Here is a 137,479-nt window from a genome sequence, read left to right on the forward strand (position 1 = left end):
ACAGCAACAGGAAATCATATAGCAACAGCCTCGCCTCCTAACAACTGCCCACCTAACAACTGCAGTTAGGAACTCTCTAGGCCAAGCAGTGGTTGAGGGCACTGGAGATCATTGCTGCGAGTACATGACTGGTGGCTGTGTAGTTGTACTTGGCAAGTAAGTACAAGCTACAGAGTTCTCTTTTGGAAATTGCCTCCTTTTCCATAAATCCTTAGACATGCATATTTCTTAATCTACAGAGTTGGGAGCAGTGGCGAACGCAGGACGAGAATCTAGGTGGGGCGAAGAAGACCGTACGATAAAATTAAACAAGATCATAAAGCAATGCCATATAGAATTTAAGCTACATATCAATACACCATATAAGTTCAAAGAAGGAAACTATATGAATAAAAGAAAAAAAATATACCGCTAAGTTCTCGATGATGACCGAGGCAACTGCATCCTTCTAGTTTTGAGACGCTGAAATCGTCGAATAATTATCTCATCATCAAGAGATTTGAAGATCTCTTTCTCAGTATAGCAAACCATTAGATCATTCATCCAATCATCTTCAATTTTGTTGCGCGATTCTCTCTTAATTATATTCATAGCTGAAAATGATCTCTCAACACTTGCTGTTGACACCGGTAATAACAAGGCCAACTCAATTAGCTTGTAGACTAAAGGAAAGACAACATGCTTCCCGGTTTGAACCATCTTAATAGCAAGAGATGCAATATCTTCACAAGTACTAAAAGCAGAATGCAATCTGACATGGACAATATATGTCTCAAGTTGCTCTCTTAATATTGCACGATCAACGATTGTGAAATCTTGATCATATAACTCACCAAGCTTAACAAGCTTATCTAAATTGAACATGCAAAAGGAGTTCTTTGGATCCAGGCAAGAAAAATTAACTAGCAACTCACTTGAAACCTCACTAAATCGATGGCATAACTCTGTATTGATTTTGTCAAGAACAACAAAAAATATCTCGGTACGGTAGTAACGAAGGTTTGTCACTCTGAATCCATCTCGCCTTGATCGACCTCTAATGGGTACTTCTGCATCCATATCTACCACAGGAATATGCTTTTCAGCACAAAAAAGCTTCAGATCTTCAAAGAATGACTCCCATCCACTGTCTGTCCTCATCATAGCCATTCTAGCTTTAACAACATCAAGTAACTCCATGGCAATAACAATATTGACATTCTTTCTTTGCAATATTTGTGAAAGCTCATTTGTGACTGCAAGCACCTTCAACATCAATTTTAGAATGAAAGCAAATTTAAAAGTCTCCATTTTTTCTATCAATCCTGCTGCTTGTGTCGGTATACGACCATCTTCATGCACAATGGCAAGAACATGTAATACTGATTCCCACATAGTTTCTAAACGAATCAAGGTTAAATAATGAGAACCCCATCTTGTGTCACCAGGTCTAGTAAGGTTAGTTTCTTGATGAATACCTTTTCCAGTAAAAATTTCACCCCTTTCTAGTTTCTCTAAAATACTTTCACGTTGTTTTGTTTTTAGAGCATTTCTTCTCTTGCAAGATGAGCTTGTGGTGCTTACTATTCTCTGAATATCCTCAAAAAAATCATGAACTGATTGACAGCAGGCACTACTAGCAACAGAAACTACTACGAGTTGAAGTTGATGTGCGAAACAATGAACATAATACGCATGTGGATTAATATCCAAAATTCTTTTCTGCAAGCCATTGAATTCACCTCTCATATTTGATGCTCCGTCGTATCCTTGTCCCCTAATCTTGGATGTAGATAAGCCATGATGATCTAGAAGAGTCAAAAGAGCTTCCTTTAGGGCATCCGACGTAGTATCCTTGACATGCTTGAGAGCAAGGAATCGTTCGACCACATAACCTTGATTATTCACATATCTACATTACAAGAAAATATAGTTAGATAGGCAAAACAATATAAATATACATTATCATCCATGTTGCAAATATAATTACCTCAATATCACTGCCATTTGTTCTTTAACAGAAATATCACGTGATTCATCAATAAGAATAGAGAAGTTCCTATCTCCAATTTCTCCTATGATGGTCTCTGTGATCTCTTGAGCACAACTTTTGGCAAGATCCTTTTGAATATGTGGAGATATCATAATGCAATTTCTTGGAGCACGATTGAAAGCATCCATCACTTCCTTAATTTTATCCTTCACCCAATCAATCAACTCCCGAAAATTTCCCTTATTTAAGGAAGTAGATGACTCATCATGACCACGAAAAGCTAAGCCTTGCATCAATAAAAATCTTGCACAAGCCAATGTAGAAGTCAAACGAATTTTATAGAGCTCCTCAGCCTCTCGACTAACATTAGACATGACAGTATCAATGCTTTGTCTTTGGTTATTAAAATCATCAAAATGCAACCTAGCATTATTGTGGATACTATTAACACCACCAACATGAGATTTGAACCTTTCAACTGCATCTTTCCAGTTATTGTACCCATGTTTGGTGAAAGCTTCATATTTATCACCTTTACCTGGTTGCTTAAAAAGAAAGCAATAAAAGCAATAGGATGCATCTTTTGACTCACTATACTCCAACCAATCATATTTTTCATACCATTCTTCTTTAAAAGGTCTTGAACCTTGACGATATGGCCTGCGAGGAAAATCTAAACCTTTTGGTTGGCACGGACCTTTCAGAATATAGGCCCTTCTCACTTCATCTTGGATATTTTTATCATATTCTTGAATCTGTCTTCTTAATGCAGGATCAACAACTATTTCATCCAGATTAAACGGTCTTCCAACATTTGATTGTTCTGAAGCCGCTATTCTTGAAGGTTCTGCTTGCACATTATTATCACCGACACCACCAGTGGTGGATCCTCGTCCTCTTGCAACTGGTTGAAAAAACCTCCTCATTTATCTGTACAAAGAGAAATAAATTTTAATTATCTAAAATTCTAAACCCTAAACCCTAACAGGCTAAGACTCCAGAGGAAAGTATGCACTTCCATTAGCTTTACAAGAATAGAAAACCAGTATGGAACTTACACTTTACACTAGCAGAAAAATTAGAGACCCAATTGTGATTTAATAGATCAAATTCACATTATGTTAAACACAAGGTCATATATCGCCCCTCCCAAAAAACTACTACCAATGTCACATCATCTCAAGTTCTCAACCACATGCGTCCTACCTTGTTCCCCAAAATAAAGAGATCAGGCACACATATTGAGCAGCAAAATAGACTTTTAGTTGAGTGATTAGGGATGCAAGTCCAAAAAAAAATTCATATGTTAGAACAAAAATTAGTATACTGCAATAGCATGTTACCTTCCGGTGATCTAGAGATCCCAACTTCCAAAGGTGCTCACCCAGGTAATACAACAAGCACCCTGTGTGCGCAATAACATGAAAAGTAATTAAATCAAACTATCAAAGCACGTGTAATCGAGAACACATGTGCATTGGATGGATTTGGAGGGATGCAAGGAGTTCGGTACAAGCTGGCTGAAGAGACGGGTCGTGAATGGACGGAGGGAAGAGGGATTACCTTGCTCTTGCTGTGATGAAGCTCGGCGCTGCGGCCGGCCTCCGCTCTCAGCCCCGCACGGCCGCACCGGAGGCGCTGCGCCGCTTGCTGCCGCCGTGCCGCGGTTAGATGCCCCGCAAGGTCCCCGCTCGGGGGGGTGGGGGCCGGGGGGGGGGCTCGGCGGCGGGGCGGACGGCGCTCGGGCTGGGGGGCGGCGGAGGGGCCTGCGGGGGGGCCTGGCGGCGCAGGGGTCGGGGGAGGCCGGGGGGTGGGGGGCGCGGGGGTGGGGACTGGGGTCCTGGGGAGGCCGGGCTGCTGGGGGGGGGGCGGGGGGGGGGGGGGGGGGGGGCGGAAGCGCGGTGGTGGGCCGGCCGCCCGGCCGGACTGCTGGTGCCTGGTGGGCTGAGGGTGGGCCGGCCGGACTGCTGGTGGGTCTAATCTGTATACTTTGCAAAGCTGTTAAAAGGAGAAAAAAAATTGAGGTGGGGCGATGGCCCACCTTGCCCCCACTGTGGGTCCGCCCCAGGTTGGGAGGAACGTTGCAGCTGGAATGACTGGTGGCCTTGCCTACATTCTTGATGAGGATGATACACTTGTCCCAAAGGTTTGCAAGCTTCGAGCTTTTAATTTACTAACTGCGTAGCATGTCATTGGTGCTTGGGCTGTTTAATTCTTTTTTTTTTAATGGTCGCCGGAGGGGAGAGCATCCCCACCTGAATTGCATTGATAAGATGTGGCATAACCACAAATCAACGACCTCATCTTTTAAGGAAAATAAGGCAAAACCTTACAATGCACAGTTAATTCGGGAAACTGGGCTGTTTAATTCTGGCCTCATGTTTCCGTTTCTTGGCATGTTTGCCATTGGTACTACACCAACTGGCGTTATTGCTATGAAAATTCATGACAGAAGCACAGGAAGTGATATCCAAAGAGTTATTCTCCTGCATGAGTATCTACTCCCTCCATTCCAAATTATAACTCGTTTTGGCATTTCTAGGTGCATATTTTTTTGCTATGCACCTAGATATATACTATGTCTAGATACATAGCAAAAACTATGCACCTAGAAATGCCAAAACGACCTATAATTTGGATTGGAATGGAGGGAGTAGTTCTCAATGGTGATAGCTTATATAACTTGCAACTGTTTTAACAGGTTAACAAGGAAATAGTCAAGATGCAGAGAGTGAATGCTCGGATGCAGCTGAAGGGCTTGATTGAGGCTTATGTTGTAAGTGAACTGCTTTCCTTTATGAAGAACAAGTGCTGCAAGCTGTGTATCAAATGTTGCCAGCACCTAATTTTGCTAATTTTTTACATTTTAAAGGAAAAAACGGGCAGTGAGAAAGGTGCCGCAATTTTGAGGGAATGGGAGGCCTATTTGCCTCTATTCTGGCAACTGGTACCGCCCAGTGAAGAAGACTCGCCTGAGGCTTGTGCAGAGTTCGAGAGAGTGCTCGCCAAGCAAGCAACCACCCAACTGTCTGCGAAGTGATCAAATCAGACAACTGGAAGGTGTTCTCTCTCTGATACTCCTTGCAAAGTGATCTTCCTCTGACTGCATCAACAAAGACGTAACCGGCATATGTGAAGCACTGAAGTGTGCTGCTCCGAAGACAGCAATTTTGTGGAGGCTGAGCCGCTCTGCCCAGGTCATCTTTTGGAGTTGAGCTCGCAGAACCATCGAGGGTTCTTCTCGACGCTCTTGTTGCACCTTGGGTAACCCCTGTAAATTGGTTTGCTGACGCTAGGTTGCAAAGCCCTCTTTGAACTGCTGCATTCCTGTACATGAGTCTTGGCTCTCGTCCTGTGTAATTATGTTTTGGTTAGCTCGTAAATTTATACGCGTAAGAATGGAGGCATGCAAGTCGCGTGCTCAATAGTACAGTACATAATAAATTGTACGGCCAAGTTGGATTTCAAATCATATGGCTTCATGCCCGCGGTGTGATTGTTGTGAAGGCTGGAATTCAATGTTTCTTCTGCAGAGGCTGGAATCCAACGGGTTTCTTTTCGTAGCAAAAGCTGTAGACTGGAATCCAATGCATGGTGTGGTATATTTATTATGGTCCTTGACAAGTTGAATTTCATGCTGCATAAATAGCTGACGAAAATTCCGTGATGTGGGCCGGGTTCAGATCAAAGAAAAACCTGGTATTTTTTCTTCAGCTCGACCACCAGGCTGGATTCTTAAGCCCCAGCCCGACCTGACATGTGGTTGGGTCAGATTCGGGTTGGGTGGAACCTGAATATTTTAATGTATAATTTCAGGTCGGACTTTTTGGGTTTCGAATCAACAAAATTGGACCGGGTCAGAAATTTCAACCTAAACCCAGCCCACGTATTGACGGGGCATCGGGTCACCCAGCCCGTGATCAGGTTATAGCTGAAGGGAACGTTGGGCGTGGGACATACGTTCGGCTCATGCATGCTTTGGGCTAGGTGGCTTTTATTTCCTATGCGGATTATCTGCCACTTGGCGTTCAGCTGACATGTAACGTGCACATCTGTTTTCGGAGTAGATTGCACTTCAGTCACTGAGCAGGGCTGGAATATAGGCCCTTGAAAAAAACACTTTTATATTGCCAAAACATATAAGAAAACGTGTCAAAATCCCCTTAACTCATTACATACAATAGATTACAAAAGCAGAACAAAATCACGCTCGAAAAAGATTGCTCAAAACCAAGTGTAGGAAGGAAAGGGATATACATTCTCACTACCAGCTTCTACAAAGATAACGTTAGAGAAAAAAAAAGATTCTATACTGAGAATATACAGACGTGAGCTTGCAACAACTGAGCAACCTCCTACCTTGGACTGTTCCAGGGAGACGACGGCTTGTATGGGAAACCATGGGATGCGGAACCATGACCTAAATCGAGGCTGTGGAGTTGTTCCATCAACTGTGACCGCCGTTCTTTGAAGAAATCTAGTCTCGTCGTTAGTTCAACCAGAGTGGACGATGGCACAGCCGGCGGTCTCCCATATCCAACACCCTGCTACAGATCACAACAAGAGAATTAAATACTCGAACCTAAGTGTTCTTCTTTGCAGCATTGATCACAACCAGGGGTTTCTCGTACCTCAGTTGTTCTGGGGATGTTCACCAACATTGACCCACTCTCTGCAGGCACACTTGTTGATGCCTCCTTTGAATCACTCAAGGAGGCATCCAGGGAATGCTTGCGGGAGAAAGGCCTTGAAGAACCATGCGACAGCACATGCTGCTTGATGCTTCTCCAGTGGGATGAACTTGGCAAGCTCTCCTGCCAAAACATCAGAGTATTTGAGTCATCCTGTTATAATCCTATCATTACTTACATCATGCTGAGGACATTATTCATTGGCATTTACGTCTCTTGTAACCGGGGACCGAGATTCAAGGAAAATTAACTATTGATATATGTTATCATTGTGGCCTGATCTAGTCAAGCTGGATGGAAGCCGGATCATCCGGTCCTAAACCGGATCCTCCGACTCTCCATTCTGTTATCTTCTGTCTACCGTCGGATCATCCGATACCGCACCGGATGATCCGGCCCCTTTGTCCGGGTTGCCTCTGTTACGTACCGGATCATCCGGCGCTACACCGGATGATCCGGCCCCTTTGTCCGGGTTGCCTCTGTTACGTACCGGATCATCCGGCGCTACACCGGATGATCCGGCCCCTTTGTCCGGGTTGCCTCTGTTACATACCGGATCATCCGGCGCTACACCGGATGATCCGGCCCTGGCACTTCACCTATATAAGAAACCGACCGTTTGGAACCCTAGGCATCACTCTTATTTCATCCGCCAGGCCCTTTTCTCTCCAAATCTTGCGCGGCGATTTTTCGACCCAACCAAGATTTCTTCGTGCCCTCTTGTTCCTTGCTTCCTCCGCATCGGAAGATCCGGCATTATTCCGGAACTTTGTTTCAAATCGCGCGGGAAACTCGAAGGTATTTTCTCTCGCCTCGATCTCTCAATGTAGGATGTCTTAGGCGATTTCCTCCGGTGAATCATCTTCTTTACCCATCTAGAGATCATTCCTAGAGTTTCATACGTTTTGGTGGGCTAGTTTCTCGGATTCACGAGCTTGGAGTTCATCCCCGAGCAGGGCCGGATGATCCGACTCTGTGCCGGATCATCCGTTCCTGGGCTGGATCATCCGTCCTGCCCTGAGATGCACAACGAGCTCATGAATTCATATCGTTCTCTCGATCCATATCCTAAATTCTTGCAAATCTCTTGATGTAGATGGTGAGGAAAAAGGTGACCAAGAAGAAGGGTCCTCCCACCGACTCCGAATCATCGGAGTATGAAACCGGTTCCGATGGCGAAGTGTACGTTAAAGAAAAGGCAAGAAAGAATAACGCCCCTCGGAGGAATGTAAGAAGATGTGGTGCACAAATTCCTCAAGGAAGAGGCTCGACGGCTGCAGGAAGTTCTAGTGGTCGTCCCAGAATGAAGCAAGCAAGTATTAGCCGTCCAACAGATGAGTATGATGATGATATTGATCTTTCATATCTAGAAACCATGGTTGTTAGTATGAGGTGTCCAACTCGTGGCCCCCATGATCCCTCAATGGTGAATTACAAGAGGGGTGGCAACTCTATCTCAACGCTTCGATATAGTGAAGATCCTAGACATGTGGAGCGCAGTTTCTTTGGAGATGTTCGATTTTGGTTTCCTCATCAAGCTGACTGGTATGAATCAGTTATCATGACCAAGAAGCACGTAACCACTGAGATGAGGTGGATTGATTGGGATCACTTGAAGAGGTTGTCGTCACCGGTTAAGGAAGTGGTTGAGGCTGTGTATGATCGCTGCAGTGAGATGGATCTTGTGGAGATCATGAGTTTCAGATGTGATTGGAATGAAGAGGTTGTGGCTCAATTCTATGCCACACTATTTGTTGAGCAAGATGAGCGAACTATTCATTGGTCAATCGGAGGAAAGGGATTCAGATACAATATGGCTCAGTTTAGTATCTTATTTGGTCACACTGGAGACTCTACAGTTTATGGGGGTGGCTACATTGTGGGTCGTGACAACTCAAAGGTCGACTTGCATGAAGGCAATGAACTTGAGCCCTCCAAAATGCACTTCATGTATGATAGAGCTTATGGAGATATAGTGTATGGGCAAATCAAGGGACTCACTCCTTATTACAAGATGCTCAACACTCTCTTTAGGTTCACTCTCACTCCTAGAGGTGGTGACTCAGATAAAATATCATCTCGAGCCAAGAACCTACTAGCTCAAATGGCCCCCAATCGTCCTAAGTTTGCTGTCATGGAGTTTATTTGGCATGAGATCATTGCTTGTTCATCTGATCCATCTAGTGCATGCCATTATGCTCCGTACATCTTTCACATGATTAAGGTGGCAACTCAGCTCAACATAGTGCCCAACACCATTCACATGGCCTATCGGTCAAACAAAGGAAAAATCGAACAGACTCTTCATATTGCCGGTCATGGCACGGGGATTTCTGCTTCTGGACCCTTTCCGGGTGCCTATGCTTCAAACTTCACTCCCGGTGCATCATCTTCGCGCGCTGCTCCTCCTTCTCCTACGGCACCATCTACTTCCCGCGGGCGCAAGGCTTCCAAGTCCAAGCAAGGCAAGTTATCCTTTATTGCTCAAGGCATTTTTGCTTGCTTCAATATGTGTCGCCAAAATGCACATGAAATGCGCGAACATAGAAGATATATGGATGAGGAACTCCTCAAGATAGAAAGGAGGCAAAAGGAGCTAATGGCCAAAGTTGATATTCCTCATTCTCCCGTTCGGGAGCCTCGAGACTTTCCTTCTCCACCACCCATCTACAATCCTTGGGATGATTATGTTCCTCAAGAGTATCAATTTGGTGAAGATGTTGAGCTTGACTACGGAGGACAAGAGATGCCCTTCCAAGGGGGTCAAGTCAATAGTGATGAAGAGGAAGAGGAAGACGGCGGCGATGACGAGACTGAGTCCGAGTGAGCTGATGAACAGCTTCCTTTTTGGTGCTTGCTGCCAAAGGGGGAGTGATTTTGGGTGCCATCGTCGTCATTCTATCTTAATTTAATCCTATCGAACTTTATCAACTTTATCTTTGGACATGTAAGAACTATGTATTGGTGTCATGTTTGGTGATCGTGAACTTTGTTAACTTTTTAATAATTCGTAAGGCTTATTTGCTAGTGTGATGATGGACTTGATTTTTTTTATTTTAGCTTGATGCATGTGGATGATGTAATGTTATTTGTCACTTTGTTGATTTGGATATCTTGTCATATGCATCACGGTTATTTTCATCACACTTGAGCACTTCTATGCAAAGTCTTAGGGGGAGTTCACCTAAATATGTGCATTGGTATTTGAGACCACTTTGAGTTGTTCATGCACATATTTAGGGGGAGCTCTTCCATTTTGTCGTTTACAATTCATGAATTTTATTCCTCCCTTGTGAGCCCAAATTAGTATTGTCATCAATCACCAAAAAGGGGGAGATTGAAAGTGCATCTAGGCCCCTAATTGATTTTGGTGATTCTTGACAATCACAATTTGGGATATGATGCTTTGATGAAGTTGTGTGCAGGAATAAAATGAAAGAATTTAGAAGAAGACGAAAAGAAGGTCCCCAATTCAACGAATTTTCTGTTTCAGACAAAGCTTGTGGACAAGATAACATTTGACATTTTGCTTTGTCTTAAATCTATTATTTTGTATTTATTGTTATCATTACAATATTTCTGACAATCCCATGACCTTCTGGGCAGGTATTTAAGAGTGGCCCTCTCTTCATATCATCCAAAGGTAAAACTATTTGAGTCACATGTTATTTTTCTTTGGTTCCAGACTGTAACAATGCCGCCATTACAATATTTTAGGAATTGGATGGAAATCATGGAAAAAACGTTGGTTCATCCTCACAAGAACATCGCTGGTTTTCTTCAAGAGCGATCCTGTTAGTATATCTGTTCTGCTTACATGTAAACTATGGCATACTTGTGCCATATTTGTCATTTAATTATGGTTTACGAGTTACGTTAGTAGCACTCAGTTCTATTTTCCTGACGTGTGACTATTTGTGGCATTTATAGAGTACCTTGCCTCAGCGAAGTGGTGAAGTGAACCTTACGTTGGGGGGAATTGACCTGAATAATTCTGGAAGGTATGTGTCTATTTCTCACATCTGTTCATATCTTGTTTGATCATCTGAATGTACTTAAGATGTTTGTCATTTGTGTATTCTTGTCTCTCTAGACAAATAACTTACTGAATCTTTTGCTGTATCTGGCACTCATTTGCAGTGTGGTAGTCAGGGAAGACAAAAAGCTGCTGACTGTCCTTTTTCCAGATGGCCGTGATGGCCGTGCCTTCACCTTGAAGGTATACATGTTTGCCTTTTGACCCACTCGAGCAAACCCAAAAGTTAAATTATAATCCTTATGATCTGCTTCATGAATTGTTGTGCTTCTTCTACTTTTACATAAAATATCCTTTTCCTAATACAGGCAGAAACTTCTGAAGACTTATTCGAGTGGAAAGCAGCACTGGAAGAAGCTCTTGCACAGGCTCCAAATGCAGCTCTTGTGATGGGACATAATGGAATATTTCGTAATGACACAACAGATGTATACGAAGGGGCTATTCCAAATTGTTGGTTCCCTTACAGTTTATACTATCATGTGGCTGGCTCCTATTCATGGCGAACTTGGTATCCATCTTTTTTCTTACATTTCCTCTATTGACTGCAGGGAGAGAGAAGAGACCTATCAAATCACTAGTTGTTGGCAGGCCAATACTGCTTGCTCTGGAAGATATAGATGGCAGTCCTTCTTTTCTAGAAAAAGCTTTGCGTTTCCTTGAGAAACATGGTAGGGCCAAACAGTGTTAACTATCACCGAAGTTTTGAATATGCTGCGCTTTACCAATGTAAATATTTAATTGAAATGTGAATAATTTATTGCAGGAATAAAGGTGGAAGGAATTTTGCGTCAAGCTGCAGATGTGGAGGAGGTTGACAGGAGATTGCAAGAATATGAGCAAGGTTATTGTGGTTACTTAGTTCATATTTGGAATATTGCGTTTTTTATTTTTGGTTTAATTGTGCATATAATTCACTATGTGCTTGTTTCTTTCTATTCCAGGAAGGACAGAGTTTGCACCAGAAGAGGATGCTCATGTTATTGGTGACTGCGTAAAGGTACCTTTCTGTAATTGTTATCATGTTGTTAGAAAGATTGATATCACATAGTTCCAGTAGTTTTTGTCTTTCCTGCTTGCCCACTATCTGAATGTAACATGTATCTGCAGCATGTTCTTCGTGAGCTTCCATCTTCTCCAGTTCCTGCTTCCTGCTGCACAGCATTATTAGAAGCTTTCCGTAAGTGCTGTATTCATGTTATTCTGAATATCCTTCCTTGGTTATGGGGGCACAGCTGACTTACTTGAATGTTCAAAATATATTGCTTTATTTTTTCTTGGGAATACACAGGAGGGCTGCATATCTTTGTATTAAATAGAAATATATTGCTTGAGTTCTGTATCTATGCACATCTTCCCATCTGGTTTGTAGCATGCTCTTGTTATGGCCACTGCCTAGTGTCATGGTTTCCTATAGTTTATGGATAGTTGATAAGGTTTCCAGATGCTTCTCTTTCAAACACTTTACCAGATAGTTAAGACAATCTAGTTTCCTAGCTGATATTCTTGTGGAATTTTCAGCTTTCTTGTTTCCATTTTCATTTTCTTTGTACTTGTCTAGGTCTGGAGATCAAGGAAGCTCGGATCAATTCGATGCGTGCAGCAGTATCTGAAACATTTCCCGAGCCTAATAGGCGGCTGCTACAGAGGTTAGTTTATTTTTTTTTCACAGGGATATATTTTGTGTTTGAATTCCCTTTTACCTGATGGTATATGATCCTGAACAATACATTCTAGATTACATTCCCTTGTCTGCTCAAGTATATGACCAACATTTTTCTCTCTCTTTTGGATGTATGCAATTAAGACAGCAGAAGATGTACATATTTCCAAAATTAATTTAGTTTCACAGTCATCAAACTTGCTAGAAACTGCACTTTGTCATATCGTTTATCAGGCTAATTCTTTAACTAAATCACAAACCATGTCTGCAGAATTTTAAGAATGATGCATACCATTGCTTCTCATACTGCTGAGAATCGAATGACTGCATCAGCAGTTGCTGCTTGTATGGCCCCGCTCTTGTTACGTCCCCTTCTGGCCGGTGAATGCGAGATGGAAGATGACTTTGACATGAATGGTGACAGTGCTGCTCAGCTTATTGCGGCTGCAAATGCTGCTAACAGTGCTCAAGGCATTGTCACTACTCTATTAGAGGAATACGATAACATATTCAATGTGAGTTTCTTCTTCTACCTCAGCATCTCTAATGTACGCCAGATCATACTTTTCTTATGGACAATTATGCGTAAGACATGAAAATTCTTAATTCTCTGATTGCATGGAGTTGATTTTTTGTTTAGGTACATGAAGTAACAATAATGTAATAAGGCAGCTGATAAACATCTCACTTTGCAGCTGCATTGCGTTTTGACCTTCTTTATATCTCTGCTGTCTAACCATATATTTGTGTGTGATAAACTTAAGAAGCAACAAGCAAACACCACATCACTACATGTCCACTCATGTTCATTATTTTTACAGGATGAGCACCTCAGGTGCTCCTTGTCACCGGATTCTCAAACCGGAGATAGTGGAAGTGAAGAATCAACAGATGATGAAACCGTGGATATCAGGGATAATGGATTTCATGATGCAGAAAATGATGTGGATCAGGACTTAGATGATGCCGAGCGAATATTGAGTGGAAAATTGAGTGAAACCAGTGCGTGCACCCGTGCTGATCTCTATGGCTACAAGGTTTGATATGCTTTGCAATTCTGTTTTTATCTGCAGTAAGTTATTGTGCCATACTAATCATACATTTGCCTTCTATGTTTTTAAGACTAGAGAGAAAAATGTAAACAAAAGTCTACTTCTATTTTCAGTGAATATATTTAACACATTGTAGCTCATGTTTTGACCATATCTTTTCTAGATTCTCCCCATACTGTTTCTTTGTAAAATAACCTTAGCTATAGTGTCTTAACCAGATTGTGCTTTCATTTTTTTTCTCTTTGAGTAGCATGATCATTTGTTGATGTCATCACGTGGTTTGCTTTCTTACTCATTGTAATGTCTGGACAACAGGAGGTTAATGGCAATGATTCAGACGCTGAACCCTCTGTTGAGGATAACGCTTTGGAGTCAAATATAGGTCCAAATGATGCTCCGCTAAGCCATTTAACTGAAACTGGCTCAATGAGAGTCCAACAATCATTGAATGAAAAAGAACCATCAAATCCGGTTTCCAGTCATGAAACTCCATTGTCAATGGGAGAAATTCTTTTGTCTTTGGATGCTGGAATTCCATTACCTAGTCCTGGAGCTGAGTATCCTAAGGACAGACACTCCAACAAACCCAATGGAACTCAGCAGCATGTGAAGCGTTCTAACTTATGGGGACGCAATAATGTAAGCAATAAGTCTGATCTTTTGCTCTTATTTCCTACTTTCCCTGTATAGGTTCATATTTGTTGAATGTTACATTAGCGAGGTCTATTTATTTTTGTAATCGTTGAACTATGTTTCTATGATATCTCGAACCGAAAATTTATGTTTTCGCAGGGAAAACATTTACAGAAATATGCTGTATACTGCACTAGATTTCCTTCAGATTATTCTGAAAGTATATTTTTTTCTATAATTGTCAAGTGTAGTATGCTTACTCCACATATGGCTTTGCAGGCAAGAAAAGGCCAACAGTCGGAATTAATTGATCCGTCTGGCGAAGAAGAGTAAGTTCCTAATCACACTGTAGCCTAAATTACATGTTTACATGATTGCTTTGTATAAATAGTCTCTAGTTGTGGAGGAATTTGATTCTTAAAGTTATTTGAGTTATAATGAAAGTGCTAAGTACCAAAAAAATATTGCAGGCTTGCTATCCAAAGACTTGAGGTAACAAAGAATGATCTACAGATCAGGATTGCAAAGGAGGTGAGGAAAGGAAAATTGATGTAATATCAACTCTTGATTTAGGAGAATCCTGCAAATTAACTAGATATGTTTCTCAGGCTAGAGGTAATGCAATCCTACAGGCGAGTCTGGAAAGAAGAAAACAAGCATTACATGAGCGTCGGGTAGCTTTGGAACAGGATGTACGCCATATTCTTTTACATATTTATTATATTTCATTGCTTTTATGCTTTCAAAATATATCAGAAATTCAGCCATTTGCTGTGTGCATATTTATTATATTTTGTTGCGACCAGCTTTATAACTGCAAGTACCTCATTATGAGAGTGTGATTTTTAGTCTGATCACACTTTGTTTGCTCGCTAGGTGTCAAGGTTGCAAGAGCAGCTACAGGCTGAAAGAGATCTTAGAGCTGCACTCGAGGTTGGATTAAGCATGTCTTCTTCCCAATTGTCTAGTTCACGCTCCATGGATTCAAAGGTACTAAAATCTTAAGCAAGTTGATCTTCAACTGTTACATGCCTGCTGGGCTTATTTTGTGGTGTCCTCCATCTTCTATGCGCTTCTCTTAAGACAAGGGCAGAGCTTGAGGAGATTGCTCTCGCAGAAGCTGATGTTGCAAGATTAAAACAGAAGGTTGCAGAGCTCCATCTCCAACTCAATCAACAGCGCCAGCACCAGTATGGCTCTTCCGTAGATGCTAATGATCGTTATCAACACCTTCCAAGTCATATCTCTCAGTAAGACAATACAGCCCTTACAATTGTCATTCTTTTCAGTTGTCAAGACAAAATATTTGGGAGCTATATTTTTAGTGAGGAATACAAAATGCTTGTCAGTTTGCCACATCTTTCATATTCCTATTTAACTTTACACGCTGCAACTCATTGAGTATGCAATATTTACTGTTACCAGGAATATTGTCCAACCAGGATTTGACAGGAGCATTGCTTTCTGTAATCAAGAGAAGAAGCAAAGGAATGAGGTTAGCTGTTTGCAAATCTCTCATGTATTTGCTTAACCTTGCAGCATGAGAAAACCAAAGCTCAAGTTAGTTGGCACCAGCTCTGTAATTGCACTTTAATGGTAGTATTTACAAGTTTGATCAGTTTTGCTTGTTAAAGGGGCACTGCTGGCAGTGGCACTCATAGTGCTGTCGGCCTTACGTCCTGCCTAAACTTAAACACTGGAGAGTTTGGAGTACTTGTTAATAGCTGTGTTCTCTTTTATCAAGTCATGCCTTGCTAGTTCTTCCAGTTCTGAAAATTTCAGTGTGCTCTGCATGATCTGGATGTAGGTTTTGAGTTTTGACTACAATACTAAAACTTTGATCATTCATGATGAACAATGCACCACTATCCCAGTAACTAGTACACCAATTTGAGAGAAAGGAGCAATCTTTTAACCTGATGGTTCCATTTTCAGGAACTTTTACAATTGCATTTTCACAATTACAAGTACCTGCAACAAGAACTACCTGCATTCTATTGCCTTACAGAATTGCAAAATCTCTCCCTGCACAAGCACAACAAGATTGTCTATACCTACAGAAGCACAAAATTCTCCCTGCAAGCACACCATGATCGAAAGTTCCATTCCTCAGATTCGTCAGTTTTTCTACTGTAAAGGTTCCGGTCTTTTCCTCACTCGCCGAGGCTGGTGAGAAGGAGATGGTCACCCTTGCCATGGCCAAAGCACACTGCCACGGTGGCCGACAGTGCTCGACAACCCGCACTCGCTGATAGGGAACGACGAATCATGGTCTAGTTTTTGGGACTTTTCCTAGAACCCGGTTAAGTCTTGCTGAGTATCTTTATACTCAGTCTTGCTAGAACTGCTTTCAGGTGTGCCGGTTGAGAACCAGGCCGATAGTGCGTACTGCCCCTTTGCTGTTCCGCCTGGTTGGTCCGTGGAGTGGGATCCGTCCCCGGCCGGCATTGACCCCTCGGAGTGACACCATCGTCTGGGCTACGTATGGTGCTGCTGATGGCGACGTTGTTAGTCGCGTTGTTCTTCCGCTGTAACTTTGGTGAACGGGTGTTTACCCGTTGTCATAAAACAATGCTTTGTTTATTTGCTCCAGCGAGGAGCTTTGAACCCAGTTTTGTAATAATACTGTTTGTAAAGGCTTGCGCTGTTATATATCTGGAGCTCGTCTTGTATGAGTATAACCTACATCGATCCTGTGTAACCGTGGTTGTATCGGGCGGTGACCCGACAGACCCATGGGTTGTTCCGTTTGAAGTGCATTTGAGATCATCCCGCCTTTTAGCGATGATTAGTGCGCTTGAACCGGAATAATTCAGGCGGTTCTGCCACAATTCCAGCCCTGCTCAGTGACTGAAGTGCAATCTACTCCGAAAACAGATGTGCACATTACATGTCAGCTGAACGCCAAGTGGCAGATAATCCGCATAGGAAATAAAAGCCACCTAGCACAAAGCATGTATGAGCGGAATGTATGTCCCACGCCCAACATTCCCTTCAGCTATAACCTGATCACGGGCTGGGTGACCCGATGCCCCGTCAATATGTGGGCTGGATTTAGGTTGAAATTTTTGACCCGGTCGAATTCTGTTGATTCGAAATCCAAAAAGTCCGACCTGAAATTATACATTAAAATATTCAGGTTTAACCCAACCACATGTCGGGTCGGGCTGGGGCTGAAAAATCCAGCCTGGTGGTCGAGCTGGGCTGGGTTCGGGCTGAAGAAAAAATATCAGGTTTTTCTTTGATCTGAACCCGACCCATGATCAGGTACAGCGGCACATCATGGAATTTTCGTCAGCTATTTATGCACCATGAAATTCAACTTGTCAAGGACCACACCATGCATTGGATTCCAGTCCACAGCTTTTGCTACGAAAAGAAACCCGTTGGATTCCAGCCTCTGCAGAAGAAACATTGGATTCCAGCCTTCACAACAATCACACCGCGGGCATGAAGCCATATGATTTGAAATCCAACTTGACCGTACAATTTATTATGTACTGTACTATTGAGCACGCGACTTGCATGCCTCCATTCTTACGCGTATAAATTTACGAGCTAACCAAAACATAATTACACAGGACGAGAGCCAAGACTCATGTACAGGAATGCAGCAGTTCAAAGAGGGCCTTAATTTGCAACCTAGCGTCAGCAAACCAATTTAGAGGGGTTACCTAAGGTGCAACAAGAGACTTGGGGCTAGTGATAGCCCGGCTCTTTAATTTGTGAGCATCTCAACGGAGACGTCGCCCCTTCCCCCTCTGGCCTCCTACCCGCCCCTGCCCCCGCCTCCACCCTCGCCATCCGTCAGGGCTCCTCATTGAAAGTGCATCTAGGCCCCTAATTGATTTTGGTGATTCTTGACAATCACAATTTGGGATATGATGCTTTGATGAAGTTGTGTGCAGGAATAAAATGAAAGAATTTAGAAGAAGATGAAAAGAAGGTCCCCAATTCAAATATGTATGGTGGTGGAGTTCACCGGTGGGCGATGCTGTCGATTGATCCAGGTTGTCAAAGTGTTTCAGTTTGAGATGAAATTTGTTCTTGAGAAAATCTACCCTCTAAATCCATCTGGGACGGATCATCCGTCCCCAGACCGGATGATCCGACCGGCCAGCAAATTTTCCTCTGCCCCAGGCCGGATGATCCGGTCTGCCTGGCTGTTCCCCTCTGTGCTGGGTCGGATGATCCGAACTTTCGCCGGATGATCCGGCCGTGCGAGTTGCGTAGCGTGCGTTGACCTATTCTGTTGCTTTCTCGGATGATCCGGACTGACACCGGAGGATCCGGTACCCCTCAGAAATACACATAACGGTCACTTGAGGTGGGTGGGGTATTTACACCCTTTCACCTCCCTCATTCATTGCTGCTGCTTCCCACGACCTAACACACCTCCATAGCATTCATTTCAACCCTTCCCTCCATCGAAGAGCTTGATTCTTGCAAGAATTCGCGTAGGGATTGAAAGGGAGTGAGATTTGGGTGTGAGAAGAGAGCACTTCGTGGGCTTTCACTTGTTCATCTCAAGAAGCACTTGAGGCATCTTTGATTCGTCGATTTGCGTTTGTTCTCTTGGAGCCCAGCTCCTGGACGGTTAGAGGTGCCGGTAAGCTCCCATTCCTTTGTGGTTTGAGCTCCCGAAAGTTTGTATTACCCCTCTCTTTGTGAGATCAATAGTAAGTAACTCAATCCTCCTTTGTGGAGTGAACTTCGGATTAAATCTTGTGTCTCCATTTACTTATTGTTGTTCATATCGTTCTTGAGCTCGTTTCGACCCGATCTACTAGATAGGTGTAGATCTCGTATATTGGATTCCTGCATAGGCTTTGCAATACCTTTTACTAACTTTGTATTCAAAGGGAACCGTCAAAAGTTAAGGATATTTTGAATTTAGTTGTTGGTTATTTTCTCCCGGCCGGAAGATCCGACCCTGTTCCGGATCATCTGGAGTCCGGACACTACAAGAAATCTTAGCTTTTATGACAAACCGAATCTGTCATGTAAAGTACCAGATTGGTCATAAAAAGTAAGTTATGACCAAAATCCCCGCGTCACAGTGTCGTCACAAAACGACCGTCACATAAAGTACCTCGTGACGGTTTTATGGTCAACGGTCACAAAATGTCTGTATCTTTTGTGACGGAGGGTTTGTAGCGTCACATATTGTTTCATTTTATGACGAGTACTTCTGTCATATATTAGCTAGTCAACGCATCACATTATGTACGAGTCGTCACAAATGCTAAGACGAAGAACAAGTTTCGATGGTTTTTTGTGACATCGCAGTGTCGTCATGTATAGTTTTTGTAGATTATGTGACACTTATATTTTGTCATGTTTTGTACTGGTTCGTATGCTATTTACAGACATTTGCAGACGAGTCTGTGGCGTCACAAATTGGCATTCCATTCATGACGGCGTCGCCCCACTAGTCTTTCATCACAGCATACAAAAGCATAATTAATACACATATATCAGCCATCATCCACAGGATTGACACCACAATTCTCAAATCATTCAGAATTCACAGGTCAACACAATTCACTGAAGCCATCATGGATACACATGTTCCAACCACAAACTTGCAGCATACACATGTTCCAACCACAAACTTGCAGCATCCTTAGGTGGTGGACGGCCTCCAGGCAATGCCATGGCTGCCTGTTGCCTAGTCAATCTGGTAGGCGTGCACGGTGGTAGCTGGTTTGCATCCTTAGGTGGTGGACGGCCTCCAGGCGATGCCATGGCTGCCTGTTGCCTAGTCAATCTGGTAGGCGTGCACGGTGGCAACTGGTTTGCATCCCTAGGTGGTGGACGGCCTGCAGGCAATGCCATGGCTGCCTGTTGCCTAGTCAATCTGGTAGGCGTGCACGGTGGCAGCTGGTTTGCATCCCTAGGTGGTGGACGGCCTCGAGTAGGCCTGGCTGCCTGTTTCCTAGTAAATTTGGTAGGCGAGCACGGTGGCAGCTGGTTTGCAGCCGGCATATGTGCCGTCTTTTGCTTCTTAGTGCGAGTTCCTGGAACCATCGCTCGTACCTGCCAAGAGAAACATGCATCTTATCGATTAAGGATAATGAGTGAAGTACATTAAATGACTACAATGAAGTACATGATTGAAAAAGACTAACTACATACTTGTTAATTGGCCTAGTAATGCATCTCACCTCAGTATTATCCTCATGTTTTAGGTCATCATCGTAGTCATCATCACTGTCACATTGGTTATCAATGTCAGAGGATGGGTCATATTCATTGTCAGACTCTATTGTCTTCCCCATGCACTTTTCCTTTTTCGAAAAAACATCTCTAACATCCTGAGCTAGTATTGGAATACCCAGAGACGCAAAAATTTCCTGGACCTCCCTTACCCTTTCATCCCTTTCCAGCTCGTACTGAGTTTTTTTCATTTCTTACTTAGTTTCATGAAACGGACAGAGAGCAGAAACTGGATTCAGTTTCTGTAAAAGAGATGCAAAAGAACTAACAAATCAGTATTCTTTAAAATGTTAGGAAGAAGAAAAAATAACAATTAACAGAATGTAAGATTACCAAGCAATGGAGGAGAAGGGGAACTAACAAATCATGATTCATTAACTCATTTGCAGGCAACAGCTTCAGTATTCAGACTGTAACTTTTCTGAACATTTCTAGACTGCAATTACCAAGCAATGGAGGAGAAGGGGGAAGCAGACTACCTTTGGAGGAGGAGGAAGCAGACTATAGCCGGCGTTGAGGAGTGCACGTGGATGCCTTCGGTGCGCCTCTGTCCGAGCAAAGTTCAGGATGTCGACGGGGCTCTCCGGCCTCTGGCGTTGACGTGGATGTCGTCCGCGCTGGGCGCCGCTAAGTGGCGGGGAGGTAGGAGGAGGCCATGCTCGTTGACGTTGCGGGGTTGAGTGACAGCGGGCCGGGGGTGGTGGGTCGGCGCGGCAGCAGGGGCTTGAGGGACAGCGGGGGTGGTGGGTCGGCGCGGCAGCGCGGGTGGTTGGTCGGCGCGGCAGCGGGCCGGGGCTGGAGGGACGGCGGGGGTGGTGTGTCGGCGAGGAGAGGGGACCAAGGATTGGGGATTTTTCCCCTATCCCTAGCCGGGGGAGAGGATAAGGCGAGGGGGGATTTGGATGGCTTGAGCGGGAGGTGGGGTGGGTCCCGTGTGTCGGCGAGCGGGATAGCGCGGGAGAGAGCCAGGTGCGGCAGCGAAAATTTGGCCCTGGCGGGTGGGCCCGGATTGTCAGTGACCCTTTGAGTTGTATTAGGATTTCAAACCGATTTTTAGGCCTAGTAAACGATTGAAAATGAAATGAACGTATAAAACAAAAATGTTCAACTCGTCCAGTTCTACATTTTTGGTTTTGGCTATTTTTGCATTTGAACTTTTTTTGACAGTTTCAAATTTGAATTTCAAATTTGACGGTCTATGGACTAAAAATTGGTGTGCTAAATACTTTCAAAATAAAAAGTGATGAACACAAAGATTGCACATCTCATCAAAATGAACACTTTTTGTTTTGGTAGTTAGTTCATTCGAGAAAGTGGCAGTAAGTTTGTTCATAAAAATTACATGTCTCACTAATAGTTTCATGAGGCTATATGAGAGATTGTTCCCTTGACTTGTAAATCGTTCAAACTTTGGAACATCAAAATATGATCAAAATCAACAAAAAAATTTGAATGATCATGATTTTACAAATTTTTACAAAAAAAAGCATCAGATTTCGAGAGTATGTAGGAGAAAAATTTGTTACAAGATTTAGACATGAACATCTGGGCCCACATGTCATTGATACGCTGGACAACCTGGCCACTGTGTGCCCGCTTGGCCACTGGTCATTGTGTTGCCGCTTGGCCACTGCCTGTAGGCATCAGGCCGGCCCAACTGGCCTGCTTGCCTTGGCGCCCCTCCCCTCACCCTGCAGGCTTGCCGGCGAGTAGCACCTGCACTCACCGGCCTCGCCGCCCCTCACCTCCAGCAGCCGCCGCCCCTCCCCTCAGCTGCATCTGGCGCCCACCCCCTCAGCTCCAGCAGCCGCCGCCCCTCCCCTCAGCTGCATCTGGCGCCCACCCCCTCAGCTCCAGCAGCCGCCGCCCCTCCCCTCAGCTGCATCTGGCGCCCACCCCCTCAGCTCCAGCAGCCGCCGCCCCTCCCCTCACCTGCACTGTGGTACGTGGAGACTAGGGGTCCAACCCACGGTGGATCTTCACCAGCAAAACGAGCTGCTCCACCCCCACCAGCATCCACGCGCGGCAACCACACCCCCACAAGGTGAGTTCAGTGATGTGTACCTCTATCAATTTACCATTTTTTCTTGTACTGTTTGAACTTTAGTCCAGGGATTTAAGATGGATTTGTTACTCTTTGCACCTAATTTATCCAGGTCAAGATGGATAGAAGTTGGATTTATACAAGTGCACCATTTTCGCCGGCCTTTTTGTCTGGTGTTCAACACTTCATGGAATATGTCAGAGCTAGATGTACTAGTGCAGATGAGAAAATCAAGTGCCCATGCCGAAAGTGCTTGAACCAGAAAGAGAAAAGCCTAGATGATGTGCACGAGGATATCGAGCTCAATGGTATGTCTAGGTGCTATATTAGGTGGGCCCATCATGGAGAGGAAGAAGATGATGTTGGACAAGATGATGATGGAGAACTCGCTGATCTACCTGAAGATATGTCATGTAATGGAACTGACCAAGGCCAGGCACCACTTGATGAGGAAGGACAAGCTGAAGATGTCATAGATGATGGTGCAAGGGGAGTTCAGGGGTTGATTCAAGATTTGCGCGACGCAGCAAGCCATGGCCTCGGTGGTAACTTATATAAACAACTCATGGAAGAGTCAAAGCGTGAACTTTATCCAGGTTGCACCGAGGAGAATAGGCTATCTTTCATGATTAAACTGCTGCATATAAAAGTGTACAATCGGATAACAACATCTGGGTTCGATGCATTCCTTGAGTTGCTTTCTTCAACTTTGAAGAATGTGCCCGGAATTCCTAAGTCATATAACGAGATGAAAGCTGTGCTTTGGAAGCTTGGTTTTGGTTATGTTTCTATTGATGCGTGCAAGTATGATTGTGCCTTGTTTTGGAAGGACCATGAAGGCGATGATCATTGCCCAGTTTGTGGCTTCACAAGATGGAAAGTGAACAAGGAGGGCAGAAAGAAAGTTCCTCACAAGGTCCTCCGTTACTTTCCAATAATTCCACGCCTTCAAAGGCTTTTCATGTCAAAGCAGCGGGCACAATATGCAAGATGGCACAAGGAAAAGAGGGTACCCGTTGAAAATGAAATGAGACATCCTGCTGATGGGGAAGCTTGGAAAGATTTTGATGAGACTTTCAAGTCTTTTGTAGATGATCCCCGCAATTTGAGGTTAGCCATTGCTACTGATGGATTTAACCCATTTGGTCAGATGAGCAATTCATATAGCATATGGCCAGTGTTAGTGGTACCATACAATTTTCCACCCTGGATGTGCATGGACCAATCCAATTATATGCTTGCTTTACTAATTCCAGGCAAAAAATCACCAGGCAAAGATTTCCATGTGTTTATGCAGCCTTTGATAGCAGACCTGATGGAGCTTTGGAAGGGTGTAAAAACTTATGATGCAGTTGAAGGCAAAGACTTTAGCCTGCGTGCAGCGATTCTGTTTGGAATCCATGACTACCCTGCATTGGGCACCATGTCAGGCAGAACCACTAAGGGTTACTTTGCATGTGTATACTGTGATGAGAATCCATGCTCCGAATGTCTTAGAAATAAAATTGGTTTCATAAACCATAGACGTTTCCTCCCTAACGACCATGCTTGGAGGACAAACAAATCTTTCAATGGCAAGCATGAAAAAAGAGAGCAGCCAAGGAAATTTACTGCAGATGAGGTTATGGCAAGGTTGGATTCAGTTTGCTATGTTCTAGGCAAGAATCCAGATAAGCCAAAACCAAGAAAACGATGCCGTAATGTAGATGAACCAGTATGGCATCTGAAGGTTAGCTTGTATGATTTACCATACTGGTCAAAATTGAAGCTACAGCACAACCTTGATGTTATGCACATAGAGAAAAACATATGTGAAGCCATTTTGTCAACTCTGCTTAATATCCCAAATAAGACAAAGGACACCATCGCTGCTAGACTAGATTTGGAGGATAGAGGTATAAGAAAAGAGCTTCATTTGCTAGATGACAGTGGTAGTTCATCATCAAAGCCAAGAGCTTGTTACGTTCTAAAACCAGAAGACAAGAAGAAGTTCATGCAATTTGTGAGCAATGTTAAGTTTCCAGATGGCTATGCCTCCAATATATCAAGATGTGTCAATATGGAGGGAGGAGGATCAATCCATGGGCTGAAAATACATGACTGTCATATAATGCTGCAGCATATTTTACCAGCTGGCCTTCGTGGTTTGGTGCGCAAAGATGTATATGAAGTAATTGCTGAATTGGGTAGGTTTTTTAGACAACTTTGCTCCAAAACTATAAAGGTTGATGCACTACACCAGATGAAGGAAGATATTGTGCTTATCATTTGCAAGCTAGAGAAAATCTATCCTCCAGCATTTTTCGATGTTATGGTTCACCTAGCAGTACACTTACCTGATGAGGCACTCCTTAGGGGACCGGTGCAGTATGGATGGATGTATCCCATTGAGAGAAGGTTGGGCACCTTTAAGCGTTTCGTTCGCAATCAAGCAAGACCAGAAGGATCTATTGTGGAGGCATACACTGCCTATGAGTGTATGACCCAGTGCTCAACATATTTCAGTGACATCATTAGTAGGTTCACTAGGCCTGAAAGAAACTTAGATGGACAAGAGAACATCTCACCCAATGGTTACTCTATTTTTGATCATGGTATTAACCTGTTGGGTGCTTCAAATCTTCATTACCAAGACAAAGACATAGACTCCATGGTTTGGTTTGTTCTAAATAACTGCGAAGAAGTTGACGAATACAAAGAGTGAGTAATTCCTGCTATTGCAACCATCTTTATTCAATACTAGTGTCACAAAATAACTAATTACCTTCTTCCTTTGCAGCATGTATAGGGCACAATTAGAACAAGAAGAGGTCAACAATGTTGAAAAAAAGATGTCAACACAATTCGCTACATGGTTGGAGAATCATGTGTGTTCTACTTTCTACAGCATGACTTCATCATTTATGATCCAATACATTTTCAAATTTACTAATTCTGTATGTTTTTTACCGGCAGATTACCAAATTGAAATATGAAGGCACAACACTTGTTGACGAAGACTTGTACTCACTAGCATGTGGGCCGGATCCGCGAGTGCGTTCGTACACAGCCTGTATAATCAATGAGGTACGGTACCACACTAAGGCTCGTGATGAACATAGGAAGACACAGAACTCCACCATCAAGTGCCCAGGTACTCACGGTGATGACACAATGAACTTCTATGGGACAATCGTAGACATTATTGAGCTGAGTTACAGTAAGAACAGCAAAGGGAGTAGAACTGTTATCTTATTACGATGTGAATGGTACCATCTTGGGGGAAGGACATACCAGATGAAAGATGATGGTTACTTCAAGAGCATAAACATCACAGGCCGATGGTATAAGGATGATCCTTTCATTATGGCCACAGATGCTACACAGGTATTTTTCTTGGAAGATACAAAATTAGGGCCATGTTGGCGAGTGCTACAAGAATTTGGCCACCGACATATATTTGATGTCGAAGAGTCCGACACAAACCAACCAATCCATGAACAAGTACAAATGAGATCTCAAGAGGCATACCAAGAGGAGCATATTTCATCTAGAGATGGTGCAGTGAGAGACATTCCTCCAGATATGGATTTGTTGCACATGGATAATGAACCAGGCAGCCCTATTAGTAGAGACCTCGTCGAGAGCATCCGTCGACAAAAACATATTGCTCAAGGTGATGAAGCAGACCGCGAAGATGAAGATGAAACCTACCTTGAGTACCATAGTCCAGAAGAAGGCAATACTTCAGGAGAAGACAGTGATGTTGATTGACCTTTGCATTTCTAGACATATGTGAACCATGCATGAACTTTTCTGTTATTGACTTTGTTGTATTTCAATTATGCTACTACATTTGTATCTGAATTATGAGATTGCAAGACCTTATATGCAATGTTTCTGTTTTCAGTGTATACTTCATGTGTGATGCAGGTTACAATAGAGTGTCCAGATTTCATTTACATGATGTGTGTGTATATATATGGGGACTTCATGTGTCATGCCCAGAATCTGTCATAAAATGGATTTCTGGGTTTTTATGACCCCAAGGCCATGTCATGGAATGTACATAATTTGTCACAAAATGTATTGGCCGGAAGTAACATACATTCTGCCAATATTTCGTCACGCACAAATTTGCTAAATACACTATTCCATTTCCTTCCTTTTCATTTCTTGCTTGCCTGAATGCAAGCCCATCCAATATTGGCACATAATGTTTCATACATGAACTGATTTGCATTGCTTCAAAAAAGAACCAGTTTGCATTGCTTGACCATCGACCAGATTGCAATGCTAGAAAATGCACCACCTTGTTCTTACATTACAAAAGTGAAGACCAACTGCACCAGATTGCATTGTTCATACTACACTGCAACCATCACCTACAAAGACTAAAATACATTATGCAGTGAACTTGACTTCACTGCCTGCCTGCAACATACATCAACACACAGCCAAGACCAACTACTAAAACAGACATCAAAAGGTTGAACTTGCACGCAAGATTGTCCACCTTGGCCTCAATCTGTAGTTCACCAGCCCGCATATTCATGACCATTCTCCCAGATGATGCATCTGCTACCTCTTCAGCTTCATCACCAATGTCCACTGCCAGGGGGAATTTGTGGATTGCGACAATGCCAAGCTCCTCCAGCTTATCCAAATACTGCCTTTGGAAATTATAGAACCCGCAAAGCTTAGGAAACTACAACAATAACAAAACAATTTCATTAACCATAGCTGGATAAACAGGGATGAAGAACTTCTCAGCTCAAATCATACAAGTGGATGCTCACTGAGTTCCGTGGACATTTGAAGAACACACGCAGGTAGTTCTCGGTCGTGTCCTTCCCTGACCGCCTCTCTATGACCCTCGCCATCCCACAGTCAGGGCATGGGATCAAGGGGAGTCCAGTCTCCTTACCAAGAGGATATGGCTGCAGCTCCCACATCGAGCTTGGCTCCAGATGGCGCTCAACCATCCTGGACGCTCCACTGCCCCTCGATTGAGTAGCCGAGCTACCCCACTTGGACATGGCGCCGTCGTCGCCGTCGCCGCCACAGCAGTCTCCTGGAACTGTCCAGCGCCGTCACCTGGGGAGAGGGGGAGCCGGCTCCGCCCAGAGGCAGCACGACGGCGGCCGTGCTCTACCACCCCGACCGACGCTCGCCCAGAGGCCCACCCGCACGCCGAGCTCAGACCGCCCTGCTCTGCCTGCCCGCACGCACTGGCCTCACGCCCGGGTCCGCCCACCCCCACGCCCTGGCCTCACACCAGAGGCCACCTGCTCCGCCCGCCCGCACATCGAGATCCGCCGCCCGCCCTGGCGTCCCGCCGAGATCCACCACCCGCCGCGCTCCACCAGGCCGCCCCCCAAGCTCGGCCTACCCGCCCGCAACGCTACACCAACCCACCCACCGCCGGCATCCGCGCTCGGCAGCCGCGGTCCGCTCACCCGGACGCTGCCCGCCCGCCGCCCGAACACCGCCCGCCGCTGTGTGGGAGTGGGGAATTTTGGGGAACGATTCGAAATGGCCAAGTTCCACTTCTGTTCGGGGATCATGTTATAATTAACAAACAATGACGTACAGAAAAGGTCACAAAAAACCACTTCATATCATCATTAAAACCATAACAGACGATCGGCTACTCTGGTTGACATTTTGTGACGACACCAGGCATCTTTATGTGACCAAAAGAAGAGATTGGTCATAAATAGTTCAAGGGCTCATGAATTTATGACGACATAGATTTTGTCGTCATCTAATGTTACAATATATGACGATATTTGTCCTCGTCATGAGGACTTTTGTCATAAAAAATCATAATTCTTGTAGTGGGAAGATCCGACCTCGGGCCGGATCGTCCGGCCGCTGACGTTTTTCTGCCAAGATTTTCAGGAAAAATTTGAACAAGGCCTATTCACCCCCCCCTCTAGGCCTAGTGTTGGTCCTTTCACTCATCGGCGGAGGCGGGACGACTATCAGCTCGAGGCGGAGGGTGTCACTGGACCCGCTGGATCTGCCCGGCGTGCCCCGGAGCTCCGCCGAGCGCATGGAGTGGTGCGTGTCGCGGGCCATGGCGGGGCTTGCGCGTGCGCGCGGAAGTGCGATCTCATCGTTCCCTATCAGCGAGTGCGGGTTGTCGAGCACTGTCGGCCACCGTGGCAGTGTGCTTTGGCCATGGCAAGGGTGACCATCTCCTCCTCACCAGCCTCGGCGAGTGAGGAAAAGACCGGAACCTTTACAGTAGAAAAACTGACGAATCTGAGGAATGGAACTTTCGATCATGGTGTGCTTGCAGGGAGAATTTTGTGCTTCTGTAGGTATAGACAATCTTGTTGTGCTTGTGCAGGGAGAGATTTTGCAATTCTGTAAGGCAATAGAATGCAGGTAGTTCTTGTTGCAGGTACTTGTAATTGTGAAAATGCAATTGTAAAAGTTCCTGAAAATGGAACCATCAGGTTTAAAGATTGCTCCTTTCTCTCAAATTGGTGTACTAGTTACTGGGATAGTGGTGCATTGTTCATCATGAATGATCAAAGTTTTAGTATTGTAGTCAAAACTCAAAACCTACATCCAGATCATGCAGAGCACACTGAAATTTTCAGAACTGGAAGAACTAGCAAGGCATGACTTGATAAAAGAGAACACAGCTATTAACAAGTACTCCAAACTCTCCAGTGTCTTGTTTGCACCATGAAACCAAGTCTTAAATTAATAAGATGAACTAAGGTCGTGGTAATTGATGTTTTTTCCTTTAGCTGGGAGCAAACATTGAGGCTTTCAGCTTACTTGTCTTATGATGGATTCTCTTCCTTGGTTAATTCCATGTTTCAATTTATGCTGTCATGTGTGCACTTTGTCCTGTGGAATAAAATGGTAAGAGGACCTCGAGTATGTTTTGCCAAGTTCCTAGCTCTGGAGTACTATGTGTTGTCAAAGTTTGAGTTCTGGTGTCTTGTTCATGAAAGTAAGTAGTAACTGTGCCGTGTCAGAAAAAAAAAATCAGCACTACTCTGGTTTGGCAAGCTGAGGGTCCTCCAGGTACTGCTCCAGTTCACATTTCGCAGGCTGGCAATAGTTAAAGGCACTTTAGCAGCCATGAATTGGTAACCTATTACAAGCACCAACTGCCCATATCAGCAAATGACTGGACCTGTTTTGGAAGTTCTCAATGACTGTATTCTAATCACAAACGAAAACAAATATGATCAAAATGATCAAAAGTGTTCACTGGAACTTGAAATATCAGCCACAACATTGGATTCTCTTCCAACCAACAAATACAAGTAGAGTATGATGTATCTGTTAGCTATCTGTGTCAGGTAATAATACAGTTATGATGTACAACAATTGGATTCTCTTCCAACCAACAAATACAACAAGCGTGCTCTTCCTGGCTTTGGACCAGCAAATGGAGCAGGCACTGGTTCACACTCGGTGGTCTGTCAATCATTTCATTGAATTGAGAATTGTCCCTGCATCCAATATTTCCATAGTTTAGCATTCCATTTCTCAGCAAGCAGGCATGACATACCTCACTGAATTTAAGATCGAAAGGTGTTCAGTAGTTTCAGACAAAAACATGAGCCATTACAGCTCAACCAACCACTAGGATACACCCAATATAGTTTCAGACATAATTCCATAAAAAAAAATTATTCTCGGTAGAGGGCTCTCTACACTCTTCTGGGGAGAAACACCAAGTCCCCTGTATCACCAAACCTCAGCTCGCTCATCTAGTTGGTGCTGTGCATGTGGCGGATCAGGTCGATCACACGAGAGCTGAAAAGAACAAATGAGACATGATTCAGGAATTTAAGTGCTCAGAAGTGCCATTCATAGTGAGATACCGGACTATTTGAAGTGCAACTCAGGAATCCAATAGCAGGACAAATAGAGCAAAAGCTACTACTGAATCCGGCAATGGATATCAGACTATTTGAAGTTGGAGCACCTCGGGAGGCGGCGCCCTCACCGAGGAAGCGGAGGGCCATGGGCGGCGGGGCAACGGGGAGCAGCTCGGGCAGGCGCGCCCTCACTAGGGAAGCGGAGGGCCATGAGCGGCGGGACTCGCGATGGACTGGCGGCGGCAGTCGAGGAACCGTGATGGATTCCAGACGCACGGGGATGGGAGGGGCCAGGGGGTTTTCAGGAAAAAAAGCTAGCAGCGCCTGATATGTTGTCATAAAAAAGGGTGAGGCTGTGTTTAGATGGTGAAAAAGTTTGGGTTTTGATATTGTAGCACATTTCATTGTTATTTGACAATTAATATCCAATTAAGGATTAATTAGCGTAATTAGATTCATCTCGTATGAATCAGTTAGACTGTGTAATTAGTTATTTTTTCAACTGCATTTAATACTCCATGCATGTGTCCGAAAGTTTGATGTGATGGATACTATACAAACTTTTTTGGAACTAAATAGGGTCTGAAACTAGCACTTTTCTTCGTCATTTGCCCTTGGCTCCGTGGTCCTCACTCGGATACATCGCCTTCCATTTGATCCTGTACCTTCCCTCAAGCCGTCCCTCCGCCCTCCGTCCAATTCCGCTCCGAGCCGTCCCGCTGCCCCTGTCATCTCGCCGCCTCTTCTGCTATCCGGCTATTTGGCAGCGATTCTCACGTCTCACAATAGAATCGGAACAGTTTCTTCCTCCCAAACGACACCTTTAATAGTATCTCCATATAGCAGTGCCCAAGAAATGATTTATTTAGCCACACCAACAATCAAAGAAGAAAATTCAAAGCGGCCCATGAAATTTTTACAATTCTGGGAGAGGACTTTCCAAGAGTCATCACGCCAGTTTGACATAGTAAATAGCGAAACAAAAAAAAACATCAATGAGAAACAATCTTATCAAAGGTTGGAGATGCATACATTTTCATCTCAAATTTACCATATTACATTAGCAACATTTTTATTCTAAAATTCTTTGGCAACAAACACAAGTGATGTTCGGATTCACATGGGTGCTTCATCTCCAGGAATGGTGCTACCTTATTTCTGTAGCAATGCACCGGCAAACCTATATAAAACAACAGGTAAAAAGCTCGGGATTAATTAGACTTAATAGATTCATCTCGCGAATTAGCGAGATCTGGAACATTCAAGCAATAGCACACTATAATTTTTTTCCCCGGCACGTGTTGAGGCTATAGCAATCCAGCTGGAAAATCCCCCTCCCCCCCCCCTCCGAGTCCAAGCCCATTAGCCCGTTTAGCGTCAGTTCCGGCTGTTGAAGCAAAATCTGGTCACACACTCGAACGCGCTAGAACGTGCAGCAAGATCGTCAAAACGATCAACACCAGCAGCCTCTCTGCGTAGACTAGTCAGACCGGTTATGCGGACCGGTCAGACCGGTGCTCCAGGAGACAGCGAAAGACTTAAAACCTCAAGTTCGGGAGGGACCCCGTCGAAGCTCGTGGATCTTGGGTTGCTCTGAGGTCGGCAGGCCACTCAGAACGCCATCGAACGCCGTAGAGATGAGCGAAGAACAGCAGATGGGGTTGGAAAAGTTAGGGTTTGGAGGATAAAAGGTAAAGGTAAATGTGCGAATCGATTGAGATTACCCTCAATCGGCCGTGGCACTTCATATAATATATATATATATATATATATATATATATATATATATATATATATATATATATATTATATATATATAGGGTGCAGAGGTCTGTATCCATTAGGAGTTGAAACTCTAACAAATCCCGTGTCAAAATACAACTCCTAACTCGGATTGGGCGTTCCGGACCGGTCTGACCAGTCTTCGAACCAGTCTGACCGCCGACCTGGACCGGTCAGACCGGTCAGACCGGGGTGCAGATCTTCCGGGAGGCATAACTTCCTCATCCGGACTCCAAATTGGACGTTCCATATATCCATTTCGATCGTCTCGATGAGATCTACGCAATGGATTGACAATTTGACAAACTTTTCATTACCGGTCTGACCGGTTTATATGATTTTTTGCGGGGCAAGTCCTCCCCACCCTATAAGCCACGGCCGATTAAGGGTATCCAATCGATCAAACACAAAAATCAATCTATCTTTTTATCGACTTTACCTTTTATCCAAACCCTAGCTTTTCCAACCTCGACATGCTGTTCTTCCTTCGTCTCTACGGCATTTGAGGATGCCTAGCTGGCCTACCGAGCCTAGGGCAATCCAAGATGCGCCTGCTCCGACGGGGTCCCTAAGCGTTCGTTGGATCCTCATCAGGCTACCCCGACGAGACTGGTCTGACCGGTTGGTGCTGCAGCGCTGCAAGGTGCGCCGCTGCTCGCCGCACGTTCGAGTGCATTCGTACGTTGGCCCTAAATCGGCATCAACACACACGAGACGCGAGTGCAATGGAGCTCCAGCAACCGGCTCGTCGCAGCAAGTGCAGGCGACGCCTGGCAATGGCACTTGCAGCTGACGCGCCTGGAGACAGGTTGGACCGGCTGTGGCTGCAGGGAACCTCCGGCAGCAGGAGCGCCGGCCGAGCGCTGCGTGGGCCGGTCCACCAAGTCTCCGTCGCCCCTCAACAACGAACCCTCGGACCGCCGCAGTGCCGCTCCGCAGTGGTCCTCGCAGCTACCCCATCGCCGGCATTGCACCTGCTCCCACCGCCGCCCCACCTCTCGGTGTTGCGCCACGTGCGGCTCCACGCGCGTCGCTCGCCGAGTAGAGCCGTTCGCCCCACCTGCCGACTGAGGGGCCACCTCCGCGGGCCGCTCCTGCTGCTGGGTAGAGGCGTGGCCAATCCCCTAGGGAAGAAGGAGGGGCTGGTCGGACGGGCAGCGAGGAGCCAAGGAATCCCTAACCCTAGGACTCTTGCGGCGGCTGCGGTGGCAGAACAAGAACGGGAGCGAGATGGAGAGAATGGTGAGGGAGCTGAGGTAGGCGTGCAAAGCGGGCCTGGGCAGCTGAGCAGGCAAAGTTGGTGCGGTTGGCTGCGGTGGGCCGAAATGCACGGCGCGCGTCGGGCTGGGCAGGGGCACGTGTCACCTCCAGGTGAACCAAGCGACTCCTAGCCTTGCTCCTTTCATGGTGGATTGGAATAAGAGTATTTATGTTTCTAATAATATCGATTCAATTCACTTACTGCTAATTATACTTGTATAGACAAATCATAATGATTTGAACAACATAACCAATGAGTAGGAGAATTTTACTCTCCTAGACAGACAGAGAGGTAAAACTGCAACCTTTGGAAACTTTCCAGGCCAGATTATCAAACTAGAAAATGCAGGCACAGCATGTTGTACGTGATAGATGTATCCAAGTCTTCTATTTACAGAAGAAATGAATTAAGCACCATGTTTTTGTGCTGTAAAACTATATCAATTACCTTTTAGGCTTCCCCGGCATCATATCATAGATATAATAATATATCCCAACCTAAATTATATATCAAACTACATGAACTATACCTGGATAACATCAAGATTATTTTCTAGCAGCTTTAATTTGCACTTAATTAGATTCGTTAACGCAACAAAATCACCTCAAAGTTTAATTTTCTAGTCTAGTAGAAATTAAGAAACGACCAAACAAAATCCATAATTAGAGGACCCATTTGATGCAAATAAATGGTAATCAACCGCATGTAATTAAAGAAACAACAATATAATTAATGATAATAAAGAAACTAAAAACAGCTAGCAATGCAAGATGATTACCATGAACAAAATCAGCCTCTCGGGGTCCCGGACGGTGCTCGAGCCCGGGTCGAGGATGGCGGCTTGGCACCTGGCGCTCAGCTCTCGATCCGCCTTCGGGTAGCAGCGTTGCTGGACATCCTCGTTGGTGAGGTCACCGAATTGGTTGAGGCCGTACACGTCTTGCCCGGTGGCGGCGTTGAGCCGGACGATGACACGGCGGTTTGCCTTGAACAACCAATACCGGCACCTCTCCTCGCCGACATCTCTGTAGGTCTTGCCGTACTTGGCCTTCCACAACACGAACATCCGGCGGGTCTCCTGCTCGTACTCCTCCTTCTTTGCGACCTCGGGCCCGAGGAGGCCAAGGGTCATCTCCTCAATGGAGTTGGCGGCGAAACCGTTGAGGCGAAATGCTTTCGGCCCGGCGGCCCTATCCCAGGCAGCCCTGTTCCAGGCGACGCGGCGGCGAGTGTCCTTGAACAACGCGTACCGGCACTCCTCCTCGCCGGCGTACGTATAAGTCTTCCCGTTCTTGGCCTTCCACTCCACGAACACCCGACGGCTCTCCTGCTCGTACGGGTCCGCGGACGGCAGCAGGTCCGCGGCCGGCAGTGACACTAGCAGCAGCATCGGCAGCAACACCAGCAGTGCCGCCGCCGCCGCTGCGAGAGCAACCGTGGAGCCCCGCCCCATCCTGTGTCATTGCCAACGATGACGATGAGGGATGGGCCGGAGAGAGTGGAAGAGCAATTAGATCACCTTAGCTTTATAACCAATGAGCTGTGCTTGTTACCCTCGGATCGGATCGGCGGACGGCGAGGTAGCGAGACCGAAGACGAAGAAGATGAACACCGGAAACGCACCCAAAGGACATGTGGAACACTTGAGCTGTTCTGTTGTGTGTATTCTTGCTATTTATTGCAAAGCTTCCAAGAGGCTGTCTGTGCATCGTGTCCATCCCCACGCCCACAAACCACAAAAACTATTTATTGCTATTTTAAGGTTGAAACCACGTCTCCATGCCCATAAACTAGCAAAAGGGATCCTGATTTTACTGGTTCAAAAACTGTTATCCTGCACTTTTCTCAAGCCTAAAACCATCAAGAAAAATCATGAGTTTGAAGATCTAAGGTTTATAATTTTGGGAAAAAAATTGGGTGCAGGAGTCCAGCAGACACCCCCCCTCCCCAGCCCCCCCCCCCCCCCCCCCCCCCGCGCGGTGCGGATGACTCCGGATGTGAGACACGTGGACCAAAAAAAACATCCTCCGCCTGTGATCGCGATCACGCCCCGTATTACAACCCGGGTCGGCTCGCAGGCGTCGCAAGCAGCGCTTGGCTCAGGACGGCAATTTTTCTCCGCTCGGCTCGCAGGCTTCGCAAGATGCATTTAGTGGTACTTTATTCTTCAGTAAGCCAAGATGTTGGACATGTGAGAAACTTACCCCTAAATATTGCATCTTTAAGTATACATACAATTTGATGAATTCCCAAGACAATAACTCAGTTTGTGAAAAAGGCTGAATGTATTGCTCAACTGATGGAAACACATATCATCTGCCACTGCAGGTTAAACGGAATGCGCACTGTACAAAGTACTTGAAAAGCGTTCTGGTACTCCTTAGCTTTCAACCATGAATTACGGGCTCATGCCCATGATGTGGTATAGGAATAGGTCAAGATTTGCCCATGAAATTATTTCCTGTCTCTGATGGATCCTCCCCTTTTGATGATTGTATAAAATAAATAGATCACCATTGCACGCCACGCTGTATATGTATGTGTACATCAGTAGTTGCATGACCTACTCCCCAACGTGACTCCCGACTGGTGTATAGAAAGGCCGGCCCATCACTTGACACGTACAGCACCAAACCACTTCGATGAAGCACCCTCGCCAAAGACGATCCGATATATTTGTGTGTGATAAACTTAAGAAGCAACAAGCAAACACCACATCACTACATGTCCACTCATGTTCATTATTTTTACAGGATGAGCACCTCAGGTGCTCCTTGTCACCGGATTCTCAAACCGGAGATAGTGGAAGTGAAGAATCAACAGATGATGAAACCGTGGATATCAGGGATAATGGATTTCATGATGCAGAAAATGATGTGGATCAGGACTTAGATGATGCCGAGCGAATATTGAGTGGAAAATTGAGTGAAACCAGTGCGTGCACCCGTGCTGATCTCTATGGCTACAAGGTTTGATATGCTTTGCAATTCTGTTTTTATCTGCAGTAAGTTATTGTGCCATACTAATCATACATTTGCCTTCTATGTTTTTAAGACTAGAGAGAAAAATGTAAACAAAAGTCTACTTCTATTTTCAGTGAATATATTTAACACATTGTAGCTCATGTTTTGACCATATCTTTTCTAGATTCTCCCCATACTGTTTCTTTGTAAAATAACCTTAGCTATAGTGTCTTAACCAGATTGTGCTTTCATTTTTTTTCTCTTTGAGTAGCATGATCATTTGTTGATGTCATCACGTGGTTTGCTTTCTTACTCATTGTAATGTCTGGACAACAGGAGGTTAATGGCAATGATTCAGACGCTGAACCCTCTGTTGAGGATAACGCTTTGGAGTCAAATATAGGTCCAAATGATGCTCCGCTAAGCCATTTAACTGAAACTGGCTCAATGAGAGTCCAACAATCATTGAATGAAAAAGAACCATCAAATCCGGTTTCCAGTCATGAAACTCCATTGTCAATGGGAGAAATTCTTTTGTCTTTGGATGCTGGAATTCCATTACCTAGTCCTGGAGCTGAATATCCTAAGGACAGACACTCCAACAAACCCAATGGAACTCAGCAGCATGTGAAGCGTTCTAACTTATGGGGACGCAATAATGTAAGCAATAAGTCTGATCTTTTGCTCTTATTTCCTACTTTCCCTGTATAGGTTCATATTTGTTGAATGTTACATTAGCGAGGTCTATTTATTTTTGTAATCGTTGAACTATGTTTCTATGATATCTCGAACCGAAAATTTATGTTTTCGCAGGGAAAACATTTACAGAAATATGTTGTATACTGCACTAGATTTCCTTCAGATTATTCTGAAAGTATTTTTTTTCTATAATTGTCAAGTGTAGTATGCTTACTCCACATATGGCTTTGCAGGCAAGAAAAGGCCAACAGTCGGAATTAATTGATCCGTCTGGCGAAGAAGAGTAAGTTCCTAATCACACTGTAGCCTAAATTACATGTTTACATGATTGCTTTGTATAAATAGTCTCTAGTTGTGGAGGAATTTGAATCTTAAAGTTATTTGAGTTGTAATGAAAGTGCTAAGTACCAAAAAAATATTGCAGGCTTGCTATCCAAAGACTTGAGGTAACAAAGAATGATCTACAGATCAGGATTGCAAAGGAGGTGAGGAAAGGAAAATTGATGTAATATCAACTCTTGATTTAGGAGAATCCTGCAAATTAACTAGATATTGTTTCAGGCTAGAGGTAATGCAATCCTACAGGCAAGTCTGGAAAGAAGAAAACAAGCATTACATGAGCGTCGGGTAGCTTTGGAACAGGATGTACGCCATATTCTTTTACATATTTATTATATTTCATTGCTTTTATGCTTTCAAAATATATCAGAAATTCAGCCATTTGCTGTGTGCATATTTATTATATTTTGTTGCGACCAGCTTTATAACTGCAAGTACCTCATTATGAGAGTGTGATTTTTAGTCTGATCACACTTTGTTTGCTCGCTAGGTGTCAAGGTTGCAAGAGCAGCTACAGGCTGAAAGAGATCTTAGAGCTGCACTCGAGGTTGGATTAAGCATGTCTTCTTCCCAATTGTCTAGTTCACGCTCCATGGATTCAAAGGTACTAAAATCTTAAGCAAGTTGATCTTCAACTGTTACATGCCTGCTGGGCTTATTTTGTGGTGTCCTCCATCTTCTATGCGCTTCTCTTAAGACAAGGGCAGAGCTTGAGGAGATTGCTCTCGCAGAAGCTGATGTTGCAAGATTAAAACAGAAGGTTGCAGAGCTCCATCTCCAACTCAATCAACAGCGCCAGCACCAGTATGGCTCTTCCGTAGATGCTAATGATCGTTATCAACACCTTCCAAGTCATATATCTCTCAGTAAGACAATACAGCCCTTACAATTGTCATTCTTTTCAGTTGTCAAGACAAAATATTTGGGAGCTATATTTTTAGTGAGGAATACAAAATGCTTGTCAGTTTGCCACATCTTTCATATTCCTATTTAACTTTACACGCTGCAACTCATTGAGTATGCAATATTTACTGTTACCAGGAATATTGTCCAACCAGGATTTGACAGGAGCATTGCTTTCTGTAATCAAGAGAAGAAGCAAAGGAATGAGGTTAGCTGTTTGCAAATCTCTCATGTATTTGCTTAACCTTGCAGCATGAGAAAACCAAAGCTCAAGTTAGTTGGCACCAGCTCTGTAATTGCACTTTAATGGTAGTATTTACAAGTTTGATCAGTTTTGCTTGTTAAAGGGGCACTGCTGGCAGTGGCACTCATAGTGCTGTCGGCTGTACGTCCTGCCTAAACTTAAACCCCAAAGCATCCAGCTTGAGTAGATCAGGCCACAATGATAACATATATCAATAGTTAATTTTCCTTGAATCTCGGTCCCCGGTTACAAGAGACGAAAATGCCAATGAATAATGTCCTCAGCATGATGTAAGTAATGATAGGATTATAACAGGATGACTCAAATACTCTGATGTTTTGGCAGGAGAGCTTGCCAAGTTCATCCCACTGGAGAAGCATCAAGCAGCATGTGCTGTCGCATGGTTCTTCAAGGCCTTTCTCCCGCAAGCATTCCCTGGATGCCTCCTTGAGTGATTCAAAGGAGGCATCAACAAGTGTGCCTGCAGAGAGTGGGTCAATGTTGGTGAACATCCCCAGAACAACTGAGGTACGAGAAACCCCTGGTTGTGATCAATGCTGCAAAGAAGAACACTTAGGTTCGAGTATTTAATTCTCTTGTTGTGATCTGTAGCAGGGTGTTGGATATGGGAGACCGCCGGCTGTGCCATCGTCCACTCTGGTTGAACTAACGACGAGACTAGATTTCTTCAAAGAACGGCGGTCACAGTTGATGGAACAACTCCACAGCCTCGATTTAGGTCATGGTTCCGCATCCCATGGTTTCCCATACAAGCCGTCGTCTCCCTGGAACAGTCCAAGGTAGGAGGTTGCTCAGTTGTTGCAATTCCTTCCTACACTTGGTTTTGAGCAATCTTTTTCGAGCGTGATTTTGTTCTGCTTTTGTAATCTATTGTATGTAATGAGTTAAAGGGATTTTGACACGTTTTGTTATATGTTTTGGCAATATAAAAGTGTTTTTTTCAGGGGCCTATATTCCTGTGACATCTCAGGTATTTGGGAGCCAGACATAGTGCTTTGAGTGTAGGATGGGCTCTTGTGTGCTATTTAAGGACAAGAGTTAGGGTGTTTTCTGTAATTTCGGAAAAATATAGGGTTTAATGTGCAAAATGTGTGTGAGGGTAGATAATTTTGAATTATAGGAAGGGCTGATTTGTAATGATGCTTTTACCTTTAAACCACCGTAAAAAGTGAAAACAAACCAGGGAGCTTTTTGAAATGTAAAATTCAAATAGGTTTTAAATGAAATTTGACTAGTTGTATGGTTTTTAAAATAACTTTGAAACCCCAACTCTTCTAAAGTTGAACCCTAAAGAAAAGTTGTAAAACTTTTCATTCTCTACACTTTTTCTTTTGGAAGCATTTTCATTTGAGCTCTGGTTTGAAAGTTGTTCAAGCATTACAGTGAGGTCCCTGAACTTTTGAATATTTACAACTCAGTCCCCTTCATCTACCTCCAGCTTGCCTCCCTGCTCTGCTATGCCCGTGAACCCGCCACCCTTCCTTTACTCCGGTGAGCTGCTCCGGCTGCCACCTGCCCCCTCGCCGCCCTCCAGCGCCACCTCCACCCTCCAGCGCACCTGCTCCGCCGCTTGCCAGGCCGCGTGGCCGTCCCCCGAGCCGCCACGGCCATCTCCCGAGCTCCCCGCGGCCGCCACGACGTCGCCGGCGAACACCTCCTGCTCGCCACCCTCCAGTGCCTCCCCGCGGCCATAAATAGCTCCACAACCTCCTGCTCGCCATCTTTTGCCTCTTCCCGAGCTTAATTACGCCCCCGGCCCCCTTTTCCCTCGCGCCGCCGAGCTTCCAGCCCCGCCGCCGTTCGGCCTCGCCGTCGGCAGCTCGAACCCGAGCTCCCCCTTCCCGATTTCTTGCGCCACCAGCACCACATCATCCTCCTGAAGCTCACCGTGCCGTCCAATTGCGGATTCCCCCACCGGAACGCCCTGCCCGCGAACACGCCGCCGTCCCTCCGCCGCCGCAGCTCGGCCTCCTCGTCGTCCAGCCGCTCCGCCGCCCCCCAGCCCCTGCCAAGTAGAGCAACAGCACCACATCATCCTCACGAAGTTCTCCAGGCACTTGTCGTCCACTCCCCGACCCTCCGGCCATCGGAACGCCGTTCCCTAGCTTCCAGCCGCCGCCGCCGCCTCTGTCCGCCGTCGCGCCGCCGCTACAGGCCCTCCCCCGTCCAACTCCGGCCACCCCTGAGTTCGCCGTAAGCTCCTGAGCATTTCCCCTCCCTTTGCCCTCGCCGCCGACGAGCTATCTCGCCGGAATTGATCGCCGTCGATCTGTTCCCGAGAGGAACACCGGCCAGGGACCTGATTGCATCGATTTGAATCTTTCCAGGGACCTTTCTGTAAAGAATCAGTACCCTTTTGCATTTCAAATTCAGCCAGCTTTGAAAATTCATAGGAAATTGTAGAAAAATCCAAAAATAGCAAAACCAGTTCTGTTGTGTTCATAAAACTGAGATCTACAACTTTTGTTACTAAAGTTTAGTTTGAAATCAAATGTATTTGAAGTTATTTAAATGTTTTCAAAAAGGGATCTTTGTATATAACTTATGTGTTTTAGCTTAATTTCTTGTGATTCTTGGCTAGTAATTAGTTTAAGTGGTAAATAGCCATGTGTGAAAATGTCAAGGCCAGTGCTAATTTGAAATTTGAATAATTTCAAATTTGGTCAAATTAGGACCAAATCAAGTTAGGTTTAATTAAGCAAGTTTTTAATCATATCATGCTTAGATATTTTTATGTTAGGATCTTTTGGTCTTGTTATGATTGCTAAAAATGTTTGAAGAATTTGGAACCATTTTTAAATCAAGTTTTAAATTTAAACTTTAAATTTGGATGCAATTCAAATTGTTTTAGGAAATAATTGCCAAAAATTATGAAAAATTTATGATAGGCTTACCTTTTATTAATAAACCCACCTAGGTAAAAATTGAGGTTATTTTCCATATAACCTTCAAATTAAAAATAAATAGATGGGATTTTACTATAATTAATACTAAGTATGTTTAAGCATAACCTACCATAGTTTATACTTCTTGCTTAAGGATAAATGCTTAGTTGCTTGATGTGATTGTCAATTTGTTGTTGATGATGAGTGTATGTTGATTTGTTGGACTGCAACTTTGTCATGAAGGAAAGGCTTAACATGTTTATCACTAAGCAACCACCCTTGCATATCATGTAGACTCGCCGGTACTTGAAGACGGAGACTACGAGTTGATCTTGGAACCCGAACCCGGGCTATCTGAAGACTCCGTCCAAGTTACTGAGGAAGTAACCGAAGCCCCGAACCAAGGTTCGGAAGTTTTTAACTCGTCTGACCCTAGCTTCGCTTCCGAAGGCAAGCCCCGTTGCATAACCCAGTTTTCAAATTTTGCACTTACTTTATTATTCAGTACTGTGCATTTACGTTCTAGGAGTTGAAATGAAACCCTAGATGCATGTATCCTAGGAACCGTTGTAATGCTTATCCCGAGTCATATCGCATAGATGCTTTGCTAATAGGACCGGTAGAAGTCGGGTGATTTCCTGTCACTCGCGCGATATAGGAGTTGATTGTTTATCAATCCTGCCAATCATTATAAGGATGACGGACGGGGTCACAGTTATAGTAGAAATGATAATAGCATACCCCGTCTGTGTTGATGAAATTTGTTAAGGCCGCAAAGTGTGGTAGTGGTAGTCAAGTGTTTGAAAGTACTAGCCACATGCCGTAAAATATGGTACGCGGTAAGCCCATTACCTGATTGGCCCGGCAAGTGGACTTACCCCACCACTCGACTTTGGCTTTGTTGCACGCACCGACGTGTGGGAATACGTTTTGCATGGCAGATGGGAGTATGGTCATACAGTCGCGCTGTAAGAATATGTCCCGCACAGTGATGTGCGTATGGTCCTCAAATTCGTCAGTTTTTCTACTGTAAAGGTTCCGGTCTTTTCCTCACTCGCCGAGGCTGGTGAGGAGGAGATGGTCACCCTTGCCATGGCCAAAGCACACTGCCACGGTGGCCGACAGTGCTCGACAACCCGCACTCGCTGATAGGGAACGACGAATCATGGTCTAGTTTTTGGGACTTTTCCTAGAACCCTGTTAAGTCTTGCTGAGTATCTTTATACTCAGTCTTGCTAGAACTGCTTTCAGGTGTGCCGGTTGAGAACCAGGCCGATAGTGCGTACTGCCCCTTTGCTGTTCCGCCTGGTTGGTCCGTGGAGTGGGATCCGTCCCCGGCCGGCATTGACCCCTCGGAGTGACACCATCGTCTGGGCTATGTATGGTGCTGCTGATGGCGACGTTGTTAGTCGCATTGTTCTTCCGCTGTAACTTTGGTGAACGGGTGTTTACCCGTTGTCATAAAACAATGCTTTGTTTATTTGCTCCAGCGAGGAGCTTTGAACCCAGTTTTGTAATAATACTGTTTGTAAAGGCTTGCGCTGTTATATATCTGGAGCTCGTCTTGTATGAGTATAACCTACATCGATCCTGTGTAACCGTGGTTGTATCGGGCGGTGACCCGACAGACCCATGGGTTGTTCCGTTTGAAGTGCATTTGAGATCATCCCGCCTTTTAGCGATGATTAGTGCGCTTGAACCGGAATAATTCAGGCGGTTCTGCCACAATTCCAGCCCTGCTCAGTGACTGAAGTGCAATCTACTCCGAAAACAGATGTGCACATTACATGTCAGCTGAACGCCAAGTGGCAGATAATCCGCATAGGAAATAAAAGCCACCTAGCACAAAGCATGTATGAGCGGAATGTATGTCCCACGCCCAACGTTCCCTTCAGCTATAACCTGATCACGGGCTGGGTGACCCGATGCCCCGTCAATATGTGGGCTGGATTTAGGTTGAAATTTTTGACCCGGTCGAATTCTGTTGATTCGAAATCCAAAAAGTCCGACCTGAAATTATACATTAAAATATTCAGGTTTAACCCAACCACATGTCGGGTCGGGCTGGGGCTGAAAAATCCAGCCTGGTGGTCGAGCTGGGCTGGGTTCGGGCTGAAGAAAAAATATCAGGTTTTTCTTTGATCTGAACCCGACCCATGATCAGGTACAGCGGCACATCATGGAATTTTCGTCAGCTATTTATGCACCATGAAATTCAACTTGTCAAGGACCACACCATGCATTGGATTCCAGTCCACAGCTTTTGCTACGAAAAGAAACCCGTTGGATTCCAGCCTCTGCAGAAGAAACATTGGATTCCAGCCTTCACAACAATCACACCGCGGGCATGAAGCCATATGATTTGAAATCCAACTTGACCGTACAATTTATTATGTACTGTACTATTGAGCACGCGACTTGCATGCCTCCATTCTTACGCGTATAAATTTACGAGCTAACCAAAACATAATTACACAGGACGAGAGCCAAGACTCATGTACAGGAATGCAGCAGTTCAAAGAGGGCCTTAATTTGCAACCTAGCGTCAGCAAACCAATTTAGAGGGGTTACCTAAGGTGCAACAAGAGACTTGGGGCTAGTGATAGCCCGGCTCTTTAATTTGTGAGCATCTCAACGGAGACGTCGCCCCTTCCCCCTCTGGCCTCCTACCCGCCCCTGCCCCCGCCTCCACCCTCGCCATCCGTCAGGGCTCCTCATTGAAAGTGCATCTAGGCCCCTAATTGATTTTGGTGATTCTTGACAATCACAATTTGGGATATGATGCTTTGATGAAGTTGTGTGCAGGAATAAAATGAAAGAATTTAGAAGAAGATGAAAAGAAGGTCCCCAATTCAAATATGTATGGTGGTGGAGTTCACCGGTGGGCGATGCTGTCGATTGATCCAGGTTGTCAAAGTGTTTCAGTTTGAGATGAAATTTGTTCTTGAGAAAATCTACCCTCTAAATCCATCTGGGACGGATCATCCGTCCCCAGACCGGATGATCCGACCGGCCAGCAAATTTTCCTCTGCCCTAGGCCGGATGATCCGGTCTGCCTGGCTGTTCCCCTCTGTGCTGGGTCGGATGATCCGAACTTTCGCCGGATGATCCGGCCGTGCGAGTTGCGTAGCGTGCGTTGACCTATTCTGTTGCTTTCTCGGAAAATCCGGACTGACACCGGAGGATCCGGTACCCCTCAGAAATACACATAACGGTCACTTGAGGTGGGTGGGGTATTTACACCCTTTCACCTCCCTCATTCATTGCTGCTGCTTCCCACGACCTAACACACCTCCATAGCATTCATTTCAACCCTTCCCTCCATCGAAGAGCTTGATTCTTGCAAGAATTCGCGTAGGGATTGAAAGGGAGTGAGATTTGGGTGTGGGAAGAGAGCACTTCGTGGGCTTTCACTTGTTCATCTCAAGAAGCACTTGAGGCATCTTTGATTCGTCGATTTGCGTTTGTTCTCTTGGAGCCCAGCTCCTGGACGGTTAGAGGTGCCGGTAAGCTCCCATTCCTTTGTGGTTTGAGCTCCCGGAAGTTTGTATTACCCCTCTCTTTGTGAGATCAATAGTAAGTAACTCAATCCTCCTTTGTGGTTGATTGTGAGAGACTTGGGGCTAGTGACAGCCCGGCTCTTTAATTTGTGAGCATCTCAACGGAGACGTAGCTCCTTTGTGGAGTGAATTTCGGATTAAATCTTGTGTCTCCATTTACTTATTGTTGTTCATATCGTTCTTGAGCTCGTTTCGACCCGATCTACTAGATAGGTGTAGATCTCGTATATTGGATTCCTGCATAGGCTTTGCAATACCTTTTACTAACTTTGTATTCAAAGGGAACCATCAAAAGTTAAGGATACTTTGAATTTAGTTGTTGGTTATTTTCTCCCGGCCGGAAGATCCGACCCTGTTCCGGATCATCTGGAGTCCGGAAGATCCGACCTCGGGCCGGATCGTTCGGCCGCTGACGTTTTTCTGCCAAGATTTTCAGGAAAAATTTGAACAAGGCCTATTCACCCCCCCCCCCTCTAGGCCTAGTGTTGGTCCTTTCACTCATCGGCGGAGGCGGGACGACTATCAGCTCGAGGCGGAGGGTGTCACTGGACCCGCTGGATCTGCCCGGCGTGCCCCGGAGCTCCGCCGAGCGCATGGAGTGGTGCGTGTCGCGGGCCATGGCGGGGCTTGCGCGTGCGAGCGGAAGTGCGATCTCATCGTTCCCTATCAGCGAGTGCGGGTTGTCGAGCACTGTCGGCCACCGTGGCAGTGTGCTTTGGCCATGGCAAGGGTGACCATCTCCTCCTCACCAGCCTCGGCGAGTGAGGAAAAGACCGGAACCTTTACAGTAGAAAAACTGACGAATCTGAGGAATGGAACTTTCGATCATGGTGTGCTTGCAGGGAGAATTTTGTGCTTCTGTAGGTATAGACAATCTTGTTGTGCTTGTGCAGGGAGAGATTTTGCAATTCTGTAAGGCAATAGAATGCAGGTAGTTCTTGTTGCAGGTACTTGTAATTGTGAAAATGCAATTGTAAAAGTTCCTGAAAATGGAACCATCAGGTTTAAAGATTGCTCCTTTCTCTCAAATTGGTGTACTAGTTACTGGGATAGTGGTGCATTGTTCATCATGAATGATCAAAGTTTTAGTATTGTAGTCAAAACTCAAAACCTACATCCAGATCATGCAGAGCACACTGAAATTTTCAGAACTGGAAGAACTAGCAAGGCATGACTTGATAAAAGAGAACACAGCTATTAACAAGTACTCCAAACTCTCCAGTGTCTTGTTTGCACCATGAAACCAAGTCTTAAATTAATAAGATGAACTAAGGTCGTGGTAATTGATGTTTTTTCCTTTAGCTGGGAGCAAACATTGAGGCTTTCAGCTTACTTGTCTTATGATGGATTCTCTTCCTTGGTTAATTCCATGTTTCAATTTATGCTGTCATGTGTGCACTTTGTCCTGTGGAATAAAATGGTAAGAGGACCTCGAGTATGTTTTGCCAAGTTCCTAGCTCTGGAGTACTATGTGTTGTCAAAGTTTGAGTTCTGGTGTCTTGTTCATGAAAGTAAGTAGTAACTGTGCCGTGTCAGAAAAAAAAAATCAGCACTACTCTGGTTTGGCAAGCTGAGGGTCCTCCAGGTACTGCTCCAGTTCACATTTCGCAGGCTGGCAATAGTTAAAGGCACTTTAGCAGCCATGAATTGGTAACCTATTACAAGCACCAACTGCCCATATCAGCAAATGACTGGACCTGTTTTGGAAGTTCTCAATGACTGTATTCTAATCACAAACGAAAACAAATATGATCAAAATGATCAAAAGTGTTCACTGGAACTTGAAATATCAGCCACAACATTGGATTCTCTTCCAACCAACAAATACAAGTAGAGTATGATGTATCTGTTAGCTATCTGTGTCAGGTAATAATACAGTTATGATGTACAACAATTGGATTCTCTTCCAACCAACAAATACAACAAGCGTGCTCTTCCTGGCTTTGGACCAGCAAATGGAGCAGGCACTGGTTCACACTCGGTGGTCTGTCAATCATTTCATTGAATTGAGAATTGTCCCTGCATCCAATATTTCCATAGTTTAGCATTCCATTTCTCAGCAAGCAGGCATGACATACCTCACTGAATTTAAGATCGAAAGGTGTTCAGTAGTTTCAGACAAAAACATGAGCCATTACAGCTCAACCAACCACTAGGATACACCCAATATAGTTTCAGACATAATTCCATAAAAAAAAATTATTCTCGGTAGAGGGCTCTCTACACTCTTCTGGGGAGAAACACCAAGTCCCCTGTATCACCAAACCTCAGCTCGCTCATCTAGTTGGTGCTGTGCATGTGGCGGATCAGGTCGATCACACGAGAGCTGAAAAGAACAAATGAGACATGATTCAGGAATTTAAGTGCTCAGAAGTGCCATTCATAGTGAGATACCGGACTATTTGAAGTGCAACTCAGGAATCCAATAGCAGGACAAATAGAGCAAAAGCTACTACTGAATCCGGCAATGGATATCAGACTATTTGAAGTTGGAGCACCTCGGGAGGCGGCGCCCTCACCGAGGAAGCGGAGGGCCATGGGCGGCGGGGCAACGGGGAGCAGCTCGGGCAGGCGCGCCCTCACTAGGGAAGCGGAGGGCCATGAGCGGCGGGACTCGCGATGGACTGGCGGCGGCAGTCGAGGAACCGTGATGGATTCCAGACGCACGGGGATGGGAGGGGCCAGGGGGTTTTCAGGAAAAAAAGCTAGCAGCGCCTGATATGTTGTCATAAAAAAGGGTGAGGCTGTGTTTAGATGGTGAAAAAGTTTGGGTTTTGATATTGTAGCACATTTCATTGTTATTTGACAATTAATATCCAATTAAGGATTAATTAGCATAATTAGATTCATCTCGTATGAATCAGTTAGACTGTGTAATTAGTTATTTTTTCAACTGCATTTAATACTCCATGCATGTGTCCGAAAGTTTGATGTGATGGATACTATACAAACTTTTTTGGAACTAAATAGGGTCTGAAACTAGCACTTTTCTTCGTCGTTTGCCCTTGGCTCCGTGGTCCTCACTCGGATACATCGCCTTCCATTTGATCCTGTACCTTCCCTCAAGCCGTCCCTCCGCCCTCCGTCCAATTCCGCTCCGAGCCGTCCCGCTGCCCCTGTCATCTCGCCGCCTCTTCTGCTATCCGGCTGTTTGGCAGCGATTCTCCCGTCTCACAATAGAATCGGAACAGTTTCTTCCTCCCAAACGACACCTTTAATAGTATCTCCATATAGCAGTGCCCAAGAAATGATTTATTTAGCCACACCAACAATCAAAGAAGAAAATTCAAAGCGGCCCATGAAATTTTTACAATTCTGGGAGAGGACTTTCCAAGAGTCATCACGCCAGTTTGACATAGTAAATAGCGAAACAAAAAAAAAACATCAATGAGAAACAATCTTATCAAAGGTTGGAGATGCATACATTTTCATCTCAAATTTACCATATTACATTAGCAACATTTTTATTCTAAAATTCTTTGGCAACAAACACAAGTGATGTTCGGATTCACATGGGTGCTTCATCTCCAGGAATGGCGCTACCTTATTTCTGTAGCAATGCACCGGCAAACCTATATAAAACAATAGGTAAAAAGCTCGGGATTAATTAGACTTCGCGAATTAGCGAGATCTGGAACATTCCAGCAATAGCACACTATAATTTTTTTCCCCGGCACGTGTTGAGGCTATAGCAATCCAGCTGGAAAATCCCCCTCCCCCCCCCCTCCGAGTCCAAGCCCATTAGCCCGTTTAGCGTCAGTTCCGGCTGTTGAAGCAAAATCTGGTCACACACTCGAACGCGCTAGAACGTGCAGCAAGATCGTCAAAACGATCAACACCAGCAGCCTCTCTGCGTAGACTGGTCAGACCGGTTATGCGGACCGGTCAGACCGGTGCTCCAGAAAGACAGCGAAAGACTTAAAACCTCAAGTTCGGGAGGGACCCCGTCGAAGCTCGTGGATCTTGGGTTGCTCTGAGGTCGGCAGGCCACTCAGAACGCCATCGAACGCCGTAGAGATGAGCGAAGAACAGCAGATGGGGTTGGAAAAGTTAGGGTTTGGAGGATAAAAGGTAAAGGTAAATGTGCGAATCGATTGAGATTACCCTCAATCGGCCGTGGCACTTCATATAATATATATATATATATAATATATATATATATATATATATTATATATATAGGGTGCAGAGGTCTGTATCCATTAGGAGTTGAAACTCTAACAAATCCCGTGTCAAAATACAACTCCTAACTCGGATTGGGCGTTCCGGACCGGTCTGACCAGTCTTCGAACCAGTCTGACCGCCGACCTGGACCGGTCAGACCGGTCAGACCGGGGTGCAGATCTTCCGGGAGGCATAACTTCCTCATCCGGACTCCAAATTGGACGTTCCATATATCCATTTCGATCGTCTCGACGAGATCTACGCAATGGATTGACAATTTGACAAACTTTTCATTACCGGTCTGACCGTTTTATATGATTTTTTGCGGGGCAAGTCCTCCCCACCCTATAAGCCACGGCCGATTAAGGGTATCCAATCGATCAAACACAAAAATCAATCTATCTTTTTATCGACTTTACCTTTTATCCAAACCCTAGCTTTTCCAACCTCGACATGCTGTTCTTCCTTCGTCTCTACGGCGTTTGAGGATGCCTAGCTGGCCTACCGAGCCTAGGGCAATCCAAGATGCGCCTGCTCCGACGGGGTCCCTAAGCGTTCGTTGGATCCTCATCAGGCTACCCCGACGAGACCGGTCTGACCGGTTGGTGCTGCGGCGCTGCAAGGTGCGCCGCTGCTCGCCGCATGTTCGAGTGCATTCGTACGTTGGCCCTAAATCGGCATCAACACACACGAGACGCGAGTGCAATGGAGCTCCAGCAACCGGCTCGTCGCAGCAAGTGCAGGCGACGCCTGGCAATGGCACTTGCAGCTGACGCGCCTGGAGACAGGTTGGACCGGCTGCGGCTGCAGGGAACCTCCGGCAGCAGGAGCGCCGGCCGAGCGCTGCGTGGGCCGGTCCACCAAGTCTCCGTCGCCCCTCAACAACGAACCCTCGGACCGCCGCAGTGCCGCTCCGCAGTGGTCCTCGCAGCTACCCCATCGCCGGCATTGCACCTGCTCCCACCGCCGCCCCACCTCTCGGCGTTGCGCCACATGCGGCTCCACGCGCGTCGCTCGCCGAGTAGAGCCGTTCGCCCCACCTGCCGACTGAGGGGCCACCTCCGCGGGCCGCTCCTGCTGCTGGGTAGAGGCGTGGCCAATCCCCCAGGGAAGAAGGAGGGGCTGGTCGGACGGGCAGCGAGGAGCCAAGGAATCCCTAACCCTAGGACTCTTGCGGCGGCTGCGGTGGCAGAACAAGAACGGGAGCGAGATGGAGAGAATGGTGAGGGAGCTGAGGTAGGCGTGCAAAGCGGGCCAGGGCAGCTGAGCAGGCAAAGTTGGTGTGGTTGGCTGCGGTGGGCCGAAATGCACGGCGCGCGTCGGGCTGGGCAGGGGCACGTGTCACCTCCAGGTGAACCAAGCGACTCCTAGCCTTGCTCCTTTCATGGTGGATTGGAATAAGAGTATTTATGTTTCTAATAATATCGATTCAATTCACTTACTGCTAATTATACTTGTATAGACAAATCATAATGATTTGAACAACATAACCAATGAGTAGGAGAATTTTACTCTCCTAGACAGACAGAGAGGTAAAACTGCAACCTTTGGAAACTTTCCAGGCCAGATTATCAAACTAGAAAATGCAGGCACAGCATGTTGTACGTGATAGATGTATCCAAGTCTTCTATTTACAGAAGAAATGAATTAAGCACCATGTTTTTGTGCTGTAAAACTATATCAATTACCTTTTAGGCTTCCCCGGCATCATATCATAGATATAATAATATATCCCAACCTAAATTATATATCAAACTACATGAACTATACCTGGATAACATCAAGATTATTTTCTAGCAGCTTTAATTTGCACTTAATTAGATTCGTTAACGCAACAAAATCACCTCAAAGTTTAATTTTCTAGTCTAGTAGAAATTAAGAAACGACCAAACAAAATCCATAATTAGAGGACCCATTTGATGCAAATAAATGGTAATCAACCGCATGTAATTAAAGAAACAACAATATAATTAATGATAATAAAGAAACTAAAAACAGCTAGCAATGCAAGATGATTACCATGTACGAAATCAGCCTCTCGCGGTCGCGGACGGTGCTCGAGCCCGGGTCGAGGATGGCGGCTTGGCACCTGGCGCTCAGCTCTCGGTCCGCCTTCGGGTAGCAGCGTTGCCGGACATCCTCGTTGGTGAGGTCCCCGAATTGGTTGAGGCCGTACACGTCTTGCCCGGTGGCGGCGTTGAGCCGGATGATGACACGGCGGTTTCCCTTGAACAACCAATACCGGCACCTCTCCTCGCCGACATCTCTGTAGGTCTTGCCGTACTTGGCCTTCCACAACACGAACATCCGGCGGGTCTCCTGCTCGTACTCCTCCTTCTTTGCGACCTCGGGCCCGAGGAGGCCAAGGGTCATCTCCTCAATGGAGTTGGCGGCGAAACCGTTGAGGCGAGATGATGTCGGCCCGGCGGCCCTATCCCAGGCAGCCCTGTTCCAGGCGACGCGGCGGCGAGTGTCCTTGAACAACGCGTACCGGCACTCCTCCTCGCCGGCGTACGTATAAGTCTTCCCGTTCTTGGCCTTCCACTCCACGAACACCCGACGGCTCTCCTGCTCGTACGGGTCCGCGGACGGCAGCAGGTCCGCGGCCGGCAGTGACACTAGCAGCAGCATCGGCAGCAACACCAGCAGTGCCGCCGCCGCGAGAGCAACCGTGGAGCCCCGCCCCATCCTGTGTCATTGCCAACGATGACGATGAGGGATGGGCCGGAGAGAGTGGAAGAGCAATTAGATCACCTTAGCTTTATAACCAATGAGCTGTGCTTGTTACCCTCGGATCGGATCGGCGGACGGCGAGGTAGCGAGACCGAAGACGAAGAAGATGAACACCGGAAACGCACCCAAAGGACATGTGGAACACTTGAGCTGTTCTGTTGTGTGTATTCTTGCTATTTATTGCAAAGCTTCCAAGCGGCTGTCCGTGCATCGTGTCCATCCCCACGCCCACAAACCACAAAAACTATTTATTGCTATTTTAAGGTTGAAACCACGTCTCCATGCCCATAAACTAGCAAAAGGGATCCTGATTTTACTGGTTCAAAAACTGTTATCCTGCACTTTTCTCAAGCCTAAAACCATCAAGAAAAATCATGAGTTTGAAGATCTAAGGTTTATAATTTTGGGAAAAAAATTGGGTGCAGGAGTCCAGCAGACACCCCCCTCCCCAGCCCCCCCCCCCCCCCCCCCCCCCGCGGTGCGGATGACTCCGGATGTGAGACACGTGGACCAAAAAAAACATCCTCCGCCTGTGATCGCGATCACGCCCCGTATTACAACCCAGGTCGGCTCGCAGGTGTCGCAAGCAGCGCTCGGCTCAGGACGGCAATTTTTCTCCGCTCGGCTCGCAGGCTTCGCAAGATGCATTTAGTGGTACTTTATTGTTCAGTAAGCCAAGATGTTGGACATGTGAGAAACTTACCCCTAAATATTGCATCTTTAAGTATACATACAATTTGATGAATTCCCAAGACAATAACTCAGTTTGTGAAAAAGGCTGAATGTATTGCTCAACTGATGGAAACACATATCATCTGCCACTGCAGGTTAAACGGAATGCGCACTGTACAAAGTACTTGAAAAGCGTTCTGGTACTCCTTAGCTTTCAACCATGAATTACGGGCTCATGCCCATGATGTGGTATAGGAATAGGTCAAGATTTGCCCATGAAATTATTTCCTGTCTCTGATGGATCCTCCCCTTTTGATGATTGTATAAAATAAATAGATCACCATTGCACGCCACGCTGTATATGTATGTGTACATCAGTAGTTGCATGACCTACTCCCCAACGTGACTCCCGACTGGTGTATAGAAAGGCCGGCCCATCACTTGACACGTACAGCACCAAACCACTTCGATGAAGCACCCTCGCCAAAGACGATCCGATATATTTGTGTGTGATAAACTTAAGAAGCAACAAGCAAACACCACATCACTACATGTCCACTCATGTTCATTATTTTTACAGGATGAGCACCTCAGGTGCTCCTTGTCACCGGATTCTCAAACCGGAGATAGTGGAAGTGAAGAATCAACAGATGATGAAACCGTGGATATCAGGGATAATGGATTTCATGATGCAGAAAATGATGTGGATCAGGACTTAGATGATGCCGAGCGAATATTGAGTGGAAAATTGAGTGAAACCAGTGCGTGCACCCGTGCTGATCTCTATGGCTACAAGGTTTGATATGCTTTGCAATTCTGTTTTTATCTGCAGTAAGTTATTGTGCCATACTAATCATACATTTGCCTTCTATGTTTTTAAGACTAGAGAGAAAAATGTAAACAAAAGTCTACTTCTATTTTCAGTGAATATATTTAACACATTGTAGCTCATGTTTTGACCATATCTTTTCTAGATTCTCCCCATACTGTTTCTTTGTAAAATAACCTTAGCTATAGTGTCTTAACCAGATTGTGCTTTCATTTTTTTTCTCTTTGAGTAGCATGATCATTTGTTGATGTCATCACGTGGTTTGCTTTCTTACTCATTGTAATGTCTGGACAACAGGAGGTTAATGGCAATGATTCAGACGCTGAACCCTCTGTTGAGGATAACGCTTTGGAGTCAAATATAGGTCCAAATGATGCTCCGCTAAGCCATTTAACTGAAACTGGCTCAATGAGAGTCCAACAATCATTGAATGAAAAAGAACCATCAAATCCGGTTTCCAGTCATGAAACTCCATTGTCAATGGGAGAAATTCTTTTGTCTTTGGATGCTGGAATTCCATTACCTAGTCCTGGAGCTGAATATCCTAAGGACAGACACTCCAACAAACCCAATGGAACTCAGCAGCATGTGAAGCGTTCTAACTTATGGGGACGCAATAATGTAAGCAATAAGTCTGATCTTTTGCTCTTATTTCCTACTTTCCCTGTATAGGTTCATATTTGTTGAATGTTACATTAGCGAGGTCTATTTATTTTTGTAATCGTTGAACTATGTTTCTATGATATCTCGAACCGAAAATTTATGTTTTCGCAGGGAAAACATTTACAGAAATATGCTGTATACTGCACTAGATTTCCTTCAGATTATTCTGAAAGTATTTTTTTTTCTATAATTGTCAAGTGTAGTATGCTTACTCCACATATGGCTTTGCAGGCAAGAAAAGGCCAACAGTCGGAATTAATTGATCCGTCTGGCGAAGAAGAGTAAGTTCCTAATCACACTGTAGCCTAAATTACATGTTTACATGATTGCTTTGTATAAATAGTCTCTAGTTGTGGAGGAATTTGATTCTTAAAGTTATTTGAGTTATAATGAAAGTGCTAAGTACCAAAAAAATATTGCAGCCTTGCTATCCAAAGACTTGAGGTAACAAAGAATGATCTACAGATCAGGATTGCAAAGGAGGTGAGGAAAGGAAAATTGATGTAATATCAACTCTTGATTTAGGAGAATCCTGCAAATTAACTAGATATGTTTCTCAGGCTAGAGGTAATGCAATCCTACAGGCAAGTCTGGAAAGAAGAAAACAAGCATTACATGAGCGTCGGGTAGCTTTGGAACAGGATGTACGCCATATTCTTTTACATATTTATTATATTTCATTGCTTTTATGCTTTCAAAATATATCAGAAATTCAGCCATTTGCTGTGTGCATATTTATTATATTTTGTTGCGACCAGCTTTATAACTGCAAGTACCTCATTATGAGAGTGTGATTTTTAGTCTGATCACACTTTGTTTGCTCGCTAGGTGTCAAGGTTGCAAGAGCAGCTACAGGCTGAAAGAGATCTTAGAGCTGCACTCGAGGTTGGATTAAGCATGTCTTCTTCCCAATTGTCTAGTTCACGCTCCATGGATTCAAAGGTACTAAAATCTTAAGCAAGTTGATCTTCAACTGTTACATGCCTGCTGGGCTTATTTTGTGGTGTCCTCCATCTTCTATGCGCTTCTCTTAAGACAAGGGCAGAGCTTGAGGAGATTGCTCTCGCAGAAGCTGATGTTGCAAGATTAAAACAGAAGGTTGCAGAGCTCCATCTCCAACTCAATCAACAGCGCCAGCATCAGTATGGCTCTTCCGTAGATGCTAATGATCGTTATCAACACCTTCCAAGTCATATATCTCTCAGTAAGACAATACAGCCCTTACAATTGTCATTCTTTTCAGTTGTCAAGACAAAATATTTGGGAGCTATATTTTTAGTGAGGAATACAAAATGCTTGTCAGTTTGCCACATCTTTCATATTCCTATTTAACTTTACACGCTGCAACTCATTGAGTATGCAATATTTACTGTTACCAGGAATATTGTCCAACCAGGATTTGACAGGAGCATTGCTTTCTGTAATCAAGAGAAGAAGCAAAGGAATGAGGTTAGCTGTTTGCAAATCTCTCATGTATTTGCTTAACCTTGCAGCATGAGAAAACCAAAGCTCAAGTTAGTTGGCACCAGCTCTGTAATTGCACTTTAATGGTAGTATTTACAAGTTTGATCAGTTTTGCTTGTAAAAGGGGCACTGCTGGCAGTGGCACTCATAGTGCTGTCGGCTGTACGTCCTGCCTAAACTTAAACCCCAAAGCATCCAGCTTGAGTAGATCAGGCCACAATGATAACATATATCAATAGTTAATTTTCCTTGAATCTCGGTCCCCGGTTACAAGAGACGAAAATGCCAATGAATAATGTCCTCAGCATGATGTAAGTAATGATAGGATTATAACAGGATGACTCAAATACTCTGATGTTTTGGCAGGAGAGCTTGCCAAGTTCATCCCACTGGAGAAGCATCAAGCAGCATGTGCTGTCGCATGGTTCTTCAAGGCCTTTCTCCCGCAAGCATTCCCTGGATGCCTCCTTGAGTGATTCAAAGGAGGCATCAACAAGTGTGCCTGCAGAGAGTGGGTCAATGTTGGTGAACATCCCCAGAACAACTGAGGTACGAGAAACCCCTGGTTGTGATCAATGCTGCAAAGAAGAACACTTAGGTTCGAGTATTTAATTCTCTTGTTGTGATCTGTAGCAGGGTGTTGGATATGGGAGACCGCCGGCTGTGCCATCGTCCACTCTGGTTGAACTAACGACGAGACTAGATTTCTTCAAAGAACGGCGGTCACAGTTGATGGAACAACTCCACAGCCTCGATTTAGGTCATGGTTCCGCATCCCATGGTTTCCCATACAAGCCGTCGTCTCCCTGGAACAGTCCAAGGTAGGAGGTTGCTCAGTTGTTGCAAGCTCACGTCTGTATATTCTCAGTATAGAATCTTTTTTTTTCTCTAACGTTATCTTTGTAGAAGCTGGTAGTGAGAATGTATATCCCTTTCCTTCCTACACTTGGTTTTGAGCAATCATTTTCGAGCGTGATTTTGTTCTGCTTTTGTAATCTATTGTATGTAATGAGTTAAGGGGATTTTGACACGTTTTCTTATATGTTTTGGCAATATAAAAGTGTTTTTTTCAGGGGCCTATATTCCAGCCCTGCTCAGTGACTGAAGTGCAATCTACTCCGAAAACAGATGTGCACATTACATGTCAGCTGAACGCCAAGTGGCAGATAATCCGCATAGGAAATAAAAGCCACCTAGCCCAAAGCATGCATGAGCTGAACGTACGTCCCACGCCCAACGTTCCCTTCAGCTGTAACCTGATCACGGGCTGGGTGACCCGATGCCCCGTCAATATGTGGGCTGGGTTTAGGTTGAAATTTTTGACCCGGTCCAATTCTGTTGATTCGAAATCCAAAAAGTCCGACCTGAAATTATACATTAAAATATTCAGGTTTAACCCAACCACATGTCGGGTCGGGCTGGGGCTGAAAAATCCAGCCTGGTGGTCGAGCTGGGCTGGGTTCAGGCTGAAGAAAAAATATCAGGTTTTTCTTTGATCTGAACCCGACCCATGATCAGGTACAGCGGCACATCATGGAATTTTCGTCAGCTATTTATGCACCATGAAATTCAACTTGTCAAGGACCACACCATGCATTGGATTCCAGTCCACAGCTTTTGCTACGAAAAGAAACCCGTTGGATTCCAGCCTCTGCAGAAGAAACATTGGATTCCAGCCTTCACAACAATCACACCGCGGGCATGAAGCCATATGATTTGAAATCCAACTTGACCGTACAATTTATTATGTACTGTACTATTGAGCACGCGACTTGCATGCCTCCATTCTTACGCGTATAAATTTACGAGCTAACCAAAACATAATTACACAGGACGAGAGCCAAGACTCATGTACAGGAATGCAGCAGTTCAAAGAGGGCCTTAATTTGCAACCTAGCGTCAGCAAACCAATTTAGAGGGGTTACCTAAGGTGCAACAAGAGCGTCGAGAAGAACCCCGAGAAGAACCCTCGATGGTTCTGCGAGCTCAACTCCAAAAGATAACCTGGGCTGAGCGGCTGAGCCTCCACAAAATTGCTGTCTTCGGAGCAGCACACTTCAGTGCTTCACATATGCCGGTTACGTCTTTGTTGATGCAGTCAGAGGAAGATCACTTTGCAAGGAGTATCAGAGAGAGAACACCTTCCAGTTGTCTGATTTGATCACTTCGCAGACAGTTGGGTGGTTGCTTGCTTGGCGAGCACTCTCTCGAACTCTGCACAAGCCTCAGGCGAGTCTTCTTCACTGGGCGGTACCAGTTGCCAGAATAGAGGCAAATAGGCCTCCCATTCCCTCAAAATTGCGGCACCTTTCTCACTGCCCGTTTTTTCCTTTAAAATGTAAAAAATTAGCAAAATTAGGTGCTGGCAACATTTGATTCGCAGCTTGCAGCACTTGTTTTTCATAAAGGAAAGCAGTTCACTTACAACATAAGCCTCAATCAAGCCCTTCAGCTGCATCTGCCCAGCTGGAGCATTCACTCTCTGCATCTTGACTATTTCCTTGTTAACCTGTTAAAACAGTTGCAAGTTATATAAGCTATCGCCATTGAGAACTACTCCCTCCATTCCAAATTATAGGTCGTTTTGGCATTTCTAGGTGCATAGTTTTTACTATGTATCTAGACATAGTATATATCTAGGTGCATAGCAAAAAAATATGCACCTAGAAATGCCAAAACGAGTTATAATTTGGAACGGAGGGAGTAGATACTCATGCAGGAGAATAACTCTTTGGATATCACTTCCTGTGCTTCTGTCATGAATTTTCATAGCAATAACGCCAGTTGGTGTAGTACCAATGGCAAACATGCCAAGAAACAGAAACATGAGGCCAGAATTAAACAGCCCAGTTTCCCGAATTAACTGTGCATTGTAAGGTTTTGCCTTGTTTTCCTTAAAAAATGAGGTCGTTGATTTGTGGTTACGCCACATCTTATCAATGCAATTCAGGTGGGGATGCTCTCCCCTCCGGCGACCATTCAAAAAAAAAAGAATTAAACAGCCCAAGCCCCAATGACATGCTACGCAGTTAGCAAATTAAAAGCTCGAAGCTTGCAAACCTTTGGGACAAGTGTATCATCCTCATCAAGAATGTAGGCAAGGCCACCGGTCATTCCAGCTGCAACGTTCCTCCCAACTCTGTAGATTAAGAAATATGCATGTCTAAGGATTTATGGAAAAGGAGGCAATTTCCAAAAGAGAACTCTGTAGCTTGTACTTACTTGCCAAGTACAACTACACAGCCACCAGTCATGTACTCGCAGCAATGATCTCCAGTGCCCTCAACCACTGCTTGGCCTAGAGAGTTCCTAACTGCAAATCTTTCTCCTGCCTTGCCTCTCACAAACACTTGACCGCCAGTAGCTCCATACAAACAAGTGTTTCCAACTATTGTAGCATCCTCAGGAACAAATCCTGTTTTATCTACAGGAACCACCACCAGTTCTCCGCCAGCCATACCCTGAAAAATATCAAAGAGGGTGTTCAAGTTTCATACAGCTGATTAGGCAAGATTTTCAAGGGTTGAATATTTAGTACCTTTCCAACATAGTCGTTGGCCTCTCCAACTAGCCGGACGTTCATCCCAGGAGTCAGGAAACAACCGAAGGACTGTCCTGCACTTCCATTAAACCTGAAATATAAAACTGATTAAATTCCTACCTTTTCAAAATTTAAAAATGATTAAAACAAATGCAAAATAAAACATATGGAACATACGTGATGTTGAGCTGTCCTGCAAAGCCTGTGTCTCCATACTTCTTGGCAATCACACCAGCTACTCGTCCACATACAGCTCTATCAACATTATAAATTTGAAATGTCTTGGAAACCTCTTTCTCATTCTCAATTGCATCAGCTATCTGCAAATTAGATAATATAAATAACGTTCATCACGCAGATAAGACCTGGGTTCCAGCAACTTTGCACTTCATTATAGACAAGTAAGGCTGTGTATAGATCATAAATACAACAGTTCTAGTTCCAAGAGGACAGAATAACGAGTCAGGTATTGCTTTGATTGTAACGCTGGCAAATCAGCTCTATTGAACCAGTAGTCCATAACTAAGATAACTTATCAAAAAACATTACCTCAGGATCTGCAAGGATCGTCTCGTCAAGAACAGGGCCATTAGTGTGGACATCTTGGCTCCTAATCTTGGAGCTGCTCCATTCAGGCAATCCAGCATTCTGATGCACAAACCATTGGTTAATATAGAAAGCATATGGAAAAGATGCCAACAGAAATCAAATAATAATGTCTGTCAACAACATACAGATAAGAGGTATCCAAGATCAATGTGCTGTGTTTTCACCAAAGAGACATGCTTTGGCTTAAGCAAATCTGTTCGCCCGATGATGTCATCCAGCTTCTCATAACCCAACTGGGCTAATGCAGCTCGTACCTAACCAAATTAACCATTTAATATAGAAGTTGCAATTGTCTCAAAAATAAATACTCAGGCATTGCATAGATCAATTAAAGAAAATTGCAATTATCTCAAAAATAAATACTCAGGCATTGCATAAATCAATTAAAGAACAAGGTTAACATAAACAGCATTGGTAATGAGAATCATGACATACCTCCTCTGCAACAAAGAGGAAGTAGTTAACAAGATCACCAGGAACACCAGGAAACCTGGCACGAAGCTCTTCTCTCTGCAAGGGTATGGAATATAAGAGGTAGTCCAATAAGAGGAAGACAAACTAACTTGTGTTCCTACTACCTGACTAGCAACTCCAACTGGGCAATTATTTGTGTGGCAAATGCGTGCCATGACACATCCAGTAGCAATCATAGCTACAGAACCAAAACCATATTCATCAGCGCCCATGGCAGCAGCCATAAGAACATCTTGACCACTCCTGAATCCACCATCCACTCTAAGTACCACCCTCTCTCTCAATCCATTTTGTATGAGTGTCTGGAGAAAGTTAACTAGTATTAGAAAACAGAAAATATTTTGATAGAAAAAACTGATTTCAGCAAACAATTAAATCTAGGAAACCTGATTCGTTTCTGTAAGACCAAGTTCCCATGGACCCCCAGCGTGTTTGATTGAGCTGATTGGGCTAGCTCCAGTACCACCATCATGACCTGATATCTGTGTAATACAAAAGTTATTTAGACAACAAAATAAGTACGTAGTAAATCTCCGATTCACCCAATTACAGTACGCTTTGGGACAACTCGTGTGACAGATTGAATAAGAGCTCATAGTATAATTTGTTTCGAAAGGGTCAGCACAACATATAGAACCTTGTTGAAGTTTAGCTATAAAGTTGTATACAGAAATCGTAGACAATAACTTGATGTTCTTGCACAATGAAAGCACGAGTTAAGTCAATGAATTATTTAAAAAGAAACTTAACTAACCTGAATTATGTCTGCATTTCCCTTTGAAACTCCAGAAGCTACAGTTCCAATCCCAGCTTCAGCTACAAGCTTTACGGACACCTTGGCTTTAGGATTGATCTGTTCAGCCAGATTTATTGCACATCATCATTAGTACCAAGAACAAGAAACCATAAACTTAACAGCATAGACAGTTGATGTAGCACCGATAGATACAATACAAATCCAATTTCTTGTGAGTTGCCACTCACCACAGAAAACTAGCATTTTGAAATTGCGGCATTTCCCCTATAGTACCAACATTACTAGTTGAAATTCTACCAATAGCGGCAGAAGACAAACCTGATGGAGGTCATAAATTAACTGTGCAAGATCCTCAATGGAATAGATGTCATGGTGTGGAGGTGGGGATATAAGAGGAACTCCAGGTTTGGAATTCCTTAGACGAGCAATGTATGCGCTGACTTTTTTCCCAGGAAGTTGACCACCTTCACCAGGCTTCGCACCTTGCGCGATCTTTATCTCAATTTGCTCAGCATTTACTAAAAATGTAGGTGTAACTCCAAAACGCCCAGATGCAACCTGTAGAAGGACATGATAATGAAAAATTAACCCAAATATTTTAATCTGCTAGAAAGAAACCATAATGCTCCTGTAATTAGGAACAAAAAGAAAAGAAAGACATTGGAAACTCCGCATTGCTAGGTTCTACAGAACAAATGAATTACTTAAACCGTCTTGTCGATCTTTCTGTTAGACACATGATACCTTATTTATAACATAAAAATAGATATAAGCTACTGTGAAGTTGTGTTTCGTGAACTACCACTTAGTGTCTCACTAACATCTGGCCCAGGGACCCCTGCATATCCCCAGAGTTCAGAAACATCTAGACAGATCTCCAGATGACAGGATACCTTCTCTGGAAACTAGTAACTGCTTTTCTATTGCAGAAGAAGGTTAGTTCCACCTCATGTTTGGGAAAATGCACATATCCTACAGCGCATGCTCTCCCAACGCAGACATTCACATGGTAATATTTGCATTAACTAATTACATGATAAAGCAGACAGCACCAATAAAGTGCAAAATAGGGAGAAATGAAATGAACTCCGATGCTCGACCTGCTTGATTGCACTTGTGGCGGTGTCACCATTCTGAAGACCTTTAAGATGAGGAAGTGTTGGAGAATACCCGTCTACCACATCTGTGAGAGGATTCCAACGGATTGGGTCCTGCAAAATGAGAAGTCCATAAGAGACTCTGTGTCGCAGATTCCGCTTGAGAAGTCTGGCATAACTAAGGAACTATGTTGTAAAGAAAAGTTATCTGACCCACCTCACCACCTTCTCCTGAGTTAGATTTGCCGCCTATTCTATTCATGGCAATAGCAATAGCTTCATGTGTTTCTCTTGAAATGGCCCCTAGGGACATTCCACCTGTACAAAAACGTTCAACAATGGAGGTTGCAGGCTCAACTTTGCCAATAGGAATAGGTGCACGATCACTCTTCAACTCAAGAAGGTCTCGAAGAACCTACATCGTAAAAGATATAATGAGTCTATTGTGGTGACAAAGCAAAGCAATGGGTTGGCAACCAGAAGGATCACCACTTACATTGACAGGACGGCTTGCAAGGTGTTGTTGATAGACAGTGTACGCATTATCACGTTTTTCACGAATTGCTTTGTGCAGCAGCTTTGACATCTCAGGATTATTTGCATGGTATTCCCCTATCCAGAAAGGACAGCACATCATAATCAGTACTATTCTGTACTAATTCAGTACTAGGGAAAAAACAATTACTTCATGCAGCAACAAAAGGAGGGTGTGTTTTGGGGAAGATAGAAGATGGCATTAAATCTAGACAAAGATGGATGTAGCTATGCAGTCCAGTCTATTCTAGGCATTTACTACAGGTACGACCTTTGATGTAAAATAGATGTGATAGAGGACAGCTTAAGATTATCATGCTACATGACAGGAGGATTCATGAAGACCCTTCTGTATTGATAAATCTCTAGGAAAGCTGAAGGAAACTGTAGATCACAGACTAGGGATGCCATAGTATGCGTTATAGCATATAATGCCACACCAAAATATATAACATTATAAAAAATGCCAGAAATACATGCATCCAAACATAAAAATAGTATGTTTCCTAAGTATAGATACTACCTCCAGGTCTGGATTGGATGAATCCAAAGTTTTCTAGTCTCTTCGCTGTATCTTCTGAGAATGCCTTCACCCAGAATGATAAGGTTTCTCTACCCAGCTTTACAAGGATACAAGTGTTAGTAAGTAAAGTCACAAAAAAGATAAATGTAAATGGACTACAGGAAGTTTTTCTTTTAAAAAAAAGAAGCCTTCTAAACAGTATGCCAGAACAATAAAAAAGAAAAGTGAAAAATGTACAGATCAGAATTCCATACAATTTTACAGTGCTGAAAGTACTTGATGCTGCATTCTGAAAAATTGTATATAGCTTACCTCATCAAGTGTGAGCCCTCCAATCTTGGATACGCTTCCGCAGAAGGCAAGATCAACGACTTCTTGACCAAGACCATAAATTTCAAAAATCTGAGCTCCACAATAGCTATACAAAGAATGCATACGGGTCAAACAATCGCAGTAGCAGTTCACACTTCACAATATTGACAATATAGCTCTGTTAATTGGATGGGAAAGATAGACAAACCTTGAGAGCAGTGAGATACCCATTTTTGAGAGTATCTTGAGCAGGCCAGATTTTACAGCCTGGAAAGTGCATCAATTGAACAAGTTAATAAAAGGTACCATTGGAGTAAATGAAGTATTTAGATCTCATTCTTTAAGGGTCAACTAGAACAGGCGAAATCGAGATAACTCATAAAATAATCAGAGAATGATGATAGGGACTTAACATGGACCTAAGGGCTCAAACGTAGCTAGCTCATATTGAATTCAGCTATGTTCAGACGATCAGGGACAAAAGGACAACATTCGACAAACAAGTCACTAGCTAGAAAAAACATACCTTGATAAAGTTTCTTTGAGCCTGCTCAATAGTCACCGTTGGCATCTTCCCATTCCGCATCAAATTAACAGTTTTGTTGCTCAGCCTCCATTGCCGACATGTTTCTAGTGCCAGATAAGGACACACAGCACTGATGCACAGTAGAAGAATGAACATTAGTAAATTTAATAAATACACAAATAAAATGGTTACTTCAACACCGTACAATTCATGAGGAAATATGCAGATGCATACTACAATCTACGTATGCTAGTTAAACCGAAAACAAAACTACTCCTATTTCTTAAGAAAATATAGTATTTTGTTCTGATTTTAAGTTGATGAAAGGCCAAAAACACATTTGGTGAAACTGGTGAATTTCCAGCTTTCACAGGGTCCAACTCCCATATCAGCATTGTCTATCAGTAGTTTCCTTAATATTTGGTCATATCCAATAGTAGAATTGTTCAGATAGGTCATGGTCTTTGATTGTGTCCTACGATTCAGGATTTGAAGTCATGGTCTAGTGATAGTCATGGGAGTAACTCCTACCAGAGTTCAAATCCTAGTACCACGTTTTACACACATGATAGGAAACTCCCTCGCTTGTGTGTGAAGCATGGCATGCATGCAGAGTGGTGCGTGTCTATGTGTCTTCTCTGCTGGTTTGATTGCAATTGACCAATTGTCAATGTAAATTATGGTAATTAGATATGGTATTTTGGTTTGAACAGACTAGAATGGACATGTTTTTTTAATCCAAGTCCTCAATTTGATCGTCTAATTTCCTCTACAACAAGAAATCTGATGTGTTCCTTGATTGGATAATGTTCGATTAGACACAACACTGAGGCACAAGTCATAAAACATATATCTCCAACATGTTTATCGATGCACAAAGGAATACAGTACTTAGGCACTGGTCCCTGACTAGTGCCTAGCGCCTACAGACCACTTCTGAATTAGGTTGTGATTATTTTATTGTTGTGGACGCCTTTGTGGGCCATGTCTATCAGCGCAGGAGGCACCAATAGCAGCCGGCTCAGGATTAGTTTGTTTAGATTTTGTTTGTTAGAGTCCTTTGGTTGCTAGCTGCCGGCATAATATAAGCCGGCTAGTTCAGATTGTTTAGGTAACCAGAGATTGAGTCCTTAAGGTTCAGAGCCTCTTCGGAGGGCGAACTGGATTCAATGTGGCAGAGGTTTATCTCTAATTCCTCCTCAATAAAGCTGTCATCATTAGCCCATATCATTTATGTATTGAAGGATCATGACAACTTTCAATCCCCTTCATAAGTTAGTTCATATTGGGAAGGTGCACATGCTTTTATGCACGATGAGGATGTCAAGTTAAGCAAGCTGCAAATATAAGTGATGAACTCCTCCATCCGCTCGCAAACATAAGGCACGTTTTTAATAGTCTTGTCCACAAATGTAAACACTTATTTCATATTCCAATGCAAAATATGTTGTTCCCTATATACACCCAATTAATTTACACTTCTACTTGCATTGGTTACATGCATGCATTGTGTATAGATTTTAGAGACAAATAATTAGACATAATATAGTCAATTGAAAGTCTTCTTAATCTACATGCAAGACAAAATGGGCTTTACACTTATGGATGAAGGGAGTAGATATTGCTGAAAGAAATCTATTGTTAGCAATAAACTCTTACCTGGCACCATAGCCAATCAGACATGCAAAGTGATGTGTGCTGAAACACTGAGCAGTATCAGCAACAATAGAAGCAGACATACGAAGGCCATTCTGAATCAAATGCTGGTGGATGGCACCAACAGCTAGAAGTATTGGTATGGCAGGCCGAGTTGGTTCCTACATCATCCAATAATAGATTATGATCTAGGTAGTGTGGAAAGAATAAAAAAGGGGCAATCTGTCATTCAAGTGGCACTGTTGCGAAAACATGAATAGCCTAAACATAAATAGCATGGTTCAAAATAGCGGGCTAAGGGGTTTAGCGGCTGGACTCTAAAAACAGCTAATAACGGGCTAAATGAGGCTATAGCGGGCTATAGCGGCTAAATTATACATGAGTTCAAATAGCTGCACCCTGTCTCAAATAGCTATAGCGGGCTATAGTGGAAGCTATAGCGGGAGATTTAGAACCTTGATAAATAGCGATAATGATTTGAATCAAAAGGAAAGCTTCACATTTTTATACAAGTAAAATGAAACATTTTAAGTGAATTACCTAGCACTATGAAGCTTTCAAGCATCTCTAGATTTGCATCGCGCATAACAGTAAAGCTAATGCTAGTTTTGGCAGGGAAAAATCATAGCAAGCCAATTTTGACAAGATGCAATAAATTATTCAAAGAGGAGGTTGAATCTTTTAGTGGTGCTTCCAAATTAGCAAAGGGCCAATTTAAGGTGAACAGGGTGTGTGTTCAGTGTTTGTAATAAGACTAGTTAGTCTGACATGTGCCCACTTGAGAACAGCATCCATAAGTATTAATGAGTGTAGGCATCTCATATTGATGCATAGCCATACTCTATTAGCTTCTTTATTTATCTGATTGCAAGTAAAATGTGGTATGACACAGCTATATGTGACACTATATTATCCATTTTGTTTTATTGTCGTTTCTATGGTTACTACACAAAACTAACGCGCATCTGTGGACAGTAAGATTGCATTTCTTTTGTTCCAAATTTTATTGTTTACTACTATAACAGTGAATATAATCTGCTGCAATGCATATTAGACAACTGAACGAGAAAAGAATGCTAAACATGCATTTAGATTGCAGGTACATTTTAAGAATAAAGATCTGAAAAGCTACTTGAAACATATTTTGAATAATAAAAAATGCAGAAGAAAAGGAGGTCTTAGATACCCAATAATTTGAAAAGATAAAAGGCTTTCGAGTACTGTCCTAACAAGTTAAAAAAAAAACTGTACTCACAGGTGCTTCAGAACGATCAGAAAGCACAAGAAGTTGACAACCACTCCGCACAGCAGCATCAGCTTCTTCACAAAGAGCCTTGATTGTACTATCAAGGGAGCCATCTAAACCTTTACGAATATCGAAGTACATTGAGAGTACTTTGGGCTTCAATTTTGGGTCTTTCAGAAGTGATTCCAGTTCACCTTCATTCAGCACAGGGCTTGATAGGGCAACCTGAAAAAGTCAATGGCAGTGCTTTGATGTTATCCAAAATAATCTAATAAATATCAAGTAATATACTTAATTTGAAACTAATTAAACTTACCTGGTCAGCATTTTCAGGGCCAACCTCCAAGATGTTGCCTCTTTTACCAATATTAACTTCAAGAGACATAACTAACCCTTCTCTTAGTGGATCAATTGCAGGATTTGTAACCTAGACATGCAAAAGAGAATCATGTCTATTACAAGCACAAGCTGAGAGAACATTGATCTTGATAACAACTTTTTGTAAATGAGGAGACCAAATTCCATGGAAAAATGCCATCATTGTGACCAAGTAAAAGTTAAAAGACCTGATGCTCAATGAAATGTAAATAAAAGTTAATAGATCACTATTTTTTCCCTACAAGGCTACCGCACCAACAAAAGAGCATGCAGCACGATTTACTTTATGTGGAATTTTTGGTGTGAAATATTAAATTTCACAATACGGCAGGCCAAATTTTAAGATGGAATAGAATTCATCATTTAATTTTTGCTGTGACAATATTAAATTTTAGTTTGTTGTGCATGGGAAAAATGTAATTTCCCAAGTACCAACCGTGCTATAGTTGAAAAGGTTGCCGTCATTTAATAATTCCATTGTCACACTGAAGCAGGGAAGGCTTTTACTTGAGCGCGTCAGGATACAAATTTCAATGAATATAGCAGTTAATTTAGACTCGAAAGGGCTCAGCTAATTAACTACCATAAAATCTCTTAAGGATTTACTAACCTGTGCAAACCGCTGCTTGAAATAATCATATAGCAAGTGGGGCTTTTGTGACAATACAGCTAATGGAATGTCATCGCCCATACAAAATGTTGGTTCCTTTCCTTGTGAAGCCATAGATTCAATCACCAATTGCACATCTTCACTTGAATAGCCAAATGCCCTAGGGAAAAGCAATATGTATAAATTAAACATTCAGCTAGAGTAACCATGTAATGTTTCTAACCGTTACAACCATTGGTATTTGTCTGTTGTGCAACTTCTAATCTAAAAATATTATAGCTACTCCCTTCGTTCCACAATGTTTGTCCATTGAGGACATCATGGGTGTAATTATTGCAGTATTTCAACTCATTACCCCTAATTAAGTTCCATAGAAGAAAACATGTCGTATTGTGGCATTTAATTGAGGTATGGATGGTCATTTCGTTTTTTTTTCTTGAAACTAGCACTTCCTTGTATATGCACATGGTGTGCTATCGACAAATATTGTAGAATGGAGGCAGTATTACACGAGGCTAACATGTTGAAAACTTGAAACCAACTAAATAAGTGGCTATATTTTACTGGACATAACGCAATGGCAATCCAAACTCACAAACACTGTTTTGGATGTATCTTCTGAAATATCAAAGAACACTAAACCACAACTCGGACAAGTAAAAGAAAAGAATTTAAGGGGTGTCAGGATCAAAGGAACAAATGTTGATGAATTCTTACTGTTGATGTCTCAAAACAGACTCATTGTCCATGACGGTTGATGGGATGAAGTTCACAGGCTTTATTGAGCGTGTGCGTTCTTGCAACCAAGTTCCATAGGGATTTGCTGAAGCTACACTTTTCTTCACTTCTGTGTTTTCAAGAACCTGGATGATTCATGAGGCTTAAAATCTACATAGAAAATTCTGCGGCAGTCAAAGGCAATAAAAGTTAGAGATTCTTTGTTTCTATACTAACCTGTCCAGTCTGTAGGTCAACAGTAATCATCATTCCAGGGCCTAATCTTCCTTTCATTACTACCTTCGACTCATCCATCGGTATAACACCAACCTGTATGTCATCATTGACAAAACTAGTCACCAGTGCGAACCCAATATGAAACTTTTGAGATTTCACGTAACACTTGAGAAGGTGATCAAAATTCAATTTATCAACTATTGCCATACTTTCATGTCATAGTTATAAAACAAATCATATCCATTTCAACTGCTCAGGAGATGGTCAAAATGTGTGACCTGCAAAGCAGCTTATTTAAGAAATCAGTTTTTTTAAAACAAAAGTCATCCTGTTATTGCATTACTCCCTACTACAACTGAAGAACTGTGCATTTCTCTACAAACTTATGGATACAAGAGAGTGCGCTGAGAAGTTAGTCCACTAAACGTTTTTATACATCAAAACTTAATAATCCTTGCACCATCCAAGTGGAAATGTCTAACTTGAATGGTAGTTGATACATTAAACCAAACTCAGCCAATGCTAATTATCTAGGATGCAAAGAAAACTTTAGCCAAAAAGGCAAGAGCAAAGCCATGCAAGATCTTTCAAGTTTACACCAAGCACACGTCACATTACATTCAAATAGGAATAAATCACTAAGTTCATAGTGTTCACCTAGTCACACCTAGCCTAGCTGGCAGACCTACACTTTAGCAGAGACACAATACTTACTTAGTGTTACATTTAGTTTAGCTTGTGACATCTGAACTCTGCGATTTGGTATTGAAGGGTGTCAGTATATCTGCAATGAATTACTGGCAGATAAACCAAATGCTCCAATTCAAGGATTTCAAAATGGATACTTTATTATATAAGAGACACAATTCTCTCTGATAACATTGTTGCTGAACATATAATTTTGTACAGAAGAAAGAAATAGCTAGGACCAACCTCAGATGCAACATAAACGAAGTCATCTGATGTTCTCCAATAGCGTGCTGGACGCAGGCCATTCCTATCAAGAGTTGCTCCTACTGTCCTTCCATCACTGAATAAAAAATACAAAAACAACTATAAGCACCACCACTCTGTTGCAGGCCATAATTCAGTTGGAAAGGTAGCACATAAAGGAAAAAAAAGCAACGTTATAATCTACAAATTTCTTATTCTAAGGAACTTCAATACTCTATATATCAGTTCAATGATGCCTTTCATGGTTTTTTTTCCCTTTGACTATTCTTATGTTATCTACTAGTATTTCTTGTCTACTACGGGGAACATCACTGTCCTAGCATGGCTTAGAAGGTTTCAACAGCTACAATTAAAATACCTTCAAAATACCTTCTAAAGAATATATTACTATTAATCCAAAAAAAGAAGAAGATACTACTCAATGCCACCTGTAACTACAGCACATAACTATATCAATCCTGATCTATCTCTTCACAATTGAATACCCATTTATGCTACATTTCATTCCCTGCTTTGAGCTGCACAGAATAAATATGCTATAACACAACAAGGTTTCAGTCAAAGTGGATAGCAAAAACGTTGCTCCACAACAGATACTCAAATAACAAAAGAAAATAAGAAGGGACAGTCCCATATGGCATACAAATATCTTACCTAAACAGGAGTAAAGCAGGTCCATCCCAAGCCTCCATTTGTCCTTTGTAGTAGTCATAAAAGTCAATTACCTATAGAAAAACACAAATCATTGGACATAATTGCTGGCGCAGGTTGATATGAAAGGGACTTCATGCATGCCCTTAAAGATACCTCAGGGTATTTTATCGATAATGTTGGATGGTTCTTGTATGCCTCAGGGACGAGAATCATAAGAGCTTCAGCAGGACTTCTACCACTTCTTAGCAGTAACTGATGCAAGAAAGGATGTGATTACTTAACAATAACAGCAGCAGAATTCCAGGTGAAGTGGAATGAAAAAGAAAAATGCATGCAGGCTTCTCTGAGGGGAATGCAGGCTTTGTAATATAATTTCAGTGAAAGGAGTGTGATACTGTGATTTCTTACTTCAGCAGTACTGTCAAGGTTAGCTGAATCAGATGCTTTAGGGTCACCAAATGGGCGAATTTCATGCTCACGGCCTCGCCATACAGGAGACTGTAGTGTGGCTTCTCTTGATCGCATCCAGTTCAAGTTTCCCTGAAAGGAAAACAGAACACAATGAATAACGCAGGAGGTACCATTTAAAGTCAATATCAAAAATTTGGCGGGCAACATAGGAAGGAACTAAAAACAAGATATGGCAAACAAAAAGGTCATATTTGAGGATGTTAAAGCAAACCTGTATTGTGTTAATCTCTCCGTTGTGTCCAAGTAACCTCATAGGTTGAGCAAGAGGCCATCTAGGACTTGTATTTGTACTGTATCTTCGATGATAAATGGCGAAAGGAGATTTATACAGTTCATTCTGAAGGTCCAAATAGAATTGCCCAAGAACCTCAGATCGAAGCATTCCTTTGTAAACAATTGTTCTACTTGACAAAGAGCAGAAATAAAGTTCATCTGCCCAGCTGGAAGATTTTGAAGCCCGCTCTATCAGCTTCCGGCAGATGTATAGTTCTCTCTCTATGTCATCAGGATTATCTTCCTTTGCAACTTTCACAAATATTTGTTGTATATTAGGCATGGTTTCTTTTGCATAACGGCCTACCACAGATACATTGAAAGGAACAGGTCTCCAGCCAAGAACCTCAAGGCCTTCATCCGTGAAAACCTTTTCAGTTGCTGTAACATGATAAGGTGCCACTTTCAGATCATGCAGAACAGAAATAATAGCAACTATGGTAAGCAGTACTACTAAGAATATGGACAGAATTTCCAAAGGAAAGGTGGAGAGCATTGTCGCGGCAACCACACTCCTATGAAGCTAGGCAAACTAGCACACTAGAAACACCAACTAAACTTTTTGCATGCTATAGCTGTTGAACTCACATGCTCTCCTGTATCAAGGGAAAATAGTGTGCCACAGAAACTACATTCCAACAGAAGGCCTCGAATTTTAAGACCCAACATTTTGTGGGCATGCAAAGGATGGCAGCATGAAAATTCCACATAACAATTGAAGTAGGCTGCAACAGGACAGGGGATGCCTGGTAGAAATCTCTGGTCCAAATAAACATAGAAAATGTCCAACATTGGAGATAAGAAAAAAAATGGTCCCCTGTGTGAGCTGCATATTGTGGTAAAGCATCAGGACATTACCAGCTTTGGCTTCTTCCATGGATTTCTCATCTTGTGGAAGGAAGACCATGCCTACACCAGTATTTTTTCTGTCAAAGGGAGCAAGTCCTTGCTTGTTGGCCCAGTCATCAAACAGGTCCCATGGAATGCCACTCATCAATCCTGACCCATCACCAGAGTCATTGTCTGCTCCACAACCACCACGGTGCTCCATGCACCCAAGAGCTGTAAGTGCATCGCGAACAATGTTGAATGAAGGCACATTTTTCAAGTTTGCGACGAACCCAACACCACAAGCTCCACGTTCAGATAAGATATCATTCAAATCTGCAGCCTGGTAAAGGAAAACGAATTCCTGATGTTAACCAGCATTAAATACAGTGCTTGAGTTACAATGCCGTAGTTGTTGCAGCCTACTCAAACACATTCCAGAAGGGACAGGCGAATCAGTATACACTATTACAAATATTCTACCTATACTTTACACAATGTTATGCACTGACACTCCTGGAAACTTGATCGTGATTAGTACCTACCACCACAGCTGTCACCTATCTTTCCAATAACGCTCGGTTGCTTATTAATACCCTGCATTTGGTGCTTTGTTCGCTTTTTATACTATACTATATTTTAAAAAAGTCCATGAAAGGAACAGATCAAAAGCGACAAGTTGCGGTGCATGACGATCAACAACGGATTAAAAAAACCTGCAGTTGCAAGCAACTACTGCTTCAACACATATAACCTTATCAAAATGCGGCAATCAGGATACGGGCAAAACAAATTGGACTCGTCAAATGCCTGCGCTACTGTTCCTGCTTTCCCCAATCGCCCAGCACAATCGGCGATTGGTACAACTATTCCAAAAATCTTAAGCCATCGAAACATGCAATCGTCGATGATTTACATAGACGAAACTGAACAATCCAGAACCCGCAAAACCGCAAAAACACGCGCTCCCAGTCCCTCCACCTCACACACACACGTCACGAGTAACGACGAGAGTCACGAGACCAATAACCAATTCCGATCGTCGCGCATATATCCATCCGTACCTGCTGCGTGGGCTTCTGCGGCGCGGGCGGAGCCTCCCGTCGGGCGACGCCGCCGAGGACGGCGCGGGCGGAGGAGGCGACGATCCAGCTCGGCCTGGCCGCCGCGGACGCCCCCCGCGCCCGCAGCCTGGAGCGCCGCGCGGCGGCGGCCCTCCCCGCGAGCAGCAGCGTCGGCGCGGCGCGGGGCAGCGGGAGGAGCGCTGCGGCCGCCGTGGTCGGCGCCGCGCGCGGGAGCGTGGCCATGGCCCTCGTCGCCCTGGCCCTTGACTCGGGGCGGCGACGCGAAGCGCGATCCGGTCCGGCGGCGCGTCCGCCCGCACAACGCTAGCACACACACCACCCTCCTCCGCCTAAACTAAAACCGATCGGCGAACGCACACCACGCGTCGGGCGCGGCGTGTGATATAGCACGAGCGGGAGGCGGTGGGTGTGGTGGCCGCGGCCCCGCCCGCGGCCGCGGAAGCCGACAACGGAGGGGATCGTGTGGAGAGGAGGAGAGGGGGGCGAACAGGATAGGGCGAGAGGCGAGGGATGGATGGACGCGGAGCGGAGTGGGGAGGGAGGAGTAGTTATAGACGAGCAACGCGACGACGAGGAGGGCTTCGCTTTCTTCGGCTACCGCTCGCCCCGCCTCTCGGGCGCACGGGGGGACGCACAGGCACAGGCGCACAGCAGAGCACGCCGGGGGTGGGGGGATCGAACCGGATGGAGCGGATGATGAACGGGAAGGGGGAGGCGGCGGTGGACTCGCGCTTTGGATTTGTGTGGATTTAAAAGGAAGGGGTTGGCCTTTTGGGCTTTGGCTTTCGGTGGGGCCCCGGCTCGGGGGGCAGCAAGCATAGGTGGCAGGGATTTTGACCGGGGTTTTGGGGTTTTGCTTGGCTAGTATTTTTGAGGCTACCAGCCTACGACCAGTACTAGCTCAACGTATAGCACTCCTCTAAAAAAACGGGGGGAAAAAAGGGTCCCTCACCTCACCAGTATAGAAACAAAAAGAGAACAATTCCCCTATTCTTTGATTGCCTGCAATTGAAAATCTTCACAACTGCACGATGCGTGTAAGCGTCGGACTAGAGGTGAAAGAGGCATGCATCAACTATTCAATTATTAGGATGACGGTTTATTTACTTACCTTGGTTTGAAACCACCAATGTGATTCAGAGGTGGATTCTTTCAAGCTTATTCTCCTCATGTTGCTCGTGTATTACATTTTTTTTCTAACAAATGTGACTGTGAGGGTAACGCATGCTTCTGGTGATCCAAATTTAAGAGCCAAAAGGGAAGTGTGCATGTGTAATTGGCTGGCAATCCCCCTTTTGCGTGACAATTGATTGGTAGGCTTAGCTTATCATTGCTGACCAAGCAAGGAGAACTTTTAGGTGCTCATTTCAGTCACAGCGACCTCCTAAGATGCAAAGTCTCGTCTAGCAGCGGCTTCTCCCTGGACGTTCTAGTTAAGATTCCATCGCCCAAACTATTCTTCCAGCGCCTTGTATTCTTGTGCCACTTGTCACTGTTCACTTTCTAAGCCTGTCCGCCACCCAATCACACGTTTTCTAAGCTCTCTTCACGGCAATTTCGGAATCTCGATAATGGAGATGCATGGTTCATGGCAACGAAAGAATCATTTTTTGTCGGAACATAAAGATGTAGCCTCATCTTACTTCATGAGTTCCAGGTTATTAGTCCTTTTAGTCTTTCTAGGTATATAGTTTTTCTATGCATTCAGATATACGTTACGTTCTATATACATAATAAAATTTATGAATCTAGAAAAGATAAAACGACTAATAATTTAGGAAGAGGAATCAGGTACGAGTTGAATTAGGTTGGTGACCAAGTAAAACAAGCGGTGTACGTCGTACACCAACTCATTTTATGGTTTTCTTGTGAATCACCGGCCTATGCCAATTTAAGAAAAGGACATTAAAGCCAAAAACTATCTTTGGAGTTGACATATTTTAGCCATTCAAAGAATTTTGTTTTATTTGATCTGATAAAAATCTGAGAGGTTGGACGAGATAGGAGATATGCATGCTACAGTAATACTTCACAGCCGCTGCTTGGGAGAATCTTTCGCATTGTGACATAAGTTCACACGTGGTTCGGACACGGAATCTAAATCCGCACGATAAAAATAACATGGCTGTTACGTATCTCAATCAGCCACCAAGCCCAGATCACGTATGTCATTTTAGTTAAATATTTACTCCTGCTCCCTCCATGAAAAAAAACAAAAACAAGTCGTTCTAGGAAAATATTATTAACTGAAGATTTATGCAGCGTTTTATTCTGAGCATTTTTCGCGACAATTTTGAGGGATAGCGTGTGTTGGAGACTTTGGAGCTGAGTTAGCGTTGCATTTATTTACTATATCACGGCTGAAAATTTAAAGAGGGGAAACAAATGGGAGGAGAAGAAGAAAGCTGACTCGCCTTTGCCTTCTGAATATTCTGTCATGTCCGGTTGTTCGGTGGACTCTGCTCGCATCAGAATCCGGAGGTGTTGGCGTGTTGCCTTTAGAATTATTTGCGTGGTAAATGTACTGAAGTAGCTGTGAGATCGGATGCTTGTTGCGACGTGCAACCTGTTGGAAAGGTTAGTAGGTGGTGAAGAACAGAAGACGGAAGAAGCTTGGGCTCTTCGGGAATGGGTTCCCTACATATCAAGCGACAAGCGGCAACGTCATCACTTGGGTGTGACAACTGTTGGCATCTTGAGCTGTTGATTTCTCCACTTATTTCTAGTCATTTCAGACCTATAACCTGGAAGAGAATGGGAAACTACAATCTACTGCACTAGTAGTGTGTACACAGTTCACATGGTACAAATGTCAAAAGCCTTCAGTTCCAATCGCTGTGTCATCCATTGCTGACCTAAGTGATATGTGAGCTATGGTCCCGAGTTGGGCATTCGTAGCTTTGAACATTTCTGATGTGTTCTTCTCCCAGCGTGTTGGACGTACGATTGGGCTGCCCCTGCAGCTATAATCGGAGCCTACTTTGTACTAATCTGAATCGACAAAATTCAAGCTGGGGCCTGGGAGACTGGTCTGTCAAATTCTTCAGAGCTCGGACACTTGAGGCGAAGGAAAAGAAGATCTTGATACTCCAATTGCATGCTCCGTTGTCCTGATCCTTTTCTGCTGATTAAGGCGATGTATGTAGCCAATACCGCATGACTTGGATCTCGGAAGTGGTGATATTTATACACCTGCCGAGAGAGAGAGGCCCAGAATAATCCATGGCGAAACAGAGCAGTGTATACTGTTCCAATCAATCCATCAGTAGTGTTCCAACCCATGGCAAGACAGCTTGGTTTGTCCGGAAACAGAGGAGAAGGGAAGATGGGGACACGGGGTTGCCTGTTAAACATAGTATGTACTCAATATAGATGGTAGGGTATAGTCCTAACTTTGGTAACAACCCTGGACGTAATCATAGAAGCTGCGCCTCCTTTCCTTGCCTGATACGTTCAGGATTGTAACGATCTCATGTACTCAAGACTATATAAATCCTTCGGCTGAGATCTACTGGGTCATTGCGCCAATCCAATTAACAGCCTGAAAGATCGAAACAGAGTGGCAGCGTGCTGAAGGTGAGGCAGCACGGGTGCCTGAAACTGAAGCCCCGTGCCTCCGCTGCTCCTTCAGCCGGCAGGACTCGCGACATCCGAAAGCCGGTGGGCACGGAGCGGCCGATTCGGGAGGCCGGGTGGTCCATGACACTACACTATGGTGTGCACCGGAGCTGGGAGCTGGGAGCACGTCGTAGGGTGAAGATTCTGCGACGTCAGCTCAGATCGGAGTTGGAGCCGTCGTATTCTCTCTCTCCTCTCTCTGTTCACATGAAAATCATACGATTATTACAAATTGGCTCGCCTATCGGCCCACGCCGTTGAGTGTATTCGGCCTACCACAGCCCGCGCCCACGGCCCGCACAACCCTTCCTTCCATATGCGTCGGGCCCAGCTTGGTACTCAATCGCAGGCCGCGGCCACCGGACGTTCTAAATTTGTTCCCCTCGAGCACAGCAGCCGGCCCGTTAGCACGAGATTTGCGACGCGGAAACAGAAGTTGGTCGCAAGGCACGGCCGTATGGGCTTGCCACTTGCAATGTGCAAGGAAGGGGCAAGGCGGTAACTGTGTCGGCCTGCTTTGGATCCGATGCACGGTGCGCCGGTGGCCGACCTCCCCCCTCCGAAATCCCGAGGGCCATGGCGTATTGGCGTGCACGCGGGTACACGCTAAGCGACACGGGAGCAACTCTGGCGAGATGCCCGGTACACCCGCAAGAGGACATCGCCCGACCCCAGGCCCAAGAAGCATCCGGTGAAAGGTGACGTAGCCAACTCCGCCGCTGAAGCCACGGCGCCAGCTTTTCACATGACCGCTCCTTGCCTGCTGCACCCGCATCGCATGCACACGTCAAAGCTCACGGGCACATGCCTATGCCTATGCCCTCTAGGAACGTAATTTTATATTTTTCTCTACTTTATCAATAGAATTTTTATATTTTTTCTAATTTATCAATAGAAACACACTCGTCTCAAGGTTGCGTTATTCGTAAAAAAAAAAAGCTCACAGGCACATCATCTCTTCATCTCCAGCATCGGCGATACCGGCTGCCGGCACACCGCCTCGCCGCCGCCGTTGTCGGCTTGCCCCGGGTGGCGGCGTGGCCTACCTGCAGGCCGATGGGCCCGTGTCGCGGCGCAGGCCGGTGGGCGTGTCCAACAACCTTGTGGGCTTTTTGTGCTCTCGGCAAATCATCACGGCGCGGATCCAACTCTGTCCCAAAGTATCGATTCGGCACCTCCCTCGTACGGAACGGAATGTCAAACAGAGTCCACCATGTCCACGCACCGGCCGATCCATCTCCTCGAATGCTCGACGCTCTCCTCGCAAGGCGGCAAGAGCCTGCACGGTCTATGAGCCAGGTCCACCCACTGATCCTGCAGCCACCGTACACGCCACGTGGGCGCCGCCGTGCCAAGACAAGCCTCCTGTGGGTCTGTGACGAGCCACTGTAAAAGCAGTAAAATTGCAGCCGACGCGGAGGGCACACGTGGAGCGCGTCCGCTGGCCGAAGCGACAGGCCGCGCTCACGAGCTGCCGCAGCTTGGTCCCCGGCGGGCCGTGCAGGATCGCGGGCGCTGCCAGGAATGAGCCACCGCGCCTAGCCTGGCCAGTACGGCACGATACGTCCACGGAGGACCTCACGGGCGCGCCATGGCGCCGGCCTGCTCTGATCTGCCCGTGTTGTTTTGCGTCACGGCTCGCGTGCTGCTCCGCGGCTATATAGAGCTCAACCCACCGCCGGCGTCACGCCACCGCCTCACCTCGTCATCTGCCGCGCTCCAAGGCTTTGCAATCGTGGTGCTCGGTGTTGAACGATGCGCGGCTGCAAGATGGGTATGAGGATGCTGCCCGTGCTGCTGCTGCTGCTCGCGGCCGGCGCGGCGGCGTCGCACTCGTCGTCGTCGTCGTCGTGCCCGGCGACGCCGCCGGACTCGGGGGCCACGCTGCAGGTGTCGCACGCGTTCGGTCCGTGCTCGCCGCTGGGGCCCGAGGCCGCGTCCCCGTCGTGGGCGGGGTTCCTCGCGGACCAGGCGGCGCGCGACGCGTCGCGGCTGCTGTACCTCGACTCGCTCGCCGTCCGGGGCCGCGCGTACGCGCCCATCGCGTCGGGGCGGCAGCTGCTGCAGACGCCCACTTACGTGGTGCGCGCCCGCCTCGGCACGCCGGCGCAGCAGCTCCTGCTCGCCGTGGACACCAGCAACGACGCCGCGTGGATCCCCTGCGCCGGCTGCGCGGGCTGCCCCACCTCCACGCCCTTCAACCCGGCCGCCTCCACCTCGTACCGCCCGGTGCCCTGCGGGTCGCCGCTGTGCGCGCAGGCGCCCAACGCGGCGTGCCCGCTCAACAGCAAGGCCTGCGGCTTCAGCCTCACCTACGCGGACTCCTCGCTGGTGGCGGCGCTGTCCCAGGACTCCCTCGCCGTCGCCAACGACGTCGTCAAGGCCTACACCTTCGGCTGCCTGCAGCGGGCCACCGGCACGGCCGCGCCGCCGCAGGGGCTCCTCGGGCTCGGCCGCGGGCCGCTGTCCTTCCTGTCCCAGACCAAAGACATGTACGAGGCCACCTTCTCGTACTGCCTCCCGAGCTTCAAGTCCCTCAACTTCTCCGGCACGCTGCGGCTCGGGCGCAAGGGCCAGCCGCAGCGCATCAAGACGACGCCGCTGCTGGCGAACCCGCACCGGTCGTCGCTCTACTACGTGAACATGACCGGCATCCGCGTGGGCAGGAAGGTGGTGCCCATCCCGGCGGCCGCGCTGGCTTTCGACCCGGCGACCGGCGCCGGCACCGTGCTGGACTCCGGCACGATGTTCACCCGACTGGTGGCGCCGGCGTACGCGGCGGTGCGCGACGAGGTCCGGCGCCGCGTGGGCGCGCCCGTGTCGTCGCTGGGCGGGTTCGACACGTGCTTCAGCGACCCCGCGGTGAAGTGGCCGGCCGTGACGCTGCTGTTCGACGGGATGCAGGTGACGCTGCCGGAGGAGAACGTGGTGATCCACAGCACGTACGGGACCACCAGCTGCCTGGCGATGGCGGCGGCGCCCGACGGCGTGAACACGGTGCTCAATGTCATCGCCAGCATGCAGCAGCAGAACCACCGCGTCCTCTTCGACGTGCCCAACGGACGCGTCGGCTTCGCGCGTGAGCGCTGCACCGCCGCCTAGATTCTTCTATGGCTGGCCAGGCCTCCGCGCGGGTGCATGCCTTGCCTGCTGCGCGATTGATCATCATCTTCGCCGTGTCATCTTTGTTGGTTTCCAATTCTTTTTTAGTCTAGTGAGCGTCTCCGTCAGGGTGTCTCGTTCCTCGGTTCAGATTTCCCCGGGTTGATTCCGTGATAGCTATATGACTTAGTTGGGCTCCAGTGGGCTCTGAAGAACTCTGAAGTGCATGTAGTGTGTGATCTATGCCGGGCCGCGTTCGTATTTGTTAATTATGGGCCGGAGTAATCCAGCTGAGCTAGGCCTTTCGTTGCCTCATCAACCATCATCCATCCGAGTATTTGTACGTGAATTGGCGATGGTGGATTTCTTTACTCACCTTCCACTACCGGAGATTCGTGCGGATAGCATCGAACGGCACGAACTTAACGCAACAACAGTCAAGCAGTCGGTATCCCCGTGCTGTGGGCTGTCTGCGGCTTCACAACCCACGTGAGCGGAGATGCTCCCAGCGTGGGAACCGTAGGATACTAGGTGATTTTTTAGGTTCCAATCTTAAAATATATTTTTCTTTTAAATCGTAAATCTTTTTTTTATTCCGTTTGGACAGCTGAGTTATTGAGAATTAATCCTCTCATAGCTAAATTAGAAATTTTGTTTTGGTCTTTTGTGAAATCAAAAGAAATTTTCTAGATCGAGTAGTGTATCCGCACTTAAATTTCCCCACTATTACACCCTTGTGCCTAACTTCTTATAACACTTCTAGTAAACCGTGAAGCAAGCGATGGGGATGCTGTGAGATGTTTTTGGCTGAGCTGATGGGTTTTGTTTAAAAAAATGTCCGGCTGGGGGATAAGCGAAAGGCTGGGGAATGGGCTTTCTGGCTCCAAGTCAGATAACACGAGTTGGGCTGGAAAGTTTGAATTAACGAAGTTGGATCGGCCCATTATCTCTGCATAGTTGTACTGGGACGCATGCCAGCCAATACGATTTCAACTTTTTAAGGCACCTACTAAGGAGTCGCAAAACCTGAACTTGGCAGCCTCGGTCCTGTTCATTTCACTCTGTTTATCCTTTTGTCGATTCCCTAGATCTGCATACAAAATCTGTTTCCTCCTGTCCCTACTGCAGACTGCAGTGTTGTATCCGCTTGTCGCGCCCCCTTGTTCGTTTCTGCACGCTTACGGCGCAGTGACTCTGCATGTCCGGTGTCCCACAAGCAAACCAGCACGAGCTCGTCACAAACTTTGAAGCTCGATCGGACCGTGAGAGTTCCTCTTCCATCCAGTGGGAAAAGAGTTCAGCTTCCAATCATTGCCCTGCATTGGGCATCGTCTTTGAGCGTAGCTTTCACCCATGCAGCACCGCCTGGCTTTCAAAGTTCAAATTCACCTGCTGCTGCGAGTCGCAAAGCGGCCGGACTCGTCTCCCGACCGGCTTTGCTGCCGGAGTCCGAGCACTGGAGTGATACCGGCAACTTTGTCGTCCTCGACGACGAGCTCGGCGCCACCATTTTTTAACCTCGGGGGTGAAGAAAGCTGGCGGTAGCTTCAGTACCAACGCACCGCCGGCCATGGGTGAACGCAGGAGGACACGGTCAAAAAGTTAAAGGCCGGCGAGGAAGGCAGCGGCGATACGGAAGGTACAATGTCGCTTTACGACCGTACCCCGTAGTCCAAACTCTGGGCCAGCGTTGGGTAGCCACGGTCTCCCTCATGGATCACCCGGTATGCCATCGACATGTTTGGGACGCAGAGATCTCGTAGGAATTTCATGCCAAAATTGCATAGAAACATTGCATTGCAAAGCAAAGGGAGACGCTGCTGCACTGCTCATCTGAAGGGATCAGATCATCCTGGGCTGTTGATTTGTTTTGAGACTTGAGAGATGAAGACAGCTTCCATTTATCTGGGGATTTGGGGCTCTGAGCCACACCATTTTCCGGCGCCGTGCTCTTTCTTGCCCGGCTTGCCTTTTGTGGCCATCGTTAGGCAGGAGCCTCGACTCGCGGCGCTGCTGACAGATGTGAGGCAGGCAGCTAAGATGGTAGTAGTACCAGCCAGCTGTAGTAGCAAACTAAAACGTACAAAAAAAAACAACTTCAGGTTCTTTTTTTTTCTTCTGATTTCACATTTTTTCTGTAGAAGATAAATGAATGAAATGATCCTGACAAAAAAAAAAATGGAACCGACAGGTACTACCGATAATATTGTTGCCACGCATGTACACGATATTGTAGAGAACATGCACGCAACATATTACAATGATTGCAGATTCTTTCAGGCATACATCTATGATACATACAGTACAGATCAACATGCACTACCGTGCCCATATCTTGTCCCTAAAGAAATGCCAAGTCTTTTTCTCTCCACATTATTTTTTTGCAATGCCACGCTGGCTGCCTGGCTCATCGGATGCCTCTTTATGTTTGCTCATACCACCAGCTGCTTTCTCGAGCTTTGCCGTTTAAATTTTCGCTGACAGGATCACCGGCGACCAATGGGATGCGCTCCTGCGTCCAGGAGAAGGTTCGGTGTTGATAGTTGCCGGCCACAACTCCCCAACGACACCCACAAAAAATGGGGGACACAACTGTCTGATCTTTTTCAGCTCCTGCCCTAGTTTTATACTGCCTCTGGCTGTTATAGGATATGCAGGGGCTGTCATGCTGCAACATCACAAGATCAGGAGCTAATTAAAGAACAAAAAGTCAGAGACCAAACGTACTAGGTCATCTGGGATTGGCATCATCAGCTGCAAGCATTCTGCAGTGCAACTTTGCGGTGTTGTTTTCACCAGCAAAAATTGGTTTTTGAAAGCTGACCGGCGAAGAGGGCTCCTTCCAAGAACTTGGATCCACGTCATCTGCAAAGTTTCTTCAAGTGCTAGCTTCATTCACCAGACCTACGGTTAACCAATCATTGCTTTGGAAGGAGCAGAAGATGACATCCAGGTTCTTGTGCGTGACTGACTGAAAGGCGCAGGGTGACTGACATGCATATCCAGACCTGCCAATGCAATCCTCCTATGGCATCAGGCATCAGCATCCAGCAAACATGAGCAATGGACAGTGACCTGGTGGCTTGCATTCAGGTTACCAATTTGCCATACAAAACTTCCCACTTGCTAAATTTTAGGAGGGTAATGTGCAGGTTAGACGCCTGGCTGGAGAATATGTCCATGTCATTGCGGGGAAGCAAGTTACACAAAATGCGAAACATTGCTCCGTCTGTGTCCTGGCTCAATGCATACAAGCCATCATCACAGGGTGACTCTAAAGCACACCAAATGCTGATGCCTCAGCAGCCACTAAGTCCATCCATGGCCCCATCTTGGTGTTGCATCATTGGAAGTTAGTAAATATCCAAAACATGATCATTCAATTCCAGAAAAAAGAACAAAACTGAGTTATCACTGCTATGTCACCAAAAACTCTGTACATTACAGTGAGCTCCAAGGGTTTCCTATGGATAAGTTGAGAGGTACCAATCAAGACAGTAACAAAAGAATTGTACCTGACCTGATACATGCTAACCTCGGGTAAAAACATGTACATCTCCGGACTGGCTTGCGCGCTTGTGTTACAATTTTTCTATCTGTAAGCTGAATCAATAAGTTAACATCTCCTACCCTACAAAATATTAGTGAGCAATATATATGTATGTATATGCCTAAATGTATATACGTGAGCGCCGGATGATTTCTGGAAGACAATGATAACGGCTTTTCGAGCAACTCTGCCACCCAGTGGCTTCCACTGACGCTCCAGTCATCCTTTTGAGTGTGGATAACCTGCTGCATCGTGCCTGGTTTGAGCTTGCTTTTGACATTTGAAAGTTCATTGCACCTTGAGGCTGCAGGAGCTCTAAAGTTGCAACGTGTTTTCAGCTGTCTATCCATCTTCTTGAAAAGCTTTGTATATGAAATCCCTAAAACGTCTAGAATACTGCTTTGGGTCCACTGCTGATATTGAAGTTGCGTCATACTGGAAAGACTTATATGCATGCTCAAGCTTCTTGCTGATATCGTAATCTTGAAGTATGTCTATGATTCCAAAATACAATATAACATCGTAGTACTCTCCAGTTGGCTCTCCAATTAGCTGCAGTTCACAATCACTCTTCCGAGCAGTGAGTTCAGCTCTTGAACGCATGTTTGCCCCAAGTTTGATTTTAGGACACCTGTTAATTCACAATATTCAGAAGTTGATTTCAAGTACAAAGTGAAATAAAAATGAATCAGAAGGGATGTTTCATAGTAAATTACTACTTATCCTGTGTATCATAACATTTTTTTGTTCAAGTATGTAGGATATTCGGATTCTGTATAGCACACAGAACCAAGTCAAAGACAGCTGAGATGCATGAACAGAAAGGAACTAATAGGGGCATAGGGTCATAGCATAGCTGCCTTAGTGTTGTGAGAAGTCATGGTGGGCATGAACTAAGTGGACGCATTCTAGATTTTGAATAGGCTGCAGAGGAATAATTGCAGCTTACATCTTCAATTATTCTGTCTCACTTCTCAAGGTTGTGACAATAATTATTTCATTAGGTATGTTCACAAAAAAAATGTAAGGGCAAACTATTTTCATTAGAGTTGAAATGCTGCTTAAACAAGAAGATTGCTGGTACAGATCCTACTACCAAATATGACATAAAGATTGTGACAGGATAGACGTCATAAATTATTCCGATTGTAGGTCGCATTCCAGTACAACAGTACCTCATAAGTATAAAACAGAACAGCTAAATGCAATTAAATGTCTGTTTTACCTGTTTGGATCAGCAATAAACTGATCCGCATTTCCTCTTGAAAGACGAGTTGCCAGTATATTGTTGATTTCATAGTCAATGGAGCCTTCAACCAACAAATTGTGTTGTAAGATATAAATTACCATGATATGAAATTGCTAAGGTGATTTCTTTAATAACAAAACTGGTAAGGTGTTTAGAATTTTCTAACCAACCTTCAGTCAGAAGCTTCTCTCTGTTATCTATGAAATGTACGCCAACCAGAAGACTGTAATCCATAATTTTCTCCTGCTCAAGGAATTCGCAATCCCTGTCTACTTGCCTGCTTCAACATATGTAACATCTTTATTGATACGATGGACAAAAATTGCCATGATTTCTAAAAGCATTAATAAGACACCATATGAAGAATACGAGATAAAGTATGAGCACCTTTGGAACTCTTGAAACCATTGCTTCTTCAGTCTAAAGATGAAGTTCAGATCCAGGTCTTTCAGAGTTGTATACTGATCGATCTCTGTATGTGGCTTATCAGTTGTGCGGCCAAGAGATGAGCCTTTCAGATCAAAACGCCTATGAATAGGATATTCTGAGCAGAATAGATTTCCCATTATGACAAAACGGACCTGGGTTTTGGCCCAAAAGCAAACAGTCAGTGCATTAGTTATGGTTGTTGGCAAACAGTACTATCAAAGAGTTAAGGATGGAGAGGAACTGTACAGCCGCATTCATCTCTAACCTTCTTCTGATTTGCTCCAGCTAACTTGACACAATGTAGACCAAAAAATTTGGTTACTAGAGTATTTTCAAATGCCCGGACATGATTGTAATAAGCTGGGAGCATCTTCAGAAGCATCTGCAATGTGAACAAGTGATTTTGTATTCAGGTTGAAACTTCTAGCCTTACTATGAAGCTTCAGAAACATATAGACAAAGGGAGCAACAAAGGACGGACCTTCACTTCAGATTTCTTCATTGTCTTTATCATGTACCGATCATCGTTTGTGAGGTAGAAAAAGCTTCCGCTCTTACCAGGAGATGAAAGCTCCCGGAGAGCCTCATTTCCACATAGGGATAACATATAATCAGCAGCATCCACCTTGAACAGCTTGCGCAGTGTCCTGCAATTCAGTTCAGAACAAATGGTCCGCTGATGATCATGATGAAACAGGAACATGTTACATAATGATCATATATCTTTATCGAGGGAGTGAAGACCAACCGGAACACCTGTGGGCAGTAATCCTTCCATCTGAAGTCACAAGAATTGTGTGGAGGGGTGTATTTTGAGCCTTCAGGAGGGAACTTTGTCCATACTTTTTCCTTTGGGTCAAAAGCCGACGATTTCAGATCAAGCACAATTGGGCCTTGCTTCCCCACTGCGTGCCTGTATCCAGATATGAATGTTGAGGCAAGACAATGAATTCAATCAACTATCAAGAAACGTGAATGACAAACAATTGCACTGCATAACGTCTTATTGGTGAAAAAATTCAGACAGAAGGGTGAGGCCTTAAAAAAAATCAGATTAGCCACCTAGAAATTTACTTCTGAACTACTTCACAACCTGAATCAAACTCTTCTGTTGATTCAGATGTCGATTTTCCCAAACTAGAACTTGTCAATCAGCAAAGGCATCAACAAGATTCAATGTGAATTCTGCCATTATGCGATGTCAAAGTAGCATGCTCAAATCCCACAGCTGCCCAACCAGAAAGTTTCAGACATTGAAGGCAAACGAACTCCACGCACCTGATCCCGAGCTGCAAGTTTAGCATGAGCTCGTAGTGCTTGTGACCTTTGGCGATGGTCTCCCCTTGCCGCTTCGCCTCCCGCGGAGGCACCCACTGGGTGATGTGCGGCGCCGGCGAGGACGGCAGCAACACCCGGTCGTCACCACCGCCGTCCGTCCTGAAGCTCCTCCGCACGGACACCGCCTCGTCCCCCAAGGCAGGCCCGTCCACAATGTCGCACGTGATGTCGCCGTCAGACTCCCAAATGCAAATCTTGTCGTACTTCCCGTCGCCGCCGGAGCTGTTGCTCAGCCCGGACACCGAGCTCGCCCGCCCGTTGGTCGTCCTGTTCACCGACGACGTCCGTGCCTTGCGCGGCGACGCCGAGTTGGAGCTGGTGCCCATAAAGGCCGGCAGGTCTCTCGCGAACACGTCGCGGGGATCGCGCGCCGTCGGGGAGGACGCCGCCGGGGACGGGTAGTAGACTCCCTTCTGCTGGACAATGCCGGTGGGGCTGTCGCGCGTCCAGTAGCCAACGTAGACGCTGCCGTCGGCCCAGCGGAAGGTTCCCTGGCCGCGCGGGCAGCCGTCCTCCCACCCGCCGTCGTAGCGGTTGCCGTTGGACCAGACGAGCGCGCCGCGGCCGTGGATGAGCCCCGCGCGCCACTGCCCCGTGTACTCGGTGCCGTTCCGCCAGGTGTAGCGGCCGGTGCCGTCCTGCAGCCCCGCGCGCCAATCGCCGTCGTACTGGTCGCCGTTGGCGTATCTCTTCGTGCCGTTGCCGTGCTTGAGGTTCATGGACCAGGACCCCCTGTAGGTGTCCCCGGCGGCGCCGGTGTAGGTGCCGGAGCCGTCCATGAACCCGTCCTTGAACTCGCCCTCGTAGGTGGCGCCCGACGGCCAGGAGAACTTGCCCCGGCCAGTGGCCTTGCCGTGCCGCCACTCCCCCTCGTACATGCACCCGTCCGTCCACAGGTACTTCCCCGCCCCATGCGGCGCGCCGCCGCGCCACTGGCCCGTGTAGAAGTCGCCGTTGGGGAGGCCGCGCTCCACGTACCCGTGCACGTGCTCGCCGTCGTCGCCGCCGCCCGAAGAGGACGACGCCGAGGAGGACGCCGTCTCGGAGTCCTCCGCGGCCGACATCGGGGACACCCGGCGCCGGCCCACGGGCTGGGGATGCTGCACCTTGCGCACGGTCGCCTCCCAGGCCCTGACGCGGGTGTGCTCGTGCATTGGACGCCCCCGCCTGTCGCGGCGGCCACGCCTCCTCGTCCTTTTCTTCTTCTTCTTCTTCTTCTTCTTCTTCTTCTTCTTCTTCTTCTTCTTCTTCTTCTTCGCCGCCGCTCGGTACCTTGGCTCGGCGCGCGTCGCTCTGCTTGGCCGCGGATCTAGCACCGCCGGAGGCCGCGCGCACGCTGCCTCCACGGCGGCATTGTTGGGGGAAGGAGAGGGTTAATGGGACGGGGACACGCAAGCGAGCGAGAAGGTAGGAAAGCAAGGAAGGAAAGAAATGTGTTTTGGGGACGGGCAGGAGGTGGGGAAACAAAGAAATGGAGAGGGGTGTGGGGGGTGTGGGGGTCTTGGGGAAGATGAAGGCAGTCCCGGGTAGTTTGCTTCTTTCTTTTTCTCTCTCTTTATCTCTTTTACCTATCTCTTGTGAGACTTAAATCATATTTCCGAAAGTTCAGAATCTGTAAATTCAAATAAATTTCAAACTCTCCAGGAAGGTTAAATTTTCTATCTTTCTCTATTTTATTGTCCACTGATCAATGTTGAGTCTCACGTGATCGTCATATACATAGTGAATGCATTGTCATCTATGTACGTACACCCCCGACGTGTTTCACTCGAGACATTACGACTCATAGAATCCAATTTTCCCAACACTAGGAGTCTCTCCACTTATGGTTGCTGGAAAGCTTCACTCCATCTGCATTTGTCGCTAGCCTTCTCTCATATCAGCGCACATTTGAGTTGTGTTGTTGGATGCTTTGGTGGTGTCACTTGTACATTTAGAAAGGGTCGTTGTCAAATGTAGCGCATATGGTTGAAACTCAAATTTTGTATGGGAAAGGCAAAATATATGGTTTGAAAGCTGGCACATGTCAATTGAATGTTTGCAAGATCCAAATATTCTATCCAGAAGTTTGAAAACTTTTTATTGAGCTTTTGTGAATCCCTATTCGGATTTTTCTTCAAATGTATGAGGTTGTGTGCACACTCACTAAAAAATACCATCATTTACTAGTACATGATTGCTACACTTATGTCTAGTTAATAGTACTCCCTTTTGCAAGGCTTTTACAGTTGATAAGTGCCAGAATTCTTTTGACCTAGATCCCAAAAATTGTGGACAAGTTTAAGAACTTATTGAATAGCCTGTGGAAAAAACTTTTATGGTGCCAACTTTCCAAAATCGATGCCTGATATTTAGAAATGCTCATTGCTGTTATCCGGATGAAGGTTTTTTTTTGCCCCCTCTTCTTTCACAGTTTTGATGTTGGAGCATGCGTGGTTGTGGTTATCGACTTACCTGGGGTGGTTTTTTTAATCTGTTTGTGCCGGTGCCTGTCCTTTCAATTACACCGTCAAAAGGCTAGAGATTTGGGTTCTAACGCTGTCCCTATGCTTAATTAGCAGCACCAAGCAACTAGTTAACCATTTCGTGGCTTAATTTAGGAGGCCTGTCTGTCTGCGAGGTGGCGGGCTCCGAGTCTTTCTCCTAGGCCGGCTAGGAGCCCCAGGTCCTCAACAGTAACCGAGCAAGCATCTGCCGCCGGAACGGCAGAAGCTTCACCATTTTACCAGCAGCCTACTCCTCCTACCCTTCCTACGCCATAGTAGCTTCCAACTGGGCCTGGTTCGGTGTCTTGTCACTGTATCTTTGCACACCTGCCGGACCCGCATGTGTTCTTCCAGGTGCATAGCGAATTGCAGCTTGCAGGTGCCTTGAGCAGCTGCCACTTGTGTGTGATGCTATAGCTTTAGCTTGGTCCTAATCTTTCAGGTCTAACCGGCCAGCTGGGTAGTTAAAGGGCAATGCCACTAATGACAGGCTTCTAATTCTTGCTTTATGTGGATACAATCTTGTGCCCCTAGCAAAAGCTCAATCAGAGAAGGAGAAAAAGGAAAGCTGATGTCTAAATGACACTAAAGTGGCAGCATACTCCCTGTTCAGGGAGATGTGAATCTTCGACGAGATCGGATCAGTCGTGCTGCTGGTTGTTCCTCTGTCATGCAGAGCATGTACGTCCTGTCCTCCAACTTTATAGCATTTAAGAAATGACGATTTTTTTTCCTCTCCTTTTTCTTGGGTCGTTGACATTTGGCAAAAACTCAGTTCAAAACCGACGTTTGGGAGGAGTACTATACTCAGCGTCAATGCATGCTGATCTGGTCGACGAAAATGGATCAACAAATGGGAGGAAAAAGCGCACCACAAGATCTAACAGCGTTGGCAATCTCGGTCACTTTTTGTCAATGACGTTGCTCCGACGTACTCCTGCAAGAACAACACGTTTTAGTTTTGTTTGGAAGATGGATCTCTCACGATTAGGTACTGTTTGAATTCTGTATCGATATCAAGAATTTTTTGCGGTCGAATCTGCAGCTGTAGCACGGTTTCTGATATGTCAACTATTTGCTAGCGAGTGCTAATGTTTTCCTTACTTGTACATCTTCCAGGTCACTGACATTATGACCTTGCTGAACTTGCAAGTTATTTGCAACCATTTGGCCAAGTAACATGCCATAATGGTAACAATTGTCGTGCGTCCCATGAAGTGACCAGATCCTGCTCCATTTCTTAAAGTTTCTTAAAAGGTACCTGCTGGCTGGTGGCCAGAAAACTATTTTAATCTGTTTCATCTAAATAAACACTTTATTTTTGTCTAGTTTCCTTTCTTCTACACTTGTAGCGTTTTCCTTGGCCGGTGCAGAACCTGACCGGTTCTCCCTGGGCTAATGCTGCAAAATAAAATAGAGTCGCTCCCATATCCATCCAATGTACAAAGCGACACACAGACAGCCGCTAGCCAGGGGCAAAAGGGCCAAGAGGGAGAGAAAAAAAAAAAGAACTAGTACTAGTAGGACACAAAGCGAGGTCAACAGACCAGTTATTGCTTGGCTTTTACACAGCTGTAGTGTTGTGCTCGTTCTGTATCTCCCATCGCATCTCCCTTGCTGTTCAGTTTGTTGTTCAGATATAGTAGTAATGTAGCAATAATCCAATGTGTTCTGTTTGCTGGGGGTCTTGCCCTAAATGCTGCAGATCGACGAAGCATAGCGGAGCAAGCCATGAAGATCTCACGGGGGTACTGTGCATAAATCTAAGTGGAATCAATGTGTGCACAAGACGTGTCTGATGATGATGGGATGCGTAGAGGAAAACGACACTAAAACGACATGCCCATCACAACTTGACGACGATACAGTTTGTCCGCGTGACCAAAGATTTGTTCACGGTCGATTGGTCACGTGACGGGAACCATTCACAAATGGATACCCTCCTTACGCGATATACAATTTTATTGGTTGGTACATGTAACTCAACGTAATTGAAGGAGCGGAAGATTCTTGAAGCGCAAGCATGCCGAACACACCGAAGAGACGGCAAAATAAAAACAAGAGCATGCTAGCTCGAAGCACATCATGATGCTAGCTCGAAGCACACCCAAAACAAGAGCATGCTAGCGCTAATCTGCCAGGTATAGGCGGGATTAGGGCGATGATGTGGTATCCTAGCGGTGGTTCGGTGGTTGTTATCCCAGAGGACCATGCACAGGATCTCCACGGCAACAGCGGACGCCATTAGCAACCGATCGAGACCGGCTTGGCCGCGCGCCGTAGTGGGGCTGGCCTGGGCGGGGGCGTGCAACGTGGCACCCGAGCCACGCCCGCCTCGTCCTAATAGCCATGATTTGGAACCCCACCAGGAGCAAAACACAAGCGCCACAGCCAAACACTGTGCACGGGGAGTACCAGCGATCCCGATCGCTCGACGGAGCTCTGCCAATGGCGAGCCGAATGCATGCGAGAATTCCCCATCAGTCTCGGCGTGTCAGTCAGAAAAGTAAAGGGAAAAGGAAAAGGAATTCGACTGAGAGACGACAAGCGAGGGTGAGTGAAGAAAAGACGAGACCCTGACGGGTCGTTGCATACTTGCATCGCATCGTATCTTCCATTTCTAGCCCTTCCCCCCCGGACGGGTGCGTGGGTGGGAGTGCGAGTAGGGCCTGCGACGTCCACGCTTCCACAGCCCGCACCCGCCTGGTAGCGTTGCCCAACTCGACGCCGGCGACCCCGACCGCAGCGAGGCCACCACCACTGCTCCACTAGGCGTAGGCGCCGGGGAGAGCTGACCTGATCACCTGACCCGTAAGCGGACGAGACCAGCCGTGCGGGTGGGGAAACGGGAATCAAAGCGTTCGTCAGGTGATCGGGGAGCGAGATCGCGTGCGCGCGCAGGCGCACCCGGCACGTCCGGTCCCCAAGTGGCGCGGCAGCCGTCACCACCGCGCCACGCCACGATCCGGCGGGCTCGCCCCCGAGAGGGAAGCCGCGATCCGGAGCCGTCTCTGATGACGACGCGGGCGCGCCGTGCGCCCGGACCACGCCCTTCTCGCCGGGGAGGGACGCGACGCGAGGCTGGAGCTCGATCGGCAGGTGCGCGTGTCGGGGTCACCTCCTCGGCGCCCGGTGGTTGCCGCAGCGGCGTGCCCGCAACCGTCTGACCGGGCCACGCCGTGCACTCGAGCAGTAGGCGCGACGTGCTGGGCATTGTGAACTGCTCCTCTTCTCCTCCTCCTGTACCTGGCCAAGCGGGTTACGAGTGCTCACAGCTCACTAACCGTGATTAGAAAGGCTATGGACTGGGAGCCATGACGAGCTCCCACGTGAGCTGCTGCCGATCCGTGATAATCAGAGCGGCGGCGGAGGGGTGCGTGGCCGTGATAATTTCGCCGTCCTGGGCGGCACCGGGGAGAAAGGAAACGAAGTCAATCCCAGTCCCAGCAGCTGGAACGCCAAGCTAGCAGCGGCAGGGCTTTCAATGGCGTCCGTAAAGCGGCGCGATTAGGGCTAAGCTGTTGCTTCGTGCCCTCGCGAACGGCACTCGACGCGAGATGAATCCCAAGCAAGGACGCGATCGGGCAGGTAAAAGGCAAGATATCCGGTGCACATGGGGTGCCTTGTGCACGTAAGCACATGGCCTATCCTGACCATTCAAGGAGCATCCGACGGCAGCTGCAACATTTACACTTTAGACCCCCCGCATCTGTCCTTGCTGTGCGAATTTATTTTTCGAAAAGGCCTCCGCGTTCCTCTTCTCTCCCAAAGACAGGACACAACATGGCCGAGGGCGACGGGCGCCGGCACAACTTCATCGCCGGGCGCCGCCTCCGTCGTCGCCAGGCGCGCCTCCGCCAGGGCCCTCTCCGGCCACCTCCTTCCCCGGGCTCCGCCATCATCCGGACCAAACGCCACGGCATCACGCACGGCTTGCAGAGGGCGCAGCGCCTCCGTCCTCGCCCGCCGCGCCTCTGTACTTGCCGGTCGCCGCCACCGCTCGGACGCCGCGAGGGCCGTCGCACCTGGGCACCGGCCTGCAGCGCCCAGGTCAGCTCGCAGCTGCCGCGCCCTCCGCCGCCGAGCTGGAGCCGGTCCGGCCAGAAGAGATGGTGCGCGACGAGGACAGCGATGAGAACCAACGACGAGCAGAGAACGGCAAGGAGGCCGGCGCCCGCAGCTCGTGTTGGCTGCTGCCCACCAGCTGGTAGACCCATTGGATGTCTTAAGAGCTTGCTGCACACGCACCGCCGGTGGTTGAGCTTGCTGCACACCGCTGGTGGTCGAGCTTGCTGCCCCCTCTGCTTGGACTAGCTTCACAAAGATGACTTTCTTTTGTGCATTTCAATGAACTTCAGCAACAATTTTGGGTGGATTTGAACTGTAATTTTAGTAGCTTGTGATTGTAAAATGAACGTGTGAGGGAAGCTTGTAAATGATGACTGAATTTGTGTCATTGCAGGAAAGAAACCATGCTGTAATAGAGGACTGAAACTGGTTGTACAGACTATATAGATGACTGAAAACTGGTTGCGTAGAACCATGCTGTAATAGATGACTGAATTTGTGTCATTGCAAGAAAGAAACCAGAAATATAGAAGTTAAATTGAGACAATATTCAGAAGTCAAATGAGGCAAATGTTTGAAACTCACTTCTCACTGACATGAGTCAAATGAGTTGACATTCAGAAGCTATAATTCAACTAAAATTAAGATCATCATTCAGCTTACAAAACAGAAAAACAAAACAGCCCCAAATTAAACTACTAAAGTGGTTCCTTCATCAAATTCTTCGCATTCTTTCCTTTGCGAGCCTTTGGCAGTTCTTTAGCCTTGATTCTTTTACATCTCCCCTTTGATCGAACATCATTTGGCGGATGTATTTCTATTTTTTCTGGAATTTTTCTACCAACAAAATTCTCATATTCTTCCTGTGTTTGTGGCATCGTGCTAAGTGCAATGTTGCTGAAAGAACCTTCTATGTTCAGCACACTTGAAACTAAAAAATCCATGGTCTCGTTTGAACTCTTTGCCCTTTGAATGAAATCTTCTAACTTGTTTCGCACCATTGATATCTTTTTTCTTTTTTCAACTTCAATTGGATCCATGGGCTTTTCATCCAATAGATTGCCTTCCTCATCGTACACAATCTCCCTAAGATAACGTATAGAAAAAGATGGTCAAGTAAGATGTACCAAAAAAGATGGTCAAGTAAGATGTACCAAAGAAAATATATAGAAAATATGATATCTTTTACCTCTTGCATCTTACTTTCCATCTGTTCAAAATATAAGATGTAGGTAGTTCATATAGCTTTTCACCTCTTAATGTCAAAATAATATGACGGCATGGAATTCCCATCTTTTCGAATAACTTGCACGAACAACGACCAAAATTATTTGATGTGTACCACTCAACCACTCTATCCCTATCCGACCCATCATTGATTAGAACTAACTTAGCATCATCTTGTTGTGTAGTACCTAGAACAGAACAATGATCTCTAGCAGCAATCACTTCTTGTTGAAATATGTAGAACACATTATGCGTGTACAATATGCTTCCTTATTTTTCAACAGCCCATGGGGTACGTAAGAGAGGTGTGGTATGTATACTAACATGATCAGCCTTTAACTCCTCATGTCGTTGGCATTCCAAGGCCGTATCAAACCTAAGCCAAAACTCAATAAAACATAATTTTCTGTGGATAAAGCGACTGAAAAATGAATTGGCGCTTTCAGACCTTGAAGTAGTTCTTAGGAGTCCTGCAAGTGGTATATCCATAAAGAACGCTGGAATCCATGACTCTCGAATTTGATATCTATTAGCCAACCATTCATTGCTCTCAAAACCATAAGCAGGTATGATAGCATTCCACCGCGTCTCAAACTCTTCTCTAGTTTCTGAATCCCATACACAAGTTTTCAAAGCAGCCCAAAACTGCTTTGTCTTGATTTGTAGGAGGACCAACCTTCTCAGGAAATTTATCCAAAATGTGCCACATGCAGAACCTATGAATTGTGTTTGGTAGAACAGTTCTAATAGCTGATTTCATGCTAGCATCTTCATCTGTTATGATAAGCCTTGGTGCTTTTCCTCCCATTGCCAATGGGAATGTACGAAACAACCACTCATATGACTCAATCTTCTCATTTACTATGAAAGCAGCTCCAAAGCAAACACTTTGCATATAATGGTTCACGCCGGTAAAAGGTACAAATTTCATATTGTATTCATTTGTGCTATATGTTGCATCGACTGACACTAAATCACCAAAATGATTATAATTCTTTCTACTTGTAGCATCAGCCCAGAATATGTAGAGTAACTTTTCATGCTCATCCACAACAAAATCATAGAAGAAGGCAGAATTTGCCTCTTTCTTCCTCTCCATTTGTGCCACAAATATTTCAGCATCCGCATTCTTTATTTTCTCCCTAAGTCCCCGGTAGTAATTCTGCAAGTCACGCTTCATGCAACCAATATTATCAAAACCATCACTGACTTGTAAAAGTCTATATGCTTGCGAGGTACCAATACTTGCTTTGTGACATGTGAACAAGGTCGTTTTGACTCTTTGACTGATTGTACGATTGGATCGAAGAAAAGGAATTTTATCAGGTGAAACTAGACCATGGCTATGCTCCTCAACAAAAGAAGCAATATAGTACCTATTCTCCTGATTCAGCTTCACATATATACGTGCATTGCATCCACATCTTGACTCTGAGTGCTTCTTTTGCATGTTCGGCTCAGCACGTCTCTTTGAGAAACCTTCCCTCGAACACACAAATCTCTTATTTTCAACCACATCACTCTTTTTGGTTTGAGCTCCTACACGAACCGAAAACCCACTTTCATGTGCATATATCTTGTAGAATTCTTCCACTTCATCAAGAGTATCAAATAACATTCCAACAGCTGGTTTCAGTCTCTCATCCTTGCAATAAGGTACAAACCATGACGACTGCAATGAGAAATATAAATAAAGAATTAATATCAAATTGTGCAGCTTGTGACACTTATGAATGATGAATAAATTAGAACAAGAAGAAAAATTGCTCACCGATGTTGAGCTGATTGGATCCTTTTTAGGTGTATTCAATCCCTCATAAGAATCAGCATGATGCGGAGCTTCAACAAGGTTATGGACAGGAAGGTCGATCTGCATGGGTCCACCATCTTCACCAAGCACCGTGGGTTCAAAGGGATCATGGCCTTGAATGATGACATCATCTGGAACTGCTATGTCTTCCGGACTGCAACCACCAGGGCCAGCCACCCTTCACGCGGCCATGGCGTTGAGAAGGTCCATCAAGCCACCACGGCCAGGGCATGTCGGTGCTGCCATGCCACAGCGACGATGGAGGCAACACGACAGCGAGGGTGACAGTGACGGCGACGGCGTCCGGCGAGGGCGCAGGTGGTGGCGCTACCGGAAACCGCGGCTAGGGCATTGTGGTGGCGGCGGCGGCCGGCGAGGGCGCATCTGGTGGAGGCGGCGGCGTCCGGCGAGGGCGTGGGCGACGTCAAGGGCGACGGCGACGGCGTCCGGAGAGGACGCAGCTGATGGCGGCGGCGGCGATCGCTGTGTCTCCGTGTACCAGCGAGAGAGAGGCACGATCTTCCTTCCAGGAGAAGGAACGTTGCTCTGTCCTGTCTTTGGGAGAGAAGAGGAACGTGGGGGTCTTTTTAGAAAATAAATTCGCACGGCAAGGACAGATGGGGGGCTAAAGTGTAAATGTTGCAGCTGCCGTCGGATGCTCCTTGGATGGCTAGGATGGGCCATGTGCAGATGTGTACAAGGCACCCCATGTGCACTGGATATCTTGCCCAGGTAAAAACCACTTTCCCCAGCAGGACGGGTTTCCAGACAGACAGCCCATGTGTGCTCGTGAGGTGAGACAGCAGGCGCTGGTGGCTCCTGTCCTCGATCAGCTCTTCACGCTCGGCCGTGTGCGTGTGGATGGGTTCACGGAAACGCTTGGGGTTTTCAACGACTTCCACGTGGAGCGCCACCCGGGGCGTCAAACCGTGTGGCCCCCCGAGCTAGATTACCTGACCGTTGCGTGCAAGAGCCGAGAGCGAGAGCCGCCGGCCGCCGTCAGAGCCAGCTAGCCGGCCGCTAGCCACCCAGGCAGCAGCGCCAGCAGGAGTCGACGGCGGCTGGTGCTGCACGGGGCACCGGAACAGTGGTAGCGCTGGGACGGGTGGGCGGTCGCCGTCGCGCGCCCTGGCCTGCAGGAGAGGGAGGCACCGATCGCGAGCCGTGGTGTGGTGGGGCGCGCCCGCCCAGGGAGTCAGGGACAGGGCCGGGGCACCCTGCCGCCGCCACGCCAGGCACCGTGGGCGCCACGCCGCGATCCCCTGTCCCCGTCCTGCCCGCCCTCTCCTTTTGCCGGGCCCCATCCCGCCATCCCTCCTCCTCCTCCCACTCACCTGACACCCCAGCCCACCGGCGCGGCCCACCAGTCGCGGCCGGGCTCCTCCCCCGTCGTCGTCGCCGTCGTCCTTCGCCACCGCGGCCGCGAGAGCGACGCCTTCCTTCCAAGTTCCATCCATCTTCGTTGGCTTGCTGCTGCAAGCGCCGTACGCTTCTGTTCAGCTAGACCTCGTCGTTGCCAAGATCAATGATCCGGTGGCACGTTGAGCTCACCTGACAACTTGACAAATGGCTGGACCTTAACCTTGTCGGCGGCGGTTACAGAACTGTTACGTCAGTCAGGTGAGCCGTGTGTTAACACCCACGCAGAGAGGCTGAAACTTTTATCTTTTTTTTTATATAAAAAAATTGTTTATGAGAGAGAGCCCATCACTTGCGTTGCGTGCACCAGACCGACAGATAGGGTTCCTCATTGGAATTAGCAAAGCATGTGGAAATTTGACGGATGTTATCGGCACCTTGCAGCAGCAACCTAACCCCATTGGAGTAGGAAGCATGCAATCCTGAGGAGACCGTGGTCCTAAAAGGCGCCATCAAATCATCCTGCTCCAGAGACTTTCTTTCTTCTGGAGTGATGAAACCTCAAATCTCTCCGCTTGGATTATTCAGATTTTTTTTTCACCTTCACCACCTACCTAACTTGAGTGTGTACCATGCATGTGGATGTGTGATGGATGCAGAGGATGAGCTGATGCAGACACCAGCAATTTTTACATTTTGGGTGGCCTGTGGGCCCGGGTGGGCTGAGCTGATGGCCAACAAAGCACACACTAGCTAGGGTCATGATCATGGCCAAGGTAGTACTTGGCCAGATCGTGTAGTGGTTTATTAGTAGCTTAAGCACGCTCTGGTTTGGGGCTAATTGGGTCATTCTCTTACTCATGACCCATGCATGTGGATGCCCTTGCCCCACCTATCCACATTAGTGCTGAAAAGATGGGAGGTTAAGCTGCTGATGCTACTCCTTGTTGGTTGCTTGCTCTTGTGGGGCTCCTTCCACTCGCTAGGATTTCCTGGGTCCTAGATGACATCCTCCCTACCCCTGCCAAGCTAGCTTCCGACCTGTGGCATGCTGTGCTTCATCGAAAAATTAGAAGTGAAGCAATAGAAACACGACAGGTAAGAATCACTATAATGAGGGATCGAGTTGGGAGTATTGTTAGTTATGGATTATGGTAGCGAGCACCCTGTTTGTGGGTACCAAACCGAATTATTTCGCCACATTAACAATGTTAATCTTGGCCCGTTAATTATCATGTCGGAAATCTGTCTGAAACATACTACAGTGTGAGTGATGAGCCATACAGATTAAATACAGGTCATGTGAATCCAAAAATCATATGTAGAGCACCTAGCTTTTCATTTGGTCCATGCAGTATTTATTTGCAGATGGATGAGCACCCTCGACCTTTCGAGTGGCGCTTGTTCAGAAAGACATACTACATGACCACGTTGGAAATCGTATAAGCAAGTTTCGGACATAATCGACTGCATCTGAATGACAACGACTCCTCGTTTCGTATTGGAGGGTTCAGACTTCAGACCGTGCTCATTGCTTGCACGAACACGCTTCTACACTGCGATATGCTAGACTCGTGTCACTTCAACTGGGGACAATGTTATCTCCTGGCTGTCAATTTCAAAAGGGATGTCAAAATTGGACAATAAGACAAACACGAATGGGGTGTTTGGTTCCGGATACTAAAATTTAGCCCTTGTCACATCGAACCTTCGGATACTAATTAGGAGAACTAAACATGAGATAATTATAAAACTAATTATACAGATGGAAGCTAATTCGCGAGACGAGTCTACTAAACCTAATTAATCCATCATTAGCACATGTCTACTATATTGTCAAATCATGGACTAATTAGACTCAATAGATTCATCTTGTAAATTAGTCTCCATCTGTGTAATTAATTTTATAATTAGTATATATTTAATACTCCTATTATATCAGTAATTAGACATTCGATACGATAACATAGGAACTAAAATTTAGTCGGTGGAACCAAACGCCCCCCCCCCCCCCCCCAAAACTTCTTTTTTTTCCCCCTGGTCATTCCAGACTACTCATAATACTATACTTCTAGTAAACAAGTGTAGCACTATACTGTACTATCCTGTCCTGATCCTTGCTCATGAAACACAGCTTCTAAATTTTGAAATTTGACGTTCTTGATGTGGCTCCATGCATAGTCGTCCATATGGTAGGAGGCCGGAGTGCAGTTAAATCGTGCCTAGCTAATTCCGGGGAGGCAGGAACCAAAGAACCGCCTGTCTTGCACTGTTGCGGGAGGAGGCGCTCCACTGCAATGGATGACGCCGTAAAGGCGAAAGCCACAATAATAGCGCGTAAAAGAGAGGCGCCGGGCAGAGTGGGATCATATCATATGGGCGGTGATAATTCGGAGGCAGGCGCACGGACATGTGCATGATGAAAGGCCAAGGCAGCAAGGCCGGCGCGTGCGCTTCTTGCCCTCTTGCCTTCTTGCTTGTGCTGGCTACTACTATGCACTGCGCCCTGCTGCCCTGCACCCGTACCGTACCGGCCGTCGTCTGAGGGGCACACCAGGTGTCCAGACCAGACAGGGGTCTCCCGTTCTCAGGCTGCGTGCAGAGAGCAACATCGGTGGCACATGTATCGATCTATCCAGCAGTCGTGGATCGGAGCAACCGTCCGGCATTCATCTACTAACATGCATGCATCTGTCAGTGTCTACGCGCGCGACAGTGGCCGATCTAGACCGAGCGAAACGCACAGGGTCGTGCTGCCCACCACGCGATGCTGTACTGCCTCGACGCCGGAAATTAAGCTTGTCTCATAGTAATCTATAGGAGATGGATCGGCCGCCGAGACGACGACGACGACGGCGGCGACGGTGGCGGCCTCGAGCCGGCGGCGGTGGCTCCGACCGTGCGGGCCCGCGTGTCGCCGCCGCGCGGCTAGCTAGCGTATACTAACGTGGCGCGGCGCAGGTCGTACGACGCGGAGTTACGCGGCTGCTCCCCCCGTGTCTGTGGTCCTGCTCCTGCCGTCGCGTCGCCCGCGGCCGGCCAAGGCCAGGCGCGTGCGGCGCGCCTAGCGACGACGCATTGCGGCCTTGCCTTCCCCTCACGTGTACAGAGGCCGCAACGTGACATGTCCCTCGCTCCAGGACACGGGGCCAAACGCTCCTCCATGCGGGGCAGGAGGCACGGTGACCGATCAGGTAGCGATGAGCGAGGAGTGAGCGAGGGAGGCTCGTCGCCAGACAGAAAACCACCCCCCAGGCTGCAGATTCGGATCAGGCGCGTCATGTCTCGTCTCGCTCGTCTCGTCTCTCTCTCGACCTGGGACGTCATGCTCGCTCGCTCACCGAGATGAGACAAGCAGACAAGAGTGACCGTCAAGCTGATGCTGTTTAGCTGCCGACCATGACAAATTACCTCCACTTACGCGTTGAGTGTATAAGCATGTACAGACCTTCTAGTTGTAGAGAGACTATATGCCACTAGATAGTGAAGTGTACTGTGGCCTAGCTAGTACGGTGTACCATACGCGCCATCAAGCAGCATTGTTCATATCTCGCACAGTTGGGCGCAGCTTTCTCGGATCTGCACAAGGCTCTGGGCCAGCTCTGGCGCAAGCGTACAAACCACTGGCAGTAACAAAACCTGCAGGCTAGAACTAGAAAGAGCTGGCTGCAGTGCAGGCGCAGCAGCTGGGTATGCCTGACGGTGCATACAATTACTGCAACGTCAAGGTACCCAAAGATAGCCAGGTCCATTACCCCATATATGTTGGTGGTAAAGATGCATATGAATGGCCGGCGCGGCTGCAGCGATCCCGATCCAGCACTTGGATCTTTCACGGTCAGCAGTAATGGCATGCACTTAAACTGCAATATCTCATGAACCCAGGACAAAGCTTGAGGTGTACACTAAAGTTGAGGGGGGGGGGGGGGGGGGGAGGAAACTGCTCCAAGGCCCTTCTTGAAACGCAGTAACTTTTGCTGGCCAATCTGCAGCATGAGAAGCAGTAAGAATTTCACTACTGTATGCAGAGAAGATGTTCATCTATGCCTGCAATAGCAGATAGTGACCTCTGTAAATCAGCTCAACCCTTTCCTGTGAAACTGATCCGATTCAATGCAGATGCAGCCGCAGCTAGCCGCACGCCCCCTCGCGATCCGGGCCTCCTCGGCAGAAATGTCAAAGCGGAAGCGGAAGCTCCTAGCGCCTAGCACCACCGCACGGCTCTGCTCAGAGGAAGGCAGAGGCAGGCAGCGTCGCCGTCCATCCCCCCATGCCCCATCACTCGTCTCTGCAGTCTGCACCACAGCCCGGCCGGCGACGAGCCCACCCCACCATTAAAGCGGCGCCGTCGCCGTCGCACGGAAGGCGGTTGTGCCTGAAGAGCATTCTACTTCTGCACACGCCGTATTTACATCGTGCTACCACTATACTACTTCTCTACACCTACTCAGTACAATAGTATATAGCATTTTGTTTGTGGATCACGGGCCGTCCGTGCCATCAATTCTTGGCCCTGCGCTCTCTTCGTCCGACGCATGCTCCGGAGTAACCATGGCGGCGGCGGCGGCGAGGACGGCGGCGGCCTCGTGCGCTTCACGCCGCGCCCGCCACGCCGTTGATGCCAAGTCGGCACGCCACTGCCCATCTGGAGGCGAAGGGCGGGTGGGCCTCGTGCCCTTGTCTTGATCCAGGGCCTTAATCAATAGGTTGCTTTTGCTAGAAGCTCCTGATCTAACCCCTCGAGGCTGACCACGGACAGCGACGCGCGCATCATGGGGTTCAGTCAGGGCGTTCACGGTCAGTGAGCAGAATTATGAGAGCGAGCTCAACACTTGACCTGGTTGCCTGGTGAATGGTCCGTCGCTGGGGGCCATCAGACCTGTCCATGGAAATGTGGTTTGGGTTGTCACTGCAGAGAGGATCATGATTCGTGCATGCAACAGTAGGCATCGTCTGGATCGGCCAGGATGAGAAACTTGCCAAATTGCATTGACGGAGTTGCAGATCGTCGCAACTGGGAGAAGTGGGCTCTGTGACTGTGTGCTTTCGTTCAGAGAGGCCCAAAGAGCAAAGTCAGAGCGGCTATGGTCCAAAAGACCAATAAAGAGCATACAATCCTATCCGATAATTACCAAGTGGAGAAAACTCATGATTGTAGTTTCACCAAGAAAACAACACTCGTACAGTGATATGCTATCGCATTTCAAGGCAATAAAGGTTGAAATCAACAGGGGAGGTGCGAATTCCGTTTCATTTCAACTGGACCCAAGGGAACTCCAAGGAAAAACAGAGAGGTAGCCCAGCAGAACAAGCAAGGCTCTCACAACATTATAGGACAAAATCCATATCTTTGACATCTACACATTGGTTTATAACGACAAATTCGCCTTCCACGGTCTCATGTCACTGACACTAACAGGCGATTGCCGACACAGATGATAATTCCAACTCATGGAATAGGCTAAGTTACCATATTGCCCAGATACTAGCCCATCAGGATCACTAATAACAGAGACAGGATCACTGAGAGAAGAACAATGTTGAAAGTCACTCATAGCTCTAGGTATTCATCACGTCCTTTTAGGAGACAGTAACACCATCAAGCTCGGCCTGAGCTACTGCTGCACCGATTGCATCGATCACATCCATCTTGCCCTTGGTCACTGCTTCATCCATTGGAGTTTTCTCATGGCTGCAGAAAACAAATCATGCCATAACGATGCAATCATTGCTCAGCTAAATTTAATACATAGTGATCAGAGATGCCTTCCTGACGATGTCGCTTCTTGAGACATGGTCATTTAGATTGAACATACCTGTTCAGAGCACTCACACTAGCGCCAGCAGATATCAAAGCCTTGATTACCTGGGTTAGTTATTTTTCAAAAGCATCAGCATCAGTATGCTTTTAATTGGTACAAGAAAGCAGAGAAGTAAAGCAACTAATTACCTCTATATGTCCATTGAGGCATGCCCAGTGGAGGGGTGTGTTCTTCTCCAAGTTGGTGGCATTAACATTCTGCACTTCAGTTATGCAATCACAAACAGAACCTATGAGTCTAGTTCAGGAGAAAAAAAAAACTTCAAATGGTTCAGGCTTTGCTAGTGGTTAACTCGGCTGTTCCCTTGAATAGGCTTATTTTCTATTCAGGCTAGATTGGTCAGTGGATCTTTTGGCTTTTGGCTAGCTGGTAATCCCAGCAAAATGAAAAATACTTTAATTGACTTTCAATAGAAGTTGGCTTAGCCTTTCCCTAATAAGATAGGAGTACATTCTGAGGGGCTTAGCTTTATTTGAAATCATGAAACGATGACATTTAACCTGGTTCAACACGGTAAGTGATTGTACAAAGTAACTTTCTTACCGCTCCATTTTGAATCAAGTATTCCACCACAGCAAGATGGCCATTGGCAGAAGCCATATGAAGAGCTGACAGTAATGGAGAAAAGGTTAGTTAAACGGCCAAGAGAATAAGATTCGACAATAGTCTTTGATGAAAACAAGTTATCAAGTCTGTCAGCGGATTCAGATGTACTTTAAATATTCCACTTTCACACAGTTTAAGAGTTTAGGCAGTCAATTGGTGATTTGCATCTTGATGATATTGGCTTGTAAGCTCAAGTCACTGAAGATGACTACAAAAGTAGGGACAAAAGGCTTACTGCCACACTACAGAGTACAGATTTAGGAAATCTTCGACCAAGGAGCAACTGCACATCAATTACTACTAACTTCTGACATGGACATATGGTCTTTATTCACCAAATAAATAGGCATGCCACATGGTTCCAGTTTGTTCTATGCAATTGTATGGCAACTGAGCCCGGCCTATATTATACTGACATGATAAAGCTGGGATAAAAACTTCTAAACTGCATAGCAATAGCACTTAGTGGACGAATTCGTAGAAACGAACGCAACCTGTCCGTCCTTGCGAATCTGTTGAGTCCAGTGAAACGCCAGCTGAGAAGAGGGCGACTACATCCTCCAAGTCATCGTACCTAGCGGCCTGGCAAGTTAAAGGAGCAAGTATCCACCTCAGTTTACGGTAGCTCATACGAACAAGCGGATGTAGAACTCGGCGATGAAGGGGCGGGGGAGATGTTGGGGTTTGGGGTTGGGGCTTACGTCGATGAGATCCTGAGCCTGCTCCGCGGTGGTCGCCGCGGCCGCGACGGGGGTCGCTTGCGCCGGTTCCACGCCCATCAGCACACGACGCCAAAAACTGAGGATGATGAAGAGGAGGCGATGCGGCGGTGACGGACGGCTGCCGGCTGCGCCTGATGGCTGATGCTGCGGCCTGCGGGGAATGCGGCGGCGGCGGCGGTCGTGTTTCTTCCAACTTCCTTCCGCTTCCTCTATCCTGGACCGATACCAGGCACATCTCGGCCCACGGCCCAATCCAAGATCTGCGTTTTTGGGCTGACTACGGGCTTTCATTGAGATGGACCAAGGGCGTCTTTTTTTTTTGGCATTTTTTTTCTTTTGTTTTTTGACTGAACCAAGTGATAGATGTCTCTATTTAGATATCATTGTTTCTTTTTCGAGCAACCTACACGTAAATGTGCTATTTTGTTCGGGGAAAATATGAACATATTAATTCTTGCCAAGTCTTTGTACTCAACCGAACAAACATGTTTTCCTGTTCCATATATACTGTACTGCCATGTCACGCATTTCAACATTTGGTACAACGGTGAGCTGGTAACCACATGCAATAGCTGTTTCAAGCATCATTTCAGAAAACAATTCAACTTACAAAGTCCACGGGCTTGGTTCCTTCTTCCAATCTTTAACTTGAAGGGCTGAACAGGTCAAAAACTCGTTTGTCAACCCCCTGGTCCTACGATTGATCCGTGCCGCAAAAACTTTCAATGCACTTCGTAGTCAAAGTTACCTCACACGTCGCTAAGCTAGTACTACAGCACCAGAGGTAAAAACTACATGCGCCATCTGATGCGTTGACCCAACTGCTGCCAGATGTGTAATTCGAAAGAACCATTTCTGTGCTAGTTTTTTTTTCCTTTTCCTATGAGCCGGCTTCATCTCGACGTCAGGGTTGATTGACCAATTCTATGCCATGTGCGTTGCCAAAAATTATTCTTAGAACATCATTCTGTTTTGAAAACAAACACAGAACATCATTCTGAAGAGTTGAGGATGTGTGTGTGTAGTGCAGTACGGTATCATATGAGTACGTTAGATTACTGCCGTGTACAGATGTCCATTCGATATTAAGTAGATCATGCCCTTTTTTTTTGCGAGCATGTACGGTCTATCTGACAGATTTATACGATGGCCAATTTGTTTTTGTTTTTTTTTTTTGGGGGGGGGGGGTGTGGTGGGGAGGAGGAGGGGGATCGAGGAAGAAGCGGATGATCACGATGCGTACTTAGAACGTGCGAGATCTAGTTTGGAGTAGAAGACAACCTGCTCGGTCAACCCATGATCGGATCAGATCCATCAGCACCTTGATCAAGAGAGGTCAACCATCTGTGTCTGTGATAACCTGGCCTACTTGCATGGGACCACGGTTGATGAGCATGGGCGCAGTCAGCTTCGTTCGTTCTTCGCCCAACACCATATCTTCAAGCTGCAGCGAAAGATGGCAGCGACCTTTTCTTCTTTCCTCGTGAGCTTAAGCATTAACTCAATAACTCCGTTGCATCAAGTTGCTTCATCCAACTACGTCAGGCCTTGCGACATGAGAGGCAGTGCAGCTATGCAAGCCGTCGTCTCTCCGGATCCGAGGCACGCGCCTGCGAGGGAAAGTTTCAAACGCTGCCTGATCCGGCCGGCAGCAGTCAGCCACTGTACGGCCGACATCGATGATCGATCGATAGATAGATAATAATAGATTCCTTTGGCAACAAGGCATTTGGATTGGGATTTAGCGCTACTGAATTAATTAGCACTGATCTGTAGAATCAATTAAGCTTTTGAATTTGTTAAACCCTAACCAGTTGCTGAATTATTTCTCCATGAATTTCGAGTTGCATAATGCCCAAATTTAAAAAAACCGATGGATCTAGCTAGAGTGTAGAACAAAAGCACTCAAATCTCTCTGAAAAAGTAAAAGATCGACTCGGTCTGTAGGCCGGCCAGAACGTTCTTCCCATCGCCGGCGACGCAGCCGGCCGGCCGGCCCATACCTTACCATACCATTCACTACTGCTCCATCTGACACCAGCTTGCTTGACTTTGTTGCGCCAGAACGATCACGTACGCTCGAGCCACTGCCACGCGCTGTGCCAGCGCGTGCAGGTCTTGGCAAGCTAGCAGCAGCCTAGCACGCCAACGCCTCGCCGCCTCCGTCAGATCCACCACAAGCTCGCCTCCGTCGGATCCAGGCTACACGAAACGAAACGGCAGGCGCACAACGCCCCGACACCCTCGCCGGCACGGCAACTGCAGTCTGCAGGCAGGCACGGCCAAACCGCCACCGCCACCCTGGATACAGCCCCGCGCCGCCCGCCCCGTCTCCCACCACGAAACGGAGCCCCCCACTTGCGCGCGTGCTCGCCCCGTGCCCCGGCCCAAAAAACACCCCAGTTTACGCGCACCCCACCCGTCGCGCCTCCACGACACCCCCCCCCCCCCCCCCCCCGGCGCGAACCAGCGGGACGCCGCGCCCCCGCGGACTTCTGACCACCGACGCCATGTCACGTTCCTGTCATCGTCAACCGCCACGCCGACCCGACCCTCGCGCAGTTGCCCTGGCACCACGCCCATCCATGTCAAACCTCCTCGAGTCGTTAGATTCCCCGTGTATAAAACGGAGACTGCTCGCCCTTGCACCTACCAGCTGAGCTTGCCTGCCACGACCACGAACCCTGGTTGCTGCTTCAACGTTCGCGATCAAGCTCGCTCGTTGCCGCGTCGGCCGGCGCTCGCGCGCGTGCGAGGCATGGCGGATGGCCTGCTGCGGTGGCTCTGCGTGCGCCCGGGGCGGCGGTGGTGCCGCCGCGGGCGGCGCGAGACGCGGCTGGTGCTGTGGGGCGGGGAGGCGCGGGCGGCCGATCCCGGGAGGGCGGCGGGGGAGCTCATGGCGGAGCACGCCGGCTGCGTGGTGTGCCGCGCCGACGGGTTCCGGATCGGCCGCCCGGTGCCGGTGCTCGACATCGAGGACCGGCTCGAGGCCGGGCGCACGTACCTCGTCGTGCCCGTGGACCGGCTCCCGTGCGGCGGAGCAGACGGGGTCGTCACAGCGGCGTCGCTCGCGGCGCTCTCGCACGCCGGCGGCGGCAAGGGCGCCGCCGGTGGCAAGTCGTCGTCGTCGGCCCCGACGACGTCGCTGGCCGGGGGCTCCAGAAGCCCGTTCGAGTACGTGAAGGACGAGGACGGCCGCACGGTGATCAGGGTCACGGAGGAGTTCATCGTGAGGGCCGTCACGGGCGGTGGCAAGCCGCGCGATCGGGACGACGACGCCGGCGGGTGCGGGGCGCTTTGCAGCACGCCGGAGCTGAGGAAGCACTACGAGCAGCTGGTGGGCGCGGCGAGGGGGCGGCCGTGGTCGCCGCGGCTGGACACGATCAAGGAGCGGAAAGGGCGGAGGCTCGCGGACGTCGTGAGCCCGGGGAGTCTGTCGCCGGTGAGGCTGCTGGGGATGGACAAGGGGCTCAGCTGGTAGGATAGAGATAGAGAGCTGCAAAATCGCAAGCAAGCCAATGGCACCGTCTCAGACCTCACTGGGCTCCATGCCTTCATGCAGCTGCTGTGTTTTTGGGTGAAGGTGTTGTTGAATCTTGGATGGAATTGCACGTGTCGATAAATGCGGATTTTTTTGGGCAAGAACTTGTACAGCCACGTCTCACGTCTCAGTATAACTAATTCAAAATTCAAATATTCAAATTGCATGATCAGCACCGGTCGCCTCTCCGGCTCTCCCCACTACACCGTTCACGACGGCCCCGGCACCTCCGTCAGCTCATCCTTCTTGCTCCTTCAACTGGTACAGATACGTGGCCCCTAAACGATACGCACGCCAATTGGTTGGTCGTAGGCAGGCGTCGCGAGGCGGAGCCGTTCCCTCGCGCGCGGCCTCTGGGGAGGGGTGGTATGGGCCATGGTCGATGCAATCTGGATCGGAGAGTGGAAGATGCCGCCCCACCCATGGCCCATCTTCAGCGCCGGATGACGGCGCTATCCGCCCTCTAAAGATGTATTTTCAGAAGCGGATTTCTGAAAATATATTTTTAGGGGTGGGTGTCGATATCACCCGTCTCTAAAAATCTGGGCAGTGGCTTACTTCTCTCGACAGCCCATTGCTTGCTCGGGGAGGTGCTGTCCAAAAATAAAAAAGAAAGGTTTTAAATTTGATTTTCTTCGAATTGAGGTTGTAGGAGGTAAGTTGATGCTAATCCCATATATTTTCAAAGTTTTTTAAGTATAGTTTTAGAACTCAAATGGAGTTCTCTTAATGTACAAATTTTTTGAATTGGAGGTACTGGGAGCTCTATATTTTTTGAATTAATTGAATTTTTAGTATAAAATTGAAAAGAATACTGTCGGAGGAATTCTCCAGCCGGGTGGCGGAGAGCACCCGCCTAATCCTAGTTAAGAATGGGTTTGGAGGGGATTAAGGAACGCTCGATCGGTATGCGGATGAACACAGGAAAGACGCAAGGGTTTTAGAGTGGTTCGGGCCGCCGGAGCGTAATACCCTACGTCCACTTTGGTGTTGTATTGGCTGCGTGAGCCTGAATGGAAAGCAGCATAAGCTTGTGTGTTTCTGATTGCTGAGCCTTTTGAACTTGTCTTCTAACGAGTGCACTCTCCCTTTTATAGTTCAAGGGGAGTGCTTACACTGTGCGGGACCCCGACAGGTGGGCCCGGCCAACAGGGGCCGTTCTACGAGAGATAAGGAGGTCTTCTCGTCGAGCTCCTCTCCGTAGTCCTCTCGATCGAGAAGTTGATGTGCGTATCCACAGCCAGGATATGGCCGTGTGCAGCCTTGTCTTGCACAGTGTCCGGTGCCAGCGTTGCCCAACAGTGAAGCCGTGCTGTCACTGTTGGGATGGAACCTCCTGTCAGGGGGCGAGCCGGCGCTGGCTCGTGACATGCGCACTGTTACAGCGCAAGCCTTAGCACGCCTATTACAGACCATCATCACGCGCGCAGCACCGTGACGGGACTGCACACAGTCCGTGCACTGTGCACGGTGATATGACGCGCCGCCTTCAGATCAGGCGGGCTTACCGTGGTGTCAGCTTACCTGCCCCGTGTGTCAGTGGCAGGCCGCACCTTTTGACTTTGGCGCGCCCGACACAGTTACCGCATTAAATGCTGGTAGGTGGGGAGGCGACCCGCGGAGGGCCTCCAGCCGCGGGCACGCGGCAGGGCCAGCCCCGCTCCCTCTGCAGGACGGCACGCGGCGGCGCCGGGCCCCTTCCCGGGGGAAGGGGGGTCCGGGCCCCCGAAGCCGGTCGGAGCGGGCTGGCCTGCGATGGTCCGGCCATCACACGTGGCGGCCCCGGACCTCCCAGGGGAGGCCGGGTCCGCAGGGGCTACCCGAGAGCTCTCCCGCCCACCTGGTTGTGCAGAGACCCCGGACCTCATAGAGCCCGGGGGAGGGTCCGGAGACCGCGGTCCCAGCTGTCAGGCCCGGAGGCCGTATGCCACGTGACCCAGAGGCGAGGGGGAGCATGGATTATGAGAAGCCAAAGGCCTGGACGCCCTAGCGGGAGGTACCTCTATCTGTATGTACCGACAAATACAAACCAATTTCCAGAGGTGGGTGGCGCCCCTACCCGCCCCTACAAATATTTTTCAAATTGGTTACGAAAATTCAATTAAATCAGAAAAAATAGCAAACCAAATCAAAAAAGTGAAATTTGTACCCTAAGGCTATTTTGCCCTATAGAACTAGAAAAAAATATGTCAAGTATATTTTAGATTATATAATGCTTAAGAGTGTGAAAACTAGTAAGTATGGCTTGAGTTGTATGAGATAGCAAGTGTTGGAGAATCCTACATTGTACATTGTTGTTTGAATACTCTTAACCACTATGTACACAGAAATATAGTTGTCACATTTTTTTCTAGTTCTATAGGTGACAATAGCCTTAGGGTAAAAATGTGTTTTGCTATATTTTTTGAATTAATTGAATTTTCAATATAAAATTGGAAAATATTTCTAGGGGCGGGTGACTCACCCGCCCCTATTTTTGTAGGGTATCACCTACTCTTGAAAACCGATTTCTAGGGGCAGGTTGGGGTCATCTGCCCCTAAAAATTCCTGCTCTGTGTATGTTGAACGGGCCGATGACTTGGCAAAATTTTCATTTCGCGCGGACGAGGGTGTTACGCTGCCAAAATTTCATCTTCCCCGCTGGCGCCTCTCCGCGGCGGCTCGGCCCTCCCCCTTACCGGCGCCTTTGGATCCAGCCCACCGCCGCGCGCGCCGCCGGATCTGCGACCTCCCTCGGCGCCAATCTTGTAGTCGTCAGTGGCCCCTCCCTCCTTCGGCAGTGCCCCTCCCCTCCCCTCCCCACCGCCCATGCCCTCCCTTGGCAGCAGGTGAGTTTTAATTGAACATACGAGGGATACGAGTGTCATTAGTGAATTTTCATGTGGATGCATTGTTATTATGTAAATGTGAGTTAGTGAATTAGTTGATGTGAATTATTGAGAATGGAATGTTTTGAGAATGTGAAATAGTGAATTATTGTTTTATGAATAGGCATATGGTAAGTCGTGGCTTTGGTCATGGTAGATTGGATCGTGCTAGTGTTGGTCGTGGTAGAGCGCATCAGGATTTCCCTTTGCAAGACTCGCCCTCCCGGCATCACTTTCAGTACAGTCAACAGGACTAACTGACCCGATGTTCTCAAGCAACCGTACTAGCTCCAGGAATAGTAAGATCCATCTTTTTTTGTCTTATTAAGAATATTTGATCCTTATTAATGTTACATTACCTCTAATGCAGCGGATCGATGTGTTTACATGGCTTGCCGAGGTAGTAAAATGCCTAAGTGATACAACTCCTCAGTTGGAAACCATAGAACGCTAACAGTTCAACAAACTAACAATTTCTTTCGAGATACCAGCAAGAGAAGTTCTAGGTGCTATGATTTTAATAGTTGCTAGTGGTAAAAAATTACCTATTCAGATGACTTATGAAAGAAGTGCTATGGAAGCTTGCCTTTTAAAACTTGAGAGGCATGGTTATCTAATTCCAGACTTGTCATGATTCAAAATCATAGCGCTTTAACAAAATGAACATTACATTATTAGTTTCTGTGAAAGACTTGCACAAGAAAATTAAAATGGCATGGTATGTGAGTCCTTGTTAATTTGATTGTGCGAAGCAATTCATAATATTTGCCTTCCATCTATCTTTGCAGTGTTTGGTAACACCGTCACGGCGATGAGTTTGAAAATTATTTTATGTGTAGCCATGGACCACTGGTACGAGTCTAGGACACCACATACTTGGTGCGAGTCCAGGACACCACGTACTAGGGAAGTTTTGTACCAGATTTCTATTGAAATTCGATCTACCTCGTTTAATGCTGCAAAACCAATATTTACCATCTATGGCAAAGCACTTTCTCGTAGATGTGAAGCAAAGGAAAGCGCACTTATCCGTGCTTTATTTTTTATTGATGAAAACCTAGGTAAAGATTGGCGATGTTACTCTATTAAGTACCTCTTGCTTTAGGATAATATCCGTTAGATGATGTAATATATGCATGCAATTGAACCTTTGCACCTTGGATGTAATATGTATCCATTTATGGAATATTTCAATCGCATGTATTTTAAATATTTAGATGTTTCTCTTTCCAAGTTTTTGTGGCCATGTAGTATGATGTGCTTGTATATAACATATTCTGAAAATTTAAATTAAAATCAGTAAATTATTTGGCGGTCAGGGTATTTTCAGGAGTGGATCATACCCTAACTCGTCCTTGGAAACCCACTGCCAGGACGGGCCATGAACTCACCCACCCTTGAAAATAGATTTCCAAGGATGGGCCATGGGCTGACCCGTCCCTGAAAATGGATTTCCACGACGAACGTGTTACCCACCCTGCAAAACTGTACCCCTGCAAATATTGTTTTACCCGTCGGTACAAACATTTTCTGCAGTAGCGACGTCGCCATTGCGCGCGCTACCTCGTTCCGAGTCTAGGCCGCCGGCAGCATTCCGGCCCCAGATCGAGCGTGCAGAGTAGGTCCGGCGTGCTGGCTCTTCGGTCAGCCGTCCACCTCGGTGATGTCGGCGGCGACGCGACTTCCATGCCGGCCACGGCGTGCTGCTGCCGTCACATCTATCTCGGGTAGCGTCGCCTGCGTTACCGAGGCGAAGGGTCGTGAGCCGTGATTGGATGATTAGGGGGTGGCTTGATGAATCTCGACCGTTGCGCGAGGATTGAACGACTCTCAGGTACCTAGGGGGTGGACGGTATATGAAATACCGTCCACCCCCGGACGGTAGACCAAATAACATCCGCCCTATACGTCGGCAATCGCTTCCTGCCGGTGAGCTAGAAGGTGGCGATGGAAGCCGGGAAGAGGGACCGAGGTGCTTGGGACCCCAGCGGCGGCGGCGGTGGCCGACACGAACCGCCCCCGCACCGTGGGAGCATTGCGGTCCCCGCGCGTTAGGCTAGGTGCGACGGCCGCCGGCCGCTGTAGCAGCGATCATGGTAGCTCCTACCTCCCAATCGAAAAACCGGAGGATGCCGAAGGGCGCCGTGGGAGCATGGCGGTCCGCGCGCGTTAGGCCAGGCGCGATGGCCGCTGCTGTATCAGCGATCATGGTTGCTCCTAGCTCCCAATCGAAAAACCGGAGGATGCCGAAGGGCGCCGCGCCAGAGGCTGGAGCAGGTCGGTGTGTCGGAGGGAGGCCGCGGGCGGCAGGGGTCCAGATCTAGCTGCGGTGCCGGCGACGGCCTGTACCTTCCATGGCCGGTCTTCACTGAGAAAAACAAAGCTCTTTTCCGCTTTCTGACGGACAAATCAAGTACTGGGCGTTGCACATCAGTACATTACTTGTTCGGGTCAATGTGTTTGGATCATAGGATTCAATTAAGACAAGCAGTTAAACAGGCGGTTAATTGGACAGTGAAATGTGTATACACACATCAGTATTCGCTACGGAAAGGCCTGTCACAGGACAAACTGTTCTCTGTTATTCCATGGAAAAATGGAAAAAATATGTACAAGGCGCCGGAAGGCCAGCGAGATCTCCAGGGCTACAGGAAGTCCGGCATGGCTCAGGTGCGGCGTCGCGGTACACATGGAAACCACGCCGGGCACCAACGTGGCGAAGCGGCAGATCCGATGGAGCTCCGGCGCGCGCGGCAGCCATAGCCATGCCTTGGAGCGCCTTGAACGTTGCCGGTGCGCGCGCTCAGCTTGCAAGACCTCGTTCAGAGTTCGGATCGCCGGCACCATCTCGTTCCCAGATCGAGCGTGCAGACTGCAGAGCAGACCAGACCTCCGAGTGTGCGTTACGGCCGCGCGGGTTCGTCTCTCAGCCGTCCACCTCGGCGGCGTCTTCCAGGCCGGTGACGGCGCGCCGCCGCCGCCGCGTCTGTATCGGGTAGCGACGCCGACGCCTGCGTAATCGAGCCGTCGGAGCCGACAGCCGAGGGAGCGCAAGCGGATGGCTCATTCGTATCGGGTATCCGCTGCCGAATCTCGACCGTTGCGTAACGAATGAGCGGTTCTCAGGCACCCAGGGGGTGGACGGTAAATGAAAATACCGTCCACCCCCGGACGGTGAACGAAATAGCGTCGGCCCTATATGGTCGCTGGCTCCCGGCGACTCGGGGTACGCCGGCCATGGCTTCGTGCCAGTGACAGTGAGCTGGGCGACAGCGAGGGAAACCAGGAGGAAGAGCCGAGGTAGCCGGGACCCCGGCGGCGGCGGCGGCGCCGACACCAACCACCCCGCACCGTGCGAGCAGTGCCGCCCGGGAGCGTTAGGCCAGGCGCGACGCGACCACCGCGGGTGGAGCAGCGATCATGGTTGCTCCTAGCGTCCTCAATCGGAAGTTTGGAGGATGCAGCGCCGCGCGGTGGACGACGCAACGTGCAACATCGAAGGGCGCCGCGCCGGCGGCTGCAGCAGGTCGGTGTGGAGGAGCAGAGCAGGGGAGCCGCGGGTGGCGGCGGGAGTCCAGAGCCATGATGTCAGCCACGGCAGGGGGCAGCAGGCGTGGCGACGTCGTCCGTCTGCTCGGCCCTGCGGCCTGCGCAAAGCCTCCGGCTCTGACTGACCGCATAGTCTTCAGCACGCCAGGTCGCCAGCCACCTCGCCGCCGGACTTCTCTGCCGTCTCTTCCGCTCTGGCCACGGTGCCGCACACCGGCAGCCGATGACCGTGCCCCCGTTTTGGATTGCCTCAGGCAATGAGCCAACTCGCCGCTCAACATAGTCCGAGGCCTCCGCAGCTCCGCGCTGCGGCGGCCAGCACTAGCAGCTACCTGAGTGACAAAGTGAGAATGGCACCGTGGTTTCCATGACCGATCTTCACTGACTAAAAAAAGGGGACCTTTTTTTATGTTTTTATGAGGAACAAATCGAGTACTGAACGTGGCACGTCACTTGTTCCGATCAATGCGTTTGGATCACAGAATTCGTTCATGGCACAAGAAAGAATCAACTAAACATGCGGTCAATTGGACACTGAAATGCACATATGTGGTAGTACATCACTATTCGCTACGGGAAGGGGCCTGTCACGGGACAAACTGCTCTCTGTTATTCGCTGGGAAAATGGGAAGTATGTACAAGGTGCCGGGGCAACAAGGGTTGACACTATGTACAAGGAGGCAACACCACACAGCCATTTTTCTTCTTTTTATTGCAGCTCATGTTGAGTTGACTCTGCAGTCAGGTCGTTATACCTCAACCCCGATCCTCTCTGCCACCTGCGATACAAACAGACATCCAGGTATAAGCAAACGCAAGAATCCGAAAATGATGTTGATACAGAACAGTTGCAGGGGAACCCAGGGTCAATTTATATGCAATGAAATCGTTCCTGAATCTTGACGTACAACAAAAAAAAGAGAGCTGCCGGATCTTGAATTACTGTATAATTAACTAAGCTTTGTGGCTTGAGCTTGTGCTACCTAAATGTTAAGATTCTGTGCATGGACTTCACAAGAAGTGTTGAGCAGAAGAGAAATATAGGTACCTCCTTGAAGGAGTAAACATCACTGCCCCAAAGCCAGGCATCACAGCCTGCATCCCTAGCTCCCCATACATCGTTCCTACGGTCATCCCCAATATGCACAGTTTCTTCAGGTTTCACGCCCAACAGATCGCAGGCCTTCAAGAATATTGTTGGGTTTGGCTTTTCTGCTGCAACCTGCAAGTTGATCAACCAAGGAGCAGAGTTTAATATAATAGACAAAATTAACGGAGTCATAAAACCATTGATCACATTTCAGGGCTTGTAAAAACAGGGCGTGCAATAAAAACAGGGCCAGCGCCTTTTAACTAGTAGGCTGCAGTACACGTGCTAATCTTTGGAAGATTTTTGAAATGGAAACCCACCTCAGCAGATACAGCAACTGCATCAAACCATTGATCACATTTCAGGGCTTGTAAAAGTGGCCGAAGACGAGTGTCAAAGTTGGACACAACAGCAGTTTTTACACCAGCCCTTCTCAATGCCTGGAAAACGCGTCCCGCGTCTGGATCACAGAGATGCCAAGCCTAGCAAAACATTTCACATTTGTAAGCTTAGCAGACACATACCTAAAAAAAGGTGGTCTGAAACCATTTTGATTACACACTTTATCTCACCTTTTCAGTCGTATAGTACTGATACACTTCCTCAAAGTACTGCAGATCTGAGCAGCCTGTAGAGGAACTGACTATGTGTTGCCAAAAGGGCCTTCCATCATTGACATACCTGGAGATACCCAGATACATTAAGACTGGAATTTCAATTGTAGTCCATGCAGAGTCATGATTTTTTAAAGGACTTGAATGTAAATATGATTCCTGTAGGCAGAATAATTTTAACCACACATTCACATGTCTGAGGGCTCTAAGGTCCCAGGCAGCTCATTAGTTCATTTAAGTAAAATAACAAAACCCAAAAGTTCACTCTGAGTGGGCAGGCAAAATGAGCTACAAACAAATAACATTAGGTGTGAATAACATTAAAGCATTCGTAGTACTTTGGCCATCACCCAAATATGCTGAGAAAAAAAAAAGTCGGTGACGATATTTCTCCTGATAAGTATACGAAAACGCCATGGTGGTACTTGCAACACATGATTGAAAAACACAAAAGGCAGGCAAAATTATTACTTATCAACTGTACAGTATTTGTACTCAAACATCTAAATCTAAATCATATATAAAACTGCATTCTTTGTTTTCTTTTGGTCCTTTCTTTTAGTGTTGCCAGAAACCAGCAAACATATGTTATTTCCGTCTGAGATCTAGATCTGGACATCATCACACTGAACAGGACTGCAATGATATAGTTCTCCCAGTTATTGACTTGTACTTGCAAGGATGTCCAGCACTATGTCACATCGTCCTACAGCTGTTTTCTTTTTATCTATGTAAATATTTTAAATTTACAATACATGAGATTGATAGATATTAGTTGCTCTATTGACATAGATGTACCTCTACACATCGGATGTAAATGTAAGCCTGTTAGCTGGTAGCCTGGTACATATATGTGGCATGTTAAGCACATGCCAAATTCTCCCTAGCTAAGCTTGCATGTGCTTGCAGTAGCAGTACCAAATTCCCCCTAGCTTTATGGAAGGAACCACTTTCGAAGTGATTGTTCCAAAAGACTAAGGAGCTGTTTGGATCCTCGGACTAAACTTTTCCCCATCAGATCGGATGTTTGAACATCAATTAGAAGTATTAAATATAGGTTAATTACGAAACCAATTGCATAAATGGAGGCTAATTCGCGAGACGAATCCACTAAACCTAATTAGTCCATGATTTGGCAATATTGTGCTACAGTAAACGTGTGCTAATGATGGATTAATTAGGCTTAATAGATTCCTCTCGTGAATTAGTCTCCATTTATGCAACTAGTTTTATAGTTAGTTAATGTTTAGTTCCCCTTATTAGCATCCAAACATTTGATGTGACTCGGACTAAAAATTAGTCCATAGATCCAAACAGCTCCTAAGTCACTAAACCACTGTGAAGTAAATGACAATTCTTTCACCACTTTTAATAACATAATTTGTTTGAATTGCACAGAAGCACTAGGCATCTGACAGCATGAAGCAATCATCTGAGATCACATAATAAAATAGTTCCAGACGCTTTACCTCAGGCGCGATCTACCCCATGGTTGCGCATAAGCCCGCCGATACCTCATCAGGATTTCATCCTCTGAGTACTCCACTCCATACTTTTGGCCGATCGTTCTGTATACCTGAAAAAACATTTAAAACAGCACACATCAGAACGCATGCATATAATCATCACAGAAAGGAGCCTCCTCTGCAATTCGTTATGCAGGGGACCGAACCACCCAAAGCTTAACAGATCTCCTCCGTAGCGCAACCCAGAACTACACATGAATACTAGAGCAGAACAACAACGGATCCGGTCAAGTCCAATCACACAGCCTAAGGGCGCCGCACAGCAGAAGTTGGCTTGCATGCCGCAGCAATTGCTAATCATGGCCAGAAATGGGACATGCAAACCACCGGATCACACGCGCAACAGGCACGGCGGAGCAGGGCGAGAATCTGAGATGCGGGAATGGGAATCGAGTGCACCTGCGCCATGGGCTCGGTGGGGGCGAGGAGCGTGCCGGCGGCGTCGACGAAGATTGCCTTGTGCGTGATGTCGCCGTAGATGGCCCGCCGGTAGTCGTAGTACTCCCGCGCGCCCATGGGCTCCCACCTCGCGACCCCGGCGGCCACGGCGGCCGCCGCATCCGCGGTCACCTCCGCCGCGGCCGCCGCCGTGCCTAGCAGCCGCCTCTCGCCGATGGCGCCAGCGAGCGCAGGCCGGAGCCTGGCGGCCGCCGAGCGCAGCCGCGCCACCGCCATTGCTCGCGAATTGGTGGTGCTGAGGAGGAGAAGGGCGTGCGCCTCGGGTGGCGGGGCCCGGTGGCAGCCGCGGGCGGCGGTGGCGTCCCCGTGCCGTCCCCCAGCTCTTCGCGCGCGGCGTGCGTGTGTTGTGGTCGGGGAACCGGTGGTGGCGGTTTATAGGAGGCAAGTTGGCGAGGCGTGGCGACTGGTGGCCGAGGTGAGGCCATGGCCTCACCTCATGGCCGCTCGCCGCTTGGCAATTGGGTTTCAGTCTTCAGGTCATCAGGTGCTGCTTGGATCTGAAGTCAAAGGGATTTGGCTAATCTTGTTTGATCATCTTAGACCTGTTTGGTAGGAGTAGGCCAAAAGCAAGCGCAAGCAAAAAGATTGCAATCATGAGTTCCGTGTGTTTTTGCTAAATCCATACTCAGACAAACAAAGGACTTTTTTCAAATTATTTTGTCTATACTAAATTGCATGAACTCCTGCTTTTTTGAAGGTTACTTGAGAAGAATGCATTTGCACACAATTGATTAACGACACATGTGAACTAACCTTCAACCTCCTTTCCAATTTATGTTTGTGTTTCTCATTAACACTACGTGAACATTCCAAGGAAAATGTACTTCTAGGCTAGAGAGGTATTACGGTTAAGGTGTTTGTGGTTTTCTGAGAAAATTCAAGCTCAAGGGCTATGGATTTGTCAAGTTTTGCCAAATTATAAGGAAAAATATTAAGGGATGCAATGATACACTTAATTCAGGTAAGAGATGTGTGTGTGTGTGTTCTAAAAAACCATCTGCGAAGAAACATAGAGATAGTTGAGCATAATTTAAGAAGTGGTTTTGGTAGGTAGATTGGCAAGAGGTACTCTTTTGGTTCTTTAAATATATAATACTATGTAGGACAAACTAAATGGAGAAAGTAAAAGAATGTGGAGGTTGTGAGGAGTTATTTTTAGAGGAAAAAAAGGTGGGCAGGAGAAGATATAAAGGGAGATCATGAATCAAGATGCTCAAAACAACACTTTTTAAAAAAGTGGCATAATAAAAGGTATATTACGGATTATGCCGAGTAAATCATATTTGGCTCTCTTGAAAATTTTGGTGTGCGAACAAAGTAGCAGGAATAGAACCGGCGTAAGAAAGATTTGATCAACCAAGACTACTCGTGGTGGTCTACTCGATGCCCAGCATTGCTTTTTTTTCTTTTTTTTTTCTTTTGAAAACTACAGCATTGCTTTATGAGCACCGTCCTTTATGTGCTCTCCAATGCTTTGCGCTTCTGCTCACAAAGTGAAGTGGGAGTGTGGTTGCAAGTTGGAGCCGAGTGTGCGCGGTCGTGATTTTTTACTCCATTATTTCACCTTAACGCATGTTCCAATACTAAGCACCGGATGTAGACAGGGGCTAAACCGTTTTTGTTTAGGTAAATCTCACATCAGGCGCCCACAGAGCCAATGGGTTTCCGCTCTGCCACACCAGTTTTTGGACACACGCGTTTGGAGGATAGCGTGGCGATTGCCAAAACCAAGTTACCTTTTGGCACATCATCTTTAGATAAGTTTAGAGTAGAAGAGAGACCACCGGTATCTTTGGGCTCATTGGCTCGAGTAATAAGAGCGAGAGGCGAGAGCCCATGGATTCACTGGCCACGCCCACCGGATCTTCGCCCTCGCCGTTGGCCTGACACGCGTGACGCACCGGCGGCAGAAGGGCCAACGTTCCTAGACGGCGCTGTTAGCCTACTCGGACACTTGTTCTTTCCTCAAGCTCTTCTCCCATCCAAAAAGAATCGATTTTCTTCTCCCTCCTTTTGCCTCCATGCCGGTAGCTCCTGACGCATGGAACTATGGAAGCAACAAAATCGTTTGAAAACAATCCACGACCTGATCCGCCGGCGCCGGTTCCAAGAGACGGCATGGGTTGCCAACCACCGTCACGCCGGCCCGCACGTTAGGGCCATCCCTCTTCGGGTCATCGGGGCCGCGCATCCGGGCTAACCTCACCGTCTCACCTCACGCGCGGCGGCGTGGCCGCGCCGCGCCGGGCGCATCGCGTCGAGGAAGCAAGCGATCGAGAGCGTGGCCGCCCGGGGCGGTGCGTGCAGTGGAGCGGCTGCCAGGGTCTCGCGCGCCCGCGGGCCGTGTCATCGGCATCGTGTGCGGCAACCTGTTGCTTGTCTTGTCAAGCTAGCACCACAGTTTGGCTTCTTTTATGTCCTGGAACACGACATCTTTAAGGGCTTATGTTCGTGCTACTTGTCAGTCAGTTCAGTCGCGCAACCTTGCCTGAATCTTATGCCTCTCGAACATGTTTGTTTGTCTTGTCAGTTCGGCTTCAGTTTATCATCATCTTTGTCTCCTGGTACACGAAATCCTCCAGGATTTGCGTTATTGCCAGTACTTGTCAGTTCTCGGTCGCGTAACCTTGACGCCTCGCGTGTTTGAATCTCACTCATACCTCTCTAGAGGTCCAGGTGCAAGCAAGTAGACCAGGGAGGAGGGAAACCTTTCTTTGGTCTCCGCTACCTGCAGCCGCAGGCAGATCGGACACAAAAGATCTCGGAATCGGAACCGGGATCGTGTGGCTGCGACGCCGCGACCTCGCATCCCGCGCTCCTCTAGCTGGTTGCGGTTGCGCCTCTGGAACTGACAGCTGACCTGAAGAATATCATGTGGGCGGACATGGTCGCCAGCTAATCTAATCAACCACCCAGCTTGCGCGAGACGACGGCGAGCGCGCTCCCTGACCACAAGCACTGACGCACACAAACCTGACTGCAAAAATCACAAGACCTGGGCTGGAAGATCACCGGGAGCTGTTCCAAGTCGAGCTGCTTCCGTCTGAGCCAAGTCTCTGCGCCACGGCGCGCGAGATTCAGACCACAAGTACGCGGCGAATCTCCAAGCGTCCGTCCAGACACACACAATAGATACGGCGTCTTCTAGTTCTACCACGGCGAACGATCTGGTTTGACGTTACAAATGGCTCGTAGCAGGAAAAAATGCACGAAGGGCCAAACGTTCTTTTTTTCTCTCCACAGTCTGCTCATTTTTCTGCGGTGACCTGCTCATTTTCTGAAGTTTTGCATTGCCACACGCTTCAAATTCAGAAGATGAGAAAATCGCCTGCCACTCAAAGTAGTGGTCGCGGAGGAGCCGGAGAACGTGCGACGGAGGACCACAACGCACGGCGGCCGGAGTCGGAGTCGCCGTCGCGGTGGGCGGAGTCGTGCGCGATCAAATTCCTGGAGGACGACGCGCGCTTGTGGGAGCCAGCGGCCCAGGATTCGCTGCCGATAGCGAAAAGGATAGCTCCACTGAGCGCAACCAAGCCCGGCAGCACCAGGACAAGCCGACCCAACACTTGTTGCTCTGGTTCCTGCTTTCTTGGGGGCAAATGGTCGTGGCCGTGGATGCTCCAGCCGGCGACCGGTGGGACCCAGGATACTAACCGCTCGCTTTGCTTTGCAGGGTTCCCTTCCTATCCTATCCTGACGGGGGGTGATTGCGTCAATGGTCAGGTACCAGGCTTCACATTGGATCTGTTGTCAGTTGAGGAGGTGCGCAGTCGTTTTCTGGATTCATGGTAGATCCATCATTGTTACATTTACTACAGGCGGACATTTTTTTGGTAATACGGAACGGAAAGGTTGTGGGCATGATTGAGCTGGATTTTTTAGAACAAGGCACTCAAAATATCGTAACATGGAAGTGAGAGATCAGGCCAGACCGCCAGATGCAGTGCCACTGCACATCAAGTCCTTCGGGAGCATGCGCTAGACAACCGGTTGGAAACCAGAAAACTACTTCATCAGCAATCAAATACAGGTGGTCCTTACAAGGGGTTAACAGACTTCCCTGGACAATTTCACGGGAGATAATTACACCTGGCCAGGATTCAGCAAGCTAAAGTAGACCAACGAACATCAGGCTAGAAGGTTACATACACCCCCGCTGTTGGATTCAGATGTCCAAGGTTGAGGAATCATTCCTTCAAGGGCAGCAGCACGCCCGGTTTTGATTCAGCAAGCTAGAAGGATACATACACCCCCACTGTTTCCAGGATCTCAAGGTGAGATCACCGAATAGCTCAACGCATTGAACATACACAAAAGGAGTTGCCACTAGGTCCATATTACACCAAAGCCGGAGCTGCGATAAATTCTGGGAACGTTGGAGTGTCACCTTCCTTGTCTGCATAGGTTATCATCAAGGAGATTTATTTTAGCAAATCACTGGTAGAAATAAAGTGCTACTCAAATAATATGGCGTGACTGAAGAACGATGCAATAATCTGTAGGGCTTTAATCATTTGAGTCTGAAACAAAATACAATTCAGCATTAATGAGCAGAAAGATAAGTGCAAGCACCTTCTGGTTGAGCGTCTAGCTGCAGCACTGTCTGATGAGTCCTCTACAACAGGATCTCTGGTTTTCTTTACCCTTGATCGTGACAAGCCTGCATAATACATGAAAGTTCCTTAAGAAACTTGATGTGTTGTGTGGATATCAAAGCTGGAACCATGAGTCACCTTTGCGGACAGGTCGTGTTGACTGAATCTCTTCACTACCATCTTCTGATTCTGTAAATGTGGTTGATGTCTGACAATTTCCTGTAGAAATATTATCACTGCATTCTGGCGTGTTCTCCTTATCTTCAGTGCTGCTATCCACTGAAGGATCAACTACCTCACTAGTTTCTTCTGTCAAGGGCAAACGTTGTGCAAGGTGAAAATGTGGTTGATGTCTGGCAGGTGAAAAGGTTGTGCAAGGCAAACTGTAATACCATCTAGTGCATGGATCTATATAGTCCTTAACCATAAAAGAATTGGAAGTTTGTTCAAATTCATCACATGATGGGACACATGGAATTAATCGACTTATGCAGTTATGTATAGCATAGAGGATAAGGAGATTCAGGAAGAAATGAAAACACTCTTCTGCTTACCTTCAACAGGATTGCCAATACTCTGTTCAACTTCCTTACTAGCCAGAAATTTGTCTAGCGAGCCAATTCTCTGTTTGTGTGCCTCAGCATTTTTGGTTGTCTCTTCCTGTTCTTTCTTTTCCTCATGAACCTTGCCAAGTTTCTCCTCAAATTCCTCAATGCAAACTTTGAGCTCAGGTTTCGCAAACTTCTTGCACTGATTAGAGGGTAAGTGGGGAGGAAATGTTAGAAAAATGTTCGTCATGCTTCATTTAGCAAATGTGAGGCCTACAAAATCATCAAAGGCTATGCTACCAACCTTTGATATCACACTTCTGAAGTGGTTCATCACAGAATCTTCAGATAATGCATGCTCAAACATCTTAAAGTTATCGATGAGTTTCTTCAAACCCTTTTCAGTGAAGGTTAGCTGAGAGAGGCAATAAGAGATATACTCCCACTGTCTAACATCTGAAGCACATGCAAAGAAAGTGTTGGACATCTGAGAATGGAGTAAGCTCAAATTTTCATATTTCATGGAAGTTAAAATGCATGCAGTAAGGCACAAACTGTTTCAAGAAGACTAAGGATTAATGGCAAAGAAGCAATCCTTATATATGTGCAAGCGCAAGAGTGTCAAAAAAGGAGCTACCAAATCACAATTATATGTGCTCTCTTTTTCCTTAATTTTCATTTCCATTTATATGGTGCAGTAATGATGCTCCCTGTGCTGATATATGCAATGCTGACCACCTTCTTCGTTCAAAATTATTTGTATCTTGATCAGTGCTAAGACACAAACATAATGAGAAAAAAGAACACATAAAGTTCTTGCGGCACTGCAGATCAGCAACCTCTTTTGCAGTACTGCACACTAGCTCCCTCTTGTGTTTGCACTGGTTTTAACAACACATGCACACGTTAACTGCATGACTTGGCCAAAACACTCATGTGACTAGCTCCACTTACAGACATGCATGCAGGATAATCTCGACTAATCCCTGCATGCATGCTGATCTCTTCCACATCGCTGTCTCCAATCTGTCAACTACACACGCACTGCATGCTAACTCTCTACTTCTCTAGTAACAAGATTAGTGCTAACATTAACATCCCAAAGTACCTTACCAAGTATCACCACCACTTAGCTAGGTATCGGACCAACTGAATCCAAAGCATGAATTCCTTAGTATGCAAGGTGGTCAAAAGGTGACAGGTACCACCAGCAAATGGATGGGGTACTATTTATCTCATAATTTCTTGAATAAGGGTAGTTGATCAGTATATTTCTATTGAGGGCATAAGCATAATACCGTTTACACCAGCAAACCTATTGCAGAGCTTATCCACAAGAGCTTCCATTTGTTTGTCCTGGGACCACAAAAGAGTATATAGTTATTGGCAAGTGAATATCAAGTACACTATCAGTGTTCATATAATAAGTGAAACAGTAATACATTATACCTTTTTAATAGAGGTAATTAAGAACTGCATGATGTTGCAAAATGTTTCATCTTTGAGATTTTGAGTGCACAGTCGGCCCAGTATATCCGGAAGAAGATTATAAATTGGATTGTTTCCTTCAGAGGCCGCCAAGAGGGGTAAAACAAAAAATGTTAGATAGAAGTCAAAGTCAACCCTGGTATTCAAGTTTATCAACCAATGTTACTGAAACATGTTGTCATACCTTTCTTTGACAACTCATGAAAGAAGAGTTTTGCAAGACTTGAGATCCTCTCATTTTCATCTTCTATCCTTACAGCCATTTCATTTATATAACCTTTGACCTGCAAAAGATTTTGAAAGTATCTGAAAATTAATAGAATGGTGGTAGGGGAGGAGCTTGAGTGTGCATGGGAGTGGGGGGTTGACCTTCATCATATCATTCAGTATAAGGTGAGAAATAACCAGCACAGCATTCTTCCGCACAGATACTGAAGGATCACGTAATCGGGCATATATATACTCCGTCCAAGGTTCCAAGAGGTTTGGCAAGCGAACTGCTAAATCACCAAGAGCTATAGTGCAATTGGATCGGACAATTTCAGAAGGTGCACTTTCAGCAACAGTAAACAGAATTTGAAGATTTGCTTCGCTGAAAGTTGAGCCTTCATGTGAGGGAGTGCTTTCATCTAATGCACAGCAGTCCACAATATTGAACAAGTAGAGTCATGTGAAAGAAAAAAGACTTACCAGAATTCTGCATCAATGATCATTAGCCTGCAAAGAGCAAGCATGGCTGAAGCTTGTAACTCTGGGAACTACATCAAAAAATAAAAAAATTAGTAGGTGCAGATATTAATGGAAACAAATGTTAAAAAAATACAAGAAACCCAATAGATTAACCTTTTGCAGAAAAGTCATATTCCTGCAGAGTTTTGAGAGAAATGGTCCACAATGTCCTATGAGATTCTTTTCAGAAGAACAGCAAACGATTTCCTTTTCTGCCCTTTCAGCAAGGGATTCAATTGCAATATCTACTGTTGCACCCAGTCCCAGTTCGGCATTTATGCCTTGTGCCTGTTGCAGAAAAAGCACAACCAGTGAACTTAACTGAAACAATAATAGGTAAAAATTGACAAAGGTAAGCAAGGATAGAGATTTAGCAGTCAAGCAAGAATTACCTCTGAACTTTTAGATGCATCCGACTGTGGACCCTCAGTGATGTGTTGAGAACTTTCATTCTTCCGTTTCTGTTTCTGAATTTTCTTAACGGAAGTTTCGATGTACACCAAATGATTCAGTGCTATATGGCTAATAACAAAAAGAAACCTACCCAGTTTTGAAGGTGGTAGTGATGACAGAAAGGCATCATTCTGAGTTTCATCTTCATTTGACACATCCTCAGTTCTTAAAACACTGAATACTGAACTGAGGGACTTCTTTGCAATCTCAGTAGCAAAGATTTCAGGTGCAGGGTGTAAGGTATAGATGGTGCTTATAGCTTTATCTGCAGCTCCATACCATATTTTCTCAGAAAGCGAGAAGCTTGTTATCAAACCTTGCAGCGCAGCAAATACTCCACTATTAGTACTTATCAGTTTGCTTCTGTCTTCTTCTGACAATCTCTGCAGAGCAAGACACGCAGTTCTAGCAAGCAGAGGCTCCTGCTTAGCCCAGCGTCCAAACCCAATGTCAATAATATCTTGCAAGTGAGTACCCAAAATGCTGGGAGACGACTTTGCTGCCATACAAAGAACTGATAAAGCCCCACGGCTTTGCACTGGTCTCACTCCGTTGATGTTAAAGCAAAAATAGTCCCACAGTGCGGCTACCTGTAAGAGGTGATGAGTATTAGAAAGTATCCTCCTCACAAGTAACATTAGATATCATTGAAGTGAAATAATAGAATTCAACAAAACCCTTATATTTGGAAAGCTAAGCTTTAGATTCAGATGAATACAGTGATCCAAGAAAGAAAGACAATGTAGACACGAAAATTTCAATTCCTTAAGAAAGACAATGTAGACACGAAAATTTCAATTCCTTCAGCAAGTGTGAATCTTTTTGTAGAGGTCTATAACTAGGACCTTGAAACAAAATAACTCGTGTCAGAGTGTAGAGAAGATGGTGGCAAATTTATCAGGAAACATCTTAATTGCTCTATGTTAAAAAAAAACATTTGTGTTCAATTAACTACTGAATTTTCTTCACAATTGAATTATAAATAGATAGTAGAACTGCCTAGTTAGTTAACATGAACTAGAGTAGTCACATTCAAGTGGTAGCAAAAACAAATTTGAAAGGGAAAGAAGAGTGCACCGTGCTTGATGAAATTTCTGCTTTTGAAACTAATGAGCTAACTAAGCTCTCAAGAGCAGCAAGGTCACCGATGCTGCAATCAATGGCTAGATTTAACAAACTGCTTGCCGTTTCTGTTGGGCTTTTCCTTGTGTATATTGTAATGAATGCGCTCTCCACTGCTTCATATATTGACTTATCCTGAGAAAATACCTGCAAAGGTCAAAGGGTCACAGAAATGTTAGCAAATAAGAAGAAGAAGAAAAAAACAGGCAGTTTTTAGGGCATTACCAGAGGTAACATTTTCCTGAGTGCTTCTTCTGATCCTTCGATCTGAAATTGTCTGCATCTCATTAGTAAAAGAATGGTGTTCTCAACATCCGTAGCTGAAGATGATGCCAACAGCTGAATAAGAGTTGGCATTAAGGAAGTTATACACTTTGAAAACCGCAGACCAGCTTCAAGTGATGCAACTATAGCTCTGATCTGTTCCAAGTTTGTTATTTCCACAATCGTGGCATCAGGATCGTTCTGATCCTGACTGTTTGCTATACAGCTATCACTGACACTATCGGGTTGGCCCATGCCCACTTCACCGAAAGAACTATCATTCACAAGCTCATCTTGTTCTGGATTTCGAGGATCCATTCCTTCTAATTTTTCCTTGTACTTTTCTAGAGTTGCCTCAAAGGTTGAAGTCTTTAGCTGAGGCCCAAAAGGGTTGTGTTGCAGCATCGTGATGAGAAGCTGTAACGCTGATTTTCTCACAATAGCACTTTTGTCCTCCAATCTCCCCGAAGCAACTGAAGCCACTTCATTCCACAGGCCAATTGAGATAGAGTTTTCTTCACACAGCTCTGCCCACACCTGAAGCACACGACTCCTTGTGTATGCTGACACATCCCTACAACGCTCAATCAAAATTTCTAGCATAGCCTGCTTACTTCGGAGCCGAGCATTGTTATTACCTTCAACATCTTTGAAAGCCTTTGCAGCCAGCTTTCCCAAGACTCCAACAAGAGCATTTCTAATCTTATATGAGTCACCACCAAAGTGAGGTACAAGAACACCGATATTGGTTGACATAAGCTTTGGCAAGCGGTCTGCAAGTTCGACAAGGAATCTCCCAACATTATCAGCACCAACACTATCCCTTGCATAATCTTTTGGGTCACTCCGACCTATCTCCCTAATTAGGGAAATTGCAAGGCTTCCATCACCAAACTTTTTCTCTGCAGAAGCAACTGTTTCCGCAAGATGAGCAACAGTGAAATCAAACTTGTGGATCAAATGCAAGACAGATGCACTGATTTCAGAAATCCTCTGATGCTTCGTGGCAATTGCTCCAATTATCCTGCACATGCCAATTCTTGTATCCTCATCTTTTAACACATTTTGATTCTCACAGAGAACAAAAGTACACCTACATGTCATCAAGAAAGCGTTGTCATTACAAAAGGTAGGTTGCTGGAAAGCACCAAAGCCAGTTTCAATAACTTACTTGGAAACAAAAGATAGGTATCGTTCATCAGTTCCTCCAGGACCAAAAAGTAGCGAAAGGTCAGCTTCAAGAGAATTAGCTATTAGATTCATGATCCTGCCTCTTTGAGCTTCCCAGTTCCAAGTATATACAGGATTCTTCTTTCGACCATGCGCTGTCACCTAAATTCTCATGGAAGAATGAAGTCACTTACAAAAACAAGGGTATAAATAATCTGAACAATTTGTAAGTTCAGCACAAGAATCACCTTAGCCCCTGTGCAGCTTTCAGCAGCAGATTCCTCAGTGAGAACAATGGAAAGGAGAAAGAAGGAATAGATCTTGAGAGCATTACGGTGTGAGGCAATGCGATCGGTGATTGGGGTAGCATCAGAAGGAGATGACATGGATGCACGAGAAAGTGAGTCTATGTTGGGTAGAAGGACACTAAGGTTGGAACGCAAGGTCTCAACGAGGTTAAACTTAAGGCCTGGGGGTAGGCAGTTGAAATCACGCACAATAGAATAGATGACATCGAACACCTCCTGTTCCTCGATGCAGAAGAGCTCCTTGTCAGACAGATCAAAAGATGCACCTTCAATTTGAATCAGAATAAAAAAAGAATTAGTTCACATTGACCTGATTCTTTCATTCCAAAAAAAGAAACATTAAAGCTTGCTAGATCTGTACACTTTTTGTAGAACAGATTTCTACTTGCATGCTACAACAAAGTGGACCAGTCAACATTATCAAAGTAAGACCATGGCATGGAAACTAAGGGATATGGTCCTATTGCATCAAACAATTGCTAATATTGCAGAGCGTACATTGGAGAACTAAGATCTATGAATAATTAAGCTAGCAAGCTTATGTAGGGCTATCAACGCAAAACTCATAATGACTTTTGTTAGCTGTTCGCATCAGAAGGCACTTTTCTTTATTTAAAAAAAAAAGAAGGCACTTTTCCGAAATTAGATCAAGTTTCTTAACCCCAGCATTGTCTAGTAGCACAGTACAATATAAAAGCAACAGTAAGACCATCAATTTCAAAATTTGTTACGAGCAAGCTCAAAAGGTTCAGTGGAAGTGGCCGCGTGCATTAGTTGTAGGCTCAAATTTTACACATATGTACCGATTTGCTTGAGAAAAGGCATTAGGCGTACCAACTACATCCAAATCAGAAGCTCCGATTAGTATGGCCGACCAACAAAACCCTATTCCAGTAGAGTTTTCAACAGGCGGCGGTCGAAATGCGAATCCAAAATTTACATAATTCCTAAGGACTGGGGCAACCCCCGACCGAAATAGGAAGTGTTCGCGGTTGGGGGAAGTGAGGTACGCGGCGGCACGTTACCCTTGACGAACTCCTCGAGGTCGGCGGCGCGGAGGGTGGCGACGGCGACGGGATTCTGCGGCCGGAGCGAGGGCTCGTCGTCGCCGTCGGTGTCCCGCTCCAGATCCCGCAGGCTCGATGGGAACACGAACGGCGAGGCCATCTCGCCGCGGGCGGGCGGGCGGGCGGACGCCGGCGAGCGGAGGGGTTTGGGTTGGGGAATGGGAGGGGAAGAGTTGGTGGGTGTTTCGAAATCGAGAGCGGGAGGCGTGAGTTTTCGTGAGCGAATCCCCGTTATGACAGGGAGGACCCACGCGTCATAGATGAAGGTGCCGCTTGCCAAGAGTGGCTTGATTTGAATACACGGCTAGCTAGTACTCAACGGTCAATACACGCGTCCTGAAAAAAAAAATCTTTGAAAAGAATCGCGTCCTGACAGGTGGGGCTACCCATGTTCATGACCCAACAGTAAAGGGATTGAAGTCACCTAAACTTCACACAAATGTCAACACGCGATACATATTTTTCTTTCCGACCAAAATGAGAGCGGGCTACGAATTTACAGTCCTGGAACAGCATCACACCCGAACTACATTTTTTCGATCTGAAAGTGGAGACACTCTTTCAGTCCTCACTCCCTACCAAGGCCAGCAACATGTCCCTGTAGCCGAAGGAGGTGTCGCCGGCGACGTCGAGGGTCACGGCGCTCTTGTACCTCGCCCTGTACTCCTCCTTGATCTGCTTCATGTCGATCTCCGCCCGCGATACGATCACCCTGGTGAGCATGTCCTCGTACGTCCCCAGCCCCAAGATGGAGTACCTGATCACCTGAAAAACACAAGAGAGCGCACCAGACGGTGTCAGTGTCAATGCCAGATGTTTCGGAGGTTCATCATCTGCTCCAGTCCCAGCTTCTTCGATGACCTACCTGTGCGAAGTGCTTCTCAGGTGAGGTCAAGCACCAGATAGCGCTCTTCAGCGTCCTGCCGAACTGGCTGCTGCATTGCCTGTTGATATCCTGAATGGACGAACGCGAATGAACAGCTGAAGATTTTCATTACTTGCATCCAAATTCAGTAATCTCATCGTACCTCGCAGATGTCTGTTCGTTGATCCTCCTTGTACTGCTGAAACGTCGCTCTGAGCTGAGACTTGCTACGGGTGCTGATGATCCGGACGACTTCGTCTCTGTGCAGTTGCTTCTCTCTGATGGCTTCTGACAGCTGAGCCGCCTCCAGCTTGGCGACGTCCATGTCGACATGCTCTCCGGCGTACCGGTAGGAGCTCACGAGGCTCACAATCATCTGCAGAAGAGAACAACGATGCTCGAAGCCTAGTCCTTCTCAGAATTTCTGGTGAAAGCACAATACCTCCGAGGAACTTACCTTCTTCAGAGGTTCTTGGAGCGCAGGGGAAGACGCGACATCTTCTTCGATGGAGCAACTGAATAGTTTGCGGTAGATGTTCCTGACGGCCATCAGATGGTCTGGGGTGGACGCGCACGACACTTCGATCAGCACCAGGATGTAGTTTTCATCCTTCTTCTTCACTGCCTCGTGCACTAGATTCGCGTCTCTTTCAGCCGGATCCATCGTCCACAAGATCAGGGCTTTCTGGACCGAGAAAACAAAAACAAGATTGACACAAAAAAATAAAACGTATTAGAGTTCTGCATCAACCTGAAAATTCAACTTCTTTGCAGGAAACTGCGCGCAAGTGCTGTCATGGCGAGTGAACGGAGGGAGCACCCAGAAATCGACGGAGAGGAGGTGGTGGCGGGAGAGCTTGTAGCGGAAGCAGTTGAGCAGGGGCTCCCGGTAGAGGAAGGCGTAGGCGCGCCGTATCGCCGCCCGCTGCGCCGCCGTCCGCCGGCACAGGATCCCGATCAAAGAAGCCTTGTCCGCTCGCCATCCTGTCCAATGGAAGAGAGGTCGCCGCGTCAGCGTTGCAATGCAGCAACGGAAGGAAACTGACAGGAAGAAAGCAACGGAAAATAAAAATCGAGGCGGTGCTCATGGCTTGGCTGCGAGATGCTATATGTCCATTGCCTTGGAGCGCCTTCCTCAAGCTCTCGGCGTCCTCGGAGGCCGTCGGCGGCGGGCTCGGCACGGCGACGGTGGACATGGCTTCCGATCCTTGAACGGCAGTGGCGGTGAAAAGGTACGCGGCGATCAAGGGGGATCGGATTTATAGTCGCAACATTGATCAAGAGAAAATGGGAATAAAACTGAAGTACAGATCATAAAGATGAACTGCAACTCAGTATAACTTTATTCGCTTAGAATTAATATATCTTCAAACAACTCATGGCACGATGATCCATCGACGCATGTGCATGCTACGTACACGATTAAAATATCGTGGAACGTGCTTCCTTACACATTAAGTTTTCTCACGTCTAAACTTGTTTTTTGGGGCTGATTACCACAGGCGAACGAAATCTTGTGTTATTATTTGCTAAGCTTTCGAAAAAGTCTCATAAAGATATACTCGTAGTCTTAGCAGCATGGCCACAAACTATAAATAATAGAGGCTGCAAGCCTGTTGTTGGTAATACGTTTATTAAAGGGATTAACAAAATAAATGGAGCTCAACGCCTTGAACGGTTTAAAGCAACGTGGTGGTATCTCCATTTCCGTTTCAACATTCTTTTTTTTTCTCTGAACTCTGAATCATTCGCCAGCCCTACGACAAACGAAAAGGAAAAGAAAAAGAAAAAAAAGCAAGTACTCGACTACTCGTCATAGGCCTTTTTCAGTAAGATTTTTGGCGTGGGCTTGCTCGCCTATTTTTGGCCGGGGTAATGTATGTGGGCTCAAAATGTTCTTGGGCCAAGCCGACGCAAAGCTAGTATGGCCCGAGAAAAAGGGCGACGTGCCGACGTGGCTTGCCGTGAGCGACAGGGCCCCGAAGTTGCTCCCTATGACAGATGGGGCCCACTGATAGGGGAAAATCGGGGTCGTATGATGCGTGTGAGATATCCCGTGCTCACGACGTCGGCGCCGCAAAGCCGCAGCCTGGCGGAGGGGAGGGGAGAAGGGAATTAGTAGAAGGTAGCAATGGGGAAGCGCCGGCGCGCAGCGGTGCCGGCGGTGGAGGAGCTGATTTCTCCGGTGAACAGCCTGGACGACGGCTGCCTCATGCACATCTTCAGCTTCCTCAGCCCGATTCCAGGTTCGATTCGCTCTTCTAATTTTACGCTTCCCCCGCCTTCCTAGGAGAAATAACTGAGTGGCTAATCTGTGACTGCTGAGAAGTCACTTTATTGTCCCAATTCGTTGTGGGATTGCCGAATCGGGCGGATGCCGGTTATGAATGGGAACTTGATTTTGACCTACTTTGTTTTGCGTGGAAACAAAGATTGGATTTTGGGAAGACCTGTTGAACTGGATAGTAGTTTGGTGCGTCAGGATGAAAAATCTCTATAGATGCTTGTGCTGTTAACTTGAACCGATGTAGTCTTATGCCCAGTTGGGTGCAGCTATGCAAACAACAATGTGGTTTTGGGTAATGTATGATACACGTTCCCATGGTTTATCGTGTAGTGGTTCATAAAAAAGGATCTCCCTTGCTGTGCAAATTTGCATTTTTTTGAGAACCGTTGATTTGGTTATGCTGTGCCATATATCTAAAGATCGAGGGGATTGTGGTCTTTGTTCCTCTTGCCACATGCTGTCTTACTGCCATGTTCTGGTTACGTGTAGCTTTTGTCAGATGATAAGGAATTTAGCTTTCTCTCAGGCGATCTCCTTGAAAATGGAGTTTTAGATAGTTACTAACTTAGGGCCTGTTTGGAGGAGCTAAAGTTGAGTGCTAAACTTTAGCACATATTAGCAATCATGCACATGCTAAAGTTTTTGAGTCTTGGCTAAAGTTTAGCTCATCCTATTAGCACTCCCGTTTGGATGAGCTAGTGCTAAAGTTTAGCACTTTCATCCATTAGCACTTGGATCCAAACGGGGCCTTATCATAGCACTAGGTGAACCATTAGTGTGGAATTTTTCTGGGTTCACAACTCGAATGATTTCAACTGTGTTAAAAGTCATGGAAAGTTGGTATGTTTGAACTTTGAATCTCTACCTTTTAGCTGTGGTGATCCTTGTGATATATTTTTATGTCACTGCTGATGTAATTTAAGTTGAACTTCTTTTAGCAATTTCGTTGTTGAACCTGCAGATAGGTATAACACCGCCCTCGTTTGCCACAGATGGCGCTTCCTTGCATGCCATCCTCGGCTATGGTTGCGTGTTGAGAGGCCAATCAGAGATGTGATGGAGCCTGGAGTTTATCCGAATCTTGAGGCCGCCGTTTCTGCTGCTAGGTCTGTTCCTCTCTCTCTCTCTCTCTCTGAGTTTTCATTTGAATAGAGGATCTTATGTCTGATCTCCATGTACCTTGATGAAGGCCTGGTGACACCATTCTTATTGCGGCTGGTGGTACTCATGTTGCATGTAACATCCAAATAAAGAAGCCTATTTGCATCGTAAGTCTTGCCTTCCATGTTCCTGACTCCTGAGCCCTGAAGATCTCAACAGAGATTTGATCTGATGAATGCTTTCTGCACTATGCACCAACTTCTTTTTTTGTGGGTGCTGTGAACCCATTTTGCTTCCATCAGATTGGCGGGGGTGAACTTCCCGATGACACTGTATTAACCTGTTCACGTGGCTCCGACAAGTAAGCCATTTCTTCTGTGGCTAATTTTCTTGTCTATTGATGCTGCTTCCTAATCATTTCATAGTGGCACTATGGTGGTCATCTTTTAGAAGATTTACTACTGTCATGTTTCTTAACTTACTGTAAATTGTTTGTGAGTTTCACCTTTTAGTACAGCTTAAAAAGGCAATGACTATGAGGCTTCCTGTAGATTTACATCAGCAGCATGGTTACTAGGTTTGCTTATACTAAGGGACACAATTATCAGTATAATATAACCGAATCTATACATTCATGATTTATGTGGTGCTGCAGTGGTGGAAAGTAAAATGTACCATGATTTGTTGTTCTATGCTTGCCATAAGGATCCTAGTTCAGCTATATTTGAACCTTAGTAGTTTTTTGTCTGCCTTAGTTGAGAGTGCAGTTCGTGGATATTGTCTTTTTCCATCGAATTGAGGTGGTAGTGTAAGTTTTGTCTACTTCAGAAACTGGTGAACTTGTGAGCTGTCAGATGGTTCTTGTTATGTTGCAATTCTTATTTTAAATATCTCGGTCTTACCTAAGCTTTCTTTGATTGGCCTATCGAACAGTGCATTGGAGTTCCTATCAACATGCAAGATTGCAAATTTGACTATAAGAGCAGAGCTTGGATGCTGCTTGCTGCATCGAAGCGGTAGATTGACTATTCAGGAGTGTTTGCTGCAGTGTGAGCAAAACCCTTTGGACTATCTGTCCTTTCCAATAATCAGCACAGCAATAGAGTATAATTCATTTCCATCCCTCAAGGAGCAAGGGCATGGTGTAACCGTTGTTCGCACCCGGATTGAAGGGGGTGCGAAGGCTGTCAGGACGAACGGAACGCTCGCACTGCAGCGTGTGCGGGCCATCTATTCCCGCAGTTCTGTTTTCTTCTGGTTCGAAGTAGGAGAAAAGTAAATAATGCTGTACACTAACAATAAGCTGTTGCATTCCTGTATGTGTCATCCTAGTCTGGTAAACTCACCCTTGTATTCCTGTTTGCTGTAACTTATGATAACTGCTTTGATGTTCGTCTCCACAAGAAACATGTTGCTGTTTGGAAGTTTGGTGGAGTGTACAAATTCACAGTTGTCATTGATAAAAATTTTCCCTAGTTTTCGGATCGGCTGCACAGGTTATTGATTGGATGGTTGTAATGTTTATGTCTTGCGCGTTGGATGGCGTTATTTGAAGGAAGGACGCCAATGGGGACCAATCTGTTTACCGTGCAAATTCTACTTCATGTAGCTGTTGTTAACTTGTCCTATTGCGTTGCTGATTGTCCAAGTGAGAAACCAGCTACGTACTGGTGTACTAAGATTTACAGTGAAGTTCTGTAGATCCCGTTGTAAATAAGTACATGTGATATGAAGGTGTTGGGTGATTCATTGTTGATCCTTGGGACAATGCTTGACAGAACACCATTTCAAAAAAAAAGGGACTGACAGAACACATTTCATTACCCCTGCCTGAAACAGTTGCAATTGAAGTCCATGTTGATTAGTTACTGCTGGTCATAAATGCATAATTACTTAGGCTGTACACAGGCCTCTGTCCTGTTCTTGGTCCGATAGGTGGAAGAGGTGGCCCAAAGCTGGTAAATGTGTGCTGTAAATTGTCCTTTGTTACCGCTTGCTGAAACGAGGTAAAGCAGGGCTAATTAGCAGAGTAAAAAGAAGAGTGAGGTGAAAGGAGGGTGGATCCGTTCTAGTTAGTCGTGTCGTTCAATATAGAAACATGCAGGGTTATTGACAGTATCAATTCAAATCAAGTTGCAACGGTTGTCTCAGGCCACTGGACCATTGGAAAATTTTATTGTACATGTTCACGTGTAATCTCTGAGAAAAACAATCCGTTCCTGTTGTTTGTTCTTTCTTGGAACGGCATGCTTGATTGGGTAATTCGAATTTGTTCTTTGCTTTTTCAGTCTCTGAATGTCCACTATGCTAACTTGTCTTCGGAATTTGTTCTTTGCTTTTCAGTCTCTGAAAGCTGACTTGTCTTCGGAATTGCCAAAGCTGAACTGCCACTTTCAGTACCGTCACTGCAAAAGATGTAAAGCTCTGAGCTTTCAGTTCTTCTATTATATTCCTCAGTAAATATAGTTTTTTCTATTATATCCTTGAAAATTTACTATCACAAGTGTCTTCAAGGCAATTTAAAAATCTAGAAAATGAAATAAATGATTTTACTCTTTTTTTAGAAACACTGCATCAAGCAGGTCCACATTTTCCCTGTTCCCCACATACTGTATTTATGAATAGTAGCACCCAAAATTTAAAAATAAAGCCCTGCTTCCAAACCCCGAGGAGGTAAAAGAAGAAGACACCCGTAACTTTCTCTCTCTGAATTCGGGGGAAGAGAGAGGGGCAGTGCTCTTTAATTCGAACGCCGTTGCCTCCTCTCTCGAGCCCTTCTCCTTCCAGACAGCCATAGTGGCATCACGCCAAAGCCCAGCCGCCGCCAGGAGATCGAATCCTCTGCTCTGGGATCCTGCTCCGATCGCAGCTACCCTCTGAGGTGATGCATTGTTCTCACTTGTTTCTTTTTCTTGCTTTTAGTGGAGTTTCGGAGGGAAGGTTGGGGTTTTAAATCTTGGGACTTTGCAATGCTCCTGCGGTTCTTGTTCAATTTGTTCAATGTTAGCGTGAGATCAGGGTGCGGGCGCCTGGAGCGTGCGCCGTGGATGTGGTTTAGGGTCCTAGCTCATCTGTTTGGGGGAATTTTGCGGCTCTGGGACTGACCGGTGTATTTCCTAGTTATGTCGAGATGCGGGGTTTCTTGGTTAAAATTGATTCCCCGCATTGGTGTTTCAGTGTTTGCATAGATTAGCCTAAACGTTAAATGCAGCGTAAACTATTGTTGAATACCCGTCAGGCCGTCTTATTGTCTTGGTTGGGTCTCTTGGCGGCCGCATCTGACAAGCTCTGTTATTTGTATTCTTTTCTTAGTTTTAGCACTATGACTCATGCATGTGAGACTTTTTCTTGTTTCTAAAAGACTACATTGGAGTTGATCCTTTTTTTTTGTTTCTTTGGTAGGCACATAAACTCATCTTTCAGTTGTGCAATTATAGTAGATCATCATTTTCATGTGCCTACAGTTTCATGGGACCTTTTAGGCTCATGCCAGTTTGCTTCGGGTTTCCTTCCCTAAATAACGAAGACTTTAAGTTCTAGTCATGATGTGTTTGTTTTCTACTGAGTTATGATGCCAATATCTGGCAACATGTTGCCATAATTTGGCTGGTCCACTATTTCTGTATGTCCACTGCCAAAATT

At 46.4% G+C, this 137,479-nt stretch overlaps 14 protein-coding genes and 1 long non-coding RNA gene across 18 annotated transcripts in view; 7 read left to right on the top strand and 8 right to left on the bottom strand.

Moving 5' to 3' along the window:
- The first annotated feature begins 4,004 nt into the window (after positions 1–4,004).
- On the top strand, positions 4,005–5,424 carry LOC112881349 (ferredoxin-dependent glutamate synthase, chloroplastic-like). The gene is made up of 3 exons (XM_025946011.1): positions 4,005–4,118; positions 4,674–4,748; positions 4,845–5,424. The coding sequence occupies exons 1-3, from the start codon at positions 4,005–4,007 to the stop codon at positions 5,010–5,012; spliced, it is 357 nt and encodes a 118-aa protein (XP_025801796.1). The 3' UTR covers positions 5,013–5,424.
- A 733-nt stretch (positions 5,425–6,157) lies between these two features.
- LOC112882524 lies at positions 6,158–6,808 on the bottom strand. The gene is made up of 2 exons (XR_003226680.1): positions 6,604–6,808; positions 6,158–6,516 (listed from the first exon to the last, which is right to left on the bottom strand). It is a non-coding gene; the product is annotated as an uncharacterized LOC112882524 (long non-coding RNA).
- Positions 6,809–10,223: 3,415 nt separating this feature from the next.
- LOC112879688 (rho GTPase-activating protein 7-like) lies at positions 10,224–56,230 on the top strand. 2 transcript variants are annotated; one of them, XM_025944053.1, is made up of 22 exons: positions 10,224–10,306; positions 10,381–10,457; positions 10,594–10,664; positions 10,804–10,882; positions 11,008–11,152; positions 11,251–11,370; positions 11,466–11,543; positions 11,644–11,699; positions 11,810–11,879; positions 12,261–12,348; positions 12,634–12,877; positions 13,184–13,399; positions 13,730–14,053; positions 14,327–14,376; positions 14,518–14,578; positions 14,656–14,739; positions 14,924–15,037; positions 15,131–15,297; positions 15,473–15,542; positions 38,682–38,864; positions 38,949–39,143; positions 56,155–56,230. In XM_025944053.1, exons 5-21 carry the CDS (start codon positions 11,089–11,091, stop codon positions 39,138–39,140), a joined length of 2,181 nt encoding a protein of 726 aa, XP_025799838.1. In that variant the 5' UTR covers positions 10,224–10,306; positions 10,381–10,457; positions 10,594–10,664; positions 10,804–10,882; positions 11,008–11,088; the 3' UTR covers positions 39,141–39,143; positions 56,155–56,230. The 2 variants fall into 2 exon arrangements, with proteins under 2 accessions (XP_025799838.1, XP_025799839.1); XM_025944054.1 differs by having other exon boundaries at positions 38,952–39,143.
- LOC112879687 (ferredoxin-dependent glutamate synthase, chloroplastic) lies at positions 43,543–73,479 on the bottom strand. Of its 2 annotated transcripts, XR_003226143.1 has the most exons (34): positions 72,788–73,030; positions 71,754–72,066; positions 70,834–71,276; positions 70,560–70,691; positions 70,305–70,403; positions 70,152–70,222; positions 69,477–69,573; positions 68,544–68,636; positions 68,307–68,452; positions 67,590–67,749; positions 66,918–67,028; positions 66,611–66,826; positions 65,359–65,516; positions 63,700–63,829; positions 63,382–63,440; positions 63,174–63,279; positions 62,862–62,958; positions 62,301–62,416; positions 62,022–62,219; positions 61,808–61,918; positions 61,026–61,265; positions 60,705–60,803; positions 60,337–60,432; positions 60,055–60,252; positions 59,912–59,986; positions 59,602–59,730; positions 59,417–59,515; positions 59,045–59,187; positions 58,865–58,958; positions 58,549–58,787; positions 58,387–58,465; positions 57,752–57,835; positions 57,252–57,655; positions 43,543–43,813 (listed from the first exon to the last, which is right to left on the bottom strand). XR_003226143.1 is itself a non-coding variant. In XM_025944052.1 (33 exons), the coding sequence occupies exons 1-33, from the start codon at positions 73,028–73,030 to the stop codon at positions 57,488–57,490; spliced, it is 4,842 nt and encodes a 1,613-aa protein (XP_025799837.1). In that variant the 5' UTR covers positions 73,031–73,479; the 3' UTR covers positions 56,981–57,487. The 2 variants fall into 2 exon arrangements, 1 of the variants encoding a protein (XP_025799837.1); XM_025944052.1 differs by lacking the exon at positions 43,543–43,813 and having other exon boundaries at positions 56,981–57,655; positions 72,788–73,479.
- On the bottom strand, positions 50,964–51,826 carry LOC112881350 (oryzain alpha chain-like). Its single transcript, XM_025946012.1, has 2 exons — positions 51,720–51,826; positions 50,964–51,654 (listed from the first exon to the last, which is right to left on the bottom strand). Exon 2 carries the CDS (start codon positions 51,651–51,653, stop codon positions 50,964–50,966), a length of 690 nt encoding a protein of 229 aa, XP_025801797.1. The 5' UTR covers position 51,654; positions 51,720–51,826.
- Positions 52,840–56,258, top strand: LOC112881351 (rho GTPase-activating protein 7-like). Its single transcript, XM_025946013.1, has 10 exons — positions 52,840–53,166; positions 53,497–53,820; positions 54,094–54,143; positions 54,285–54,345; positions 54,423–54,506; positions 54,691–54,804; positions 54,898–55,091; positions 55,242–55,311; positions 55,693–55,875; positions 55,963–56,258. The coding sequence occupies exons 1-10, from the start codon at positions 52,840–52,842 to the stop codon at positions 56,149–56,151; spliced, it is 1,596 nt and encodes a 531-aa protein (XP_025801798.1). The 3' UTR covers positions 56,152–56,258.
- Positions 73,480–77,948: 4,469 nt separating the features above from the next.
- On the top strand, positions 77,949–79,877 carry LOC112879690 (aspartyl protease 25). Its single transcript, XM_025944055.1, has one exon. It carries the CDS (start codon positions 78,182–78,184, stop codon positions 79,526–79,528), a length of 1,347 nt encoding a protein of 448 aa, XP_025799840.1. The 5' UTR covers positions 77,949–78,181; the 3' UTR covers positions 79,529–79,877.
- Positions 79,878–81,705: 1,828 nt separating this feature from the next.
- LOC112882618 (phosphatidylinositol 4-phosphate 5-kinase 6-like) lies at positions 81,706–87,561 on the bottom strand. Its single transcript, XM_025947708.1, has 8 exons — positions 86,035–87,561; positions 85,505–85,669; positions 85,238–85,403; positions 85,022–85,138; positions 84,715–84,908; positions 84,498–84,604; positions 84,304–84,388; positions 81,706–83,709 (listed from the first exon to the last, which is right to left on the bottom strand). The coding sequence occupies exons 1-8, from the start codon at positions 87,246–87,248 to the stop codon at positions 83,421–83,423; spliced, it is 2,337 nt and encodes a 778-aa protein (XP_025803493.1). The 5' UTR covers positions 87,249–87,561; the 3' UTR covers positions 81,706–83,420.
- Positions 87,562–102,276: 14,715 nt separating this feature from the next.
- On the bottom strand, positions 102,277–104,375 carry LOC112881586 (ankyrin repeat-containing protein P16F5.05c). The gene is made up of 7 exons (XM_025946356.1): positions 104,328–104,375; positions 104,174–104,285; positions 103,967–104,054; positions 103,410–103,474; positions 102,995–103,063; positions 102,861–102,910; positions 102,277–102,736 (listed from the first exon to the last, which is right to left on the bottom strand). The coding sequence occupies exons 2-7, from the start codon at positions 104,249–104,251 to the stop codon at positions 102,625–102,627; spliced, it is 462 nt and encodes a 153-aa protein (XP_025802141.1). The 5' UTR covers positions 104,252–104,285; positions 104,328–104,375; the 3' UTR covers positions 102,277–102,624.
- Positions 104,376–106,715: 2,340 nt separating this feature from the next.
- LOC112882600 lies at positions 106,716–107,839 on the top strand. The gene has a single exon (XM_025947689.1). It carries the CDS (start codon positions 106,953–106,955, stop codon positions 107,673–107,675), a length of 723 nt encoding a protein of 240 aa, XP_025803474.1. The 5' UTR covers positions 106,716–106,952; the 3' UTR covers positions 107,676–107,839.
- Positions 107,840–114,643: 6,804 nt separating this feature from the next.
- Positions 114,644–118,279, bottom strand: LOC112881587 (haloacid dehalogenase-like hydrolase domain-containing protein 3). The gene is made up of 6 exons (XM_025946357.1): positions 117,781–118,279; positions 117,325–117,431; positions 115,814–115,922; positions 115,562–115,723; positions 115,200–115,373; positions 114,644–114,930 (listed from the first exon to the last, which is right to left on the bottom strand). Exons 1-6 carry the CDS (start codon positions 118,054–118,056, stop codon positions 114,901–114,903), a joined length of 858 nt encoding a protein of 285 aa, XP_025802142.1. The 5' UTR covers positions 118,057–118,279; the 3' UTR covers positions 114,644–114,900.
- Positions 118,280–121,830: 3,551 nt separating this feature from the next.
- Positions 121,831–129,723, bottom strand: LOC112883536 (condensin complex subunit 1). The gene is made up of 18 exons (XM_025948844.1): positions 129,543–129,723; positions 128,707–128,783; positions 128,458–128,529; positions 128,211–128,371; positions 127,001–128,132; positions 126,731–126,922; positions 125,593–126,243; positions 125,315–125,488; positions 125,162–125,229; positions 124,841–125,063; positions 124,656–124,755; positions 124,433–124,548; positions 124,282–124,339; positions 123,288–123,439; positions 122,990–123,185; positions 122,574–122,744; positions 122,413–122,500; positions 121,831–122,236 (listed from the first exon to the last, which is right to left on the bottom strand). Exons 1-18 carry the CDS (start codon positions 129,682–129,684, stop codon positions 122,224–122,226), a joined length of 3,786 nt encoding a protein of 1,261 aa, XP_025804629.1. The 5' UTR covers positions 129,685–129,723; the 3' UTR covers positions 121,831–122,223.
- A 233-nt stretch (positions 129,724–129,956) lies between these two features.
- On the bottom strand, positions 129,957–131,693 carry LOC112882471 (annexin D3-like). Its single transcript, XM_025947540.1, has 6 exons — positions 131,570–131,693; positions 131,270–131,433; positions 130,907–131,134; positions 130,613–130,825; positions 130,450–130,539; positions 129,957–130,349 (listed from the first exon to the last, which is right to left on the bottom strand). Exons 1-6 carry the CDS (start codon positions 131,643–131,645, stop codon positions 130,146–130,148), a joined length of 975 nt encoding a protein of 324 aa, XP_025803325.1. The 5' UTR covers positions 131,646–131,693; the 3' UTR covers positions 129,957–130,145.
- Positions 131,694–132,483: 790 nt separating this feature from the next.
- LOC112879524 (F-box protein SKIP5) lies at positions 132,484–135,330 on the top strand. Its single transcript, XM_025943793.1, has 5 exons — positions 132,484–132,695; positions 133,698–133,842; positions 133,926–134,004; positions 134,140–134,198; positions 134,771–135,330. The coding sequence occupies exons 1-5, from the start codon at positions 132,581–132,583 to the stop codon at positions 135,114–135,116; spliced, it is 744 nt and encodes a 247-aa protein (XP_025799578.1). The 5' UTR covers positions 132,484–132,580; the 3' UTR covers positions 135,117–135,330.
- A 1,203-nt stretch (positions 135,331–136,533) lies between these two features.
- LOC112882031 (E3 ubiquitin-protein ligase DIS1-like) overlaps positions 136,534–137,479 on the top strand; it is a 4,206-nt gene continuing 3,260 nt past the window's right edge. Inside the window, exon 1 of one of the 2 annotated variants that reach the window (XM_025946989.1) lies at positions 136,534–136,718. The gene's annotated coding sequence lies outside the window, so the exon portion shown is untranslated. The remainder of the gene's footprint in view (positions 136,719–137,479) is intronic. The other variant, XM_025946990.1, reaches the window with a different exon arrangement.

Source organism: Panicum hallii, chromosome 2 (assembly GCF_002211085.1).
Source record: "Panicum hallii strain FIL2 chromosome 2, PHallii_v3.1, whole genome shotgun sequence".
NCBI classification, from domain to species: Eukaryota; Viridiplantae; Streptophyta; class Magnoliopsida; order Poales; family Poaceae; genus Panicum; species Panicum hallii.

What these genes read in the sequence shown, in the direction of transcription:
- LOC112879524 (XM_025943793.1), top strand. Translation starts at nt 132,581, where the DNA reads ATGGGGAAGCGCCGGCGCGCAGCGGTGCCGGCGGTGGAGGAGCTGATT. An exon ending in CTTCCTCAGCCCGATTCCAG is followed by an intron (nt 132,696 to 133,697) that starts GTTCGATTCGCT and finishes TTGAACCTGCAG; the next exon opens with ATAGGTATAACACCGCCCTC. An exon ending in GCCGCCGTTTCTGCTGCTAG is followed by an intron (nt 133,843 to 133,925) that starts GTCTGTTCCTCT and finishes ACCTTGATGAAG; the next exon opens with GCCTGGTGACACCATTCTTA.
- LOC112882471 (XM_025947540.1), bottom strand. Translation starts at nt 131,645, where the DNA reads ATGTCCACCGTCGCCGTGCCGAGCCCGCCGCCGACGGCCTCCGAGGAC. An exon ending in TCCTCTCCGTCGATTTCTGG is followed by an intron (nt 131,135 to 131,269) that starts GTGCTCCCTCCG and finishes TTCTCGGTCCAG; the next exon opens with AAAGCCCTGATCTTGTGGAC. An exon ending in TCCAAGAACCTCTGAAGAAG is followed by an intron (nt 130,826 to 130,906) that starts GTAAGTTCCTCG and finishes TCTCTTCTGCAG; the next exon opens with ATGATTGTGAGCCTCGTGAG.
- LOC112881349 (XM_025946011.1), top strand. Translation starts at nt 4,005, where the DNA reads ATGGCCCACCTTGCCCCCACTGTGGGTCCGCCCCAGGTTGGGAGGAAC. An exon ending in ATGATACACTTGTCCCAAAG is followed by an intron (nt 4,119 to 4,673) that starts GTTTGCAAGCTT and finishes CTGTTTTAACAG; the next exon opens with GTTAACAAGGAAATAGTCAA. An exon ending in GCTTGATTGAGGCTTATGTT is followed by an intron (nt 4,749 to 4,844) that starts GTAAGTGAACTG and finishes TACATTTTAAAG; the next exon opens with GAAAAAACGGGCAGTGAGAA.
- LOC112881351 (XM_025946013.1), top strand. Translation starts at nt 52,840, where the DNA reads ATGAAGCACCCTCGCCAAAGACGATCCGATATATTTGTGTGTGATAAA. An exon ending in GATCCGTCTGGCGAAGAAGA is followed by an intron (nt 54,144 to 54,284) that starts GTAAGTTCCTAA and finishes AAAATATTGCAG; the next exon opens with CCTTGCTATCCAAAGACTTG. An exon ending in AGAAGAAGCAAAGGAATGAG is followed by an intron (nt 55,312 to 55,692) that starts GTTAGCTGTTTG and finishes ATGTTTTGGCAG; the next exon opens with GAGAGCTTGCCAAGTTCATC.
- LOC112881587 (XM_025946357.1), bottom strand. Translation starts at nt 118,056, where the DNA reads ATGGCGGTGGCGCGGCTGCGCTCGGCGGCCGCCAGGCTCCGGCCTGCG. An exon ending in CCACCGAGCCCATGGCGCAG is followed by an intron (nt 117,432 to 117,780) that starts GTGCACTCGATT and finishes ATGTTTTTTCAG; the next exon opens with GTATACAGAACGATCGGCCA. An exon ending in ATGTTTACTCCTTCAAGGAG is followed by an intron (nt 114,931 to 115,199) that starts GTACCTATATTT and finishes TTTGTATCGCAG; the next exon opens with GTGGCAGAGAGGATCGGGGT.
- LOC112879690 (XM_025944055.1), top strand. Translation starts at nt 78,182, where the DNA reads ATGCGCGGCTGCAAGATGGGTATGAGGATGCTGCCCGTGCTGCTGCTG.
- LOC112879688 (XM_025944053.1), top strand. Translation starts at nt 11,089, where the DNA reads ATGGGACATAATGGAATATTTCGTAATGACACAACAGATGTATACGAA. An exon ending in AATACGATAACATATTCAAT is followed by an intron (nt 12,878 to 13,183) that starts GTGAGTTTCTTC and finishes TTATTTTTACAG; the next exon opens with GATGAGCACCTCAGGTGCTC. An exon ending in AGAAGAAGCAAAGGAATGAG is followed by an intron (nt 15,543 to 38,681) that starts GTTAGCTGTTTG and finishes ATGTTTTGGCAG; the next exon opens with GAGAGCTTGCCAAGTTCATC.
- LOC112881586 (XM_025946356.1), bottom strand. Translation starts at nt 104,251, where the DNA reads ATGGGCGTGGAACCGGCGCAAGCGACCCCCGTCGCGGCCGCGGCGACC. An exon ending in AGATTCGCAAGGACGGACAG is followed by an intron (nt 103,475 to 103,966) that starts GTTGCGTTCGTT and finishes CATTACTGTCAG; the next exon opens with CTCTTCATATGGCTTCTGCC. An exon ending in AGTGTGAGTGCTCTGAACAG is followed by an intron (nt 102,737 to 102,860) that starts GTATGTTCAATC and finishes TGTTTTCTGCAG; the next exon opens with CCATGAGAAAACTCCAATGG.
- LOC112882618 (XM_025947708.1), bottom strand. Translation starts at nt 87,248, where the DNA reads ATGCACGAGCACACCCGCGTCAGGGCCTGGGAGGCGACCGTGCGCAAG. An exon ending in AACTTGCAGCTCGGGATCAG is followed by an intron (nt 85,670 to 86,034) that starts GTGCGTGGAGTT and finishes ATCTGGATACAG; the next exon opens with GCACGCAGTGGGGAAGCAAG. An exon ending in AGAGAAGCTTCTGACTGAAG is followed by an intron (nt 84,389 to 84,497) that starts GTTGGTTAGAAA and finishes TGTTGGTTGAAG; the next exon opens with GCTCCATTGACTATGAAATC.
- LOC112882600 (XM_025947689.1), top strand. Translation starts at nt 106,953, where the DNA reads ATGGCGGATGGCCTGCTGCGGTGGCTCTGCGTGCGCCCGGGGCGGCGG.
- LOC112879687 (XM_025944052.1), bottom strand. Translation starts at nt 73,030, where the DNA reads ATGGCCACGCTCCCGCGCGCGGCGCCGACCACGGCGGCCGCAGCGCTC. An exon ending in ACCTTGACAGTACTGCTGAA is followed by an intron (nt 70,404 to 70,559) that starts GTAAGAAATCAC and finishes TTCTTGCATCAG; the next exon opens with TTACTGCTAAGAAGTGGTAG. An exon ending in CTCAAAGAAACTTTATCAAG is followed by an intron (nt 63,441 to 63,699) that starts GTATGTTTTTTC and finishes TGCACTTTCCAG; the next exon opens with GCTGTAAAATCTGGCCTGCT.
- LOC112881350 (XM_025946012.1), bottom strand. Translation starts at nt 51,653, where the DNA reads ATGGGGCGGGGCTCCACGGTTGCTCTCGCGGCGGCGGCACTGCTGGTG.
- LOC112883536 (XM_025948844.1), bottom strand. Translation starts at nt 129,684, where the DNA reads ATGGCCTCGCCGTTCGTGTTCCCATCGAGCCTGCGGGATCTGGAGCGG. An exon ending in TCGATGTCATCTATTCTATT is followed by an intron (nt 128,530 to 128,706) that starts GTGCGTGATTTC and finishes AATGCTCTCAAG; the next exon opens with ATCTATTCCTTCTTTCTCCT. An exon ending in TACTGAATGATATGATGAAG is followed by an intron (nt 124,756 to 124,840) that starts GTCAACCCCCCA and finishes AATCTTTTGCAG; the next exon opens with GTCAAAGGTTATATAAATGA.